Here is a 144,179-nt window from a genome sequence, read left to right as displayed (position 1 = left end):
TGAACACTTTAAAAACAGGGTGTTAAAAGCCGACACCAGTTGGTGTTCATAGAGGAACACACCCTGAGATGTTAAAGTTACACCAAAGAGATTGATACAACACTTAAGGGTGTAAAAGTAACAACCAAAGGTGTTGAAATAACAATAACATCCATAGGTGTTGAAATAACAACAAATTAAAATGACTGGCGTGTCCCTATACATGTATGTATGAGGCGCCGAATGTACCAATATTATATAGAACAATTATTTGTTATATATATCATTATTTATTAAATAATAACTATTATTTATATATAATTTACATTTTATTTGTAAATAACTACTATTATATAAAATATCATTTCTAATTATTTATATATAATTCCAAGTAATACTTCATTATTTGTAAATAATAATAGTTCGACATTCCATTATTTATAAATAATGATTATTTGTTTTTCATTATTTATAAATAATGATTATTTGTTTTTCATTATTTACAAATAATGATTATTTGTTTTTCATTATTTATAAATAATTTGTTGAGTTTTCCATTATTTATAAATAATGATTATTTGTTAAATAATGAAAACGTCTACTTCATTATTTATAAATAATTTTTTCGAGTGCACCATTATTCTCATTATTTATAAATAATCATTATTTAATGTTCGAGTTTTCCATTATTTATAAATAATGATTATTTGTTAAATAATGAAAACGTCTACTTCATTATTTATAAATAATTTTTTCGAGTGCACCATTATTCTCATTATTTATAAATAATCATTATTTAATGTTCGAGTTTTCCATTATTTATAAATAAAGATTATTTGTTAAATAATGAAATATCTACTTCATTATTTATAAATAATAATTTTGTTTCAATATCCCATTATTTATAAATAATCATTATTTATAAACAATTTTTACAGTTTGCCATTATATACAAATAATCATTATTTATATACAAATAACCATTATTTATTAAATAATGCCATTATTTATTAAATAATGCCATTATTTATTAAATAATGCCATTATTTATTAAATAATGCCATTATTTATTAAATAATGGAAAACTCGCTATAACATGCAAATGTGGGACCGCCCATGATATGAATATTCATGATGCGATTTCCTTTTTCGTGATTTTTCTTCACAAATTTTTGTCCATTTCCTCTTCATAATGACATTTCTTGAAGCAATTTTCTAGAGATATGGTCTGATTGTAATATTCTTCATTTTCTATATAACTTCGTCTTCGTAGAAATATCAAAAAGTGTAATTTTATTCGATTTTTCCTACAGTTCACAATCCCCATAGGCGCGCGTGTACGGTAGGGACAACCGGTGAATCGACGGAGTGCTCTTCATCGAAATACTACGTTGGTTGGTCCCCGGAAGTGGCGGGCGGAATTTAGCCCGAATCCTCGATGGAAGTCAATCAAGTGCATATGAGCTGAGAGAGTGAAATATCAGTGTACTTGTACAGGCCCTTCTACTTTTTATAAATATTTCTTGTTGCTTTTGTTGTTAAGTTAATTTTTCCTGGTATAGAGATAAGTTTCAGTTCTAATAATGCACTTCAAATACATTTTGGAGTGTCTGTTTGAGGCGTTTGGGGCGATTTCACCCTGGCCCCAAAATGCTCGCAACGACAATACGGGGGCATGATGACCCCTAAATTTTTAAAAACTTATTTTTCTATTGAAAATTATCACAAAATTCACCAAAAGTGTGCACGAAAGCCTTCGTATTTCACTTTTAAAACTCCAAAAAGTGCCCAAATGACAAGCTTGGTCGCTTCGCTGTGTCGCTTTCAACTTGAGAACGTTTACGCGTCTGCTTCCCCCCCCCCCCTCCTCCGAAAGAAATTCTGTATACGGCCATTCTCTGAAGAGCCTGGCACATTGATTTATGTATACTTTCATTTTCATTATTTTTATCTCATTATCAACATGGCCTTAAGCAGAATTTTTTCCAGGGGGGCCGGGGCCGGAGCATGACGCGCGTAAACTTTCTCAAAAAAATCTTGAAAGCGAGACAGCCACGGGACCAAGCCCGAATGACAAGCTTGGTCGCTTCGCTTTTTCAAGATTTTTATGAGAAAGTTCACGCGCGTCCTGCTCCCCCCACCCCCCCCCCCCCCCCCCCCGGAAAAAATTCTGCGTAAGGCCATGATGATAATGAGATAAAAATAATGAAAATGAAGTATACATAAATCAATATGTGCCAGGCTCTTTACTAGAGCATGGCCGTTCACAGAATTTCTTTCGGGGGGTGGGGGCAGACGCGTGTAAACGTTCTCAAGTTGAAAGCGAGACAGCGAAGCGACCAAGCTTGTCATTTGGGCTTGGTCCCGTGGCTGTCTCGCTTTCAAGATTTTTTTGAGAAAGTTTACGCGCGTCATGCTCCGGCCCCGGCCCCCCTGGAAAAAATTCTGCGTAAGGCCATGTTGATAATGAGATAAAAATAATGAAAATGAAAGTATACATAAATCAATGTGCCAGGCTCTTCAGAGCATGGCCGTATACAGAATTTCTTTCGGAGGAGGGGGGGGGGGGAAGCAGACGCGTAAACGTTCTCAAGTTGAAAGCGACACAGCGAAGCGACCAAGCTTGTCATTTGGGCACTTTTTGGAGTTTTAAAAGTGAAATACGAAGGCTTTCGTGCACACTTTTGGTGAATTTTGTGATAATTTTTAATAGAAAAATAAGTTTTTAAAAATTTAGGGGTCATCATGCCCCCGTATTGTCGTTGCGAGCATTTTGGGGCCAGGGTGAAATCGCCCCAAACGCCTCAAACAGACACTCCAAAATGTATTTGAAGTGCATTATTAGAACTGAAACTTATCTCTATACCAGGAAAAATTAACTTAACAAAAAAAGCAACAAGAAATATTTATAAAAAGTAGAAGGGCCTGTACAAGTACACTGATATTTCACTCTCTCAGCTCATATGCACTTGATTGACTTCCATCGAGGATTCGGGCTAAATTCCGCCTGCCACTTCCGGGGACCAACCAACGTAGTATTTCGATGAAGAGCACTCCGTCGATTCACCGGTTGTCCCTACCGTACACGCGCGCCTATGGGGATTGTGAACTGTAGGAAAAATCGAATAAAATTACACTTTTTGATATTTCTACGAAGACGAAGTTATATAGAAAATGAAGAATATTACAATCAGACCATATCTCTAGAAAATTGCTTCAAGAAATGTCATTATGAAGAGGAAATGGACAAAAATTTGTGAAGAAAAATCACGAAAAAGGAAATCGCATCATGAATATTCATATCATGGGCGGTCCCACATTTGCATGTTATAGCGAGTTTTCCATTATTTAATAAATAATGGCATTATTTAATAAATAATGGCATTATTTAATAAATAATGGCATTATTTAATAAATAATGGCATTATTTAATAAATAATGGTTATTTGTATATAAATAATGATTATTTGTATATAATGGCAAACTGTAAAAATTGTTTATAAATAATGATTATTTATAAATAATGGGATATTGAAACAAAATTATTATTTATAAATAATGAAGTAGATATTTCATTATTTAACAAATAATCTTTATTTATAAATAATGGAAAACTCGAACATTAAATAATGATTATTTATAAATAATGAGAATAATGGTGCACTCGAAAAAATTATTTATAAATAATGAAGTAGACGTTTTCATTATTTAACAAATAATCATTATTTATAAATAATGGAAAACTCGAACATTAAATAATGATTATTTATAAATAATGAGAATAATGGTGCACTCGAAAAAATTATTTATAAATAATGAAGTAGACGTTTTCATTATTTAACAAATAATCATTATTTATAAATAATGGAAAACTCAACAAATTATTTATAAATAATGAAAAACAAATAATCATTATTTGTAAATAATGAAAAACAAATAATCATTATTTATAAATAATGAAAAACAAATAATCATTATTTATAAATAATGGAATGTCGAACTATTATTATTTACAAATAATGAAGTATTACTTGGAATTATATATAAATAATTAGAAATGATATTTTATATAATAGTAGTTATTTACAAATAAAATGTAAATTATATATAAATAATAGTTATTATTTAATAAATAATGATTATATAACAAATAATTGTTCTATATAATATTGGTACATTCGGCGCCTCATATGTATGTACACCAATAAACACCATAATAGTTTTCACTGTGTAGATTTGGATATATGTCATTATCCAAGTTTTTCCAATGATCAATGCGGGGAGGGGGGTTCATGCTACATCTCTCCCCGACTATAGACCAGTTCGTAGTTAATCATGGACAATTTTAGTCAAATGACCTTTCATTTCTTTCATTATGATAGGCAGATTTCAAAGCAAGATATTACGTAAGCTTGCCTTACATAGCAGGATGAAGAAATTGAATAGACCAGGTGACTAGAATAGCACACCAATGAACACTTTATGAAGGTATTTGTTGCATTCCTACTTTGAATGCATATCATAGCATGTTGCACAATGTACTTGGCAAACTGTGAAATACCAGTCGTTCATGGACGCCTTGTTGTTTTTTGTGGATGTAAATGAAAACCACTATTCAAAAGAATATATGAATAATCAAGACATCAAAGTTGGTGCTTATCTCATGAGATTTTAAACCACCATGTCACGTTAGTACAAATGACCTTCCTCTGATCATGCGTAGAATCTTTTGATCATGCGCAGAAAGGAACTACATGCTTTCACAGTGGTCCCCAGGGTGTTATACAGGTATAACTAGGGTGTTTTAACACCATGGCCAGTGAATGGTTTCCTGTCATGGCCTTCAAGGTGCAGGTACACCAGACACGCCAAATAACCAGGTGGGTGTTTCATAAAGCTGTTCGTAAGATAAGAGCGACTTAAGAACGACTGGTGATTCTTTCTTGTGGTAAACGGTATGTTTATTGGCGATGGTTTAGCGCGTAAGAAATGTTCACCAGTCGTTCTAAAAGTCACTCTTAACTTACGAACAGCTTTATGAAACGGCCCCCTGGCCCCAAACCTCATCAACATTAAACCACTCATAGAATGAGTGCATAATCGCCAACATTGGAGGTCCATAAACAGGGACAAAGGATTACAAAAAGATGAAAACTGGGGTGGTATTCTGAGATCCATTTTATTTCAGATAAAATAAAATATTTTATCTCCGTTAAAATCAATGAGATAAAATACCCTTAAAATCTCTCCGAATTGGTATTCTGAGAACAATTTTATCTTCACTTTATCTCTGTAAGTCACACCTATTTTTTAATCAATATCCAATTGGAAACATGCTTTAATAGCTCTCTCATATCACTCAACCAATGGAAATCCATTTATCTATTTGAAGTCAATTTATTGACTTCAATACGCTTGCACTATATGCTTCACGTCTTTACAGAGATTTCTTTTTAACAAGAATGACGATACTCTCATCTTTTTTTCGAAGTCTATATGCATCTTTTCAATCATCATTTCAAATACAATATTTAGTCAAGAAAAGTCTTATGAAATACTTCCTGAATGTACAGGAATAACGTTGAGGTGTTGTTCTCAATAAACATATGAATTTTCTTCCTTTTCATGTCAACATTTGGAGTTAATTCATCTAGAAATATTGACGAAATCAACGTCGCAGAGATAAAATAGCCCCTACCCTCTTTTAAATTTATTTTATTTTTTCTTCAAAGTTACTTGGGCGCAAGCACATCACCCGCGTTGCAATGGCCAGATACGCGATGTGTATGTCTACGCAGCCATTGCTTTTGTAGAGTTCCAGTTAAACAATATTTAGGAGGCTTGAGAGACACGTGTGTATAGTTCGAATACTTTATTGGATCTAAACTCATTTGTACAATTAACTCTCATTTTAGCATGGATAGAGAGAGTACTTCATCTCATTGGAATGTGTGGTTACCTGAGCCATCATCTTGTGATGTCTCACACAAAGAAGTATCACAGAAATTATCTAAAGTCCTTTCACTTTAGTATAACTATGATTTCCCAATCATAACAGCTCTGTTGCGCATCATCATAGATACTCAAGATGAAATTGTAAATTGTACAGTCAGACCGCAGGTCCCCATGCTAATGAGCAAAAAGGCCAGATTCATCCAAATCATCTCGGGGCTGAATCCTCCTCCTTGCAAAATCTCGTGATTCGTGAGATTTTCTTTCTCTAATAATTTACCTGTTTTAACCTCTAGATAAATGAAATATCATTGCACCATCAGATAGAGTAAATGTTATTCTTTCACATTGGTCATTTATTTTGTATACAATAGTTTGAGAAATAAGTGAATTTCTGGCCTGAAAATGTGCCTCAAAACTGAATTTTCTTCCTCTGTTTTCTTTTGCAAATTGTGCAAAACTTTTTATTTTGAGCCTCAATGATATATATATCACCATAAAGCTGAACTTCTGTACTTTCTCACAATGCCACTCTTGATATGCGACACCTTTTAATCGGGTCAAGATCACACTTTTCCCACCAAGGTACAAGACGAGATTTCTGAAATTGTGTACTTGCATGAAATCCAGAGTTCTGATTGGCTGGATAAGGTTCACAGAACAACAGGCGCGGGTAGTTTGAGGAGATTACCACATGGGAAGTGTGACCTTCCCATGAGCCCAGGCAGTGGAACCGTTGGAATTTGCCAGTGTGTGGTCCCTTTGACCAATCAGAGTGCAGTATTCTTGTTTTCAAGCTGCTTTATGTACTTGGACAATGAAAAGTGTGATCTTGACCTGATTAAACCAGTTCTTATTTTGAAACCTATACCATTTTAAAGCATACATATTCAGCTTTATCATGATATAAAAATCATTTGGGCTCAAACAAAAATAAAGTGTGAAAATAGCAGCTTTTGTCAGGTGAAAATAATTGTTTTGTAGCATATTTTAGATCACAATTTTAACATATATTACAAAATCTTTGAATAAATTCAAACACATGACCTGAAAGAATGATTCTTCTTCTTTACAATGATACCAGAATCATGAAATTCGATGCACAATTAGAGCAGCAATGACAGAATGAAAAGAGGAGTTTTGGTCCGCATCAAGCTCATTAAATATGCAAAACTTCTCAAGTCATGAATATCACTTGGATGAAACAAGCCACTTTTTTGGGACCTGCCTACTGACTGTGTATCTGAGAGATAAAATGTCATCTCAGAATACCAATTTCATTTTAAAAGATAAAATAAAATATTTCAAAGATAAAATGACCTCAGAATACCACCCCAGGGACATAACTACCTTCTCTACACAAATCTATGGGCAAAATTAGAAAAAAGCATGCAGAGGCTGAAAAGTGTTTCAACATGGGTGGTAAAGAAACCAGCGTACAGCAGATTTGGCTTTATTCAGGCTAGACCACAACAGATTTTATGCACCATGTCTTATCATACAAACATGTCACATATAATTATATACAGGTAAGTTTTTAAATCCTGCAGGACTAACCAAATAAAGATAGTTCCTGCAATCGAAATGATGATGAGATGAATTCTTACTACATGTATTTGCTCATCAAACAGCCAGCCACCAAACCGGGTTTCACAGTGACTGAACCCATTTCAAGCACCCAAGTTTGCACTGCAAATAAAAGCATGACGGCTTGAATATAGAACTATCCATCCATTAACAGGAATGCAAACATAACACTTTACCTCCATGTATCTGGCCAGCAGCATCACACTATTGCTCCATACACCACGATCCATTAGGAAGTTTGCTCTGTAAAAGATGGAATAAAAGAGAAATATGAATCCATACAAGGAATAAAAAACTATGGTGAAATCAATGCTTTTATACACTTAATAAGAGTGTCGCTAAACTAAAGCGAGCTTTAAAATACACCCGTCTGTAATGTGGAAAATGGATTTATTGTTCAAGCAAGAAAAGTGGAAGGTGGTGACTTCACCTTTGACCTTCTGAACTCAAAATCAATAGAATTCCTGGGATCTCTGCTAGCATCATACACACCAACTTATATGAGCCTTGGTTAAGTTAAACTGAAGTTATCACATTTACAAGGACTGCAGAAGGGTAAGATATAACATGTCATTGTGACCTTGACCTTTGATCTTTTGACCCCAAAATCAATACTAATAGGCTTCCTGGGATCCAAGCAAGTACCAAACACGCCAAATTATATGAGCCTAAATTAAGTTAAAACTTAAGTTATCGTGTTTACAAGGACTGCAGAAGGGTATGATGAAAACTTGGCACTGTGACCTTGACCTTTGGACCTCAAAATCAATAGGCTTCCTGGGATCCATGCAAGTATCATATACACCAAATTATATGATCTTAGGTTAAGTTAAACTGAAGTTATCGCATTTACTTGTACAAAGACTTTAGAAGGGTAAGATGAAAACATGTCAGTATGACCTTGACCTCGAAATCACTAGGCTTCCTGGGATCCATGCTAATATCATACACACCAAATTATATGAGCCTCGGCTAAGTTAAACTGAAGTTATCGCAATTACTTGTACAAAGACTTTAGAAGGGTAAGATGAAAACATGTCAGTATGACCTTGACCTCAAAATCAAAAGGCTTCCTGGGATCCATGCTAGTATTATTATATGAGCCTCGGCTAAGTTGAACTGAAGTTATCGCGTTTACAAGGACTGCAGAAGGGTAAGATGAAAACGTCACTGTGACCTTGACCTTTTATCTAAAAATCAATAGGCTTCCTGGGATCCATGCTAGTATCATACACACCAAGTTAGCTGAGCCTAGGTTAAGTTAAACCATGGCTAAACTGAAAATATCACGTTTATTTGTACAAAGACTTTAGAAGGGGAAGATGAAAACATGTCAGTATGACCTTGACCTCAAAATCACTAGGCTTCCTGGGATCCATGCTAGTATCATACACACCAAATTATATGAGCCTCGGCTAAGTTAAACTGAAGTTATCGCATTTACTTGTACAAAGACTTTAGAAGGGTAAGATGAAAACATGTCAGTATGACCTTGACCTCAAAATCAAAAGGCTTCCTGGGATCCATGCTAGTATTATACACACCAAATTATATGAGCCTCGGCTAAGTTGAACTGAAGTTATCGCGTTTACAAGGACTGCAGAAGGGTAAGATGAAAACGTCACTGTGACCTTGACCTTTTATCTAAAAATCAATAGGCTTCCTGGGATCCATGCTAGTATCATACACACCAAGTTAGCTGAGCCTAGGTTAAGTTAAACCATGGCTAAACTGAAAATATCACGTTTATTTGTACAAAGACTTTAGAAGGGGAAGATGAAAACATGTCAGTATGACCTTGACCTCAAAATCAAAAGGCTTCTTGGGATCCATGCTAGTATCATAATCATACACATCAAATTATATGAGCCGAGGTTAAGTTAAACTGAAGGTATCGCGTTTACAAAAACTGCAGAAGGGTAAGATGAAAACGTCACTGTGACCTTGACCTTCCACCTTTTGACCTCAAAATCTATAGGCTTCCTGGGATCCATGCAAGTATCATACACACCAAATTAGCTGAGCCTAGGTTAACCCTAAATCTCCCGGGGTATTTTGATTCTTGTCATTCCCAGGGGGGGGGGGCCATTATGGCCCCCCCTTAAGATCTCGGCCGCCGATCGCGCGAGCGACCCAAAAATTTGCACGCTGGTAGTGTGCGATGTAATCTACAAGGCTGTATGGTAAAATTTTCCAAAATAATGAGATTTTATTTTATATGAATTATGCTAATTTATGCATAAATCATATGTTTTGCTCTAATTCACTAAATAAAGCCCCTAAAATGCTTATTTTTGGTAAAAATATTCTTTGTAGCATTCTTAAAAACGGAAATTAAAAACTTCGGTTTGGAAATCAATTTCTTATGTATTTTATTGTTTTATGAATTTCTTATGTATTTCTTTGTTTTTTTACATTATAGCCCCCCCCCCCCCCCCCCCCGGGAGAATTAGGGTTAAGTTAAACCATGGCTAAACTGAAAATATCACGTTTACTTACAGTACAAAGACTTTAGAAGGGTAAGATGAAAACATGTCAATATGACCTTGACCTCCAAATCAAAAGGTTTCCTGGGATCCATGCTAGTATTATACACACCAAATTATATGAGCCTCGACTAAGTTAAACTGAAGTTATCGCTTTTACAAGGACTGCAGAAGGGTAAGATGAAAACATGTCACTGTGACCTTGACCATTGGACCTCAAAATCACTAGGCTTCCTGGGATACATGCTAGTATCATACACACCAAATTATATGAGCCTAGGTCAAATTAAACTGAAATTATCGAGTTTACAAGGACTGCAGAAGGGTAAGATAAAAACATGTCACTGTGACTTTGACCTTTTGACCCCAAAATCAATAGGCTTCCTGGGATCCATGCTAGTATCATACACACCAAATTATGAGCTTTGGTTAAATTAAACTGAAGTTTTCTTGTCCTTCTTCTCCTTATTCTTCTCTTTCATATTCTTGTACTTCTCCTCCTCCATCCTCCTTATTTTCGTTGTTCTCCTCCTTCCTCTGTCAAATCTCACTGAATTACTGTATATAAGTATACAAGTACATGTATATAAAATACATGGACTCATTCTCATTGATATTGGTCAAGTTTAGGTAAAACTGAAGGATAAATATATGAATTATGCATGCTTTGCATGTTCTAGCACCCACTTCACAATGAGTTACAACTATTGTAAATTTGTAACTACTGCAACTACCATGGTAACATGGTTCATCAGCCAATCAAATGTCAAGATTTTTATGAAACATACAATAAATTCAAGTATACACATACATGTAGATATGATGTCTTGAAGAGTTAGATGTGCAATCCAAAGTATGATAGTCCTGTATTAAATCCAAGTTGGTTGGCTAAGATTCCTTAAATTATAGTTCACAATGATGGCGACGATGAAATTTATGTTGAAGCACGATGAATAGCAAGAGTCACTGTAACGAGTTGAAATGTCCGTGAAGATGATTTGGATGAGGATTAACAGTCAATTTCAGTAATCCAAGTTTTGAAAAGCGTTCATTAAAACGGGTTGATGATCTTGATGAGAACTGAGAATTCCTCTCTCAAAATAACGGCAAACGGTTGATTGATGGCGTGCAAATAATTCCACAGAAGATAAATGTTGTATTCCAGTTGGAAATAAACTATGCTCTGACATAAAGTCTGGTGTAAAACTCTGAGTTCTGATCTGATATGATGAAGTGCTTGAAGAAGCAGCCAGCTTATATATATAAATTTTCACTATTCTGGAAGCTTCTAGTATTGTTACAAAAAAAGAACATTATCCTTCTTTCTAGAATAGTCCACTTCTAGAAGACTCTTATGTCCATGTTTCATGAATCAGATCCATAAACTTTCAAAGTTATTAAGGTAATTCAACAGATACCCCCAACTTGGCCAAAGTTCTTTGACCATAAATGACCTATTATCCTTGGTCTTGAACCTCAGGCAGGATATTCAGTAATGAACGACGAGCCGATGCAGAATCTGCTTTTTGTTGCGTGTAGACATGATTAACTTGCATCGGCTCTCGGTGCAGAATCAGCGATTTTGTACCACCAAAGTAGTGGGTACAGGGTGCAAGCCAATGCAGAATCAGCTTTTTTTTACGTGTAAACAGAAAGCCGATTCAGCATCGGCAATTGGCACGCATTTCATTTTTTCTACCATTATGATGTACCTGTAAGCGCACAGATCCAGCGTTGGTGCGCGGATCATTTCAGGTTTTTGTCCCGGGAGACGATTCTGCTCTGCAAGCTGTGACAGCATTTAAAAACAGAGCAAGATAAACCAAACGCTGATTCTGCATTGGATTTTGGTTCTGAATAAAGCGCCGATGCACGTGTAAACACGATATTGGTGTGGATGAATTCCTGCATGCTGACATTCGGGTTGCCTCTGTACTTGTACCATCTGCCGAACAATGACTCGTCAACCTCGAAATCTCCATCATGGGGGCGTCAACCACGGGCTGTAAACCTCTGCCACATAATGTCGGAAGTGATCTCTGATAAAGTTGACCCAGTCTACCGCCCTCATCGGAGGGAGTTCTTTCAGAAGAAAAGCGTGGATGTATTCTTTATCTTGAAAGTTGAAATGGCTCCGCCTGGAGAAGGAAATCTTTGTGACAGAGAATTCCCAATCTTTTTTGAGTCGTTACTGCACATATATCACACACCTACTCGTTAAATATTTGAGGGAACTTAAAGGAAATTTACCAATTATACATAATAGTAGGCATTTATATTAGGCATTTATAATAATAGCAGGGCCCGCTGGAGAACAGTTTTCAGAACTGAAGTGGCTTCCCTGGGTAAATATACCTATATTATTATTATTATTATATTGCGCAATCTATCTAGAAATGAGGCGCATTGTTATTATTATCATCCTTGCTTTAGTTTGAGCTGCCTTTCAGCGCTCAGTGGATTCAAGGAATTAATCCTGCCAGGTACCCATTCACCTCACCTGGGTTGAGTGTCGCCCAATGTGGATAAATTTCTTGCTGAAGAATATTACCGGTACGCCATGGCTGGGATAATAATGCAATAGCAATAAGGAGAATGACACAAAGAATAATGATAATACAATAATAAATAGTTCTGTATATCGAATATCATATTCTTGTGCACTTTCAAATACTTGGATACCATTAATCCCAGATTTAGCCTGCATCTTTTACAGCTTATTTCAAGGACTGCATCATGCCAGGCATTCATTCACCTGACCAGGGTTGACAGTAACAGTGTGTGGATATATACCTTGCAATCGTCACATTGCTCCTGACTCCCGCCTTAGGCGCCTTTCAATCAGAGGGTTGCTCGGAGCTGTTGTTTTGTCTATTGAAGAAGTGTTGAGCAAGTAGGAGCCTCATTTTCTGTTCAAGTGAAATGTCCTAGAGCACATGGACTAAGATGTTGGTGGCTCTTCATCCGAATCAAACTCCACATCCTGACCTTTGACCCAGTTACCTCCATTGTCTTGGACCCAACCAGAACTGTCAAAACAAAGGCGATACAAAATAAAACAAGAACAACATGAGTGAAAGCAAGAAAGGGATTTACTAGGAGGATGAAATCCAGAATTCCATTTCAGTTTACAATCAATGGAAGCGCAAAGACAGTGAGTCAATCAGCTAAAAAAAGTTGTCAAATGATTAATTCCTCTTTTGTGCCCAAGACAACCGGGGATGCCGGCTTGGCGGCTTCCTCTAACACTCATAGCAAAAAGCCAGTTCGTAGTTCCACTCTGCGCATGATCTGAGGAAGGTCATTGGTACTAAAGTGACATAGTGGTTTAAATTTTAAGTACCATATTTGATGTCTTGATTATTCATATATTCTTTTGGATTGTGTTTTTTCATTTACATCCACGAACGACTGGTAATTCACTCTTTGCCAAGTTCATTGTACAACATGCCCTATTATGCATTCAAAGTAGGACTGCAACAAATACCTTCATAAAGTGTTCATTGGTATGCTATTCTAGTCACCTGGTCTATTCAATTTCTTCATCCTGCTATGTAAGGCATGCTTACATAATATCTTCCTTTGAAATCTGCCTATCATAATGAAAGAAATAAAAGGTAATTTGACCAAAATTGTCCATGAAGTGATTACGAACTGGTCTATCGCCCTTTCCTCCTTCCTTTGCTCTACATGATTCAAGCGCATCCTCCAACCCTAGTCCAACCTAGTCTACAACTGTAGACCCACATCTGCAGTGTGTGTATCACAGCTGATTCAAGGAGTCTGCATAGCAGACTAGGTCTACTAGAGCCTGCAGATCTGGGTCTACAACTTGTTTGACCAATGTACACGAAACGTGTACACAAGGCGGAGCTTGCTGAAACCCTCCGTTGCCAGTAGATACCATGATTGACAGCAGATTTGTGGAAGTAGGGGCAAGAGAGGGATTAGGATCCAGCTGTTCTGACCATTTCTTATCTTGTGGAATTTAAACAAATAGGGTATACTCCTCTTTCATTTTGCTACATACACATAGGATCCATATACATGCATAGATACATATATGAATGTACTTGAGTAGTCAGGAGATGGAATGGTTTGGATGATAGGTCCATGATGATACCAAAGTCTGTAATAGCTCATGGTTATAATAGCATAGGGCATATTTTGAAACATTTTTTGTTACAGCAAGGAACGTGTATGGAACTAATACAGTATATGAATGTGTAGAAGATGCCCTGATCACCCCCCGGGTCTTTTATAAGTGACATGGAATAAACCTTGTCTTTTTCTTTCTTTCTCTTCCTTTCTTTCCTCTTTTTCTTTTTTCCTCTTTTCATTCTTCTTGATTTTTTTTTCTTTTCCTCTTTTCTTCTCTTTTGTTTTCTTTCTTTTTTCTCTCTTCTTTTTCTCTTTATATCTTCCTTTCTTTCCTTTCCTTTCTTCCTTTTTCTTTCTTTCATTCATTCATTCATTTTTTCCTTCCTTTTTTTTTCATTTTTATCTCTTTCTCTCTCTCTCTCTTTCTTTCTTTCATTCTTTCCCTTCCTCCTCCTTTCTTATTTTTTCTAATTTTATTTTCATTTTTATTTCATTTGCTCTCTCATTCTTCTTCCTTTCCTCCAATGTCCTGTTTTTTTAAATGTTATTTATCATCCTACGTGTATCTTTATCATTTCTACAATATAATGGAACTGATTGATTAAAGGACAAGTCCACCCCAACAAAACTTGATTTGAATAAAAAGAGAAAAATTCAACAAGCATAACACTGAAAATTTCATCAAAATCGGATGTAAAATAAGAAAGTTATGACATTTAAAAGTTTCGCTTCATTTCACAAAACAGTTTGATATGCACATCTCAGTCGGTATGCAAATGAGGGAACTGATGACATCACTCACTCACTATTTCTTTTGTATTTTATTATATGAAATGTGAAATATTTTTATTTTCTTGTCATTGTCATGGTGAAATGAAGTTTCATTCCTCCCTGAACATGTTTAACATTTTATGCTTCAGGCAAAGAGGTCCTAATCATTAAATTCGTAAAAATTGAAATATTGTGTAATTCAAACAATAAAAAACAAAAGAAATATTGAGTGAGTGACATCATCGACTCTCTCATTTGGATGTAACTGGCTCGTTCATATAACTATTTTGTTAAAAATAAGCGAAACTTGGAAATGTCATAACTTTCTTATTTTACATCCGATTTTGATGAAATTTTCAGCATTGTGCTTGTCTGATCTTTCTCTATTGATTCAAATCAACATTTTTCTGAGGTAGACTTGACCTTTAATGAACCAAACCGTTTTCTAAAGTACAAAATAAGAAATTATATGAAATTTTAGCATGCAACATTAACCTTATGTACTACTCACATAAGATATGACTTGTTCTCCTTTCTTATACCCTCTTTATTTCATCCCCTTCCTTTCCTTCTTGTTATCTTTTCTTTCTCTTTCTCTTTGTCTCTTTTCTTCTTTTCCGTTCCTTCTTCTTACATCTTAATAAATTAAGTTTTGTTTGCCCTGCCATTAGCATTTAGTTTCACATTTTCTTTATAATTCTATTCTTTCGACTTCAATGTTTCCTTCTTCATTAAGCCTATTGTGAATGTTTTGATGTTTTGTTTTATGGCTAATATCAAATAAAGATAAATTATATATATTTCATTTACAGATGAGATTCAGACATCCCCATTGCACATGAAATACAGGAGCCGCGGAAGCGGGGGGGGGGGGGGGGGGTGACCCCACTTTCAAAGCCGTGTACATAATCATAAAAATGACCATATGATTGTGATTTTTTGCGTCATCAGCCCCCCCCCCCCTACTTTGAAAACCATTTCCACGGCCCCTGAAATATACACTGTTCATCATCACACCGGACACCTCGGGCCCACCCTGGATCCGCCTATGAAATGCATTTTTTTTTAGAAGAAGTAGCATACAGCAGTGGCGTACCTAGGATTTTCCACAGGAGGGGAAAATTTGCCCGCCAAAAAATTTGACAAGCAAAAAAAAAAGAAAGAAAAGGTCCTCAATCGAAAATAAAGGTTTTCGTACCAGAAAAAATATTGACATGCAAAAAAAAAGAAAAAGGCCTTCAAGTTTGTCAGGGGGGGGGGGCAATAAAGGTCTTTCAAGCTCGTCAGGGGGGGCAGGGATATGTCTTTTGTATGGGTTGTGGCTCGTCAGGGGGGGGGGCAGATTGCCCCCCCCCCCCCCATAGGTACGCTAGTGCACTACAGCCAATATAACTGGTAAGCACATATTTAACAGACAACAACAAAAAATTACCTACTTTCCACAATTCAAATCCAACAAATTAATATTTTGAAACAAAATAATTATCCTTCAAAGCAATGGGGCATAGTACATGTAAGCAGTTTGCACTAATGAGTAAAGCATCAAGGCATATAGCTCCCGGGCATACCAATATGCAACTTTCACATCTTTGGCATCGACATTGCATGTGTTGACAAAGCTAATTGTTTTCATATTCAGTTCATTCAGCAGGATTGGCTGATTTAAATCACTGTGATCATTTTTTTCAAATCATTGATTTAAAGGTCATATCCACCCCAGAAAAAAAGAGTTTAATTGAATAAACATAGAGAAAAATCAAACAAGAATAACGCTGGAAACTACATCAAAATCGGATGTAAAATAGTTTATGATAACATTTTAAAGTTTCGCTTATTTTTCACAAAACAGGTGGGTGTTTTATAAAGCTGTTCGTAAGTTAAGAGCGACTTTAAGAACGATTCGAGATCCTTTCTTGTGGTAAATTGTATATACATTGGCGATGATTTATCGCTTAAGAAGTGTTCACCAGTCGTTCTTTAAGTCGCTCTTAACTTGTGAACAGCTTTATGAAACGGCCCCCAGTTATAATGACAATTCAGTGATATGAAAATTAGAGAGTCGATGATGTCACTCACTCACTATTGCTTTTGCATTTTTACTGTTTGAATTATACAACATTTCAATTTTTACGAATTTAACAAATAGGACCCTCTTGTTTGAACTACAAAATGTTAAAACAATGTAATCCCACATGGTCAGGGAGGAATGATTTTTTTTCATAAAAATATTTCATATTTCACATAATAAAATACAAAAAAAAATGAGTGATGTCATCGCCCTAATTTGCATACCGACAAGGATTTGCATATAACCACGGTTTTGTGAAATTAAGCAAAAATTTTAAACGTCATTACTTTCTTCTTTTATATCGGATTTTGATGAAATTTTCAGCGTTATGCTTGTCTGATTTTCTCTTACTATTCAAAGCAGCTTTTTGTTGGGGTGCATGACTTTTCCTTTAAATCACTTCCATTGAAACATGTACAAATTATTTGGGATTTTTTATTGTTTGTGGCAGTTTTACTTTTTAAATTAAAAAGAGAAAGATTTTACCAACTTTATATCATGAGAACAGGAATAAATCCTTCATATCTACTCAGAACAATTGAAATCAAATCAATGAAATCAAGTCAATCTTGCAAAACCAAAGATGAACATGTAGCCTACATTATACGCGACCCCTACTCAACTTGTATGTATGAGTAGACTTTGTTAATAGTAAAACAAATTTCTTGTTTCTTTATGTCAAAATTCAAAAGTGTTTTAGAGGGCAGTTTTCAAGAAAGTAAAGGAACTCTGAACTTATTAGGCTGAATCTCAACATGATAGATTTTTTCCAGGATGGGTTATGGATCCTATACTAGAAAAAGCCTGTTCAGACATTCTGAGTAGGATTGTGCTTCATTCAGCCAGTTCACTGAAAAAGGTTCAGTAATTAAGTACATGTACATTTATTTTAAAATATGTATGAATGTTCTTGGCAAAGGGCACTAACATGACTAAATCATAACAACTATACATTTTAGTGCCCTTTGCCAAAATGATTTATGTTTGTACATTTTTAAGTGAATATTTTGAATTGAGTACAATAAAAGTAAAAATCGGCAACGTCCCTGCTTACCCAATACACCGATATTTTAACATTTCTATTCCTTTACATGTTCCTGTATTCAAATAAATAGGCCGACACAGTAGTATAAGGGAACCCGTTTTCTTATTTTAGCAAAACTGCTGCTAAAATACTAGTTTTCCAGTTTATTGTAAACGAAATCATTTAATTAACTTGCAAGTTTGTCAAAACTTTGCAAGCCAATGCTTTGAAACAGTCAAATAGTTCCAACTATGGCTCAAAGAAGAACTTAAAGGAATTGTCCAGGCTGGAGAAATTATGATACATGTATCAATAAATAAAGTAAAATTCACAGAGTAAAATACTGAAATTTGATCAAAATCGGATAACAAATAACAAAGTTATTGAATTTTAAAGATTTCTTTTCGATTATTCCGGTAAAACATTTCTAGGCATGTCTTCATGAATATCCGTTAGTTGGGCTTATGATGGCATATCTCCACTTGTTCTTTTGATTATGATTATGTGAAATTAGGTTTATTAAAAAGGAATTTACCAATAACTAAAAACAATTGAATTGGCAACTAATTAAGTACATTAGTTATTTATTGCCGCAACTTATTTCATCATAATGGAGACACATTATTTACACATGTATAAAAAAAATGAAACAATTATGATTTCATGTTATAAGAAAAAGGAAAGAGGGGATGTGACATCATCAACCCACCAAATGAAAATTCATGACGATGTAAATATAACTGTTTTCACAAAATACTGATAAACTTTAAAATACAATAACTTTGTTATTTGTCATCCAATTTTGGTGAAATTTTCATCATTTTACTCTATTTATTTAGATCTGAATATTTTCAGCCCGGTCCATTCCTTTAAGGTTGATACAAACAAAAATAAATGCAGTCGGTCAAAGCTTTGAAAGCCAATGCTTTGAAACAGTCGTTCCAACTGTGGCTCAAAGAACAACTTGGGGTTGAAACAAACAAAAGATAAATGCAGTTTTCTTTAACATGTATGATCTTCAATCCTTGACCTGAAAATAAAATTTAAACAATATATCTCTTTGGAGAACTTGAATCTCTGAGTCATGGAATTCTTCCAAATAAACTGATCCTCATTAAATACCAAGAGCTTTGAAAATGAGCACCAACTTTGCATGTTTGCAGCATTAGCTGTACCAAGACAGTTCCTTTGAACCAATAAGTAGAAGCTCTCTACATGTACTTTAGACACAGCAGAAAATGTCAGCTTCTTTATGGCTTTAATATTTTCTATAAATTATATTTTGACTGGATTTGATTATGAAATAGTTAAGAATAATTTTGGTGGTGAAATGCATAATTTTAAAATTGATGTCAGTGTGAAGGGTTATATTTTGGGTGTTTGCACTTTGTTAAAAAAAATTTGTTAGAAAAAATCAGATTGAAATTTAAAAAAATCTTATTTAAATCAAATAGATCCGATTTAGGTTTATATAAAAAAATTGCCAACATTTTCATTCAGCATACTTTTGAGTTTGAAAGTACCTGATTATCACATACATTATGGCTGGCATAAAAACACTTTTAATACAAAGGTGAACGAATGTTGCTGGGCATGACAACTTACACAAGGCTAATTAAGGCTAATTAATATCAAACTGAGCTAACATAACAGTAAAACAGGTTGAATACAGTAGCATGGAGAAGTGACTACAAATACAAGGTCCAATCAAGAAACTATGGTTAGAAGTTAATTCCAAACAGGAACAAAATAAAACATAGCTATCCTGTTTGATTAAAAGTATGATAGTTTACAAACTTACAATCGTGAAATTTAAGATTTTCATTTTGTAAACTATCATATTTAATATTTAAGTTCTGAATTTTATGAGAATGGTGTTTTTGAGTTTGATATTTTGGGTTTTAAGTACCATATGATAAATGTTTTAAGGAATACTGGTTTAATTTACAAACTTAAGCTTAGTTTGCTTCATAAAAATCTGATAACTTTATACCATTCCATGATTTTCTCTTATTTAAAATATTGCAATACCAATGTAACCTCATATGAATTGGACTCAATATTCAAAAGAAATGTTTAAGAATAATTACCTATTCTAATAACCTAACACCATCCGCACCTTTATTTAATAAGCGAGAACTCACAATATTTATCTATAAGTTCAAGAAGAGGTAGTTGTTACCCATGTAGTTTTCAGATCTTTTTCAATGCAATAATCAAGTTCATAACCATAATACCCGTTCTTCCAATAAATTTCATTTATGGTCTATTAGGTCTATAGTCACGAAGCTGAGTTATGTAGGTCCTTAACAATGGAATGAGATTCCCCAAATAATAACTAATTCACAATTTATATATTCTTTTAGAAAACAGTATTCAAATTTTCTAGTAAATTATTATTAATTCTCACACATGATATCAATGCATACTTGTAACGTATCTACCCCCCTCAACTCGTGTTTTTTTCTCCGTTTTATATACACTATTAACTATAATGATATGATATTCTGTTTTGTATTAATGTTGTTTTGTTTTTACTATGTTTTGGCGAGCCTCACATGTTTCTTATTACCTTCATGGGAAGCCACGCAATTTATTTTTATTATCTAATCACATTATTTGATGTTTCCTTGTATTTTTATCCTATTTGCGAAATAAAGATTGAATTGAATTGAATATATATAGAGAGCTATGATAAAACCATCCACTATTTTGGGCCATGGAGCAAGGTTTTGGCCATACATGCAGCTGCTCAGTGGAATGTCATATGTAAACACTGTCTGATGGCCTGAGCGAGGGTATTACATAATAACCCTGCTCATGGCTCTGTGGTTGAAGTAGGGGATTATCTATACTCCTCAGTGGTCATAAAATTTGGTTTACAGACAGATGAAGTTATCCAATGAAAGCTCTCTGAAATTTTGGGTGGGTGGGACTTATTTTGACCGTGGGAACAAGATTTCCAAAGAAGAAGCAGACTCTGAAATGGCTCGCTTCGCTCGCCCTTTCAGGCTGGTTTGCTTCGCAAACCAGCTGCAGATCCCACTTCACGAGCCATTCAGAGTCTGCATAGCAGACTAAGTCCAACCCTCCATCTCCACTTATAAAGATATTCATCAACTAGAAAAGTGTTATTATAGACTCCCACAGTGTGATATCATAATTTTCTTTTTGTGCAATACAGCATATTCATGACCAAATGTCCAGACAGCATGATGACTAAAATCCACACACCAAATTTAACAAAAATTGTTCGCGGTGGCCCAAGGTATGGCAAAATGAGTGAGGCATAGGCCCTTCTGAAATCAATGTATCTAGCTTGTTTCATTATGTTTGGAAGATTTACACTCATTAATTTCAATGAGGCAAAGCGAGAGGACATACAGTCACACTTTGGGCCCTCATAGACCGATTCCCGACAAATTTCAATGCCTGATGTATTTAATGCTTCGTCAAAATGTGGTATTAAAACCAGTGAAATGTGAAAAAGGTATTTTGTGACATCATTGCTTCGGTACTTCATACATACCTGGTAAGCTCTAAGTATCTCTGGATTTCTTTCTTCTTTTCATCTGTCATCTTTGATTTGCTCTTCTGCTTTGTCTTTACTGGTCTTTGTTTAGTCCTTTCTTCCTCTACTCTGGCCCCTCTTCTGCAGTCCTGGAGATCCTTCAAACCCTGAGGCTCCAGGGAAGTCCCTTGGCCACACCTCTGGATACCCCTTACACCCTGAGGGCGTTTGTGTGTCCCTTGACTACACCCCTGGAAACCCCTCACAAACTCAGGCTTCGGTGCAGGTCCTTGTCCATGCTGCCGTGAACCCTTCTCTCCACCATCTACATCTAACCTGAAATCCTGTTGCATGTTGCCACATGGCGATTCCCTCTGGAAGAAGCTGCCTGGAGTTGCTTTCATGGTCCTCTCATCTTTGACCTGTCTAAGCTTGGTAGAGCTAGCATAGCCACCAACATCTGAGTTCTGTGTACTTTGGAATTCCCTTATGAATTCAACCGAGTTCTCAACCTCACCTCCAGACAATTGATCTTGAATGGAAAGGGATGATTCATTGTAGGAACCCGGGGATGAGGTTGTCTCTGGCTTTCCTGAATTAGGTTTAGGATCTGGTTGTTTTGAAGGGTTTGCTTCATCACTCATTGCATTCCTCTTTGCTTTTGAAACGTATGGTCTGATTTGAAAGCTGGAAACTCCTGGAGCTTGAGTCTGAAGGTTAGACTTTAAACCAGGCTTGAGACCTGCCTTTCGAGGAGCAGTAGTAGGGCCGGCAATAGCAACATGAGGGTGATCATTCGAAAAGCCTGGTTGAGTAGCGACAGTTGTAGCATGTTTATGGGAAAAATGTGAAAGATCTTGGTCCCGATTGGCTAGATTTGAATTCCCTGCCGTCTGATTGGTTGAACTGATCTGCCGAATGGATTGGAAGAATAGCTTGTTCTTTGACTTCTTTTGAGGTCTGTAAAGATGAATAAAATAAAAAAATAGAAGTGACTCTGCCTAAATCGTTTCTAGCAGGACGACAGAAATCTGTTTGAACTCAGAAAAATATCATGTAGGCCTAAAAGAAATATGTTTTGCATAATCATATCTAAAAATGGCGAATACTCGACTTATGGAAGGTCAACTTATGCAAGTTTACCTGAAACATGTGATTCAAACTATCTCGGTGCTGTTTCATAAACTTTCATTTATGAATGATTTTATGCACAACTGGTGACATGTTCTTAGCTTCTAAATCAAGTTCTCAATCACTTGGACTCATCAGCTAGTTATATTTGTAAATCTGACCTCCGTAGATTTACATTGTCGATATTGACAAGCATTTACGATCAGTCTTGCATTTTATAAAAAGGCTCACTAATTTGAGAGTATGGGCATTTGGTGAAAAACCAGTGTAGCACATCATAAATGCAACAGTTTGTATTATCCTGGAAATGACCCTTTTTTTTTCATACTAACCCCCTGATCAAATTACCTGTGAAAGAAATATAATAGCCCTTCTGTAGCAAGATAATAATCTCCCTTTAGAAAGTAGACTCACCCTTCATTTTTGTGTGTATGACAAGGATTGTATGGAGCTTCCTTCAGCAGTGTGTGTCTTTTGGCCGCTTCCACTTTCAGCAATAGGGGGGATGGCTCAGTTTCCTTTATTAGAAAAACGAGCAAACAAAAGATTATGATTTCACAATGTCTTTATTCTGTTTTATTACTCTAAATAAGATGTCATAATGCTATTCATCTCACCTTCATTCACAATTTCGACTAAATTCTCTCTGTACATTGAATATACAAGTAACTTTGCCTAAACTTATTCTATTGAGATCATTGAAAATTGTTTGACTTAATTGAAATTCAAAATGACAAAGCTATACAACAGAGGCTTTGCAAAATCTGGTAAAAACATTGCTTCAATTGGGTGAATGAGTTCAGCTTATGGAAGTTTACCTGCATGATTGTCAGATACTGTATATTCAAGTTTGTACAAGATCATTAGGGGGATCCATTTTGTGAAAAATTTGGTTTTTGTCAACAAAAAAATTCAAATGTGGAAGGCTCAACATTACCTCCTCAAAAATTTTCTAAACACAAAGGCATTTGAATTCCCAAAGCAGTCGACAATTACCTTTTTTGGTATTTACTTTTTGGAAAGGGGGGGGGGGACCCTAACCCCGAGGTAACACCCAACGTACCCCTAGATCATTTGACCACGTGGGTGTTTCATAAAGCTGTTTGTAAAGTTACAAAAGACTTTACACATGACTGGAACATGTTCTTAGGTCATAGATCAATTACATAGGGATATATCACATAGCAAAAGAAAGGATCACCAGTCGTGCATAAAGTCATTTGTATCTTACGAACAGCTTTATGAAACATCCAACTGGACTGGTCATTTATAATTACCTGATTCTTTCCTTTCTGACTCTCTCTCTTGATTTCTTCTTCTTGTCTTCTCTTCCTGACCAGCAAAGCGAGCTCTCTCTTCTTTGCAAAATGATTTTCAGTAGCTACAGAAAAAAAATAAAATTAAATGATGTATTGGAATTATTAAACACCTTTTATACTTGGAGCAATTCCCTCATTTGTTTTTTTTTTTATAAAGATTACCTATTTAGCTTTAACAGTAGGCCTAATTGTTTTTATGTATTCCACCATCATACACTATTTGAAAAGTGTTTTTTTGTTGCTTCAAAACAAAAAGGCAAATTAGATGTGCTTAAATTACCAATGATCTTTTATGCTTATTTTGCAATATATATAAATTATACCTTTATATATAAATATGTATAATCAATATATTTTTATATATCTAGACACCAAGTTATATTTAGCACAGTGTATTACAGGGGTCCTTGAACGCATTTAATAAGGGATGACACAGTACATACCATGTTGATGTTTCTTTCCAGCTCGGTGAACTGTCAGCATATCAACCGTGTCGAAGACTGGTTTATAATGGCAAACCGTACACGCATACCTGGGTGTTCAAATGATAAAAAGCAGTAATTAAGCAATAACTATGTTCTGATAGGGTTCTTAATCATCTCGGACAGGACCTTAAGCCATAGGTCCTCTGGTTGCTTGCTAATAGGAATTAATGCTTTCTTAGCAAAAATCCTCACCATTTACCATGTTTTTCTCTTACAACCAGCTTTATCAAGAATTGACTGGCAGGACGCCATACTAAGGAAGTTAGCCATAATAATGTAAATCTGTATAAATAAATTTAAGCTAGAATAAAAAAAAAAAAAAAACACTTTGACAATGGTTTGGCGAAAATAAATCTAAGAATGGGACATTTCAGTTTTTTTGTTTTATGACATAAAAAGTAAGCAGCTTCCCCACATGTCATTTGACATATTAAAATGCTATATATATATTTTAAGGAATTTGAAAATAATTCAATAAAAATCTCAAGCATTCAATATACCATCAGACAATGACAAACATATACTTGCGATCATCATAGAGTCATTTCTCCAGGAGAAAGTGTCTTCCCTTGACTCTCTTCATACTACTGGGCCCGATTGAGGTCAAGGCCGACCAAAAGTGGTCTTGAGGCCAGCCTCGACTCCATTATTTGAGTTTGCCTGACATACCAACCTTCCATTGCTCATAAGCATTGCTTCATCATCTGGGATATCCTTAGCCAACAGTTCAGCTACTCTCCGTTTCTACAAATTAAAACACAAATAAAAATAACATCAAACTTTTTAACACAGACACACTGGTTAAGATAAAAATTTCATTTTCACTACGAAGCCTGGGTGGGGGATCATACACTCATTAGAAGGTGGACACTATATTTATTTCATTTATTATTATTTTATTTATTGGTATAATATAGTACACATTTGCTAACAGAGCTGAAAAGTCCAATTTACAATCTCATTACAATAATAATACAAAGTAAAATCAGGTAGATCAGTACAGTGTACAGAATTGTAGGGTTTAAATATAGAATTTTCATCAATTATGTAAATCAACTTACGATATATACAATATGGACTTTCAAAATAGAGTTTAGTAATCATCCTATTTCAGAGTACCCTACACAAAGATGTTAACACCAAGTAATGCTTAAAATATTCTACTTTTTGTGATAAGTTGATATATAATTGAAAAGTATACCCTTTTCCCTTCAATATTGATGATATACCTATTTTAATGTATGCCTGTCTGTGAAAAACAATAATTTGTGTACAAGCATGGTTTTCACCTTGTAATGACCAGGGGCGGAAATCTCTCCCAAAAGGTAGGGGACAAGGGCTGGAAAATTTGACAAGCAAACAAAAAAATGTTATCACCCCAAATTTAAGGTCATTTCGACGAAAATAAATTTGACAAGCAAAAAATAAAAGGTTATCATCCCATTTCGCCCTAAAATACATGTTTTATTTCGATTTTGAATGATGCATTTCTTTTTATCATAAAAGACCACAAATAGTAAGGGGACATTTAATAGTGTGTCCCCCCCTACTATTTTGAGTAGGGGGGGGGGGGGACATGTGCCCCTGGGATTTCTGCTCATCATAATGACAATGCTCCTTGTTGAGATCATCAGCCAAAATTTGCTACACCATTATGATTACATTGGACATAAATGGGAATTTCAAGCAATCTAGGGCCTTTTTGCTTTGTTTTTTAGGCGCTTTATACTTTTGTTCAGAGGGAATCATCCCCGAGTCCCTGGGCATTTTTTCCCTTGTATTTAAAATGAGATTGAAGATTATTTTATTGGTCAATGTATTTGTATGCATACAAAGAAATTTGGTTTCCAAATGGCTTTATAAATAAGAATACACAAAGACGAAAAAATACAATAGGATCTATATCATAATATAAAATTGTACATCTAGGCTTAAACAAAACAAAGTGATAACTTAATTTTTAATTATAATTTATTATACTTCATTTAATAACCTGTAATACAAACCTTAAGAAGGTTCAACTGTGAACCATCATCTCCTTCTCTCTTGAATGACATCTTGATATTATGGTATCTGCAAATGAGGGACAGAGAAAAAAAAAGAAAAAAAAATGGGTAGGATTAATTAAGCTAAACTTTTTTTTTCTGATAATCAAATCAGACCGGAGCAATGTCATAAATATGCAAGACTTTTCTAAGAATTATGGCGCCTGCATGTAATTTCAGTGAAAGTCTTCAATTTGGGAGACAACTGTCTTCAATTTTGTTTTCATTAAGTACTTGCAATTGCAAAAAGGAATTAATTTTTGGATTTGGTGGCAAATGAAAAAATGTGATATTGATGAGCAGATAGTATATTAATTAAGCTAAACCCAATGGCTTCAGTATAATGATGAAATTGAATCTGATCTCTCTAAACACAGGTCTCTCCTCACTGAACGCAGGAACAAGAAAATAGGCAACCTCACAAAGAAGCGACAACGGTCAAACAGATTTAGACGACATACCAACAACAATGATGTATCCCCCATTTGGTTGTTAATCTCTCATCCTCCCCTCTCTCCCAAGCAGAAACCTCTCTTCTCTCTAAAGGTCTCAAGTTTTGCCCCACGCCACCAGAAGTTGAACAGATAGCTCTCAGCCAAGACCTCTCTACATTCTATCGCAGGATACGTCTCAAAGAGTTCTTTTTAGATGCACCCCCTTCTGATCCCGAGCCCTTCTACAAGAAAAGCACATGGATTCCACCTAAGAATAGAGTTCCTTCCCTTGAAACTTACATCCAAGCTGTCTCATCCCAAGTTCGCTCCACAGATACCCTCGACACCAGAGCACATGACAACCTTCCTCGAGAAGAACGCCAGGCTCTCTCATCACTCAAAAACAGGTCCGACATCATCATCAAGCCTGCAGACAAAGGATCAGCCGTCGTTGTTATGGACCGCCAGCAGTACATCGATGAAGCCATGAAACATCTCAATAATCGATCTCACTATGCACTCCTTGATTCTGACCCTACAGATCCAATCGACACTGAATGACATGAAAGAACGCGAGTATCTCTCTGAGAAGGCCCACAAATTTCTCTCCCCTACTAATGCTAAACCTGCCCGCTTCTATCTCCTCCCGAAGATCCACAAACCTGGCAACCCCGGTCGACCCATCCTCTCAGGAAATGGTTCCTCAACAGAGAACATCTCCCTTTTTGTTGATTACCACATTAAGCCCCTTGTCTCACGTGCACCCTCTTACATCCACGACACTCCAGACTTTCTCAGGAAACTAAATGACATCAAGGACCAGATACCCGAGACTGCGATCATCGGCACTTTCGATGTTTCTTCACTGTACACCAGCATTCCCCACGACGAAGGTATCCAAGCATCATGTGAAGCCTTGGCCGCCAGTGGCCATTCCAGTCCCCCCATATCCGATATCAAATCTCTGATGTCTCATGTACTAACAAAAAACAACTTCACATTCATGGGCAAGCACTACCTACAGATATTCGGTACAGCAATGGGCACCCGGATGGCTCCTTCATTCGCCTGTCTCTTCATGACGAAGCTGGAACAGCAGATGTTAGATTCAGCCCCCTGTCGCCCATGGATTTTGTGGCGTTACATAGACGACATTTTCTTCATCTGGACCAGGGATGAAGACAGCCTCCATACATTCATTGACCACATCAATTCCTTCCACAGGACCATCCAATTCACTTCTGATTTCTCCCAACAGGAAACCCACTTCCTTGATGTTACAGTCCAGAAAAAGTCTAATGGTATCACCACTACCCTATACTCTAAACCCACAGATACCCACCAGTACCTCCACTCATCCAGCTGCCACCCCCGTCACTGCAAAACCGGCATCGCTTACAGTCAAGCCCTCAGACTTCGCCGTATCTGCTCCGAGGACCCTGATTTTTCCTTCCATGCCAGGAATCTGCAGAAACATCTCTGTGCTAGGGGCCACGGGGCCAGGGCAGTCCAACTGGCAATTAACAAAGTTCGTTCTCTCCCCAGATCTGAAGTTCTCAAACCAAAAAGTGACAAGGAGACCACCGACAGAATACCGCTTGTGACCACCTTCCATCCCAATCTACCCCCTCTCCGCAAAATCCTGTTTGATAACCACCACATTTTACACACTTCTGATCGTCTCCAACAGGCCGTTCCCGATACTCCCCTTCTAGCATACCGACGCCCACCGAATCTCAGGGACCTCATTGTTCGTGCTGAAGTGCCCTCCCTCACTAACCATTCTTCTCCCATACAGCATGGCACCTTCAAATGCACCAGCAACAGGTGCATCATATGTGAAATACACCTTCACGAGGGCGATACTTTCACCAGCAACTCTACCAGCCTGTCTCACCAAATCAAGGGCAACATCACATGCACTACCACTAATGTTGTATATCTCATCACTTGCAGAGTTTGTAGGGTACAATACATAGGGGAAACCAAGACCACACTCAAGAAACGATTCTACGGGCACAGATCCACCGTCAACACAGCAAAGCTGGACACTCCAGTTGGCCGCCATTTTAACCTCCCCAACCACTCCATCACTGACATGATGCTACAGGGCATCGAATCTTTAGGTACCCGTCCTGACTCAGTCCGTACTAGCAGGGAGAAGCTCTGGATGAGACGACTTCGCACCACCCAACCTCATGGCCTGAACATCCAAGAGGGGAACGACTGATTTTTCTTTCCTATCCACTTTCAATTTATATATACATATAATTTTTCCCCTCAGCTCTTTTGAATAGTTACATTATAGTTTCTTACTCTACTTTCCTCCCATATCTCATACAAGCTCAGCTCCAATTTTTCCTTCCTTATTCAGGCGATATAATAATTATTATATATATATATATATATATTTGTTTTTTCTCCACTCACCTCTTTTAGATTTACCACATTTGCTTATTTACATGTATACTATGGTTTCTTCATAATACACCCCCTCTCTTCTATATTTGCTTTTACCTTTTTAGGCAATTTGCTTCCTCTTTTTCACATATACAGATTTTTTTTTTTTTTTCTTTCCTACTATATAGTCTTATGTTTTTTCCCGTCACACCTAGCGGATTACCATATCAGTTACACCATATGTGTATATATTTATATATTTTTTCATATACATTTCTTTTTTGGATATATTTATATACATATCACTTATAGATACATATTTACACTTACCTTCTTCTCTTAGTTTGTTTAATGCTTTATCATATATACTTATATGTCTTTTGCACATTATCAGTTGTTCCCCATTCTTTTTCTTCTTTTTTCCCCCCACTCTTATGCACCAGTTTATTAAGCCTTTCTTTGTAACCTGTTTGACCCACCTCTCACTAATTCTCTAGTTATTCATCCCTCTATCACTGTTTTGTTCCAGATCCTGTTTGATGTTGCCTGCCTCATTATCTTAATCCCTCTTGGCCTTACTTACACTAACTTCCCTTTGTGTCTGCCTACTCCTTTTCTTTCATCCCCTTCACTAACCTGATTGGTCTTCTCTACTCACTAATGCCCCTTTTGTCTCCTTGTTTCTAGTGTTGCTGTAGCTTGTTTGTGGTCTATATTATGCTTGTTCCACTTTATATGTTTGTCATTTTGCCTCCGACGAAGATTCTGCTAGGATCGAAAGCTTAGGCCCCTTTTTGACTTTATAATTTACTCCATTGGCTCTCTTTTATTAGATAAGCAGTTTTCAGCAGCTTCTTTTTGCCATTGAGCAGATAGTATAGTGAGTGATTGTATTGCCGACCGGCCTTGTATTACCGAACGCGCACATCGTGGCGTCAGAAAATAATTTCATACTTTGCAACATTCTTCCAAAGGGAACTTGAATAAAAAGAAAATGGTCCAAAACACATTTTCAAAGTATCAATATTCTAAAAATAATAAAATATGGCAAAATAGCTCATCAGTAATTTTGTTGTTTTCTCAACTTTTCCCATAGAAAACACACGTTCTGTAATACGATACTTTTTTCAAGTGACCAAAATATTTTACATGCGAAGAGGGGTCCGATTGGAAGCTAATATCGTAAAAAGGAAAAACTATTTTGGCAAAATTTTTAGGTATTTATATTTTAGGTAATTGAAAGTTTGGTGAATTTTATGAGAATAATGTGTTTGACATGACTGAATTCATGAAAAATGTTCGGTAATACGATCCACTACCATACATGGAAAATATTGCCCCCCCCTTTCCAATAATGAGTATCAGTCTAAAGAAATCAGTGACTAGTACTTAGGCCTTTTAATTAGTTTTTTTTTCTATCATATAGGTCTAGAGGTCTACACGATACAAATGAGCTTCCAAGATAACATTTATTTGGGAAGTTGGGAAAAATAAATGAAAAAACAAAAGTCAAAATCATCTAATGTTAGACTCTACTCCAAAAGGAAATGAAAATTAGAAAAGTAAGTTAGAAAGCACAATACAATATAATGATGAGTTCAATAAAAGTGAGTGTCTGAAGATAATGGCTAACGCTGAAGTAGGAGTTAAAAAGTTCCGATTGTGGAGAGAGTTGATAATTGGCACACCTCATCTCAGCCTGAGTCAGAGGCATGCAGAGCTCTCAACCTCAGCGGCTCATTCTACACACTCAGACACAGCTGCACTTCAAACACACTCAAGGGTTCATTCAAATAATAATTATTCATAATCACGTATTAAATTTTAGTATTTGTTAAATAATAATTTGTATCTCTAAATTGTTCTTCAAAACGGCATTTTGTAACATCGCTAATCGAATGTACGTCATAACGGAGCGGTTCAAAGGTCAGACCTATGGTATAATTTGCTTTGTTGACAAACGGATCGAGGGATCTACACGAGATCGGCCTGGTAAGAAAACTTAAAATGTTCACTTTTTTATTTAATATTATTTTTAACCCATTTTTTGGAACCTTCATACGCACTAGGTGTTTGAAGGTTCAAATCACTCAAGCCAAGAAAATTTGTGGACACCAGGGGCCTGTTGCATAAAACTTTTTACCTGAGAAAACTCTGGTAAAAACTATTAAAAACTAAGGTTAGTCTGATTTCTGCCATTGACTTTAACACAGGGCAAAAACTCCGGTAAAAGTTATCTCAGGTAAAAAGTTTTACGCAACGGGCCCAAGAAGTGGGATCCCAGCACGTGCGATCCACTACATGTAGTTAGAAATCCACTGCCAAACGCGGTTCATGGTGCGAGGTTTGTATACTAATACTACCTCACAATACGTGTGAGCGGGTTCAAATATCAATAAAATTCACCCGTACAAACCAATTTCACTAGGGAAATCCATCCAGGTATTAGACCAAAAGTTTCGGTCTCTGTTATGTTGGTTGTTCCGCTGAACTCCGTTGGCTTCACTCACCAAATACAGAGACCAAGTTCTAGCGTGATCTGTACAGGGGAACATATGTTTATGTATTAAGTTCGGATAAAACAGAGAAGTGAAGTTGCGCGACAGCCAAAGTAAGTCACTGTTTTTTCCCCTTTTAAGTTTATTTTTCCCCGTTTTGGTGCATTTCAGGCCAAAACGGAATAATAAGCTTTATTTTGGTACAGTTCTTTTTATATATTTTATGAAATAAAGACAAAAATCAATGAGCCCCTTGGGGGATTTTGCATTGTAACTCACCTAGTGGCGGCAGCACGCTAGCGAGCCGTCTGTGTACGAGGAGAAATTAAAAAAAAAAAAATTAATGTTTAAAAACTCCTCGAACAACATTTTTGTAGGACAAGTTGTCAGATATGACATCTTTCCTTGATTCGGATTGGCTGAGGGCCACTGTTACTATGGTAACTGTCGGATAAAACGGGACTTGTCGGATAAAACGTCTGACAAGTCCTTTCATGAAACACTCCCCAGGTGTCTACTAGGTCTCGATTCGATTCTGCGTCTATCAGTGTCAGCAAGGCTCCATGACGAAGAAGTCATGGAGCCTTGCTGACACTGATAGACGCAGAATCAAATTTTTACTACGACCGCCCGGGGCGATTGTTTACACAAGCTCCTTCGGCCATTGATCGTCACCGATCGATCACTGGCCCTCTTTCGACCAAAGACGGTCATGTTTTAGCCCCGATTGCCAATAGGGAAAGTCCCTACATTACCTAGAATGCAATGCGCAATTCATATCCGGTTTGTCAGTACATTATTTTAGGCTGTCTATAATATGCGATTGTCGTCTGACCATCAAAAAAATCCTGTTAAATTTCATCAATCCTGTGGAATTTTATGCCCAAATGAAAATCAACTTCTGACCGAAGGTAAGCGCTACTATCGACATCAATACTGTCCGAAAAAGATGCATTTAAACGTTTTTCCGCACATTTCTCCGTCAAATTTCAACTGCTTTTTTGCCGTAGATATACGGATCTGCAAGGTGATGTCAATGCATTTCATGTGCGGTTGTTTGCGATGTACGTAAAAAATATGTTTATGCACGCCTGTTTTCTTGTTTCTGCTATCATTTTCATAGCGCTAAAGTTCGCTGCTGTGCGTTGCTTTTGATAAAGTGAACGAACAACATCGCAATGCCAATGGGTAGGAGCAGCGTACAACAATTGATTTCCGCTGTCCATCAGTGAGAGCGTGTTTTACGACCGGCTTGAGCCTTGATGGACGTCAGCTGCCAGCGCTCTGTTAATATTAGACAGGAATAACCGTCGTTTCTGGGGATTTATTCAACAATTTCTGACATTTTACTGTAATCCCCATTTACCGACGGTAGGGTGTACGTGTGGGCTCGCATGTGTTCTCATTCCCTCCCTTTTGTCAATTCACAGTCCAAAGTTTGATGTAATTTTACACATCGAATTTACAATCTAAGGATGTATAAACAACAAACTTTTAAAACTTGATATTTCAATGTTTAAATACTTTAAACGATATAGATGAAAAAGGCATGAAAAATATACTTTACCGATGTTTAATTGGGTTGAACACGATAAAAATGGTCAAAATGGCAGCCAAACTATAAAATATTTACAAACGAACGTCAACAATCACGAATGTGATATCGATATTGCTTTCGATATTATACGATCTGCTCCATATGCGAACGAAACCGAAGATAAACGATACTAGTTATACTAGTACTAGTACTAGTTATAATCGCGATATATCGATTCGAGACATTAAGTTAATAACGATAATGACGTCATTCAAGATGGCAACTTGCAAGAACAAGTGGAATGCCTCTGGCCGTCTCACCTGCATCACGCGATTCAATATAGCAGCAGTGCTGATTTTGAAAACTACTATAACTCGCACAAGATGTTCAGTGATACTTGGTTACTCTTATTTCCACGTTTTATGAACTAGACCAATACACTTATAGAGATATGATGGCACTTCAACAAATACCCCCAACGTGGCCAAAGTTCTTTGACCTTACATGACCTTTGACCTTGATCATGTGACCTGAAACTCGCACAGGATTTTCAGTGATACTTGATTACTATTATGTCCAAGTTTTATGAACTAGACCAACACACTTTCAAATTTATGGCTGTAATTCAACAAATACCCCAATTTGGCCAAAGTTCATTGACCCTAAATGACCTTTGACCTTGATCATGTGACCTGAAACTTGCACAGGATGTTCAGTAATACTTGATTACTATTATGTCCAAGTTTCATGAATCAGATCCATATATTTTCTAAGTTATGATGACATTTCAAAAACTTAACCTTAGGTTAAGATTTTGATGTTGATTCCCCCAACATGGTCTAAGTTCATTGACCCTAAATGACCTTTGACCTTGGTCATGTGACATGAAACTCAGGCAGGATGTTCAGTAATACTTGATTAACCTTATGGCCAAGTTTCATGAACTAGGTCCATATACTTTTTAAGTTATGCTGTCATTTCAAAAACTTAACCTCAGGTTAAGATTTGGTGTTGACGCCGCCGCCGCCGTCGCCGTCGGAAAAGCGGCGCCTATAGTCTCACTCTGCTATGCAGGTGAGACAAAAACGGTATTTTATAGATGGCAAATATAGCGATCTTCAACGCTTATATATAAGCGTCGAAATTTGTAGCCATCTCCTTGTATTAGTCTATAATATACGACGTGTCAAATTGTAGCGAACTAGTTCGCTATTTCCAGATCTCCTCTATATATATATATACGAGGGGGAATTGTAGCGAACTAGTTCGCTATTTTCCAGATCTCCTCTATATATATATATACGAGGGGGAATTGTAGCGAACTAGTTCGCTATTTTCTAGATCTCCTCTATATACAAACGACGGGAAATTGTAGCGAACTAGTTCGCTATTTTTCGGATCTCCTCGATATATACACGAGGGGGAATTGTAGCGAACTAGTTCGCTATTTTCCAGATCTCCTCTAGATACATACTACGGGATTTGTAGCGAACTAGTTCGCTATTTTTCGGATTTCCTCTATATATATATACGACGGGAAATTGTAGCGAACTAGTTCGCTATTTTTCGGATCTCTTCTTTTGTAGCGAACTAGTTCGCTATTTTTCGGATCTCCTCTATATACGACAGAAAATTGTAGCGAACTAGTTCGCTATTTTTCGGATCTCCTCGATATATATACACGAGGGGGAATTGTAGCGAACTAGTTCGCTATTTTCCAGATCTCCTCTAGATACATACTAGTACGGGATTTGTTCGCTATTTTTCGGATTTCCTCTATATATATATACGACGGGAAATCATAGCGAACTAGTTCGCTATTTTCCAGATCTCCTCTTTATATATATACGACGGGAAATTATAGCGAACTAGTTCGCTATTTTTCGGATCTCTTCTTTTGTAGCGAACTAGTTTGCTATTTTTTGGATCTCCTCTTTATATATACGACGGAAAATTGTAGCGAACTAGTTTGCTATTTTTCGGATCTCCTCGATATATATACACGAGGGGGAATTGTAGCGAACTAGTTCGCTATTTTCCAGATCTCCTCTAGATACATACTAGTACGGGATTTGTTCGCTATTTTTCGGATTTCCTCTATATATATATACGACGGGAAATCATAGCGAACTAGTTCGCTATTTTCCAGATCTCCTCTTTATATATATACGACGGGAAATTATAGCGAACTAGTTCGCTATTTTTCGGATCTCTTCTTTTGTAGCGAACTAGTTCGCTATTTTTTGGATCTCCTCTTTATATATACGACGGAAAATTGTAGCGAACTAGTTTGCTATTTTTCGGATCTCCTCTATAAAATGTTATACACGAGGAGGAATTAGTGAACTAGTTCGCTATTTTTCTAATCTTTATATATACAAGAGACGGAATTGTAGCGAACTAGTTCGCTACAATTCCCCCTCGTGTATATAATTTTATAGAGGAGATCCGAAAAGTAGCGAACTAGTTAGCTACAAATCCCGTCGTATGGATATAGAGGAGATCTGGAAAATAGCGAACTGGTTCGCTACAATTCCCCCTCGTATATATATATAGAGGAGATCTGGAAAATAGCGAACTAGTCTGCTACAATTTGACAATATGGCATCAATATATACAGCCAAAACCTGCAGATTTTCACTTTGAAGCCTTCACAATAATGTAAGCTTTGGAAAAAATGACAACTAGTTCGCTACAATTTCCCCCTCGTGTATATGAAGAGATCAGAAAAATTGCCAACTAGTTCGCTACAGTTTGCCATGTTTATATTTTAGAGAGGAGATGAGAAATGGCGAACTAGTTTGCAACAATTTCCTGTCGTATACATGTAGAGGAGATCCGAAAAATAGCGAACTAGTTTGCTACAATTCCTCCCTGGTGTATATATAGAGGAGATCCAAAAAAATAGCGAACTAGTTCGCTACAATGCCCCCTCGTATATAGTTCGCTACAAATCCCGTCGTATGTATATAGAGGAGATCTGGAAAAATAAAAAATAGCGAACTAGTTCGCTACAATTCCCCCTCGTGTACATATCGAGGAGATCCGAAAAATAGCGAACTAGTTCGCTACAAATCCCGTAGTATGTATATAGAGGAGATCTGGAAAATAGCGAACTATAGTTCGCTACAATTCCCCTCGTGTATATATCGAGGAGATCCGAAAAATAGCGAACTAGTTCGCTACAATTTCCCGTCGTTTGTTTATAGAGGAGATCTGGAAAATAGCGAACTAGTTCGCTACAATTCCCCTCGTGTATATATCGAGGAGATCCGAAAAATAGCGAACTAGTTCGCTACAATTTCCCGTCGTTTGTATATAGAGGAGATCTGGAAAATAGCGAACTAGTTCGCTACAATTTCCCCTCGTATATATATATATAGAGGAGATCTGGAAATGGCGAACTAGTTCGCTACAATTTGACACGTCGTATATTATAGACTAATACAAGGAGATGGCTACAAATTTCGACGCTTATATATAAGCGTTGAAGATCGCTATATTTGCCATCTTATTATTTCCCGACAAAAACCGTCAGGTCAGGTGAAAATGTCTTAGATGACAGATTTCTCAATCATCCAGAGGATTTTTTTCAATAACTCCGGCCCAAGGTATGCAATTACTTAAGTTATTTATATTTCCTTGATAATGGAAACCATGAAACTTTCAATTTTGCTTAAAAAACAGTTTTAAATCGCGATCTATAAAACGCTAGTTCACTATACGTTGGCTGTAGGTACAGGGCCCCATCCCCTTCAGTCTATGTATGGTGAGTGGAGCCAACGTAGTTCAGCGGAACAACCAAAATACAGAGACTGAAGCTTTTGGTCTATGTTAATATAAAATGATTAGCGGTGACGGTCTTAGGCCCAAAGGAGGGGATTTGTTGAATTCGTAATTCGTAATATTCGTAATGCTATGAGTGTGAGTGTTCAATCAGATCAGTTTCGAGATCCGCGCCCGCCCCCCGACAGCGCAATGAAGAATGCCTCCCGGGAAGTTTCGGGAAGAATCATCCGCGATACTCGTGGTGCTGGTGTGGTGGGTTCCGGTGCTCAAAAGGGTCACACTTCGTTTATCATATCTCTGACGTACCTGCACTTATCCCTCTAATAATAAATCATACAATGACATCGCTCTTAAAATATATATACATGCAACATAGTTTCACAGTCACACTTACCAGTTTTCGTCAAAATTTAAATTAAAGTAGAAAATACAAGAGATGCTCACATTTTTTTTGCGGTACGAATCTGGAAAGCAGACTGCATAATTTGTCGCAGATGGCGCCAGACCAATTAGGAGGCACAGAGATACAATCTTACGTATAAGCTCCCGAAGGGAGCTAGAGAGGTAACTCTTTCCGCGCGTTTTTATTTCCCATAGGTTTTGTACATAACAAACATGGCTGCCGGCGGACAATTTGAAGGTTGATTTTGGAGGGTCAATGTTTTATTCATGAGAATGACGTCAAAATACGCATAATGCACTTGTATGATTGGATAAAACGCTAATGTTTTATTCATGTACTCATGCATTAAACATTTTTTCCGTCCCACAATTCCCTACGATATCTGTGCGGAGTGTCGTTCTTTTGGACTCTGCGAATTTCAAGTTTCTGAAACGAAATAGCTAGACTAATTATCTGTTTATAGAATTGATGTTCGAAATCATGGTATCTGAGTGAACTTCATTGGAGCAGAAAATCTTGGAGGGAACATCAATACTATTCTAATGACATTCCATAGGAATAAAAGTAAGTTACGCTCATTTTCATGTTATGATCTCACTTGCAAATTGTAATATGTTTGCCGGGGTTCGGGGCTCATCCTGTATTACCGTACGTAATATGTAAACCTCAATTTCAATATTTCTTTTGCCTGACTTCCAAATAAGTGTGATCATTGAGTTTCTCAAAAATACTATATCTAGGGGTCTATAGTTTGTCGTAGATCTAGACATTCATCGGAATGTTTCATGTAGGTCCAAAATAAAAAAGGTGTATTTCAGTTTCATTGTGATTAGACAATTATCAGGGGTAGATGTGGACTTGTTTCCGACCTCCTGTTTTTAGTAACGACAAACTGTCGATTTTAGGCCTATTCACATTTAGGTCAATGTAGGGATATGGTCAGAGCGGGATCCGGCCTTTGATATCGCCGGTGCTAGCCGGCTAGCGAGATTGTCGATGTAGTCATGGGGTATGAAAATAGCGGGGACGGACTAGGCCCAAACTTCAAGCTTGAAAGTTGAAGTTTAGGCCTAGTCCGTCCCCGCTATTTCATCTTCATATGAATAAGTATTCTCAGAATTTTCTTTTATTCAGGAACGTTTTACTTCAGAATAATCAGTGTTGAAATACGATTGACTTGGCATTAGTCAGTGTCTGTTAGTGTTACTTAGTCTTAGTTAGATTTGAATGAAATGGCGTAGCCTACCCTTGTCCTTGACCTAAATCAAGTCTATTTGAACAGGATACCCTGGGCCTGGCCTGGGGTGGTAATTTGAAAACGTTCTAAGTTTTTACTTCATTCAAATGTGATGTGATTCTTAAGTTATACAGGCCCAGCATAGACCAGATTCAGCTATATACAGCTGTAGAAATATGTGGTTGGAATCATTGTACTTTTATAATCAGAGTGAGGTAGGCCTATGCCTCTATGTGATAGAGAATGAAGTTTCGGGTCCAGATAACTTTTTTGTTCTAGTTTGGAATATTCATACATAGACCTGGGATATGGGCAGCTAGAAATTTCAAAAATATTGTTTAAGAAGAGTAATTTATTTATCTCTAAAACTCTCAAATTTAAATTGTCAATTGCAGATCCAATGGGACCAAGTTCTTAGCAGTTCACACCTAGTCAGAAGTACAAAATTGAGAACCATGCCGATCAGCAAGTGTTAGTTACAATCTAATGAGGAACAGGATATCTGAATGGAAAAATTGCAAGGTATGCTTACTGTTTTGATAATATACAGGCTGTATCTAAGCTCATCACCCCCCCCCCAAAAAAAAAAAAAAAAAAAAAAAAAATTCCCCCTTTTTTGGGAGGGGGTGGGCTATGGCCAATTGTGCTGAAACATGATGCGATATCATGTAATGTTAAAGTTCCATTGTGAGTTAATATTTGTTTGAATTCAGGTTTACCAGTATTTCCATTTTTAACACTGCATACTAATTATCCATATCTCTAGTTTATACATGTACATGCATTTGCATAAAAAACCAAGATATTAACAGTTATCACAAAATTCTGATAAATATTTGAATTAATTTGCACTCTTTATTTTCAAAACATACTGTAGATAGTTATATTGCTATATGAATTTATCTGGATTGTTTTATCACTGAAGAGTATAAAATAGAGTTTACATCTTTTTTTATAATAAACTGGACTAGATGAGTAAGAATAATTTACAGCTTATTTTGTTCTTTTCTCTCTTTTACCATGCAGGTTTCCCACTTCCCAAGCTGTTCAAGTACTGGTATCACAACATAAGTGCCAAGAAGAGATATGAAGGCCAAGTTACTAAAAAGTAGTTACTTTATTGCAATAACACATTAAAAATGAATTAATTTGAAATAAATATATTAATAAAGCATTGAATGTTAATTGAACTACACATCTGTAGAAAAGAGTGCGGTACAAGTTCAGGTTCATCACAGGGGCCTTGGAACGGTTTTCAAAGTGGGGGCTGACCATGCAAAAAATCACAATCGTACATAATTTTTACGTTTTTGTACATGGTTTTGGAAAAAAGTCGGGGCTGAAGCCCGCCTTCCACCACCCCCCCCCCCCCCCCCCCACTTCCGCGGCCCCTGCGTCACCGGGCAATGACATTGAAGTATACAAGTTTTGGTACAAAATTTCACACAAAATACAAGAAAGAAATATTTTTCCAACGGGCAAATGTATCACCTTTTATTGATATTTTGTACTTCTACTAGTTCTTAGTAGTTTTTATGAAAATACATATTATTTTCCAGTTTAAAGGCCTATTCAATATTAGGATAGGTCTTCTTTTAGTGACATACTTAGGGTTGTAAGACAAAAAATATTGTATTTTGAAATAAAAATCATGCATAGCTAAATGATAATAAAGGTGATCAGAAGATTAAGAAATAATGTTAGTATCACTCCTGGACCTTATTTCATAAACAAGTTATTACTATTGCAGTCTTGTCATTATGACAATTATGGTAAACGGGCTGAGCAAGAAATTAAGGTTTTTATGTTACCTAAAACAGGCTGGGGGCAAAGTTACCATGATTACAAGTCTTCAGTGGAGTAACTATGGGGGGCACGAGCCCCCCCCCCCCCCCGATCAGCTGACCAAAAAAAACCGAGGAAAAGGAGAGGTAGAGAAACGTAGTGGGAAAGAAGAAATTATTGTTCATTATAATGTTATATTATATTATAATTATGTTATGTTATATTACATAAGAAACATTTTTTCATAACTTTATGAAACATAATTTGCTCATGGCCTATGTCTTCATTGTTCCTGGTGCGCGCACTGTCTGTTTAACAAGATATATAATCCTGTTGTACTAAAACCTCCCGTTTTCAAGTCAATATGTACCAAATATATTTCATCGCACTTCGAGTTATTGTTTTATGTAAAATAGTATGCTTCTTTTTCATGTCTACTTAAAGTGATTGCCCCATTTTAAGGTCTTAATATAAGATATTTCCTGTCCGTACTTACGTTCGCATTAGTGGATTGGTGAGATATGTCTTGGACAGTTCTTAAAATGTCCCCTTTTCTGATCTGAATATCAAACATTTTCAGATCGCGCTTCACGCTCGCATCATTTGGTTAGTGAAATACGTATGATCTTCGTGAATTTCTACAAACAAGCCTTAAAATGCCTCTCTTCAGGTCTGAATTTCCTAAATTTTCAGCTCGCACTTTGCGCACGCAATATCTAATTAGTGAGATGCGTATGTTAATAATCATGATTAAAATGACTGCAAGTGCTTCATGTGTTTAGATGTAATTCTAACAAAATCAGCAAGCGCTTAATTGGCACTCGCATTAGATGACTATATATGGTGAAATATGTATACTCTTAATGGATTCCTAAAATATAGTCCTTAAAATCTCCCTGTTTGGGCTCAATATATACAAAAATTTCAGATCGCGCTTCGCGCTCGCATTGTTTAGCGAGACAGATACGTATCATGATTAAAAAATTGATTAGAATGTCCCTTTTTAGGTCTGAATATCATTATTTGACCAGTGAGATACATATCTGTTTAATGGCACTGTCTTTAAAAATGTCTCTATTAGGTCAATATACCTGGCAACTGAGCACGCTTCGCGTGCTCACTAAGGGACTCAAAATTTTTGCTGGTGCCCCCCAATTCCGTGACCCACGGTACGCCACTGCAAGTCTTCATAAATTATGTAGGGTTATTAAGTTGCATTTATTGTTATCTTCATTAAAAAAAAATGTGAAATGGGTTACCACTGCAAGAATATATAAATAGACTATATTTCAAAAATAGATTGAATTCTAACCACAGTGACAGTAGACAAATCAAATTTTGTTAATGATTCGCAAATGTATTGATTGGGGAAGGCACTCTTTAGGTAGAGTCTGGCATTGTGTCCCCCCCCCCCTTATGAGGAGTGCTCTCACATCAGTAGATTATTTCTTGTCAGCAAATTTGAAAGGAATTTACCAATTTTTTTGAGTGACAAACTTTTGTGGAAAAAAATAAACGAATATCAAAGATTTTTATGCTCTTTTATGGAATATTAACTATAGGCTCATCGAGATCCTTTGAATGAAATTTTAACAAACATTGTACAATGTAGAAAAATGTACTTAATCCTATTTTTGTACATTTATATACCCACCCCATACTACCCCTACCCAGTAACAGCCATTTTTAGCTATGCATTGCCTTCATTTTTTAAAATACAATTTAATTCTTGGTAGACGCTAATTATTATTTTTATGTTAATGTCAATGTTTTAGAAAATGGATTCCTTAATAAACATGTTAACTTTGATTGAATTTTTTGATCTTGGTAATTTTCATTTATCAATTAAGTGTGATGATATATTGCTTCTGAGCTGTTATACACAAATGGCACAAGATGTTGCACTGTACTGAAATGTGATGATGCCACTGTTACATGAGATCAAACAGCAGTCAATTAAGATATTATTCAAGAAAAATAAGGATAAGAGTGGGAAAGAAAGTAAAATGACAGGAGAATTATTTGCTTGTATGCATATCGTTATGTCAGTTTCTGAGAGAGAGAGAGACAGACAGAAAGAGAGAGAGATGGGGGGGGGGGTGAAAGTTCAGTTTGTTTTGAAAGAAGCAATTATAAGACCTTACTGTTCATAACGGGGGGGGGGGGGCTAATTATTTCTCCAAATTTTTGAAACCTACATATTAAATGTATTTTTTCTTTCCATATGAAAATTACACCAGATTCATTTTCAGTTGAAAATAAAAAAAGAAATAGCCTATGATCGGTTTGCTCTCTTGCCTATTTAATTTTGAGAACCCACTCCCCCCTAAAATATGGTATATACCTAGGTCATGATTATTGATGTTTGACATAGAAGTCGCCATTTAAAATTAAGTGCTCCGAGGACTACTATTCATAATAGGACTTATATTGGAGACTACAATTATGGAAAAGAATTTTGATTTGTTATTATCTTTGTTTATATTATGAAAAAAGGTTCATTTCGTTTTCTGCAATAAAAAGAAAAAAGGGCTCCAGAAACCTAAAGAGATGTCATCTTATATGGCAACATTTTCTTTGGGAACTCCTCTGTAATATTTTTAAGCAAAGATCCTGGCCATTTGCAGCTAAAACAAAAGCAAAGATGCAGTAATAATCGTAACAAGCAATAACATATAGATCATTAAAATAGATGAATAATAAAACTCTGAGGAGGAAAAAAACGAATGATCTGACATGATGTAATCACTGACAGACACCAACGATATTAATCGTAACAAGCAATAACAAATAGATCATTAAAATAGATGAATAATAGGTCGCGCATTATGCTAATTAGTGACAAAATACTAATTTACATATTTTTACGCTATGCGCGAAGGACGTTCCGTGACCACGCCTTCATTTCGCTGGTGTACCAAAACAGTGGCGGTGTCCATAGGCTTGTATACGAAAAATGGGAGCAGTGTGCACTTTTGACCCTCCAAAATTTTCTTCAATTCTGACCGGATGCAGAAGCGGAGTTTCACCCCCCTGTTAGGAGGAAAGCATGAAATCAAGAAATAAAACTTGAGTGAATGAATGAAAGTACATTTATTTCCAACGATTGAAGCATCAATACATTTTAAGAACTTGAACAAAAAAATGGAGGTAGCAACTTAGAAAGACTCGCTTGTGATGAGTGCACCGTGACATAAACAATACATGAAAAAAACCTATCTAAACAGAATACAATACAAAACAAGGGGTAAACAAATGGGGGAGGCAACTTTATATAAAATATTGGTATATCATTTTAATAAATCGTCAACCCAATCATCCCACAACTAAAACTGCAAAGCAAATTACAAAATTTAGGGAACAGGCGTAAGTTTTTTTTTTTTTTTAAGTATTCAAAGTTGGTGCATTTCTCATGTCTGTAGGTAAATTGTTCCACGAATATTATGTTAATAAGAACAGGTCATATGTCTTGGCAAATTAATTAATGAAGAGGAGCGTGTATATAAATTCAGACTTGTTAAACAAATGAGAAAAATTAACAAGCATAAGCCGATTGATACACTGATAAATATAAATACATTTCTGGTAGGTTGTAATATCTTCTAAAGTAAGCAGTTTAAACTCTGAGTATATTTTTGCTAACTTTAGATATTGGGCTTGCTCCAGCTATGATTCTAAATATTTCATTTTGTTTTGCAACAAATTTCTTTAGGTTAGATTGAAAAGTACTATACTCCAAATTAATTAAGTTACAATTAAGACAAAATGGCAATATAAGTGTGGAATACAACATTCGCAATATTAGCTGGTAAAAAGTAACAATCTGGATATATATTCTTTTATATTTTCATCTCTATATTTTGTATGAAAATTTTCTAAGTCATTTTGAATCAATGTTTACACCAATAAATTTTGTTTTTTCAACCTTAGGAATTAATGCTACACTTCATTTTAATATCACAAAAACCTGTGTCCCCTTTATTAAGTCTACAAGATTCCATGTTGCTTTATAATGTTACTTTTAAATGCAGCATTTCTTTTGTCAAAATATTGTTTCTTTACATTCGTTATTGTAGTATTTAAAGCATTTTCTAATTCTTTTATATTTAGATTCATTAGAACTGCTTGGTTTATGCATTGGAAATTAAAATCAAGTCAGTAGTTATAATTCGCCAATACACTTCATTTTAATGTCACAAAAACCTTTGTCCCCTTTATTTAGTTTAAGTTTACAAGATTCCATGTTGCGTTAATGTTGCTTTTAAATGCAGCAAATTTCTTCTCAAAATATTGTTTCCTTACATTCCTTATTGTAGTATTTAAAGCATTTCTGATTCTTTTATATTTAGATTCATTAGAACTGCTAATTGGTTTATGCCAAAAAAATTCTTGTATTAAATTAAACTAAAGATGCTGTCACTCATCCAAGTTCCTCTCACCTTACTGTTTTTGGTGGTGATTTTTTTTTACCTGATTGCTAAGAAAGCATGAATGCTTGTAAGCAAGCAACCATAGGACCGACGGCTTAAGGTCCTCTCCGAAGGACCTGGTACTGAGGATTAATGCCTTACCAAAGGGCACTAGCGCACCAAGTGGGAATCGAACCCGGGTCACCGGAATATCGTGAGTCCCCCGCTCTACCGACTGAGCTATCGCGCCTCCTATTTGCCTTTATAGGGGAAAATGTTTATTATAAAAACCCGACATAACATATTCAAACTAGTTGTAAGCTTCAGCATAATCAGTTGTCCCAGCAGAACAAAATAAGAAAGAAGATGAAAATAAAAGGAGGGAAGAAAGAAAAAAACAAAGAAAGAACGAAAGAAAGAAAAGAAGACAGAAAAAAGAGAGGGATAGAGAGAGGGAAGGGAGGAAGGAAGGAAGGAAGGAAGAAAGAAAGAAAGAAAGAAAGAAAGAAAGAAAGAAAGAAAGAAAGAAAGAAAGAAAGAAAGAAAGAAAGAAAGAAAGAAAGAAAGAAAGAAAGAGAGAAGGGAAGGGAAGAGAGAGAGAAGGGAAGGAAGGAGGGAGGGAGGGAGTGAAGAAAGAAAGAAACTAAGAAAAAAAGAAAGAAAGAAAGAAAGAAAGAAAGAAAAGAAAAGAAAAAAAAAGAGAAATAGGCCTGATACTAAAAGAGTGCACTCGGTTGTAAAAAAAATTCCAATATTTTTTTTTCGAACAACTACTAAAACTTCTTTTTTTTCCTTCTTCCTGTTACTGCAGGCATACTCCTCAATCGGGATATAATTGATGCAGGCGTCTGTAATATGATGTGCCCCCCCCCCCCCTCCTGGATGAAAGTAGACATTTGAATTTTGTTTAGCCTTGTCTTAAAACCATCAATCGATTTAACTTTACGTGTGTCTGCTGCTTGTATATTCAATTCTGCCATAGTCCTTGGCATTGGCGGAAACAGGGAGGGGGGGGGGGGTTCCGTGAAAACACCAGTGTGCCCCCCCCCCCCCCCCCTTTGAAGTGAAGACCTTTTATTTTGCTTGTCAAACTTTTCGTTGACGAAATGGGATAGAAAAAACCCTTTTTTTTTTTTTTTTTGGGGGGGGGGAGGGGTTATCATATATTTCCTCTAGAAAATTTGCCCCCCCCCCCTTTGGAAAATCCTGGATCCGCCCTTTGTTCTTGGAATGAAAGAGTACTTGAAGCAGTCTATTTTTGTTGTTGTTGATCGGGAGAAAGATAATTTCCGTGTCCTGACAGAATTTTGAGGGGGAGTTGTAAAATATCGACCAGGGGCGATTCCACTCTAGAACTTCAAAAATATCATAAATTTCAACATGCTTTCAATAAGTCATAAGTAGTATAGTATTTTACTATGATACCTAGATTTTATGAAAATTATGAGTTTGAACAAAAAGTGAAGTCAGATATATTTTTTTAGGGGGAAACAATGGAATTTTCGATTTTCAATAATTTTGCTGATTAAATAGTCAAGTACAAACACTGCCTGAAACCATTATTGGCAAAGCACAAGAAGATTGAAAATATTGCAGGTCAATGGAATAATGTATCATTGATGGTTCCATATAATATCTACAACATTTTCATGATCCATAATAGAGGCAGCCCTGATTTTTCCGAACCTATTTTAGGCGATGTCCCGTACGACACATGAAAATGCAAAAGTTTTTCCTCCACTTTTATTTTTGATGATGCAATCTTACAATATGAGTTTTTCTATATTTGACCCATGGGTGATCGATTTATCCTATAAGGATTTAATTACTGCCCTTCATTTTTCAATAATTGTCCTATTAAAAGTTGTCCCGTACGACAGAGTGTGTGATACAGGACATGTGCCGTACGTACGACACATTACTATTCATAGGCGGATCCAGGGGGGCCCGAGGGGCCCGCCCCCCCCCCCCCCCCATTGGCGGAGCAAAAAAAGAAAAAAAGGAAAGAAAGAAAAAAAGGAGGGAAAAGAGAGGAGAAAAAAGGAAAGGAGGAAGACGAGTGAATAAAATAAGATGAGGGGAAGACTTGGAAAATGAAAAGAATCTTTCATGTCACTATAAAAAAAATTCGCTCGCGCTTCGCGCTCGCATTGCCTGTTAGGTGATTTTGTTCAATATAAGTTATCTTCGCTGATGTGGTTTACGGTACACCATGTGAAGTGTTGTAGAAACAGTGGATGGGAGAAGAGAAGAAATGGATAGGCGAGAAAGTGGAGATTAGAGAGTAGAGTATTCTTTCTTGAAAGTAGTCCTGAAAAGGACTGTAAACCAGGAAAGATTGATGAGTTGAGAACAGCTTGAGTAGTAGAGCTAGTGAGGAGATGCTGGCTTGAGTCGGCGAGTAGAGATGATGAGTAGTAGAGAGACTCGACGTTTCGGGCAGGTTGACTGTCCGTCTTTCAGGACTACTTTCAAGAAAGAATACTCTACTCTCTAATCTCCACTTTCTCGCCTATCCATTTCTTCTCTTCTCCTACCCACTGTTTATACAACACTTCACATGGTGTACCGTATCAGCGATTGTACATACCACCATGCAAACCTTCAAACAATAAGTTATCTTGTTAAATATGGAGTTTAAATATCAAGTTTGGAAGTCAATATACAAAACATATTTCATCTCTAAAAATCGAACTTTCATTATTTTGTGAGATTTACTAAATTATTTTTAAAACTGCTTTGTAAAAATGTCATTTTTATGGTCTGAATATTAACATTTTCTGCTCGCGCTGCGCACTGGCAAATTTTGATTTATCAGGTACCTATTATTTTCGTGTATTCCATAAAGTTGTCAAAATATCCCTTTTCAGGTTTGATTGTCACAACGTATCAGCTAGCGCTGCACGCTCGCATTTTGATGGTCGAGTTATGTATGTCTCAATATTGATAACATAACAAACTACTTAAAATCCCCTTTTCATGACAGTGTATAAAAAACTTAGGCCCGCAATTTGCACTCGCATTAATGGTTAAAAACATGGGCGGAAATCCCAGGGGAGACAGGGGGGACGTGTCCCCCCTACTCAAAATAGTAGGGGACACAATATCAAATGTCCCCCCTACTATTTGTGGTCTTTTATGATGGTAAGAAATACATTATTCAAAATCGAAATAAAACATATATTTTAGGGATGATAACCTTTTTTTTCTTTTTTTTTGCTTGTCAAATTTTCCGTTTTCCAGCCCCTTGTCCCCCTACCTTTTGGGAGAGATTTCCGCCCCTGGTTAAAAATATATTAACTGATGCATCCTATTTATAATTACAAAAGTGCTTGAAATATCAATTTTTCAGGCCATAATATCATCAGATTTCGCGCCCTCATTAGGCATTAATAAATAAGGTATCAATTTAATAATTGAAATGTCCCTTTTGTTTCATCTCACGCTTAGCAAGATGAATAGGAAGACAGTCATCATTTTCATAATTATGATGACATGTCCTAAGGATGTCCTAAGGATGTCCTATCCGGTGTCCTATGTCCTATATCAAAACTCAAAGTAATTATAATGAAAAATATCAGCTCTTTATCAAGTGCGATCCATATCCACCTCACAATTTTTCTACAAAGTGCTTGAAATAGAGAGCTTAAATTGACTCTTTTTTTCAGATCGGAATATCAAAGAGTTTAAGCTCGCGCTTCGCGCTCGCTTTTAATTTCATGATAAAATATGTATTTAGAATGCCTAGATTCTAGGTCAAAATATGAAACACGCGCGCACATGTTTATTCAGATACTCAACTTGCTCTCTATCTAAATCATTATCCAGTTTCAGATCACAATATCAAAAATTTTCTGCTCGCGCTTTGTGTCGCATTATTAATGTAGGGAGATCCCCTATGACTCATTCTTTTCATGATTTACAAAACATGAATAGAGTGTCCCGTTTTGGGGTCTAAATCTTGATTTTTTTCCGCTCGCGCTTCGCATCAATGTTTAGTTATATAGCTATCCTGTTCACAATTACACAAATTGATTAAAATTTTCCATTCTAATGCAGAAAAGTCAAAAATTTTCAGCTCGCGCTTTGCGCTCGCATTATTTTATTGTTGAAATATGTAACGTCTTCATGGCTAAGTGCAAGCAGTCCTTATTAGGTACTTTTTCGATCAGTTCAAAACGTGTATAAAAATTTTCTGCTTGCGCTTTGCGCGAGCTTTATTAATGTAAGGAAGATCCCCAATTACTCATCCTTTTTTAATGAGTTACAAAACATGTGTCTCGTTCAGTAGGTCTAAATCTCGAAAATTTTCCGCTCGCGCTTCGCGCTCGCATCAATGGTTTAATCATATACCTGTTCTGTTTAAGTTACAAACAGTGCTTAGAATTTCCATTCTTTAGGTAAAAATTTCAAAAAAATTCAGCTCGCGCTTCGCGCTCGCATTATTTGATTTCTAAAATATGTAACGTCTTCATGGCTAACTGCATACAGTCTTCAACAAGTACCTTTTCCATCAGTTCATTTCTGCTCGCGCTTCGCGTTTGTAGTAATTATTTAGTTGCATACACATCTTTTTCAGGATACCAAACATTGCCCAGAATGTTCATATTTTAGGAAAAAATGCATACGATTTCCAAAAAAATTAGCTTGCGCTTCGCGCTCGCATTATATAAATAAGGATTATGATATTATATACTTATGTTGATTTATAAGAATAAAACTAAAAAGTGACTACTAGGATTACCCCTTCAAAGAAACCATAAAACATCTTCGAGCGGCCGATCGGGGAAAATATGGCTGAAAAAAATTCCGGCCCCCCCCCCCCCTATTGGCGAAGGCTGGATCCGCCCCTGCTATTTTAAATCTGTATTATACAGGATGCGAATTCAAGTTATGTTAAGTTTTGGTTTTCCAAACACTCTGGTAGTACTTGATGTTCACCTTTAGTTACTGGAATTTTTTTTGTTCTCCTTGTCGAAAAACTGTCAAATGTTCTTTAAATGTCCCATACGACACGTATGGAATCACCCCCTACGTTCATTAAAGCAATATGATTTACAGATTTATATTAAAGTGTAAGTCTTGAGATAGTTCTTCTCTCTTAAAAAACATCTAACATTATTTAAAAAACAAACTTTTTTTTCACTATACCGTTTTCTGACATAAATATCTTTTCTATTTCTGTGCATAAAGACAATTTAAAAACTTCTCTAACTTGTTGGGGGTTTTTTTTGGCAAAAAAAGATAAAGAAACACTTTATTTCTTGTTCGTATTTGCTTTGACAAGAGTGAAAACTGAACACCTGTTGTAGTTTCCTTTATCTGTGTTACATTTAGACAAACATATATTTGAAAACTTCCATCTACATTAGTGTAATTAGCAATATTCGTTGCTGTACAGAGACAAGGAAAGTATTAACATGGCTTGACGGAATTAAGCATAAATGCGTGATAACACGGCTGAAAAATTAAGCATCAGATTTTGATTCGGAGAAATGAAAAAAAGGTAATCTTATAAATGTTTACTGATACTAGAATTGAAGAATGGACAAGAAATTTACTAAACTAACTTACAATGATTAAACTATTATTGGTTTTGCGTTGGGCCTACCAATGGGGGAGGGGGCTCAAGTTGGCGGCCTCGGACCCCGAAATCTTCAAGATCAAGAAAAAAGGGGAAGAAACATAATTGAAATCATTTTTTAAATGTAATGTCAAAATCTATAAGATTTTGTGGTCAAAAGGTGAAAATTTTGCTCGCTCGTTTCGTTTTTCTCGCTCGCTCTCTTCACTTTCTCACTGCTTTTAAGAATTTCCGCCTGTGACTTTATATCTTGCCCCTCTCACTATCAGTAATTAGAATATTATTGTCTGAATTCATGATCATATGTTTGAGTCGTGGTCTAGTGGTCAAGTTCTCAGACTGAGAATCACAGGGTTATATGGGTTCGATTCTAGTCGCGAGACTAATTTATTTTGGCAAGAATCTTACCCCCGTTGCTATTCACCCTCAGGTGCTAATTGGATACCGGGGGGTACCCACAACTGCGTAGCCAGGATTTGATTTTTGAGGGGGCGGTAAGTGCACGCGAAGCGTGCGGTGCCATCACTTACAGACATTTTTTGTTGATAACCCCCCCTTTTTTTTTTGCTTGTCAAATTTTTTTTGGTGGTCCCCCAAAAAATTTAGGCTGATAACCCCTTTTTTTCTTTCTTTTTAGAATTTTTTGTGTTCCCCCTAAATTGTTGGGCTTCCGCCGCAAATGCTTACCGAGCGCGCGAAGCTCGCTTCCTAGGGGGTGGGGGGGGGGGGGGAAGGGTGCAGGGAGTTTTTGATATCTCATCAAAGTTAAATCAAAAGAAGGTCTTCTCTTGCTTCTCTAGTACCCTTATCAACTCGAATATTGACTTACTGTGATTAAAATATAAATGTTTTTAAAAGAAATATTATGATTGCCCCTAAATTGGGAAAAGACTAAAGAATTTGAAATAATTCCTCTTACCGTGCGAAGGGAGCGGAAGCTTAAAACGTTTGATAAAACTAGAGAACAGAAATGATAAAATTATGCCTACAATGGTCACATCAGATTTGATTGTAAAAAGTTTATCCACATTAAATTTCGTTAACTCGAGTCGCCAAACAGTAGAAGACGGTGGAGGGAAATAAACCCTATTCCTTCTCACGAATGGCGTTGAAGCTCTGATAGAATTTTAGAAATTTCTCCGAAACTTTAACCTGTTTTAATTTTGATATTTCCGAGAGTATATATATAACTCGATTAAGAAGTGAGGGGAGCTCAAAATGTGAAAAGGGATGAATGATGCAAGCTAGAAGAAGGACTTTTCCTTTCCCATGCTCGCGAAGCACCGAAACCTCTGCGATTTATTTTGAAGAAAAAAATTATGTAATTTCGCTCATATTAAGCGCTTCCTTTTTTTGATTAAGAAACTTCAAACTTTAACATCGTACATACTTTTGCATATAGCACGGCACGAATTTAATGCCTCCCCCTTTGAGCAGATGCATGCTTTGCCAAAAAAATAATTGCTGAAAAGCGGAATAGTATTTAGGGAGTGACGGTTATGTTTAACCGCTCCGACAGAAGAGCCAAAATTTTGTGTCAATGCGATAAAAAATACTCTTCACACTCTTTACACCCGTGTATACTTTATATAATTTCTGGCAAGAATATACGATTCCCACAGCATGGAATGGGAAAAACGGAGTAGAAAAAGGTATGGGGAATAAAAGGGAATATCAATTTTGATATGTTTCCCGCGCGGAAGCAAAACTTCTGTTTAGGTTTTCATTCTTTTGACCCAAAAAAAGGAGGAAAAAAAAACAACTAAGCTATACCTTTCTTCCCTTTTCTCCTTTCGCTTTTTCTTTTTCTCCTTTTCCCTTTCTTTTTTCCTTATTGGGAGCGTTTTTTTTTTTTTTTTTTTTTTTTTTTTTTTTTTGGGGGGGGGGGGGGGCGTCCGCCCCCCTGGCTACTCACCTGGGTGCTCACGAAATAAGGCATATGGGGATGTGCCGCTGGAATGGGTCGCTTTTTGGTAAGAAATCTCTAAACATGGGGTATAGTTTTATGCTGGAAAATTCCTAAACATGGCCCCTATTTTTAGATACTGGCCTTAAACATGGGTCCATACTCTCCTTCAATTTTTGGTGATAACCTTTTAATTTTTATTTATTTATTTTTGGCTTGTCAATTTTTAATAAATCCTTAATAATGGGTACCTTTTTAGCCAATTGACCCGTAAATATGGGTATGGGTTTTGAACCATCAGCCACACACCCCCGTCCAAACCAATTACCCCCCCCCCGGGTAGGAAACAACCGTCATCGTGGTTGGTTCAGTATCGTGATCATGAACAATGAAATTAATCTTGACAATGAAGGTGCATGCAGTTTGTTAGATTTTTTTCCAAATACATGTATAATAAATATGATTTTGCTGGCGGCTCTAAGTCTGTGTTCATGGTGATATAGAAAGATAACCAATTCTGGTTTATTTTCAATTGCTTTTATGCCGATTCGTCCAATTATCAACTAATCTGCTCCCATTTGGTCTACCATCAGTTCATCCACTATCCATATGGTCGAATTGCAATTTCGTCCACTCACCATTTCGTTTAATAACCAGTTGGTCCAATAACCATTTAGTCCATATATCATTAAATTTTAATTGGGCAAATTAATGTAAAGAAATTGGGTATTAGGTCAATTGGTTATGATACGAACGAACTGGTGATTAGACGAAGTGATGGTTGGACCAAATAGTTTACAGACGACATGTTGATGGACGGAATGGCATTATAATAAATTATCATGGTAGACGGTGTGATGAGCGAACGAGTTGGCAGTAGATGAACTGGTAAATTACAGTTCTGATGGCTGCCTGTAATAGCGAGTCAAAAGCCCAACCCATTCTTGTCCTTAAATTTGATATCTCTGAGAATCTGGAACAATAATATAAACATGTATGCATGGGAGTGGCAAAAGTTGCAAGACAATGCTGTTCTTTGAACCCATCTATTATCTGAAATAATCAATACTTACGTCGTTTGAACAAATGTGAATAAACATATTGATGGATCTGTCAAGATTATAAAAGCCCATAAATATTCAACCATATTTTATCATGGCAATAAAATGCAGTATACTGTGTTATAAAACATGGATCGTGCTTGCTTGCAAAAATTTCAACTAAAACAAACAAATAGGGACCCGTGTAAAGAAAGCTGTTGAAACCAAGGACTATCTTGAAGCAGCGTGGTCTGTCGATGGGAAGATTACCGTCCTTGTGAAAAAGCCAGAGGCGTCGATCCTGGGGGGGGGGGGGGGGGGCAGGGGGGGCGATCGCCCCGCCAATGAAAATATTGGGGGGGCAAACATATCATTTTGCCCCCCCCCCCAATAATTCCGGATATGCATAAAAAAAAAACAAGATTGTAATGTTCAGCAAGCGAGATTGAGATACACAACTCGTTCTTTATTTAAAATCGTGCTCAAAATGTCAGCTTTTCAGATTGGAATATAAAAATTTTCAGCTCGCGCTTCGCGCTCGCATCATTTCTGTAGCAAAAACCCATACTTTTCATGATTAAATTGGTGAATGTAAATGTCCCATTTTCAGTTCTAAGCCTCAAAAGAACTGCTTCAATTTGCAATCATCTTTTCTTGGATATATAGCTTGTTCTTTATCAAAAACGTCCAGTAAACTGTCATTTTTTCAGATCGAAATATCAAAATTTTCAGCTCGCGCTTCGCGTTCGCATCTATTCTCTTTTAGATAAAAATCTTAATCATTGGTACCAAAAATGCTAAGAATATCAAGTTTTCAGCTCAGAATATAAAGAAATTTGAGCTCACTCTCGGCACTCGTACTATCTGTGTAGTGAGATACGTGTCTGTGTCTCATGAGTCATACATATATATATATATATATATATATATATATATATATGTGTGTGTGTGTGTGTGTATAATATATATATATATATATATATATGTGTATGTGTGTGTTTGTGTGTGTGTGTGTGTGTGTGTGGGTGGGTGTTTTGTACGATCGAGCGCCTTTGGAACGTTAATGACTTCGCCCCCCCCCCAATCTGAAAAATGGATCGACGCCCCTGGAAAAAGCCTGGATGTAGACCAAAAAAGAAACGTGTAAAATCTGAAAGGGATATTACGAAACTGTTATTACAGTGAACAGGACATTACATGCACTTGACTACTTGAGAGAGTCTGCTCTTCTGTCTTTGCCTTGCAGTGGAACTACTGAAATTAATGAACATAATGATAATAATAGACTACTTGCGGACTTTACATGCATGTGCACATTTTCAACAATTATTTCTTGTTTACATGTGTGTTGATTAATATCCCTGTTTTTATTGTGTATCTGTTGGTGGTGTGTGTCACTGTTGATGATGCATGACTTCAATTTTCCTTTTTCATCTCTCTCTAACTTAGAGTTGAATAATATGTTTAAACCTGATCAAATTTTCCATTGTTTGCCAAACCAATTACCTCAAGATGATTCCATATATTATGACCATGATGATGTTATTAATGATATTGATCCTGATAGGAACTCTAATCTATTTGATGTCTGTAATAAATATTGGTTGCCAAATGAATTTAATGCAAGCCCAGAGTTTCAAGTCAGTAACATGTGCAATAACTCCATTTCAACTCACGTAGTCTATATATTAAAAAAAAATTGATTCTATCCATGATTTTATCTGTCAATTAGACAAAAAAAATGTGTGTATATGGATTTAGTGAAATATGGATTCACAACAATGCCCCTGTTTCATTATTAAATTTTGATGGTTATTCTTTTTTCATTATGATAGGACGAAATGTAGAGGTGGTGGTGTTGCAATGCTTGTGATACATATTTTAATGTGTCTGTAAGAAAAGACGGGACGGGGCAAGTTACAATAATATATACACAACAAAAAAAGTAAGTCCCCCCTAAATCAAATTGCTGTAACTTTCGAACAGAATTATTTTGAGATATGATATTTCGTAGGTGGTTTTTTACATTCATTAAGCAACTCATGGAGGAAAATGAGATTGATCGGGTGAGTCATGCATGAGTAATTAAAGATTGAATTAAAAATGACAATTTTTGAAAGTCGTTTTTCAGATTGTGCAAATACAAAGTTGGGCAAACATTGTTTTTAGGTGAATTTTTTGGTGTTATGCTGTTTTACTATCCATCATTTAGCCACTCCACATACAATTTTGATATCGTATGTTCATGGTTGAGTGAGCACAATGTATTGCAAGGGCCGCGGAAGCGGGGGGGGGGGGAGGCTTCAGCCCCCCACTTTTTTCCAAAAGCATTTACAAAAATGTAAAAATGACCATACGTTTATGATCTTTTTGCATGGTCAGACCCCCACACACTTTTGGCTCAGCCCCCCCCCCTCTTTGAAAACCGTTCCGCGGCGCCTGTGTTGTGACGTATCATCATAGGGGTTTATGGAAGTATCCTCTACAACTTGTTAGATCATGTTAAAATTTGAAAATGTTGGTGGCTCCCCCCATTATAGGCCCCTCCCCCATATTAAAATTCTGGATCCACCACTGATTTGTCCATAAATTAGACTGATCATGAGAAATTGTAAGGAAAAGAATACATTTATGCAGTATAAAGAGTATTCATTTCTAAGCTTTCGAATGTGCTCGCTCAACCATGAAAATGTTTAAAGTTCGGAAAGTGTGTAGTGATAGAAATGATGGATGATAAAACAACAGCAATTAAAGTCACATTTGAAACCGATTTTGCCCCCAATTACCCTTTAAAATGAGTCTGTGACATTGACAATACCAATTTTCCCACTTTGATGCGTGCTCACTCATCCATAAATAAACAAATCGATTTCATTTTTGCTCAGAATTCTGCCCATAGGTTGATAAACATTACTGCCAAATGACATTGCTAAAGACAGCCTTGAAAAAAAGTTCCACCATATTGAATAAGAGGTTACTTATTCTTAAACAAATGCACCCATAATGTACACAAGTCTATGAATGAGGAAGTCAAAATTTTAATAAATATGAAATGAGGGTTTGTTTCATGGACGGTTTTTGTTGCTTCTGCCAACAGTTATTTCATGAAACTTCGCACATGGCTTCAGAGTAACATTATCCAAAAGGCGCGCACACCAAAATAACCATTCGATACGGCACAATGTGGGGCCAAGGCCTAGAACTTTCCTCTAATTTGCATAATTTTAGAATATTGTGTGCTCACTGATGCATTAAACATCGGGATTTTCATAAAAATCAAATAAAATGAACTATGCAAGGAGGTTTGTGACAGATATCCATAGTTACGAATTGCACTTTTTTAAATAACGTAAAAAAGAGCTAATCACTTTCCACATGTTCACTCAAGCGTGAATGTTTACATAAACGCCTTTGAATCATTGAAGCATGTTAATTGGTCATGAACATAACGAAAAAGCTGAGAAAATATCATTTTCAGTTACCAAAATGAAACAATACTTGCCTATGATATTTGAAAATCGTATTTTTTGTTTTCAATAAATGTTCATTGAACCGTGAAACGATGAATATTTTTGAAGAAACTCTTCCCAAAAATAACTGTCATCATTTTCTTTCATTTTTATGGATAGAAATGTGTAAAAATCAAATTATAGCAAATTTTGACTTGTGTTTATTCAACCGTGAAATTTAGCCAAAAAAGTTGTATCGTCTATTAGAAAGTACCTTTTACAAGCCTTCTGACAATTTTTCATGATAAGAATGTGGAATTAGTTCCAATAAAATGGAATCAAAGTTGTGATATTTGGCTTGTGACTTTTGAAAAGTGACATTTTTGCCTTCTGACGGTGCTCACTGAAGCATGACGAAAAATACGTCCGTAACATTTACTCAGAGGGTAGCTTAGAAAATTACCTACACGCTCATGTAAAAATATATTAAAAACTCGCATTGGTTTGTTTAAAGGGGGACTTACTTTTTTTTGTTGTGTATATATTACAAGAATATCTATTGTAGATGGTAACCTTGCGTCAATCAACGATCTTCATTCTCATTTCCTTGAATTTACTTCGAATAAAAACCCTTTTTTTATTGCTCACGTAGTTAGTAAGTGAACAATTTTCATACATTATGATTAGTCGTTCGCAGTGAATTTAAATTTATGTTTCATTCCCGTTTTACACAAAGTCCTTACTTCGGGAGGGGGTCTATGATGAAGGCGAATCAATGGGGGGGGGGGGGGGGGGGACCGCTCCACGCCTCCATCCGCTACCGCAGGGTCCTGGGAACGATTTAACTTTTACAGGGGGCGCTGATGTAAACCTGACAAGCTAAAAGAAAGGCTTCACTCCCGAGAAATTTGACAAGCAAAAAAAAAAGGAGGGGGGGGGGTCATTAATTAAAAAATGTAGACCCCTTTCGGCAATATTTATCAATTTTGCCACACCCACCATAATTCTAGGGGGTGCTGCTTACATGGAAAATAACACACGCAGCACCCCCCCCCCCCGAAAATCTCGCATACATACGTAATTCCGAAGCTTCGTAATTCCGAAGGTTCGGTTATTCCGAAGGTTCGTATTTCCGAAGGTTCGTAATTCCGAAGGTTCGTAATTCCGAAGGTTCGTTAATCCGAAAACGAAATAAGGTTCGTAATTCCGAAGGTTCGTCAATCCGAAAACGAAATAAGGTTCGTAATTCCGAAGGTTCGTCAATCCGAAAACGAAATAAGGTTCGTAATTCCGAAGGTTCGTTAATCCGAAAACGAAATAAGGTTCGTAATTCCGAAGGTTCGTTAATCCGAAAATTAAATAAGGTTCGTATTTCCGAAAATGAAAATTATTCATTTTGGTCACAAACACGGTGTTGTCATTACAAGATAACACGATATTATGCAATGATAGTAATAACGATCGATGATACATGCGTGTGTTGTGGCCAAAAGCATGTATTTCATTAAGAATAGGCGCCCGGATCAAGCATAGGCTAATTTCGATTTTATCTGAGCAATTGCTGCCTTTAGCAAATGGTTTAAGGATGCAGCCATGCAGGGGATTAAGTTTGTTGGTCGCGTGCGAGTAACCTCCAGATAATAGGATTTGTATTGGAGGGGATGTCATTTTTAATAATGATATGTGATATCTAATGTGATATTCCAACCTGAAAACTGGACATTCTAAGCATTCTTGTAAAAAAAATAATTGATACAAGTGCTAATAAGCGCGAGCCAAAAAGGGTATTCCATTTTGAAAAATGTCACTTTTTTTCCGACGGGATTTTTTGGGGCAAGTATCCACCCCCCCCCCCCTGTCCCCGGTTCCGCCATCCCTGAGTGAAGCGAGCAAGATTTTGGAGCATGGGCGATTTAGCTCTAGCAACTTAAACTCCTTTTGTAATCATGAATAGGGTGAGCATCTAAACAAAACAATTAATGCGAATGCAAGGCGTTCTAAATATTTGAATATATACAGTATATATATATATATATATATATATATATATATATATATATATATATATATATATATATATATATATATATATATATATAGGCAGAGTGGCCGAGTGGCAAGAAAAGTGGATATTTCAAAGATTATTACTTGGAGTTCAGGAATGGGATATAAATCTCTCTAATCAAATAATAGCAGCTCGTAGCGCAAGCTAAACATTTTTTCCATATTCAGTACTTTTGTAATCATGAAAAGAATGCGTAATCGCGTATCTCGTTGAAAGCTACAAAAATCGAATCGTGAGCACAATAATCTGTTAAAATTGACTAGAAATTGGCCATCATGAAATTAAAAAAAAGAAAAAAAAATAAGCTCGCTCCTCATCAGTTTTTTATTTGGTATAAGGTATTCGTCCAGTTCTTGGTAACAAAACATGCATAGAATGTCCACTTTTAATGTTGGAACATCACACATTTTTGGTTCTCGTTTTGCGCTCGCACTTAGTATTGCTCATTAAGGTAGTCATTCTGATCCTGGTGAAATAAAATTCCTAGAATGTCCAGTTTCATGGATAGAATATCACAAATTTTCAGCTCGAGCTTCGCGCTTGCATTAATCGATTGGTGAGATATGTAGGCCTAGCACATATCCCATTCATGAGTCACCAAATGCAAAAGGTTCCTCTCCTGGTCAGTATATGAAAAATTTCAGCTCGCGCTTCGCGCTCGCGTTTGATATTTTAGTTAAATTCACATCCTTTTTTCATGTTTACAAAATAAAATCGGAACGTTTACTTTTTATGTGGGGCGTTTTGGCCCAGTGGATAAGTTTTCTGACTTTAAGGCAGAGGGTCGTAGGTTCGAATCCAAGTCATGGCATTATTTCCTTCAGCAAGAAATTATTCACACTGTGCTGCACTTAACCCAGGTGAGGTGAATGGGTACCCGGTAGAAATTCGTTAATTCCTTCCTTTGGGCGCCTAGGCAGCCCAGCTAAAGCCGGGATAATAATAATAGCTGGGAGAACAGTTTTCAGAACTGAAGTGGCTTTCCTGGATATCCATATCATTATTATCATTATTATCATTATTATCATTTTCGGCCTACATGAAATTTCCAAAAGTTTGAGCACGTGATCCGCTCGCAACATCTCACAAGGATGCCCTTTTAACAGTAATTGACCAAAAAGGTGAATTTTACATCTTCAGATTTGATTTTTTCCCCAAACCGCTTGCTCGCTACGCTCGCAGAAATGAAACGTAAATATATAACTTATCAATCAGAGATCACTTAAAAAATTTTGCTCAACTTAATTACTACAAAACACACAACCTCTTTACACAGATGATAATCTTATGGCGAAAATATCAGTTTGCACCAAAATGCCTCTATTGGCCCCTTTTTTGGCTATGCCCCCCCCCCCCCAAAAAAGGAAAATACGTTCCGCCGCCACTGGTTTAAAAACACGCATCGTCTTCATGGCTAACTGCAAAGTTCTTAAAATGTCCCCTTTAGATCAGGTCAGAGCTTATATTTTAAATTTCTGTTCGCGCTTCTTGCTAGCAGTTATCTAGTTACATAGGCATCTCGTTTTGAAGATCACAAACATATTGCCCATCATATTAAAAAAAAAATATAGCTCGCGCTCGCATTATTTAAAGAGGGTTTATCATGTTATTACATATTTACTTTATTTTATAAGTATAAAGCTAATTATTGACTGTTAGGACTACCCTTTCAAAGAAACAAACAAAAATCAACTTTAAGCTGCCGATCGAGGAAAATATGGCTGAAAAAAAAATTTGCCCCCCCCTATTTGACAAAAGTTGGATCCGCTGGGAGGGAGGCAGGGGGCACTTGCACCCCAAAAATGAAATAAAAAACAGGGAAATGCATATTTTTCCAAAATGGGAAAGTTCCTTTTTCAAAAATAAATATGCTGTTTTTCATGTTTTTCGAAATAAAATACTCTTTTTAGAGTATACAAGTTAAATTTTCAGGCTGGAATATTGCAAATTTTCAGCTTGCGCTTCGCACTCTCAATTATTCGGTTGGAGAAATATGTATCCTAAAGAGGTCACTAAATGCTTTCTTTAACAGGTTCCTTTTCTGGTCAGTATGTTTAAGCTCGCGTTTTGCGCTCGTGTTAATTCTTTAGTTAGATGCACATCTTTTTAATGACAGCAGAAATCTGCTCGGATTTTTAAAAACTTATTTTCATTTTTTATTGAAATACCCTTAAGTTTTAGCTTGTGATTTACGCTCGCAACACCTTGTAATAATGGCATTTTAAGAATAATTGACCCCTAAACGAGTTTTACAACTTCACCTTTAAATTATTTTTTACCAAGCCGCTCGCTCATTATACTCTCTCCCGAAAAATAAAGCCTAAATATACATTTTGCCATAATAAGAAGTCACTTCAAAAAAGTTTTTCTCTACTTAATCACGATCAAACACACAATGACTTCAAGCAGATGATAATCTTAAGGTGATTATATCACCAAAGTGCCCATTTTGACCTATGAGTTTCATTTTTTGGCTTTACCCCCCGAACGAAAATTCGTTTGGCCGCCCTTGCCTTCCCATCCTCATAACAATTGAACAGCAACAGTGTCCCCCGCCCCCCTTGCCTCTGCCTATGCTTTCCCGGTTTTCATTTTTCGGATTAACGAACCTTATTTTGTTTTCGGATTAACGAACCTTATTTCGTTTTCGGATTAACGAACCTTATTTCGTTTTCGGATTAACGAACCTTCGGAATTACGAACCTTATTTTGTTTTCGGATTAACGAACCCTATTTCGTTTTCGGATTAACGAACCTTCAGAAAAACGAACCTTATTTCGTTTTCGGATTAACGAACCTTCGGAATAACGAACCGTCGGAATAACGCCACAAATGTTAGGATTAACGAACCCTTTTTTGTTTTCGGATTAACGAACATCGAGGTATAGGCAATTTACGTGTTTCGGAATTACGAACCATCGGAATAAAGAACCTTCGGAATTACGAAGCTTCGGAATTACGAAGTGGGTGTTTCAGCAATTCCCCCAGATTAAATTTTAGGTCTCTTGATTTTTCCATTATAGTATAAAAATGATTTATGCAATGTATCAAATTCTTTGAAACGGTATTATTTGCCGATGACACTACAGTGTTGCACCCGAGTACAATCTCCTAAATCTAATTATTGATATCACCAACCGAGAACTTAAACAAAATTGATGACTGGTTTAAAGCAAAATGAACTCCTTGTAAATTCTGAAAAGACAAACTGTAGGTATTTTACCTAAAAACAAAAAAAATTACATCATTTAGATGCTATATAATATAAATGACACTCGTCTTACTTTATCTAAACATGCTAATTTCCTTGGCATTACCCTTGGAAGGAAGGAGTACTTCAAGCAGTCTTTTTCGTTGATCGGGAGAAAGATGAGTTGTTGGCTATCGACCTACGTTGATTGAAAATAATGTGATTTACATATTTATAGAAAAGTGTAAGTCTTGAGATAGCTCTTCTCTCATCAAGAGATTTCCATTCAAGTGACTTCTGGTTTTCCTGTGATCTTTACATCCTTCATACAGCCTTGTTTTTCTTTTAAACAAATGTTTTATTGTGCTAGTGATTTCAAACAGAAATTTCTCGTTTATCATTTTGGATAAGGAAAGAATTATGTAAAATCAAACATTATTTGAAAAACAAAACTTCATTCAACATACCGTTTTCTGAAATAAATATCTTTTCTATTTTTGTGCATAAAGACAATTTAAAACTTCATTCTCTAACTTGTTGGGGTTTTTGGCAAAAAAAAAAAGAGGAAGAAATATCTTATTTCTTTTTCGTTTTTGCTTTGACAAGAGTGAAATTGAACATCTTCTGTAGTTTTCTTCATTTGTTTTACATTATACAAACACTTTATTTAATGACTTTCATCTACATTAGTGTAATTAGTACTATTCGTTGCTTTACAGAGACAAGGAAAGTACTAACATGGCTTGACGAAATTATGCATAAATGCGTGATAACACGGGTGAAAAATTAAGCATCAGATTTTCATATTGAGAAATAATCATAAAAAAAGTAATCTCATAAATTTTTACTGATACTAGAATTGAAGAATTGACCAGAGACTTATGCCTCTATAATGCCTCTATAATGGTATTTTTTGTTCCCAACTCCTCATAGATGTACTATAAAAAAAAAAATTAACATCACATTTATTTTTTAAATTTATTCTATTGTTTTCTAATTTTGTTTGCGTAAAAATGGCTGCCATGGCCCAAAAATTCACAATTTATCTATTACCTATTTTAGTGTCTTTTATTTGGGTTTTATTCATTGGTGATTTCAAGGGTCAAGTAGTACACTGGGACAAGTTACAACGACATTAAACGGTCACTATGTCCAAAAATCCAAGATGGCTTTCAAAATTGGAGTAAAAAATAGCTTTTGTTATCTAAAAAAACAAACACCTAAAACCCGACATAGTTTGCTTACTATCCGCCTTGGGAATATGATGCTGGTGTCTAACCCATGGTTTAATGGGTCAAGAAATAGGTTGGGACAAGTAACAAAGACAATCAGTGGTCCTCCATGTAAAATAAATCCAAAATGGTTTGCAAACATGGAGTCTAAAATGGCCGTTCTTACCAAAAACCTGATATAGTTTGTTTAATATCAGCCTGGGTTATGTGATTTTGATGTTTAATCCATGGTTTAAAGGGTCAAGTAATAAATTAGGACAAGTTACAAGGACATTCAGAGGTCCAGCATGTCCAAGAATCCAAAAAGGCTTCAAAAATTAGAGTCTAAAATGGTTATTGTTACCTAAAAACTGACATAGTTTGTTTAATATTCGCCTGTGTTATATTGTGTTGTCTAACCCTGGGTTTAAAGGGTCAAGGAATACATTAGGATAAGTTACAAGGGCAATCAATGGTCTTGTATGTCTAAAAATCCAAGATGGCATCCAATAAAGGAGTCTAAAATGGCTGTTGATACTTTAAAATGGGCATAATCCATTTAGAATCCACCTGGGAAATAAGATTTTGATGTCTACACGATGGTTTCAAGGGTTAAATGATATTTTTGGATTAGTTACAATATTATGAAGCTGTCCATTTTGCCTAATATTCACAGATGGCTTTCAAAACGATTCTAAAAAGATTTCCATTATTCAAACATAGTCATAATTAGGTGAACAAAATCTACACTGTTGTGGTTTGAAGGCTAAAATAATAAATCGGGACAAATAACAAGGATGGTCAGTTTTCCTTTTCGTCGTAAAAAGTCCAAAGCGACTTCTAAAATTGCGTAAAAATGACTGCGGTCCCCTAATCATGAAACCATAGGATAGTCCTAAGCACTAAAATATTGTGTCTTGAAATACTTATCAGTGAATTATTGTACTTTTTAGGTGAAATTGTACCTCATTTTTTAAAGTTTGTTTTTCCTGTTTACTTATTGTTGCACCATCATCTAATTATGTCACTAACTCTTATAAAACATATAATTATGAGCCTTAAAACAAAGCAGACACACCAAAATAGTGGCGCTAGGTGGGATATGAAGTATTGCCATTTTTGTATCAATGTTTGAGCGTTCTTCATTTTTTTTTGACATAATGGACAACAGCGTATTCCTGTAATTCGTCTTCACCTATATTATTTGACCCTTGAAATCATGAGAAAGACACAAATATGTGTTTAGGCAGATACATGTAGTATATTCACTTTGTGGCCAAATTTTTTAATAATAGCAATCATTCTTAAGCCATCAAGATTTTCTTTCGTAAAACTGCACCACTGATAAACCTTGAAAAATTTCCAATGCAATTTTTCCCCTTGGAACTATGATTTGTTATATGTTTTATTTTTTTCTCTGTAGACCCTAAAGTTATTTCTACCAGGTGGATATTATATGAATTTGGACCATTTCAAAGTTACAACGTCCATTATAGACGCCATTTTGGAAGGTCTCTGACACACTCACTGACTATCTTGTAAACATTTCCAAATTCGTTATTTGCCTTGAAACTTTTGGATGATTTACTTTAATATTTTGAGTTGATGGTACGACGACTGCCGTTATGGACGCTAGGTTGGATTTCCAGGTACCCTGGACGATCGACCTTTTGTAACTATAACCTGTCTCAGAAGACTTTGTTTGACCCCAAGTTTCATGAAATAGCTACATGTATACCCTAAAAGTTATGACATTTCAAAAAACGTAACCTCAGTTAAGATTTGATGTTGATTTCGCCGGCGCCATGGTCATCACCGCCGTCGGAAAAGCGACGTCCATATGTTTTGCTTCTGCTATGCAGGCGAGGAAAAATGACAGACACGTTAAAGATATCACAATGTGATTGTGCCAGCATTGCCCCCAGATTATCAAACATTTGGCCATATCATTTATCAATCAGCAGCTGTGAATCATGGCAGCCATCTTGGAAAAAGATGGCTGTCGAATCAATCGGATGCATTATGTTTGCAACCCAGGGTATCAAAAATAAGGCATAGACCCCAATTTCTGAAAAAAAAACACCCATACGAATAGTTTTATATGGGAAACTGCATTCAAAATGCCGCCATTTTGTTTTTTGCCGATTTGAGGATGAAAACGTCGGAATCAAGTTTGGCAAACAGCATTTTTGGATTCAGCACCCCTGAATTACCTTAAAACAATCGATAAATCAGCATTAACACAAAATGCCTAAAGCACTTTTTCTGAGCACATTTTTAAAAATCTGGACCTGACTATTACGAAATGTTGAGTAATTTTAGAAGTGCATACTCGGGGGTCGCAATTTTGGTCTCAAAAGTTTCCCGGGACTTGAAAGTAATAAGTCAGCGAGTGACGAGGTCAAAAAATTCGGCGCGACAGACTTATCGGGAAAAATGTCGAGGGGGGGGGGGCCTGAATCAGCCTCCAGTCTTATTACAGTTGAAAACATGTTTGCGATAGTCACCAAACAGTTGCGGGCCTTCACTTAACACTTACATTTTTGATGGGGCTTCTGGAGACTTGAGATATTTTCGACGTTGGTTTATTCAATACAGTACTACGGAAATGGCCTAGCGCGGGCAGCATACGTGGGAGACTATAGGATCTGACCAAGTAGCTAGCCCCTCCCCCCTCCCCCACACCCATGGCCTCAAAATGTTTCTAAATACTATTAGCAATACCTGACTTACCTGTAACGTCTTCCGTAGGCCTATGATTATGTTTCATGTTTTGATGTAAATTGTAAAATAAATATATAAAAAGATGATTTTGAAAAACGGCACATTGGATCAATGTTTGAAAACGGTTTGTTAGACATCTTAGAGAGTTGTTGAAAAAGCGAGCTGGTTACGAGTAGGTGGGATATTGAAAATATGGTCATGATTGCGATGATCACACAACGTTGGACAAAAGTTAAAATCCAATATTTTCATTTCAAGGTGAGATTTTCACAGTGATTTGTTGCTCATAAACTTGTACCAAGATCTGAGGCTATTAAATCGCTATATGCCTTGGGATCTAGTATAGATCCGGGTCTCGGACTGTTTTCTAACAAGATATTTAAAGTTTTATTGAATTGATGTGGATACGTGTGCTCTAGAAGAATTCCACATTCTACAAGCTTTGCTTTTCAGTGGACCCCTCCATTCTTCTCATGATATATAATTATATTGATTTAATTATATTGATTATATTGATTTCAATGTGGCATGCATGATAATTTATATTTGAATCACTTATTGAATATGCATATTATTTATTCGGTTACACTTCGTAATTCAGAAGGTTCGTAATTCCGAAACACGTAAATTGCCTATACCTCGATGATCGTTAATCCGAAAACGTAAAAGAGATCGTTAATCAGAACATTTGTGGCGTTATTCCGAAGGTTCGATAATCCGAAAACGAAATAAGGTTCGTTTTTCCGAAGGTTCTTTAATCCGAAAACGAAATAAGGTGTTCGTTAGTCCGAAAACGAAATAAGGTTCGTTAATCATTTAGTTTTCGGACTAACGAACCTTCGGAATTACGAACCTCATTTCGTCATCGGACTAACGAATCTTCGGAATAACGAACCTTCGGAATATCCGAACCTTCGGAATAACGAAGCTTCGGAATTACGAATGTATGCGATTTATTCAATGTTGAATTTTGTTCATGCTTTTATTGAATCAATTTATCTTGTACTTATTTGTAGAAAATAGTAGAAAAATAAATTGAATTGAATTGAATTGAAGATGTATTATCATATATTTTTTAAAACAATAACCCCAAAGGTTTATTATTATCTCTCTGGCTCATTTAAAATTTGCTCTTTTTTGGTATCGACCAACAAGGGCGTCCCCCCTCTCTCTCTCTCTATATACACGTTTCTAGGACATCTACCCCCTGGACTTCCACCCCATCCCCGGACATCCACCACCTGGGCATCCACCCCCGGACATCTATCCCCGGACATCCACCCCTTAGGACATTTTACCCCCGGGACATCCACTCCAAGACATCTACTCCTGGACATCTACCCCCCGGACATCTATCCTCCGGACATCTACCCCCGGACATCTACCCCACGGACATCTACCCCATCGGACATCTACCCCCCCCCCGGACATCTATCCCCGGAAATGTACCCCCGGACATCCCCCCGAACATCTACCCCAACGGAGATCTACCCCCGGACATCTACCCCCGGACATCTACCCCCTGGACATCTAACCCCTGAACATCTACCCCCTGGACATCTACCCGCGGACATCTACCGCCCGGACATCTACCCCGCGGACATTTACTCCCTGGACATCTACTCCTCGGGCCCGATTTGGCGCGAGCAAAGAAAAATTGAGATTTAGACCAAAAAGGGGATACTCTAGTCATGCTTTGGAAATCATGAAAACTGGGCAGTTGGGTATCTTCCTAGATAAATAATACGAGCGCGAAGCGCGAGAAGAATTTTTGATATTCTTATCTGAAACTGGATAATTTAAGCACGTTTTAAATAAAGCATAACCCGTGTATCTCAATAAACATGCGTGAGCGTGTTCGAAATTTAGACCTAGAATCTGGGCATTCTACATTTTTTATCATAAAGATCAATAATGCGAGCGAGAGCTGAAAATATTTGATATTCCGATCTAAAAAAGGCTCAATCTAAGTACCTTTTTCTGTAAAGGGTAAAGCAAAGAAAAAATAAATGACAGTTTACATTTGAAGAGTTTGGTTGCAAATGGGGTTAGGTCCACTTTGGACCATTCCGAGAAAAATCATGTTTTTTATTCTCACTTATTGCAATATTCTTATGAGAAACTAAATTGTCATAATGTACTACCCTATCATGTGAACATAAAATTGGGCATAAGAGAAATTTACCTGTCTTCATTTTTTTCTCAACATTTTTTCCAAAATTATCATTGTGGACCTAACCCCTTTTGCAAGCAAACTGAAATGAATCCAATCTCTTTTTCTTTGCCATTTTTATCCACGATTAAATGTAAATTTCAAATTTTCTTCGGTATCATCAGAGCGACTAAAAATTATATAGATATAGGTTTTGAGACAGAAAACAATAAAATTCATGAAAAATGGACTTAACCCCTTTTGACAAATGAGCTCTTCAGAAGAGTTTGGTTGCAAAAGGGGTTAGGTCCACTCCAAGAAAATCATTATTTTTTATTTCTCTCATATTGCAATGTTCTTTTGCGAAAATAAATTTTCATGATACCCTACCTGAGAACATAAAATTGGGTATAAGAGAAATGTACCTGTCTTCATGTTTTTTTTTTCAAATTTTTTTTCCAAAAAAAAAAAAAAATGTGGGCCTAACCCCTTTTTCAGCCAAACTGAAATGGACCTAACCCCTTTTGAAAAAAAAACGGTGACTTTTCTTTGCCATTTTTGTTCACTTTTTAATGTGAATATCAAGTTTTCTTTCTTATAGAGCTACTAAAAATTGAGACTAAAAGGAAAAAAAATATCAAATTTGATGAAAATTGACCTGACCCCTTTTGCGACTGAGCTCTTCATTTGTTTTTACTTTTTAAAGAAAATCTTCACAGAATTTACCGAGATTGAACATGAAGTCATTCAATTTCACTTTAGAAAATGAAGCCAAAAATAGCACCAATGACAAGCTAGGTCGGTCAGTTCGCCCCCTCGCCTTTAAGTTTCTTCTAATCTTGACGCATCTTGCCACCCCACTGGGTTTTTTTTCTTGTATAGTCTCATATTCTCTATAATGAGTATTGGAGTTACAGCGTTTTCAAATAAATACATCTCTAGATAAGAAATAATATCTGTAATACATATTTGTATGCAGAGTGCTAAAGTCCCATCTAAAGAAATTATCTCTATTTTGTTATCGATAACGATTCGACAAACATTTTGCTGCGCACAAGGTACGATTGTATAAATTTAATGAGAGAAAATATATTTTCAAATAGGTACACAGGAAGGAAGACTATTGACATCTCTCTGTGGTGATAGGAACTTTCTGATATTTAAAAAAAAATGATGAACTACATTGGGAAAATGATCAAGAGGAGAGCTAGAGTTAAATGATGCTGTATGGTGAGGAGATTGTCAAGCGGTTATACAGATTTCACAAGTTTACTCAAATTGAATCAAAATGGGAAACAACCATGCATTATTAATTGCGGTAATGAACAATGATCTTGAAGACGTCAAATATCAGATAAGTAAGGGAGCCGAGGTAAATGGAGGAAGTAGCTTTTTTGAAGGTTGGACTGCATTACATATTGCTGCTAAAAATGGTAAAATTGAAGTCATGAAGTATATGATTAGTCAAGGAGCTGAGGTAAATAGAGAAGATAATAACGCTCGGACTGCATTACACAGCGCTGTACAGAATGATCAACTCGAAGTAACGAAGTATCTGATCAGTGAAGGAGCTGAGGTTAATAAAGGGGATAAAGATGGTTGGACTGCATTACACAGTGCTGCTAGCAGTGGTCATGTTGATGTTACCAAGTATCTGATCAGTGAAGGAGCTGAGGTTAATAAAGGGGATAAAGATGGTTCGACTGCATTACATAGTGCTGCTGTCAATGGTCATATTGATGTTACCAAGTATCTGATCAGTGAAGGAGCTGAGGTTAATAAAGGGGATAACGATGGTTGGACTGCATTACACTGTGCTGCTAGCACTGGTCATGTTGATGTTACTAAATATCTGATCAGTCAAGGAGCTGAGGTTAATAAGGGAAGAGATGATGGCTCGACTGCATTACACATTGCTGCTAGCAGTGGTCGTAATGACGTCACCAAATATCTGATCAGTGAAGGAGCTGATGTTAATAAAGGGGGTAGATATGCTTGGACTGCATTACACTGTGCTGCTAGCACTGGTCATGTTGATGTTACCAAGTATCTGATCAGTGAAGGAGCTGAGGTTAATAAAAGGGCTGACGATGGTTGGACTGCATTACACTTCGCTGCTTTCAAAGGTTATATTGACGTCACTAAGTTTCTGATAAGTCAAGAAGCTGAGGTCAACAAAATAAATGATACAGGTCTCACTGCATTATGCACTGCTGCTCTGAAAGATCATATTGACGTCATAAAATATCTGATCAGTCAAGGAGCTGAGGTTAATAAGGGAGATAATGATGGTTGGACTGCATTACACAATGCTGCTTACAGTGGTCATGTTGACGTCATCAAGTATCTGATCAGTCAAGGAGCTGAGGTTAATAAGGGAAGAGATGTTGGTCGGACTGCATTACACAGTGCTGCTTACAATGGTCATGTTGACGTCATCAAATATCTGATCAGTCAAGGTGCTAAGGTTAATAAGGGAGCTAATGATGGTAAGACTGCATTGTACAATGCTGCTTACAATGGTCATGTTGACGTCATCAAGTATCTGATCAGTCAAGGAGCTGAGGTTAATAAGGGAGATAATAATGGTTGGACTGCATTACACAATGCTGCTTACAATGGTCATGTTGACGTCATCAAATATCTGATCAGTCAAGGAGCTGAGGTAAATAAGGGAGATAATAATGGTCGGACTGCATTACACTGTGCTACTTACAATGGTCATGTTGACGTCATCAAATATCTGATCAGTCAAGGAGCTCAGGTTAATAAGGGATATAATAATGGTTGGACTGCATTACACAGTGCTGCTGACTATGGTCATGTTGACGTCATCAAATATCTGATCAGTCAAGGTGCTGAGGTTAATAAGGGAACTAATGATGGTCAGACTGCATTGTACAATGCTGCTTACAATTGTCATGTTGATGTCATCAAGTATCTGATAAGTCAAGGAGCTGAGGTTAATAAGGGAGATAATAATGGTCGGACTGCATTACGCAGTGCTGCTGGCAATGGTCATGTTGACGTCATCAAATATCTGATCAGTCAAGGTGCTGAGGTTAATAAGGGAGATAATAATGGTCGGACTGCATTACGCAGTGCTGCTGGCAATGGTCATGTTGACGTCATCAAATATCTGATCAGTCAAGGTGCTGAGGTTAATAAGGGAGATAATGATGGTTGGACTGCATTACACTGTGCTGCTAACAATGGTCATGTTGACGTCATCAAATATCTGATCAGTCAAGGAGCTGAGGTAAATAAGGGTAGAGATGATGGTCGGACTGCATTACACTGTGCTGCTTACAATGGTCATGTTGACGTCATCAAATATCTGATCAGTCAAGGAGCTCAGGTTAATAAGGAGGATAATAATGGTCGGACTGCATTACGCAGTGCTGCTGGCAATGGTCATGTTGACGTCATCAAATATCTGATCAGTCAAGGAGCTCAGGTTAATAAGGAGGATAATAATGGTCGGACTGCATTACGCAGTGCTGCTGGCAATGGTCATGTTGACGTCATCAAGTATCTGATCAGTCAAGGAGCAGAGGTTAATAAGGGAGATAGTAATGGTTGGACTGCATTACACAGTGCTGCTGACAATGGTCATGTTGACGTCATCAAGTATCTGATCAGTCAAGGAGCTGAGGTTAATAAGGGAGCTAATGATGGTCAGACTGCATTGTACAATGCTGCTTACAATGGTCATGTTGACGTCATCAAGTATCTGATCAGTCAAGGAGCTGAGGTTAATAAGGAGGATAATGAGGGAATTACAGCATTACACAGAGCTGTTGACAAAGGTCTTATTAACGTCATCAAATATCTGATCAGTCACGGAGCTGAGGTTAATAAAGGTGATAATGATGGTCGGACTGTATCACACACCGCTGTACAGAATGGTCATCTTGATATCACTAAATACCTGATTAGCAAAGGAGCTGAGGTGAATAAAGGAGATGGTACTGGTTCGACTGCATTACACATTGCGGTTATGCATGGTCATCTTGATATCACCGACTATCTGCTCAGCGATGGAGCTGAGGTGAATAAGGCAACACGAGACAAGTTGAATACCAAGGTACTTAATTTTCTTGGAAATAAACTGTACTTTAATTTTCCTTTATTGTTCTATTACTATATTTATATTAGGACTAATTTCTGTAATGTACATTCGATAAAGGATTGTATTATTTATTTTGTAGCATATAACTTACCCACCATCATTTAAGACAAAGATGCTAAATTTCAAAAGGAGCCGGGACAAATTAAACATGGGCTAGACACGATTATCTTAGTATTTACCTTCAAAATGATCAGAAATGCCATGGAAACTAAAAATGGAGCACTGGAAATACCCATTCATTACTATGTTAACGCTTATTAATGTTAAAGCTGTAGGCAGGGCAGTGACATTGGAAAATTAGCCCGCAAAAATGTTTTTGCTTTAGTTATACGGAGATTATTTGTCTTTCCATCCAGGACGATACAGCACCCATCCATCTTGCTATAATACATGGCCATACAGCTATCATCGAAAAGTTGATATCCAATGGATGTGATCTCAATTTACAGTCGTCTGACGGCCAGACCTGTCTTCATAAAGCTATCAGATTATGCTACAAGAACAACGTGATAGTTCAAAACACTGATACACTCAGAGAGGTGATTTATTCAAAGGAACGGGGCTCCATAACATTGTTTGCAATATTGATAGGACTTATACAAGTGTTCTAGGAGACATCATAAATGATCAAAATATAGGTTGTAAAACTGGCTAAAGCTTTTCTTAATCCAGATATCAAAGGTTACAACTTACCATTTAGCTTTGAATTAAATTCTCTTAATGATAGAAGATCATTCTGCTGAAAAGTATGCCTTCATTAACGTTAACAAAATTTATTTCCAAGGAACAAACTAATTGCTTTGAAACATTTTATCATTTCATTACAGCGACGGGCGTCTATATACTTACGACCCAGAATATTAACATTATTATAATATGTATATGTAGCTAACCAATTGAGTGATTGTAGGGGACACTACAAATGTATTCGCATTGGCTAGCGTAATCATTTATTAAAACAAAATATTCCCATGTAAAAGCAGGTTGTACTTTCCATGTAAATAATGAAAGCTGTTCTCTGTTTCAGATATCCAACGAGTACTACAATGGCGGGTTATCTCCTAATGAGTCCTTGGTGTTTTATCTCATTGAGAATGGCGCCAAGCTAGATGTAAAGGACGACACAGGCAACCTACCGATCCACTATGCCAAGGATGAACTAGTCAGGCAGATGATATTGTCAAGGTGACTGTTTCATATGTTGTTATATCACACGTCGTTACGTGGAAAAGTTGGGAATACGTTTTATGGACAAAATTCACCATGTTCTTCACAAACTAAAAAAAGGTAGGGGTGAAATTACCAACCCTCGGGATTGCTGCTGATTTCTGAATTATTAATGTGAAGTTAGTCTGAGTAGATTTGTATTCTTTTGGTGTAAGAGCACTTTCACTATTTAGGGTGCAAATGAATATTTCGTTGTGTAAATATGAAGAACAAAAAAAATCACTTTTCATTTTATTTCAAGTTCACATTCGAAACACAGGAGATGTACACATTTGTTCATTTCATTTTGCAGTGACATCCTTTACGTGTGATTACATTCATCCTTCTAACTTCCAAAAAGAATTACAAATGAGGAAAGCTGGCATATACTACTAATTAAACAAAATATATACAAAGTGGTTTTGGTTTGTGATTACTTGCAGGTTATCTTCATTGGATGAGGTAAAATCTACAAGAGGTAAGAACATTTCTTAAACATCACATCAATCGTTAACCCAACATAATAACACGTTATTGAGACAGATATATTATCGGAATGAAACTTACAATTAGGGTAATTAAGGAAACAATATCCTTCCAAAAAGGCTTGGTATTTGTATCTGCCACCCAGTGGCGTACCGTGGGTCACGGCATGGGGGGGGGGGGCACCAGCAAAACATTCGAGTCACTAGTCTTAGTGACCAGGTAAACTGACCTAATAGAAACATTTTACGGACATGCAGTGCCATTAAACGGATATGTATCTCACTGGTTAAATAATGCGAGCGCAAAGCGCGAGCTGAAAATTTTTGATATTCAGACCGAAAAAGGGACATTATAAGCAAATTTTTTGTAGTCATGATATACGTACCTGTCTCGTTAAACAAAAATGCGAGCGCGAAGCGCGAGCTGAAAATTTTGTATATATTGACCCCAAACAGGGACATTTTAAGGACTATATATTAGGAATCCATTAAGAGTATAAATATCTCACCATAGTCATGTAATGCTAGTGTCATGTTTTGCTGATTTGGTCAGAATTACATCTAAATACATGAAGTCATTGTAATCATGATTAACATACGCATCTCACTAATCAATTATTGCGAGCGCTAGTTGAAAATTTAGGAAAGTCAGACCAGCATTTTGAGGTTTGTTTGTTGGAATTAATGAATACCATACGTATTTCGCTAACCAAATGATGCGAGCGCGTAGCGCGAGCTGAAATTTGTGTATATATTGACCCTAACATGGATATTTTAAGGACTATTTTTAGGAATCCATTAAGAGTATACATATCTAACTACAGTGATCTAATGCGAGTGCCAAGTGATTGCTGATTTTGTTAGAATTACATCTAAACACATGAAGCACTTTTTGAAGTCATTATAATCATGATTATACGCATCTCACTCATCAAATACTGCGAGCGCGAAGTGCGAGCTTAAAAATTAGGAAAATCAGACCTGAAGAGAGGCATTCTCAGGCTTGTTTGTAAGAATTCACTAAGACCGCATGTATTTCACTAAGCAAATGATGCGAGCGCGAAGTCCGAGCTGAAAATTTTGGTATTCAGATCAGAAAAAATGCACATTTTAAGGACTGATTTTAGGAACTCATGAAGAGCAGACATCTCACCAATCCACTAATGCAAACGTAAGCACGGACAGGAAATGTTTTATACTAAGACCTTAAAATGGGGCAATCACTTTAAGTAGTTAGAAGCATACAGCTGTATGTCAGTACAAACAACAATAAATCGAATTGCGAGGAAATATATTTGGTGTATATCGACTTGAAAACGGGAGGTTTTAGTACAACAAAATTATATATCTCGTTAAACAGTCTATGCGAGCACCAGAAAAAATGAAGACATAGGCCTGAGCAAAATAAGGTTTCATATAGTTATGAAAAAAAATGTTTCTTGTGTAATATAACATAACATTATGTAATATAACATAACATAATATAATATAGCATTATAATGGACAATAATTTCTTCTTTCCCACTACGTTTCTCTTCCTTTCTCCCTCGTTTTCTCCTTTTCCCCGGTTTTTTTTTTCTTCCAGCCGATTGGGGGGGGGGGGGGGGGCACGTGCCCCCCATGCCCCCCCCCGTAGTTACGCCACTGCTGCCACCAGTGACCATTGGTCCTACTATTACATAGGTGTACTCTCTACTATTACATAGGTGTACTCTCTACTATTACATAGGTGTACTCTCTACTATTACATAGGTGTACTCTTATCAACTTTTTATTGTAATCATTTGACATTATATATTCGACTGAAATACCTAAGTTAATCTTTTGTAATATCTACTTTGATGATACCATAATGTATCTTTTCCGAAATTATCGATTCAAATGAAACATGAATCATATCAGATGATCAACTCTTGCATGTTATCATTTTTATCAATGCAGTTCAAGCTTATTTGACTTGTCAACCCTTCGAAATTTTTTATTTATATTCTCTTTGAACATTTTTGATAATTTCGCATTAACTATAACACTTACATATATGAGAGGAAATATCAGCAATACTAAAACCAGTTGTGAATGAACCATGAGACTTCAAACAAAATTAATTCATACGGATATACAGAGGATCAGTTATCAGTTTTACATTCTTACACTATTATGCTAACAAAAAAGATTCTTGGTAAAATTATCAATTCATACAACCTGTAATATCTAAAATAAGTGAAATTCTAATTGTACCATAATTTTGTTGTGTTCTATCATACACGCACTTTCACAAAAGAATACAAAAAGCAGTGTGACTTCCCAGAGCCATCCAAATATCAGAAGTAAATTTAAAGCAAAAGGAATATTAAACAGGCATGAAACATCAAAGAAACTGAAACATAAATATTCCTCTGTCTGAACACAGTCTTAAAGTATTCCTTCTGTTCAATCCTGGCATCAACATGGTTAAGTTCATGGAAGTCATAATAGTTGGTTGCAGTTTCTCTGTCAACTCCATGTTCATATCAGTCTATTTATCGTCATCGTCGTTACCTTTGTCGGAGTACAATGTGTCATTTGGAGAGCATTTCATCAATATTTCTGTCCGACAAGTTGTCAGATCTGAAAACTTTTCTTCATTTTGATTGGCTTAGAAGCACTGCTACTATGCTAACTGTCGGATATAACAGGACTTGTAGGATAAATTGCCCGATAAGTCCTTTTATGAAACACTCCCCAGGTGTTGTCTCTGTTGTTTGTCGTTTCGCGATCGTTGTTAATTCGTCCATCTGTTTCTTCCGTCTGGACGGCACATCTTCTGTATGTCTTCTTGGTCTATTTCCATATCTCCTTTCATTGTCACTGTCGTAATCATCATCTTTGAGGGAGGCCTACCATGCCTACAGCTAGGTATATGCTGTTACTTTCGTTGTGTCAGTCCATCGCAATGGCAGTTCAGGAGACAAGTTCGATGTCGAGGAGGTAGTTAATAAGTACAGTTAGTTAGTTAGTTAAATCGATTGCTTACAGAGAGGACCTCTCCTTCTCTTGTCATGTGGCATGATTGTCCTTGTGCCGTTCAACAGTTAGTAGATATCTCGCTGGTTGAAAAACGGGTTCTCCACCCTTTTAGCATTGGATCTAGTTGCTCTTTTCTTTCAACCAGCATTATTTTAAATGAAGACGAGGTAATAAAGGATATATAGTTTATATATACATTTATTAAAGATGATAAAAACTTGAGGACTTGATAATGACAAATACATGAGTAAGTCTAATGGTGAATGTACTCTTAAGATGAAGATTAACTCTGCAGACGAATTTAATGTAAAATGTAATTCTTCTGGAGCTCTAATTCATTCAAAACACATTAATGCATGTATTTCGTTTGGAATGTATGCACCATTGGTCTAATTGCTCACTTCCTGTATCTTCAGAACTCACTAATAGGCCATTCACCTCTCCCGAGGTTTCTGCAGAAGTAAAAACTAATACCAGTCAGGAAATCAAACTACAAGACCATGGGATATCGATATACATTCCTCCTGGAGCAGTTCCACATGATGACTCTTGTCAGATCACACTGGCCGTCATGAGAGACAATCCCGGTGTTGACATCCCAGTAAGTGAATCAATGGCCTGCTGTGGGATCAGGTGTGACCCTCCAACCGTGATCTTCAACCAACCTGTTAAAATAACTATACCACACTCTATCTTTGTCATCAATCCACAGCAGGTGAAACCAGACATCGTGTACCGCGTATGGGATTCTGTGAGGGGTAAGTTAATAAATGTAGGATACTGGGGTGTCTTCATGGGACCGATTCATTAATCTTGTAACCACTGATAAGTTCTGACTCTCTAAAATTACCATACTGTCTGCCACTGCACAGGCCTCTGTTTGTTAGTGAATCATAATAAAAAAAATGACAGCCGATGATGAAGACAGCCTGTCAGATGATAATATTGGTGACACGTTGCCCTGAGCATGCTTGGTCTCTATCAGGTTATATCGACTGGTTTTTAGCTCGTCCGGCCCGAAGGGCCAGATGGGCTTACGCCGTGCCATGGCGTCCGTCGTCTGTCCACCATTTCAAAATGCTTCTTCTTCGTCATTTCAAGTCCGATTTAAATTCCGTTTGCTTTGATAGCACTGGGTGGGGGATTCAAAACTTCTACACAGAATTTTGAAACTCATTTAATATGCTATCTTATGCGCATTTTTCAAAATTCACCAACACCCCCCCCCCCAAAAAAAAAATGCTTCTTTATTTGTTAATCGGTTTTTTTTCCTTCCATCTGGTATAGCTTCGTGAGGTTCACCAAACTTATACAAAGAATTTTGACATTTTAACTAGAAAAAATGTTATACTAATGTATGCGAAATTAATTCAATTCAATTCAATTTTATTTCCACATCTGATTAAAAACACAAGTACAAATTCATATGCAAATAGATATATACAATAAAAAAAAAACATTAAAAAGAAACATATTCAGTTCAGAATCATAATGTGGTGGGAAGGCCTATCAGGGTTATTCCCAAAGATAATAAAAATTTACATAAAATGTTTCTTCAATATATACAAAGTATAACACAAAACAATAGAAAAAGAAATAGACACACATGGAATTCAAAAATATAAGTGTAAATGAAATAACAAAAGACAACCAGACATCCTGGACCCCCCCCCGGCAAGATTTTGTTAACTTTATTCTAGGATTCATTTTCAACTAGGTATTTTATAGTTTTCTTTTAAACATATTCAAAGTTGGGCATATTTTGATTTCTTGTGGTAATTTGTTCCAAAACTTAGGACCTGCATAAGAAATGGTAGTTCTTGAGAAATTATAATTTAGCGCTGGTAGATAGAAAAGATTTGATTGACGAGTCGCATATTTACATACATTTTTATTATATACAAAACAATTTTCTAAAAACTTCGGAAGTATATTTTTGGAGTACGAAAACATAAATATGCCAATCTGTTGTTTATGTATATCAAAAACTGTTAATATACTGAATTTTTTAAAGACAGGAGCATTGTGTGAGTAAGGATGTAAATTAAACATAATTCGTATTGCTCGTTTTTGAAGAATGAAAATTCTATTAAGATAGGTCTTTGCACAGCCACCCCATACTATATTACAGTAGTTAAGATATGGCAAGATCATGCTATTATACAATTTAAGAAGGATATAAAAAGGAACAATTTTCTTTATTCTATTCATTGCACCAATAGCTTTAGATATTTGACATGATACATAAGATACATGCTCTTTCCATGTCAATTTATTGTCAATTTTAACTCCTAAAAAAATTTGTAGAATTTACAATCGATATAATTTGTTGGTTGATATATATTTTTATACAAGAAGTATCGATATTTTGATTTTTTGGCTGAAATAACATACAGGAAGTTTTTTCTGCATTAAATTTTTATTTATTTGCTTTAAACCAAGTATCAAATTTTTTAAGTTCTGTATTAAAAGTAAAACACAATGTATCAATATTTTCACCAGATAGAAATAAACTTGTATCATCCGCAAAAATTATTGATTGTAATATACTACTTACATATTGAATGTCGTTTATGAACAGCAAAAATAATAAGGGACCCAATACTGATCCCTGAGGGACACCATAGGTATTATGTGTGATTTCAGAAGATACATTATTTACACAAACATACTGAGTTCTTTTGTTCAAGTAACTAGAAAACCATTGAAGTACTGTACCCCTAATCCCATAAAATTGCAATTTTTGTAAAAGTATTTCATGACTTATGCAATCGAATGCCCTGGTAAAATCTAAAAATATACCTAAAACAACTCTTTTATTTTCAAATAATTTAGCAACAATATTAGTAAAATCTGAAAGAGCCATGTAAGTACTGTAGTTCTGTCTAAACCCGTATTGTTTATGGTACAGTATATCTCTTTTTGACAAGAAGGAAAATAAACTACTATACACAAGTTTTTCTAAGATTTTTGAAAAAGTTGATAAAATTCATGCATATTTTTAAATATTCACATAAAACGCTTCTCCTACTTTATCTGTTGACCGATTTTGATTTTTTTTCCTTCCATCTGGTAGATCTAGAGCTTCATGAGTTTCACAAAACTTTTACAAATAATTTTAAAACTTTTGAGTAGCTTTTTTACACAGAATTTTGAAACTCGTGAAATATGCTTATTTATGCATATTTTTCAAAACTAACATAAAATGCTTCTTATTTTTTGTTGAATGATTTTGATCTTTGTTGTTCGATCTGAGAGCTCAACAAGGTTCTACACATAATTTATAAATTTTGACTAAAAAATTATTTATGCTAATTTATACGATATTTATTCTTAAATCACAGAAAATGCTTCTTCTATGTCATTTCTTCATCGTTTTCAATTCTGTTTCCTCAATTTATGTCACCAATATACTTCACTACAGTTTCAACTGGGCTGAAATAAAATAAATTTGATAAATTTTGTTGCAAGATGCCGGATGAGCTCCACACCATTAATGTGCTAGTCAGGGCATCCAGAAACGACTTCATTGCTAGCCTGTAAGAAAAAGTTCATTTTGCTCATCATATTATGCAGTTGTGGTTTTGTTGATGATATCAGTGTTGGCAGTGTGGGGTAAATTATAATGTTGTTCACACATTGGCGGCGGAGCAGAGGATTATCTTTTGTGGTGGGGGGGGGGGGGGGGACGCAACAATAGATATCTATTGTTGCGTCCCCCAAACACAAAAGAGAATCCTCTGCTCCGCCGCCAATGTGTTCACAACACGAATGGTGTTGAAGGAAAGAGTAGCAACACCAGTCACAATGTCGTCAGTCTTTGCGTACTGCCATGATACTCCCAAATCTATATTTAATTAATATTTTTTTTTTAAATAAGACCTACCCAAAACTGTCAGAATGAGGTCATCCAGTTCACCAGACCAACCACCGTACTCTAAAGTTTATAAGAGTCATCTTGAGCTGTACATTGGTCACTGTGCTGAGTGGTGGGTTCTGATTCCTCTTAAACAACATGTGATCCGACATCGACTTCTATGCACTCCATACATCCCAGACAGTATACACAGGGGGCAAGACTTTGAGGTTAGCCTTCATGTGCATGCCGACATTCCTGGCATTGAAATGGTCAGTAAGCTCTCTATTACGGATATCAATATCTATTGTATACTAATATTTACATCACCAAACATGAATAAAAAGCAATAATAATATACAGTTCTTAGAGATACATGATACCATGTAGTCTATAATTCCCCCCTAGTTTTTAATATTCCCCCCCCCTAATTTATGTAGTCACTCCCTTTTCCCCTCCGAACTCGGTCGTCGATCGCGCGATCGGGACTAAAATCGGTTCGCGCATTACCCATGGCATAAACTACAAAACTATCGGATCAAATTCTGCGAAAAATTTCATTGCTAATCAATTATGCTAATTTATGCGTCAAATCAAACGTTTGCTAACTAACTAACTAATGCCCCTAAATTGCTAATTTTTAGTTCGCATACTCTTTATAGGAATCTGATTAAATGCATTAAAAAAACATCAATTTGTTTTCTTATGTATTTTATTGTTCTCTAAAATTCTTATGTATTTCTTTATTTTTAGACTTTTTGTTTATTATTTTTTTTTTTTCAATGTAAATTTTCGGGGACTTTATTTTGACCAAAGACAGGATTAAATTAATTGATTTTAATCAGTAAAAGGAAAAATAATGATACAATTATGAATTTTGGCTAAAAACACTATTTGCAGTGGATTTGTTCACGAGTTCACGTTTTCGAGCAATTTTGGGTCTGCATGCACTACGAAATGTTGCATAATTTCGAAACCCCCTGCCCGGGGGTCGGAAATTTGTTCTCAAAAGTTGCACGAGACTTTGAAAAAAAAAGCTGCTAGCGACGCAGTCAGAAAGTTTTGCACGGCGGATTTATCGTAAAAAAATGTCGAGGGGGGGGGGCTGAATGAACCCTCTAGTTAAACATGTACATTATTAGGGTTAAAAAAGGTACGTTTTTAAAACATAAAAACAGATTTGAATCTGTTATTGATCTTACATTACGAGGTCGGTTATTCCATAATTTTGATGCTATTTTACCAAAAGCTCTATCACCAAAATTAGTGGACTTTACTAGTATTTCAGATAGAAGATACTTTGATTGTGAACGAGGATTTCGACTGGGTTGATATTCGTGAATTAAAAAAAATTAGTTGCTGTATTCTGTTTTTTCATATAATTTTTATTTTCTATTTTTGATATTATTTTCTTTATCTGATGTACAAGTGACCCTAAATTCCTATTACAGGTAGTCATTTACATTATCATAAAGATAAAACAATGGTATTATAATCTCCTTTCAACAGGACATACAAAAGGAGAATATGCAGCAGTCATTCCGTAAAGGGCATCGCTCTGTTCCATTCAGCGTTGAAGCGAATTCTAATGACGTCATATTGACTTGCTATCATGAGGAGGAACAAATTGGAAGAGAGGTATTATTAACAGATCAAGAATTATTCATCACCGCTATTATGTTCTGTAAATATGTTACAACAAAAAATAAACATAACCCATGTTTACGTTACAGGACGTAAGTAAAAAAAAAAGGGAGTGAAAGGGGCAGAAAATGAAGGTAATCCAGCTCATCTGACAGTATTACACAATTACCTCAAAGACACATCCATCATATACATATAAATTGTAGCCGTACCGACTGTTGCAGTTTTCAAAATTAATCTCTGTTACTCCTTATCTCCATTTTCTCAATCATTCCAGTATTGAGTATCTACGTAATCTCAGTATTTCGGTATCTCAGTAATTTCGGTACTTTCAGTTTCCTCACTCATCTCAGTATTTTCAGTATCTCGATAAATTCAGTATTTTCCGTATTTCAGTAAAGTCAGTATTCTCGCTCCTTTTCTAGTCAGTACTTCTGCTTTTCCGACCATGTATACTTGTAGCTCCTTGTAACAAAATAACAGACAGGAAGCAAGGCATTCAATTCTTATAACTGTACTAAAAAATCATGTTCATCCTGTCGCTGCAGGTTCCAATGAAACTTGAACGGAGTTTCGTTCAGCAGTCTCTTCCAAGCATATTGCATGGCTCATAATTGAGCACGGAGCTTGATTGTACTCTTTGATTGAGGAGGCCGCTTGTCAATCAGTAAGCTTAGAACTTTAAAAAAAAAAAGTTAATTTTGTAAAGTAAATTCTTTTTGCAACTGCAATGGCAATTGACACTTCTATTATATAATACCCAAACAGTAAAAAAATAATTAGAGATACATATTTAATATAGTCATAGTTGTAAATATCGTTATTTCTCAGCAAATAGTGCTTAAACGCATTTTTAAGAAAATACCTACATAATCGATTACAAACGATTACTGAATTTTCCTATGCAACTATATACGTGGATCAAAAATTATTCTACGCTCTTCACTGTTACGAAACCATGCTGAACATTAAATAACCCTTTCATTTCGTTAGAATGTATATATATATACAGTGCGTCCCACAAAACACGAAACCAAGATTTAGCGATGATTAATCATAACTTAATCATAAATAAAATAGACAAATGACCTACCAATGCAAAGCTGAGAATCTACTCTTTCATCTGAAATTACTTGGATTATTCCTGATTCACGCATGAGTGAGCAAAAACAATTTCAGGAAAGGATACCAACAACTCATTTGGTGGGGGGGGGGGGTATCTGAATTTCAAAAAGAAAACCACATGGCTAAAAAAAATCAATATTTGCTCTTTTATTTGATACCGTAATCACAGAAAATGGTCAATAATTAAAAATAGTTCTGTTCCCTCGAAACAATGCTTGTATTTCCATAATTTCATTAAATAAACGTGTTTTCACCGGTTTCCCGCAGAAGCTATCGCACGGTTAACACAAAACTTCAAGGGGAATCCAACCCAAATAAAAACTTGTTTTTATAAGAAAAAGAAAAATCAGACAAGTTGATAAGGGAAAGTTTGAACAATATTGGACAAACATCAATAAAGTTATGAATTTTTAAAAGTTGTAAATATTGGTAATCACTATACTCATGGAGACTTCAAATTGGCTGCATATGGGATGTCATAGTGATGTAAGGCAAGGACTACTCTTCCATGCACTCCAATTCATATATGGCTAAAATGTCATTTTCCCAAAAGTTTTACTTCAAATTATAATTTCACTACCTGGGTTATTATTAGATTACTGCCTCAGGGGAATGGGTACTTAAGAGAAAACCACAAATCCCTGATAATAAAGTACATGGCCTATGGGAAAGTTGTCCTTGCCCCTTGTCATAATTTACTTACCCAGTTGCCAATTTGAAATGTATATACTATTAGTGATCTCAATTTCAAAGCAGCTATAACTTTCTTATTGCTTGTCCGATTTCTTTCAAACTTTCACCAATCTGTTTAATTTATTTTTCTCCTTCCCAGCAAAACATTTTATGGCCAAGGCTGGATTCCCCTTTAATAATTGTCTGATCGTCAAAAAAGAAAAGCCGCATGGCTAAAAAGTTCAATATCTGCTCTTTTATTTGATACCTTAATCACAGAAAATAGTCAAGAAGTAAAAAAGTTCTGTTCCCTCGAAACAGTGCTTGTATTCCCATAATTTCATTAAATAAACGTGTTTTCACCGGTTTTCCGCAGAAGCTATCGCACGGTTAACAAAAGACTTAAAGGGATGGTCCGGGCTAAAATTATTTATAGCTTAATAAATAGAGTAGAAATCACTAAGCAAAATACCGAAAATTTCATCAAAATCGGATAACAACTAAAAAAGTTATTGAATTTTAAAGTTTAGCAATATTTTGTGAAAACAGTCGTCATGAATATTCATTAGGTTGGCTGATGATGTCACATCCCCACTTGTTCGTTTGTATTTCATTATATGAAATTAGGTTTATTCAAATTTTTTCCTCCAAGAACTAGAAAAATTGGATTGACAACTGATTTAGTGCATTAGATATTTATTGTTGTAACTTATTTCATTATTAGGGAGACATAGTATTCACACAGGAAGAAATACTAAAAAAATTATGATTTTATGTAATAACATAAGGAAACGGAAAGTGAGGATGTGACATCATCAGCCCACCTAATGAATATTCACGACGACTGTTTTCTCAAAATATTGCTAAAATTTAAACTTCAATAACTTTATTTTTTGTTATCCGATTTTAATGAAATTTAAGGCATTTTGCTCAGTGAATTCTACTCTATGTATTAAGATATGAATATTTTCAGCCCGGACCATCCCTTTAATGCTTGGCTGATCGTCGAGTGACGCTGAACGCTAGCCTGTAAAATCTCTTCATATTATGAGATTATTGAAATTTAAGCCTTATTTCAAATAACCAGAACTTTGTCATTACTTGACCATTTTCTGTAATTGAGGTATCATATTAAAGAGCAGATTTTGAATTTTTTTAAAATGTGGTTTTTCTTTTTGAAACCCAAATACAGCCCACCAAGTGACTTTTTGATATCCCCTCTTAAAATGGTTTTTGCTCACTCATGCGTGAATGAGAAATATTCTAAATAATTTCAGATGAAAGAGGAGATTCTAAGTTTTACAATGGTAGGTTATTTATCTATATTATTTATGATTAAGTTATGATAAATCATCGCTTAATCTTGGTTTCGTTTTTTGTGGGACGCACTGTATATCACATTTTTAGAAAAAAAATGAACTCTTATCTGCAGTTCAGTTTTGGTTTAGGAGTAAACACTCCGCCTTAACTTATTTAGTTAGAATTACAGATCAGTGGATGCACGCTGCTGATCAGGAAAAATATACTGGGGCAGTCCCTCAAGGTTCTATTCTGGGACCTTTGCTATTTATTATTTCTTATTAATGATCAGGGGGAAATATACAGGGACAGTACCTCAAGTTTCTATTCTGGGACCTTTGCTATTTATTATTTTTTTATTAATGATATAACTCTATCTGTACATTTCTTCTGCTCAAATCTATGCGGACGATACTGTTATTTATTTTTCTGATTTTAATGTTAAAAGTGTCGAAAATAAGCTAAATTATGATTTGTCGTTTATTTATAAATGGATGTGCAATAACACTGTAAAAAAAGAAGTGCTAATTTAGCACTTACAGTGCTTGTATAGTGACTGCACTACGAGTGCTGATTTTCTAGTTTAAATTTGAACTAGAAAATCAGCACTCGTGGTGCAGTCACTATACAAGCACTGTAAGTGCTAAATTACTTCATTTTTTACAGTAAATAAGTTGACGATAAAAGATTTTAAAAAAACCCGTATCTTTACTCACAGGCTCGAGACATATGTTAAGTAAAAGTAATCTTTTGAAATTTAATACAACAGTCTTCTGATGTTAAATATCTCGGATTTATAATTGACAATTAACTGAAGTGGGATGTCCATATTGAAAACTTATGTAGAAAGGTTGGTAAGTTAGTCAAATATTTGGGTAGACTCCGCTATTTTATTAATGAGATAAATTTAAATTTGATTTACAAAGCCATTATCCTGCCCCTTTTTTGACTATGTGGATATCTTAATTGATTCCTCTAATTAAAAAAAACCTCCCGGGTAGGCGTGAGATATCAGTTACAGTAGGGGTGATTCCTGAGGCAAAGTCTAAACCTACACTTGTTGAGATATAGATCTATAGAAAGTCTGCATTTTGGCCAAGGATTATATTTGAAGATTCCAAGGTGACAATACAGTACGTACAGTGTTGGAACAAACGTAGGTATTTTTCCTGTTGCCTCAATGTTGGCATGCAACGTTGCATCATCTATAGAAGTGCATCCGTGTACATCGTCAGACCAACGTTGAAGCATTGATGGAAATGCACGCACATATATCGTCAGTCTAACAAAGTTTACAATGTTGAACCAACACTGTCTGTTAACGCTATTCCAATCAGTGGCGTAACTACAGGGGGGGGGCATGGGGGGCACGCCCCCCCCCCCAATCGGCTGGCCCCCCCAAAAAAAAACGGGGAAAAAGGAGAAAAAGAAGAAGAAAGGGAAACGTAGTGGGGAAGAAGAAATTATTGTATTTTACATCATATTACATAAGAAATATTTTTTTCATAAATTTATGAAACATTGGCTTAGGGCGTATATAGAGGGCTAGTGTGTTCATCATTTCTGGCGTTTGATTTGTCTGAGTAATGAGATATATAAATATATATGTATAATCCTGTTGTACTAAAACATCCCGTTTTCAAGTCAATATACACCAAATACATTTCCTGGCACTTCGAGTATTTATTGTTTTATGTAGTGACATATGCTTTTTTTAATGACTATTTCATGATTGCCCCCTTTTAAGGTCTAGATATCAAACATTTCCTGTCCGTGTTTGTGTTCGCATTAGTGGACTGGCGAGATGTCTGCTCTTCATATAAAAACAAATCAGCTCGCGGTTCACGCTCGCATCATTTGGTTATTGAAATACGTATGGTCTTAGTGAATTCCTACAAACAAGCCTTAGAATGCCCTTCTTCAGATCTGAATTTCAAAAATTTTCAGCTCGCACTTCGCGCTCGCAATAGTTGAGTAGTCAGATATGTAACATGTTCATGTTTCATGGGTTAGGTGTAATTTTAACCAAATCAGCAAGCGCTTGCATGGCGCTCGCAGTAGATGATTATGGTCAGATATGTATGCTCTTTATGAATTCCCTAAAACAGTCCTTAAAATGACCCTTTTTCGGGTCAATATATACAAAAATGTCAGCTCGCGCTTCGTATTGATTTTTTGGTGAGAGAGTTACGTATCATGATTACAAAAATTTGCTTATTATCCTTTTTTAGGCCTGAATATCAAAAATTTTCGCATTATTTGATAATTGAGACACATATCCGTTTAATGGCACCGTCCTTAAAATGTCCCTATTAGGTCAGTATACCTGGCAAATGAGCGCGCTTCGCGCGCCCACTAAGTGACTCAACATTTTTGCTGGTGCCCCCCAATGCCATGACCCACGGTACGCCACTGATTCCAACGTTGGCTGAATTACAGCGTTTGATAAACGTTGAAACAACGTTAAGAAATTGTTCTTCCAACGTACGTTTTATCGTTGATAGACGTCCATGCACATACATCGTCAGACCAACAATGTTTTCAACGGCGGTCAAAAAAAAAATCAATAGCATACCATTGGAATAACATTCGGGAGCACCATTGAAACACCATTCACAATGGTCCATCGATATACCATAGACATGATAGACCATGTACGATTGGGAACCAATCATTCACCATTGAAACACTAATCAGAATACCATTGTAATACCACAGACCATCTACCATTGGGTACCATTCATTCCAATTTGCATTTTACAGAGAAATGGTAGACCTCATTTGCATACCATTGGCAAATTAATGGTACATCAATGGTAAAAGAATGGCGCGTCATGGTACATGAATCGTAGTCTAATGGTTTAAAATTGGCTACCATTGAGGACCAAATTTGTATAAAAGATGAAGAGTACTATTAGGCTTAATGGTAAATTATAGATAGAAAGATAAATGGTATTCATTATGATGAAATTAAATTAGCATCCAAAGGCTGAATTACATGAATTTATACAGAGTAAAATTTCAGTATACAAACAGATAAAGAAACAGTAAAACAACAACAACAACAACAGCCACAACAACGTATATCAATGTATAATATAGGGAAGGTGATACAAAGAGAAATGTAGAAATGTATACAAAGGAAGAAGTAATGTTAGAAATAAGAATGAGACAAGATACTAAAGTTATAAAGAGCAATTTAACATAATGAGCATTATAGGCAAATTTTGAGCTACCATGCGCTCTTTGACATTGCATGCACATACATTTCTTGGTTACAATGTAACTGCATTAAAGGTAACACGTGTGATTCGCGAGTAGATTAGCTTTCTATTGTGTTCTAGTCATTTTCTATAGCATTCATTCTTAAACAATGGCCTTTTTGAAAACCTGTTCTTATAATAGGAGTGGGCTATACATGGATCAAAAATATTCTTTTTGTCATTTTGATATGGCAACAGTGAGTTTTTTTCTATTCCTCAACATGAACTGACAATAATTTTTGTCCTGGGTCCGAGAAAAAAGTGTACCGGGCCAAAATCCAAAATGGCCACCAAAACACCCCAAAATCACATTTTTGGCCACAATTTCTTTATTTGGTGTCTATTCATATGTTTTATTTTTTTGGGGGGCAAGCAATTTGTTTTTCCTCAATTATTACCTTTAAACCATTATTTGTAGAGTTAAAAGGTGATTTTACCTAAATTTACCAATTTTTATAACCCTTTTTCAGCCCAAAATTAGGTTTCATCGTCTTGTGGGTCTTGGATATTAGACAATGCGAGTTCAACAATAGCAAGCAGTTTCATATACATGTAGATATTGCTTTTACTCCTCTACTATTGGTTCTACGGATATTTGCGAAACATATCTTATTGAATAAAGAAATGTCATTTGTCCATAGGGGCTATAGTATACAATGTACTGTACAAACTGCACTGCAATACATGTATGCCCATGCATTGACCACCATGACATATAACAAGGTCTGTATATGAACTATAGTGTCGTAGAAATGAGCTCTTACGTTTAGAATTAGATGCCTAAGAAAGTGAAGATATGCTTTGTCTCAGAAATTGAGGACATATTTTGTCAATTATGCTAATTCAGGGGGCGGAGAGAGATAAATACCATTAACAATGGATTATAGTCAACCCCACATTATGGCATTTTAGCTCCACTGTACTTGTAGCTATTCTGGGCCCCATTGCATAAAAGTTACCATTATGGTAACTTTGCCGACCAATAGTAACTCGCATGGAATCCTTGATTCTGATTGGCTGTTGATCAGCGTTACCATGGTAGTTACCTGACCCCATGTTTATACACCACAACCAGATAAAAACCCAGTTTAAGAATATATGGCTAAAAATGTGATGTACGTATATATGATATGTGATGTTTATGCCTGGAGGGGCCTCTTCCATTGACGAGTGGATACCATGCGCGACTATGGGGTCTCGAAAAGCACCCTAAACACGTATTTTCCATATTCTGCAAATGCACCCCTTAACAAGTATTGGCGTGTGAAACCCCACCCTTAACAAGTATTGGGAACAAAATGATACTATTGGCAAGTATTCCATGTCATGGTGGTCAATGCATGGATATATGCAGTGTAGTATGTACAGTACCTTGTATACCGTATAGCCCCTATGGATAAATGACATTTTCTTTTATTTGAAATATTTCGCAAATATCCGTAAACCCCAATTTATAGGAATAAAATCAGTATAGCTATACAAAGCTGCTTGCTACTCTTCAACTGGTATCGTCTAATATCCAAGAACCACAGGACGATGATACCTACGTTTTGTCTCAAAAAGGCTTTAAAAATGTGTAAATTTAAGTAAAATCATCCTTAAACTCTACATATAATGGTTTAAAAATAGTAATTTTAGGAAAAACAAATTGCCTGCCCCCAAAACATGTGAATAGACACCTAAACCGAAAAAAAGACCACCAAATAGAGAAATTGCGGCAAAAAATGTGTGTGTTTTTTTTTTTTTTTTTTTTGGGGGGGGGGGTTGGCGGCCATTTTGGATTTTGGCCCGGCACACTTTTTTCTCGGACCCGAGACAAAAAAATATTGTCCTTTTATGTTGAGATAAGGTAAAAGGAACACAAAAAAACTGTTGGCTACAGTAAAACCAAAAATCACCCATTTATAGCCCACTCCTACTTATAATCAACATTGTTCAGGCATTTGTGGCATGAAAATTTGTATAATCATCGCATAGTGTCAACTTGTCGTTGGGGCTGTGTACTTGCGTGGGTGTGTGAGGGTGTGTGAGTGGGGGGGGGGGGGTGTCGGGTGGTGGTTCTCTCAGTCCTTCAGTTGAATTATGTTGCATGTTCATTATGTTTAGACCAATATCAATGATGTATTTTTTTGTATATGAAAAATGAAATGTTTTGTTGATTGTACTATAATATATGTTTTTATTTTTATCTTGGAGAGAGATAAAACATAATAATAAAAAAAAAATGTCCGTTCGCCCCTCGGGTAAGTCTTCCGAAAGCTGTTTTTAAACATGTTAAATACCGGAATCGTGTCATTTTAAACTGATGCGGACAGTTCTACCAGCACCTCGCAAGTCACTCGAATCGGATATCTATTGCTTCAACTGAATAAATACATTTTTTTTACAACAGGTCCTTCCTTCCAAGGACATTCGAACCAAGATGAGTCAGAATGTAATGTTTGCCATTTCTCCTCAAGGGGATGATGAAGACTTTACAAGAATTGCCATCACGATTACACAGGCGGGAAAGCTCGAAGTGTCACAATCCATTGTTTTCGTCATCAGATACACAGGTATTTTTATCATCGTTTATTGTTAGATAATTAATTTCGTCAAAAAAATCATGAAGATAGTAGGAAAAGCCAACTTTCCAACTTTTATAGATTGAAAATGATATGAAAAGGCACATGGAATAGGTATAGGTTTTCGATCAAGTAATTTTGCAGTGGGTTATCAAAAAGGAAAATCTGACATTTTTTTTTGAATGAAAATAATCGATAATGCTGAATGCCTTTATTGCCATTAAATGATAAGGCGAAATGTCCATCAAACACAAGAATATCAAGATCATATAAATTCAAACGGGACGTTTGATGTGTTTTTTTATACCCAGATATGCCAGAAGGACCGACACGCCAATTACTTTCCGAGGCCACATCGTTCGTCAGGTAAGTGGTATGAATCAATATACTTTTAGCCAAGGGATCGACATAATTTGACATGGGGGATCTTGCAGTGAAACGGGAAAAGAGAGGTCATCAGCTATTCGTGGGTGTCTTGCTTTACACGCATGCACATCACAGCCTGCAATCAACTATTAACAAATATCTGTGATTCGTAAGTCGAACCCACGTCCCTGAGTTGAAAGCCGAGGGACATAACCGCTAGACCATGACGTCCCATACTGCTTGTGATTAATCAAAAGATAGTGTTGATCCGTGCTTGCAACGCAAGAATTCTCTATTAAATTCGCCTTAGATCACACGTATGGTGGTGCACTAAAAGCTATGACCAAGCCATGTTCCTGTTATTATATTAATGAATGAAGCCTTTGATGGATATGAATGATTTAACAAGCATTATATGGGGGTGGTAAGGGGAGGGGCAACGGCGTGCAGAATAATGCTGAATTTGGTTTAGGCACTTGGCCTTCGCTCGGTCTGTTACATTCACTTAACATTTTACAGGGCAGTGGAAGAAGCCAAGCACAGTGACTTACAGTCAGACGCCGATGTCCTTACAATAGCCCAAACAATGACCGTCAACCAATTCTATGATTTGGGCGTAGCTCTTGGTTTCACCATTACTGAGTTAGATCGCATTGAGTACAGAAGAATTAAAGACAGACAGCAGGCCATGTACGACATGCTTGTAATATGGAGAAAGAGGCAACCGACTGTTCCTGAAGCAAAGAACAAGCTCATCGTACTCATGAAATCATTAGATTCAACAACTGGACAAGAATCTTTTTCAGGTACTGAATGACGATAACATTTTAATACAGTGAAAGTCATGAAAATCAAGGCAACTATATATAACCTTTTAATAAAATCGAGCATTAGTGTTAACTCTACCGAGCAAACTGCCTGCAGTAATGGTATTACAAGTGTTTGATAACTGTAATACCTCAGTCACGTTTGCATTTATTCATTTTTATTCAAACCACCTATAATTATGTAGCTCGTACAGACAATGTTAAAACGGATGTTTTCGCCTCGCCGTACGGCCACTAGTCTGCAGGCACGACCCTGATTGAAACTTTTATCAGCAAGTGTGTCTCTACGCAAAGACTAGCATATACACGGCCTTCAGTTCACAAGGCATGATTAGGCTGCACTATTCAGAACCTTAACTCGAGTGATAGGTTTGCACAGCAGACTATACGGCCACCGTCATTAGAGCAAACGTGACTGTGGCTTCATGCTAATACTATTTTCAGTTCGTTCTGTACATGTCACTAATTAAAGAACGTAGAATGTGAACATGGGATTCACACTGAACTTCGGACGATCATAATGACAAAAGAATATTATCATCAAGATTTCTCATAAAAAGAAATGCACGTAACATTTAATCATTCACTGCCACCCCGCCTATCATAAACATGCAATCACTCAATTCTTATAAATATATCTTCATTTGAGTCTTCAACAATGTTGATTGATAACAATAATGTTATTAATGTATCAAGAACTTTTAATCTCTTATTGATATTGTATGAAACGGTGATCTTGTGGAGAAGCCTAATTTGGTTTCACGTGACAGGTTTCACACAATACTCATGTCTAAGTTGGGGTAATTAGGTGGTCTGTCATGAATATGACAGATCACCTATTATATTCGTCAGAATTTACTTTATTTATTTTTATTGCCAAATCTTTGTCCACCTCTATCTCAAAATCGTGCATGTCAATTTCCTTGATTTTCATGTCATGTATGGGCATCATTATGGACATGGGAATGGAAACTTTTCAAGGTTATCAAATCATGATGACGTCATCTAGGCGCCATTTTGTAAAATTAAATGATTGATCATATCATCGCAACTAATCATCAAAAATCATCCATATTTGCATCATATCAAGTTCAGGTGACAGGTCATCAGGACATATCATCAGAGGTCATGCAAAGGTCACGACGCGCACGTACGCGCGCGTCAAAATTTTAAATTTCCCCAAATCGACCGTGGTCAAGTTTGGGTACGTTTCTGGTCATTTTGAGCATGTCAAGAATTTGCGCGCGCACAGGTATGCGTGCGCGTTCTTGCACCTACCATCGTTATGCATCTTCGAGTCATCATTTCTTTCATGTCTTTCCATTGTTCATTATCTTCTGATTAATTTGATACCTCATTCAGCCTCTTACGACCAATAATACGGGAATGCGCGTCCATTCAAATTTGCATTACGCGCGCGTAAATGGGCTAAAATATGCCTATATAAAATTCACTGTAGCTCTTCAGGGAGTCCGTTGACCCCAATTTTTCTTTTCATATTCGAATAGAGTATGAATAGGAGATATGATTTCATGCCACATTTGACTCTTAATTACATCGTGACGTCATCAAAATGGCGTCGGAACTAAGAACAAGTGTTTTCTGTTTCATGATGTCACCACAGTCATTTAAATTGATTTTAATTCCGTAAATCTTGGTCTGTTCTCGCCAAATTTTCAATATGTTTTAGCTTAGAATGTATCCTTTAGACAATATCTCCACTGTTTCATTTTAAAGCTTGTACTATTCTCAAAACTAGAATTTGTAGAGTTTTGTCATCATGCCAATTTGGAATTGCAAGAATGTACATTCAATGTCAAGTTGACAATATGTTTCCTATTTTGCTCTCTGTGCTTGTCGAACACACTGTGGCCGACTGGATAACACACCTGACTGGTATACCAGGGTTCGGTGGTTCAAACCTCGCTGGACCCCCTTTTTTTTTTTTTTTTTTTTTTGGTCCTTTTTAGGTGGTCTGTCATGAATATGACAGATCACCTATTATATTCGTCAGAATTTACTTTATTTATTTTTATTGCCAAATCTTTGTCCACCTCTATCTCAAAATCGTGCATGTCAATTTCCTTGATTTTCATGTCATGTATGGGCATCATTATGGACATGGGAATGGAAACTTTTCAAGGTTATCAAATCATGATGACGTCATCTAGGCGCCATTTTGTAAAATTAAATGATTGATCATATCATCGCAACTAATCATCAAAAATCATCCATATTTGCATCATATCAAGTTCAGGTGACAGGTCATCAGGACATATCATCAGAGGTCATGCAAAGGTCACGACGCGCACGTACGCGCGCGTCAAAATTTTAAATTTCCCCAAATCGACCGTGGTCAAGTTTGGGTACGTTTCTGGTCATTTTGAGCATGTCAAGAATTTGCGCGCGCACAGGTATGCGTGCGCGTTCTTGCACCTACCATCGTTATGCATCTTCGAGTCATCATTTCTTTCATGTCTTTCCATTGTTCATTATCTTCTGATTAATTTGATACCTCATTCAGCCTCTTACGACCAATAATACGGGAATGCGCGTCCATTCAAATTTGCATTACGCGCGCGTAAATGGGCTAAAATATGCCTATATAAAATTCACTGTAGCTCTTCAGGGAGTCCGTTGACCCCAATTTTTCTTTTCATATTCGAATAGAGTATGAATAGGAGATATGATTTCATGCCACATTTGACTCTTAATTACATCGTGACGTCATCAAAATGGCGTCGGAACTAAGAACAAGTGTTTTCTGTTTCATGATGTCACCACAGTCATTTAAATTGATTTTAATTCCGTAAATCTTGGTCTGTTCTCGCCAAATTTTCAATATGTTTTAGCTTAGAATGTATCCTTTAGACAATATCTCCACTGTTTCATTTTAAAGCTTGTACTATTCTCAAAACTAGAATTTGTAGAGTTTTGTCATCATGCCAATTTGGAATTGCAAGAATGTACATTCAATGTCAAGTTGACAATATGTTTCCTATTTTGCTCTCTGTGCTTGTCGAACACACTGTGGCCGACTGGATAACACACCTGACTGGTATACCAGGGTTCGGTGGTTCAAACCTCGCTGGACCCCCTTTTTTTTTTTTTTTTTTTTTTGGTCCTTTTTAGGTGGTCTGTCATGAATATGACAGATCACCTATTATATTCGTCAGAATTTACTTTATTTATTTTTATTGCCAAATCTTTGTCCACCTCTATCTCAAAATCGTGCATGTCAATTTCCTTGATTTTCATGTCATGTATGGGCATCATTATGGACATGGGAATGGAAACTTTTCAAGGTTATCAAATCATGATGACGTCATCTAGGCGCCATTTTGTAAAATTAAATGATTGATCATATCATCGCAACTAATCATCAAAAATCATCCATATTTGCATCATATCAAGTTCAGGTGACAGGTCATCAGGACATATCATCAGAGGTCATGCAAAGGTCACGACGCGCACGTACGCGCGCGTCAAAATTTTAAATTTCCCCAAATCGACCGTGGTCAAGTTTGGGTACGTTTCTGGTCATTTTGAGCATGTCAAGAATTTGCGCGCGCACAGGTATGCGTGCGCGTTCTTGCACCTACCATCGTTATGCATCTTCGAGTCATCATTTCTTTCATGTCTTTCCATTGTTCATTATCTTCTGATTAATTTGATACCTCATTCAGCCTCTTACGACCAATAATACGGGAATGCGCGTCCATTCAAATTTGCATTACGCGCGCGTAAATGGGCTAAAATATGCCTATATAAAATTCACTGTAGCTCTTCAGGGAGTCCGTTGACCCCAATTTTTCTTTTCATATTCGAATAGAGTATGAATAGGAGATATGATTTCATGCCACATTTGACTCTTAATTACATCGTGACGTCATCAAAATGGCGTCGGAACTAAGAACAAGTGTTTTCTGTTTCATGATGTCACCACAGTCATTTAAATTGATTTTAATTCCGTAAATCTTGGTCTGTTCTCGCCAAATTTTCAATATGTTTTAGCTTAGAATGTATCCTTTAGACAATATCTCCACTGTTTCATTTTAAAGCTTGTACTATTCTCAAAACTAGAATTTGTAGAGTTTTGTCATCATGCCAATTTGGAATTGCAAGAATGTACATTCAATGTCAAGTTGACAATATGTTTCCTATTTTGCTCTCTGTGCTTGTCGAACACACTGTGGCCGACTGGATAACACACCTGACTGGTATACCAGGGTTCGGTGGTTCAAACCTCGCTGGACCCCCTTTTTTTTTTTTTTTTTTTTTTGGTCCTTTTTAGGTGGTCTGTCATGAATATGACAGATCACCTATTATATTCGTCAGAATTTACTTTATTTATTTTTATTGCCAAATCTTTGTCCACCTCTATCTCAAAATCGTGCATGTCAATTTCCTTGATTTTCATGTCATGTATGGGCATCATTATGGACATGGGAATGGAAACTTTTCAAGGTTATCAAATCATGATGACGTCATCTAGGCGCCATTTTGTAAAATTAAATGATTGATCATATCATCGCAACTAATCATCAAAAATCATCCATATTTGCATCATATCAAGTTCAGGTGACAGGTCATCAGGACATATCATCAGAGGTCATGCAAAGGTCACGACGCGCACGTACGCGCGCGTCAAAATTTTAAATTTCCCCAAATCGACCGTGGTCAAGTTTGGGTACGTTTCTGGTCATTTTGAGCATGTCAAGAATTTGCGCGCGCACAGGTATGCGTGCGCGTTCTTGCACCTACCATCGTTATGCATCTTCGAGTCATCATTTCTTTCATGTCTTTCCATTGTTCATTATCTTCTGATTAATTTGATACCTCATTCAGCCTCTTACGACCAATAATACGGGAATGCGCGTCCATTCAAATTTGCATTACGCGCGCGTAAATGGGCTAAAATATGCCTATATAAAATTCACTGTAGCTCTTCAGGGAGTCCGTTGACCCCAATTTTTCTTTTCATATTCGAATAGAGTATGAATAGGAGATATGATTTCATGCCACATTTGACTCTTAATTACATCGTGACGTCATCAAAATGGCGTCGGAACTAAGAACAAGTGTTTTCTGTTTCATGATGTCACCACAGTCATTTAAATTGATTTTAATTCCGTAAATCTTGGTCTGTTCTCGCCAAATTTTCAATATGTTTTAGCTTAGAATGTATCCTTTAGACAATATCTCCACTGTTTCATTTTAAAGCTTGTACTATTCTCAAAACTAGAATTTGTAGAGTTTTGTCATCATGCCAATTTGGAATTGCAAGAATGTACATTCAATGTCAAGTTGACAATATGTTTCCTATTTTGCTCTCTGTGCTTGTCGAACACACTGTGGCCGACTGGATAACACACCTGACTGGTATACCAGGGTTCGGTGGTTCAAACCTCGCTGGACCCCCTTTTTTTTTTTTTTTTTTTTTTGGTCCTTTTTAGGTGGTCTGTCATGAATATGACAGATCACCTATTATATTCGTCAGAATTTACTTTATTTATTTTTATTGCCAAATCTTTGTCCACCTCTATCTCAAAATCGTGCATGTCAATTTCCTTGATTTTCATGTCATGTATGGGCATCATTATGGACATGGGAATGGAAACTTTTCAAGGTTATCAAATCATGATGACGTCATCTAGGCGCCATTTTGTAAAATTAAATGATTGATCATATCATCGCAACTAATCATCAAAAATCATCCATATTTGCATCATATCAAGTTCAGGTGACAGGTCATCAGGACATATCATCAGAGGTCATGCAAAGGTCACGACGCGCACGTACGCGCGCGTCAAAATTTTAAATTTCCCCAAATCGACCGTGGTCAAGTTTGGGTACGTTTCTGGTCATTTTGAGCATGTCAAGAATTTGCGCGCGCACAGGTATGCGTGCGCGTTCTTGCACCTACCATCGTTATGCATCTTCGAGTCATCATTTCTTTCATGTCTTTCCATTGTTCATTATCTTCTGATTAATTTGATACCTCATTCAGCCTCTTACGACCAATAATACGGGAATGCGCGTCCATTCAAATTTGCATTACGCGCGCGTAAATGGGCTAAAATATGCCTATATAAAATTCACTGTAGCTCTTCAGGGAGTCCGTTGACCCCAATTTTTCTTTTCATATTCGAATAGAGTATGAATAGGAGATATGATTTCATGCCACATTTGACTCTTAATTACATCGTGACGTCATCAAAATGGCGTCGGAACTAAGAACAAGTGTTTTCTGTTTCATGATGTCACCACAGTCATTTAAATTGATTTTAATTCCGTAAATCTTGGTCTGTTCTCGCCAAATTTTCAATATGTTTTAGCTTAGAATGTATCCTTTAGACAATATCTCCACTGTTTCATTTTAAAGCTTGTACTATTCTCAAAACTAGAATTTGTAGAGTTTTGTCATCATGCCAATTTGGAATTGCAAGAATGTACATTCAATGTCAAGTTGACAATATGTTTCCTATTTTGCTCTCTGTGCTTGTCGAACACACTGTGGCCGACTGGATAACACACCTGACTGGTATACCAGGGTTCGGTGGTTCAAACCTCGCTGGACCCCCTTTTTTTTTTTTTTTTTTTTTTGGTCCTTTTTAGGTGGTCTGTCATGAATATGACAGATCACCTATTATATTCGTCAGAATTTACTTTATTTATTTTTATTGCCAAATCTTTGTCCACCTCTATCTCAAAATCGTGCATGTCAATTTCCTTGATTTTCATGTCATGTATGGGCATCATTATGGACATGGGAATGGAAACTTTTCAAGGTTATCAAATCATGATGACGTCATCTAGGCGCCATTTTGTAAAATTAAATGATTGATCATATCATCGCAACTAATCATCAAAAATCATCCATATTTGCATCATATCAAGTTCAGGTGACAGGTCATCAGGACATATCATCAGAGGTCATGCAAAGGTCACGACGCGCACGTACGCGCGCGTCAAAATTTTAAATTTCCCCAAATCGACCGTGGTCAAGTTTGGGTACGTTTCTGGTCATTTTGAGCATGTCAAGAATTTGCGCGCGCACAGGTATGCGTGCGCGTTCTTGCACCTACCATCGTTATGCATCTTCGAGTCATCATTTCTTTCATGTCTTTCCATTGTTCATTATCTTCTGATTAATTTGATACCTCATTCAGCCTCTTACGACCAATAATACGGGAATGCGCGTCCATTCAAATTTGCATTACGCGCGCGTAAATGGGCTAAAATATGCCTATATAAAATTCACTGTAGCTCTTCAGGGAGTCCGTTGACCCCAATTTTTCTTTTCATATTCGAATAGAGTATGAATAGGAGATATGATTTCATGCCACATTTGACTCTTAATTACATCGTGACGTCATCAAAATGGCGTCGGAACTAAGAACAAGTGTTTTCTGTTTCATGATGTCACCACAGTCATTTAAATTGATTTTAATTCCGTAAATCTTGGTCTGTTCTCGCCAAATTTTCAATATGTTTTAGCTTAGAATGTATCCTTTAGACAATATCTCCACTGTTTCATTTTAAAGCTTGTACTATTCTCAAAACTAGAATTTGTAGAGTTTTGTCATCATGCCAATTTGGAATTGCAAGAATGTACATTCAATGTCAAGTTGACAATATGTTTCCTATTTTGCTCTCTGTGCTTGTCGAACACACTGTGGCCGACTGGATAACACACCTGACTGGTATACCAGGGTTCGGTGGTTCAAACCTCGCTGGACCCCCTTTTTTTTTTTTTTTTTTTTTTGGTCCTTTTTAGGTGGTCTGTCATGAATATGACAGATCACCTATTATATTCGTCAGAATTTACTTTATTTATTTTTATTGCCAAATCTTTGTCCACCTCTATCTCAAAATCGTGCATGTCAATTTCCTTGATTTTCATGTCATGTATGGGCATCATTATGGACATGGGAATGGAAACTTTTCAAGGTTATCAAATCATGATGACGTCATCTAGGCGCCATTTTGTAAAATTAAATGATTGATCATATCATCGCAACTAATCATCAAAAATCATCCATATTTGCATCATATCAAGTTCAGGTGACAGGTCATCAGGACATATCATCAGAGGTCATGCAAAGGTCACGACGCGCACGTACGCGCGCGTCAAAATTTTAAATTTCCCCAAATCGACCGTGGTCAAGTTTGGGTACGTTTCTGGTCATTTTGAGCATGTCAAGAATTTGCGCGCGCACAGGTATGCGTGCGCGTTCTTGCACCTACCATCGTTATGCATCTTCGAGTCATCATTTCTTTCATGTCTTTCCATTGTTCATTATCTTCTGATTAATTTGATACCTCATTCAGCCTCTTACGACCAATAATACGGGAATGCGCGTCCATTCAAATTTGCATTACGCGCGCGTAAATGGGCTAAAATATGCCTATATAAAATTCACTGTAGCTCTTCAGGGAGTCCGTTGACCCCAATTTTTCTTTTCATATTCGAATAGAGTATGAATAGGAGATATGATTTCATGCCACATTTGACTCTTAATTACATCGTGACGTCATCAAAATGGCGTCGGAACTAAGAACAAGTGTTTTCTGTTTCATGATGTCACCACAGTCATTTAAATTGATTTTAATTCCGTAAATCTTGGTCTGTTCTCGCCAAATTTTCAATATGTTTTAGCTTAGAATGTATCCTTTAGACAATATCTCCACTGTTTCATTTTAAAGCTTGTACTATTCTCAAAACTAGAATTTGTAGAGTTTTGTCATCATGCCAATTTGGAATTGCAAGAATGTACATTCAATGTCAAGTTGACAATATGTTTCCTATTTTGCTCTCTGTGCTTGTCGAACACACTGTGGCCGACTGGATAACACACCTGACTGGTATACCAGGGTTCGGTGGTTCAAACCTCGCTGGACCCCCTTTTTTTTTTTTTTTTTTTTTTGGTCCTTTTTAGGTGGTCTGTCATGAATATGACAGATCACCTATTATATTCGTCAGAATTTACTTTATTTATTTTTATTGCCAAATCTTTGTCCACCTCTATCTCAAAATCGTGCATGTCAATTTCCTTGATTTTCATGTCATGTATGGGCATCATTATGGACATGGGAATGGAAACTTTTCAAGGTTATCAAATCATGATGACGTCATCTAGGCGCCATTTTGTAAAATTAAATGATTGATCATATCATCGCAACTAATCATCAAAAATCATCCATATTTGCATCATATCAAGTTCAGGTGACAGGTCATCAGGACATATCATCAGAGGTCATGCAAAGGTCACGACGCGCACGTACGCGCGCGTCAAAATTTTAAATTTCCCCAAATCGACCGTGGTCAAGTTTGGGTACGTTTCTGGTCATTTTGAGCATGTCAAGAATTTGCGCGCGCACAGGTATGCGTGCGCGTTCTTGCACCTACCATCGTTATGCATCTTCGAGTCATCATTTCTTTCATGTCTTTCCATTGTTCATTATCTTCTGATTAATTTGATACCTCATTCAGCCTCTTACGACCAATAATACGGGAATGCGCGTCCATTCAAATTTGCATTACGCGCGCGTAAATGGGCTAAAATATGCCTATATAAAATTCACTGTAGCTCTTCAGGGAGTCCGTTGACCCCAAATTTTTTCTCACTCTTTTATATATTCAATATTTCATTTGGAGATTTTGTAATTACGTCAATTTTAAGTTATTAGTGAAAATTACATATTTCCGCAACAAACGTCAATGACTTGACCGTATCTTCGTTTTTACTGGTCAGTTTTCTTCCAAATTTTGATATCGTATAGTGAAGACAATTCTCTACAAATAACGTGTGAATAATTTTGACTTTTGACCACAGCATCAATGTGTTATGATGTGTTTAAATTTTTGCAAATTTTTTCTGGACGTAATTTTTGAGAAATTCTTTAGAGAAATGTTTTATTAACCAATTGTACAGTCTTCCTGAAAATTTCAAGCCCACTTGCCTTGCATTTTTTTATGTAGGACAATTTTTGTAATTTTGCCGGAACTTTTTAAGGGGCAATTTTAACATTGTAAAACATCATTTATGTATTTTTTAGTAAACGCTGCAATATTTAAACGCTATTGGGTTGAAAATTTTCATTCCGGACATTTTGCGGAAATTCCTGGATTTTTTTCTGTTTGTTCATTTTTACTTAATATAACATATAACAAATTTTCAGGTACCTTCTGTGAAATGAAAAAATTGTGCAATTTAGTTAATTACACATGTTCCCGAAATTTTGCGGGAAAATTGCCAGTATTTGAATCTTTTACCTGACTTTTTTTCAGTAAAAATCATCAAGAAAGAATTTTCAAGTAAATGTCAAAGTCATACACAATTAATAAATGGATATTGAAAATTTTTGACGGAAAATATTATTTGAAATGTTTAAAAATTTTCAGAAATTTGGCAAACATTTACAAAAAAATCTGGTTCTTTTATCAAATACATCACTCATGAGTTTTGAGGTGAATGCTGTGAAATTATAGCATTATGAAACTTTTCATTAAAATCTATTGAAATGTAGCAGAAAATTTGAACAAAAATATTTAAGATATTTTAGCTTTTAAAAAGTATCACCTATGAATTTTCAAGTATTCTGTGAAATTAATACCCACTGACATTGTGAAATGTCAGTGGGTGAAATTTAAAAAAAAATGCTCAAAGTACAAAGAATTTTTAACAAGAATTTGCATAAAAAACATCAAACTGTCGATTAAAAATTAGCTGCTGTGAAAATTAAGGCGCCTTTCATTGCGCAATTTTGGAAAGCCAATTTCGGTAAAATCGTCTGAGATTTTTGGAGAGTTTTTAAGCCGGCATTTTACGTGGTCCTAACTTTATTTCGTATTTAACATATTGCATTATCACCACCATCATTATAATCATCACGATTGTCATCACTACATTTATAATCACATTTAGCAATGGTCAAAATTTATTCCTTTGATGTCTATGATCAAGATTATCAATCATATCTGAATGATTCATTCCCGGGATTCATTTTATACAACATTAGCCGACAATGAATGAAAAATCATGACAGACCACCTAATTCGTCCGCATGACGAATTAAAATCTAGTTTTTATTAAATATCTTAATAATTTTTTAATAAAGAAAAAATACTTTATTTCCGTTCCAATTTTTGCTGCGTCACTTGTCTGGCTACCGGCATCAAGACATCGAAGCTACTCAGTAAGTTTGTATCTTTAGTTTGTTATTTTATTATATTAAAAAGACTAATCCAAAATAGAAAAAGTTTTCAACGGTCAATAGGGAAACTCCATTAGTAACACCCCATTATCACTTATCAGTTATCACTTATTAGTATATATATATTTTTTTACCTACATATATCATGCTATGTTATAGTTTGTAAACAATTTTCCGGTATACCTGAAATTTATATCTTTTTATGCATAGGATCTTTATTTCCCATTCATTTTGTATTGTATATATACGCTTGTATTATGTTTTATTTTATGTTTGTATTATAGTAGAACTATCATTATTGCCATTGTTATATTATTATTTTTATTATAATTACATTGTCAAATATTTGGGAATACTTTCTCCTTTTTTTCGTTTATTTTTGTTCGTTTATTTTTTTTAGAGAGAGAGGAGAACCGTTAACGCAAAACTTTTTCATGAAATCCATTCAATCATATTTTCCTTTATGGTCCAATATACATACAACGTTCCTGCGATATTCCTCTCAATTTACAGGGAGATTCCGGACACCACACTACTAGCATTTGCCCGTCACATCAGCGCGGATAAGTTTTTCGACATTGGTGAAAAACTCGGATTTGCAAAATCAGAGCTACAGCATATCGAGCACCGGACATTGTATAACAGAAAAGACGCTAACATCCAAATGCTCTCGAGCTGGAAAGCATCCCAAACATCAGTACCCAAGGCAAAGGAGACGTTAAAGAGGGTTTGGAAGTCTGTGAATCAAGCCTCTGAAGAAAATGTCGTAAAAGGTTGGGGTGTATGAAATCACATTTTTTTCTGCAACTTGATCAATACTTGGCAAAAAGCGTTTGAATGTAACCGAAATAGGTTTCTTGTTTCTTAACGGTTTGTAGTATAATCCCAAAAGATATTTGAAAATCATTTGAAGTCTATTGTGAGCAAGAATTATTCCAAAGAATGTGGGAAATGCTACCTAAATAATAAAATGAAAAGATCATGTCCTTTCACATTAAATTATTGTTGAAATATTCTTCAATTTTCCTGGTTTAATTTGTATATTTTTTTCATTTCCTAAAACAGGCGTAAAATAGTCAATGTCCAATATTCAACAAAACAATGTGTCAGATGCATAAACAAGTACCAATTGCTCTTGCTAGGCTTTTGCTTGATTCCGTGTGCATATAAATGAGCAAGCAAAAGCTAGTAAGCTCAAGCAATTGCTAACTGCCTACTAGCGTTTGCTTCACGATTAAACTAGTGCTAAAAAGGGTAGGCTATGCATTAAAACGAACATTTAGCTTGTGCGTTTAAGCATTTACTTAGATTTTCTCAAGCTTCTTCAGAGCAGCTTGAGCGTTTGCTTGATCAGCCCGTTCGCGTCTTATAATAGAGACCTTTCGTTTTTCTGCGACGAGCCATGTGGACGTACGAGATTATAGAATTTTGGGAGCTCTGCGCATGCGCGAAGTAATCTGTGACGAGCCCTCTCGTTCACTACCCAAAACTGTGACTCGTATTTGAAGGTTTTGACGTTCGGTGTCATAGTGCTCGAACGAGCGCTAGTTCGTACATGATGACGTCATCCACGCTGAGGAAAAATGAATGAAGCCGCATCAACATCCGAGTTTCAGTGATTCAGCAGGGCTGGTAACGGCAAGTTATTGCATGTTATCAGCTTTTCCAATACATTCCGTGTGTCATGTTTTCAGCTACTTCATACACTGTTAAAAAACCCTGATTTTACAGAAAAAAAGAAAGAAGATTTTGCAGAAAGCATTAACAGAATCATTCTGTAAATTCATAAAACAGCAATTTTTATGCAATTAAACAGAACAGGTCTGTTTAAAAAGGGTGTTTTATTAAAGGAAATTTGTAAGGTTCCATACACCAAATACCAATTTCCTGTAATTTTGCATGATATAATGTAAGATTTAATACGCAATCTGGTAAGATTACAGGTGTTCTCGAGACTCTGCTGCAGGAACTTCTTTTATTTTAAGAATACATTTTCTAACAGTGTATACGGTCTGACGGTAGGTAATTGATGTTATATTTCCGAATAATTGTATTTTTCGGCTTTTGTGCCACGTTTGCACACCCAGCTTCCAGAGTTAAGCTTGAGACAGCGCTCAGCGGGCATTGCAGCCTGACCCTACCAGGGTTGCGGCAATTAACTTAGTCGAATTCCGCTTTTTAGGCGTCTCCTAAAAATACATATTTTTCAGTGTATTATCATAAAACTGTTGAAGTTGAACGATCCATTCTCTTGATAACACTTTAAATTGTTGTCTGCACTGTGGGATTCATATTGTTATATGTTCTCACATAGGTAAAAACATTTTTCAGCATTCGAAGTGCAATAGTGCAAATGCTGCACCCTTAAGTCGCCCCACCGCACAGTGGGCAAGGGCGAAACAAAAGTGCGCCAAAAGTCATTTTGGGCAATATCAGATTTTTTATTTTTGTGATGCCCAGCTGAAAGACAACACGTTGAAGAATACTTCAGCAAAATATTTTAATTTCCTACCTCAAATCATAAAATGTGACATTTTGCGAAATGCCGCGTATATGACAACCTATTTAAAAAACAGGCCATTTCACAAGATGTTTTTCATGTAGGGATCTGAAATGGCTCCCACATAATCCTGATATATCCTTATTTTCGTGTAAAAGGGTGCAAATAAGTAGATAAAAGACACCTTTCAGGTGGTGTATAGGATAATTGTTCCTCGAAATAGGCTGATAATCCATGGTTTTTGCATTTACATTAGAAACGTTAGATTTCCTTGGATTTCCGTCTAAATCATATTAACATCATTTTCTCTGATATCTAAGCTGTAAAAGGGGAGTGAGCTGTGCTTGGTCTCTCATTGAATGTGTGTTATAAATAAATAGTCTTAAAATATACGTTTTCAGATATCTACTTATACTATAGAGAATGAATTGACCTATAATTGTATTTGTATAGATAAGCTAAAATGTTTTGAGGGGAAAAGTAATTGTTTTGCTACTTGGTAACATAATTATTGCGGTATAAATGTGTTGAGTAGTTAAATAACATGTTATCATTCAAGTGGGACTATACTACTAGACTACAAAAGCATTATGGGTCAGGAAACTGACCAAGTATGAGTAGTTGAGGACTCGAGATGGCGCTATTGGTTCGTATCTGCTTCAAGTTGATACCAAATTTAATTGCCCGTTTTTATGTTAGAGCCGATTTTACTTGACAAATCACCCCCAAAATGATATTTTTTGTACCGCGCAGTCATCGCACCGCACCGTAAGTGGTGTACATTGCAGTTCATTTTTGCACGGCGAGGTCGATTCCCCTTCAATTCCATGAAAATGACATGAATTCCGGGCATGATTTAAAACATAATGAAGGTTGATAACGCATATAAGGGCTATACCCACCCCTCTTCCATAGATAAAGTTGCTTGTAGAATCATTTCAGCCCCAAACCCTCCTCATAGTGATTCATTCGTTGTGTTATAATACTCCGCGTTTCGACCCAGGTCTACACAGCTTGATAAAACACGGTTAATATTTTCAGATTTTAAAGTATTTTTTTATTTTATGATCATTTTGATGCCATAACATTATTTTCAGGATCTCATACACACTTTTTAGTCATGTGAGAAGCATAAACCAACATTCACTCAGGTAAATCTTCAAGTAACACATAACACAAAGTTTATATACTACACATTGCTTAGCGTAATTTGTCTTTTCACAGATAGGTTTTAAGTAGCCAATCAAAATTTAGTATCAAGAAGACGTCATATCGGCTTTAAATTATGTTCAGTCGATTCTACGCCCAAAATTACCTTTCATCAAAATGTTAAAGTAAAACTATAACACGGAATGCAATTTTGGCGCACTTTCAACTCATTCTGGCCCGATGTGCACTGGTTCGTGGCGTGATACTACGCCTGATCCTCAAAGTACGAACGTGATACTGAACGAGCGGTGTCACCACTTCCGGTCAATTACGTGCTACGTTGCAGTCGCAGAGAATCGAATGCTCGGTATAGTCATGTTTATGAAACTGAGAGAGAACACCAAGGTTTGAAGTAGCCTTTTTACTTGTACATGTTTTTTCCTAGTAAGTGCAAACTGAATGCCAACTATATAAATTTATGAAATACTAACAAAGGAGTTTTAAGAATAGTTTTACACCACGTCTGGGGAAAAGATGTTATACTGGCAGACAGAAGAAAAGCAGTATTTTGCACTGCCGTATACTTTTGCATTCGATTCTCGCTTTTGTTCTGTGAGTCATGTTTGCACCAACGTGACGTCGCTATTGTTCAAACTGCTAGCAATTGCCTTCTGAAGGCAAGAAAAGGGTTTTGGCATAAACAAAGGTTTATGCATATGAAATAAAGCAACTAAGGTATGGTGTTTTGCTTGGCTAGCAGTTGCTTGTGCTTGAAATAATTGATTTCCAGCAATTACTACTTTTTATGCATCTGACACAATATCTTTGTTTCGAAGCAAACAAAATATCTATAGAGTGGACCTTTTTGTGGTGCTGATGTATGCTAAAATTATTGTTATCTGAAAATTCCTTCAATTTTTTTTGTGTCGAAGTGTTTTGATCATAATGGAAGCAACAATAAAGTATTGTGACAGAATATAATGCTCCTGCAGGTGGAAAACAAGAAGATAATACTGAGGAGGAGCAGGAGCACGACGAACACCACCACGAAGAAGAAGAGATGGAGCAGGACAAGGAAATTGATGAGGAGGAAGAAGATGATGAAGGAGAAGAAGAAGAAGAGGAAGATACAGATGAAGACGAGATCCTTCATAAACTCGAAGTGAATCTAATTCCCTCACCTGAACAAAGGACAGATGGGAGTGAGTACGAAGAGCCTGAAGACTTGGAGGTCATCAAATCAAGTATGCATGGTATGTCATTTCTCCAACATAATCCCGTAATCCTACTACTTTGAGAGACATGGGGGTTACATTCGGATTCAAGTACGCGATAGTTGGCCCTCAAGTGGATAGGTTGTGCCTCTCAACAGCTCAAATTTTTAGTTATTTTTTGTTCATTTTTTTTCAGTTCAGTTTGGATTTTTTTTCAAAATTTTGAGTTTATCTGTTGCTAGAAACATTACTTAGAAGGAAAATTGAAAGAAAGAAGGAATTTGCTGCTGGATTTATGAAGATTGCATGGATTTAGAATTGGCTTTCTGGTTAGTGGATTGGACTCTCATGCAAGCCATACATTATGCTATGGAGATTTGTACACACAGCTACTACACAGTGCATCTACATGAGTGATTCAGATGGCACCTTACATCATTCTAGTTTTCTACTGCAAAACAAGTAAACTACAAGTATAAACTCTATATAGACCTCTCTAGTCTATGCCAGTCAGTCAAGATATAGAATTTTCCTTCATATTGAAGAACTTATACTTATAAAGCCAATGAATTCTAGCACACAGTTTCAAGTTACCAAGGAGCTGATTTCAACTGTTATTGGTTATTTTGTGCAAATGTAAAGCAAGTAAGCAACATTTCACCCTTCATCAAGTTTGATTTTTGGTGGACCTATTCCTATAACCCGAGAGGATTTGAAGTTTGATTTTGTTTGTGAAAAAAATGAAGAAAAATCAAGAAGAAAATAAAGTGACTTGTACATAGGCCTGTTATAAAGAAATGGAAACAAGTATTTAGTAGTATTTCTCAACACAGTCTTTGGACATGTCATGAAAGAATCTGAATGACTACTTAAAAAGCCTACTAACGTTACTTGTAGATCTACAAACTTCAAAGGAAGTAGTTCAACAGTCAGGCAGTGAAGTGAACTGTATTGAACTGAGAACTTATTTTATTTTTGTGTGTCAAGAAGGAGAGAAATTATCTCAGCAAGACTGAAAGTCAGTGTAGACAGTTTTTGTTATATTCATACAACTTAACCGAGCACCCTACTTCAATTTAAATATAAACAACCTTCTTCAATCTGAGCTGAACTTGTAAAAGGGATATCCATGAGGTAAAAGTTTCATGCTGCACGGTACAAGATTTTTGATACTTAATGTGAAGTTTCAGTCGCAATTCAAGCATCCTTAAATTAGTTTTTGCCCAAAGAGGAATGATGGAAGGTCGTAAAGGGACAATCACAAACTCGAGCAAAGTCTTAACGAGAAAGGGAAGTGTAAGCACATAGTCTCGTGGAGCTAAATCAAAGAGGGAAAATTACAGCTGTAGTAGTTGTAACTTGATTGTTATGGATGATGACTCAGCAGTCGAATGTGAAGTCTGCAATTATTGGTTTCACTGCACTTGTCAGAATGTATCTACTAAACTGTACGAAATTATTCATGAAGAGGGATAAACTATACATTGGTACTGCAGGACATGTAACGCCACAGCTGGAAATATGATCAAGATGATGGCCAAATTGCAATCTCAACAAGAAAGTTTGCAGAAAGAAGTCGTTGGTCTGAAACAAGACTTTCTAGATCATGAACGTGAATGTAAAGGTAAATATCAGCAGATGAACAAAACGATGGATGAGGTGAAAAAGGACCTTGCAGAATCAAAGGGTGCTGAACAGTCTGTTCCCACTCAAAAAGTAATGGAGAGAATAAAAAATGTTGAAAAATCAGTTTCATATAAGCTGGATGATATGGAAGAGAGGCAGAGAAGGAAAAACAATTTAATCATCTTTGGTTTACCAGAACCAGAAAATGTTAACCCAGAGGCTAGAAAGGAAGATGATACACAGAATGTGGAATCCACTATCGCCCAGGTTCTTGGAGGCAAGCATTTTGAAGTATGGAGCTTATACAGACTTGGCAAAAAATCTGATCAATCTTGCCGTCCAATAAAAGTAGTAATGAGCTCCACTGATTCATGTGAGGAAATTCTTAGACGATCCAGACGTACAGACTGCCCTATTGCTAAGACAATACAGATGACAAGAGATCGTACCCAAAAGGAAAGAGAGGAATATAGACAACTGAGGAAGGAATTGAGAGAAAGAGAGGATAAGGGGGAGAAACACCTGGCTATCAGAAAAGGAAAAATAGTCCGGCACAGATTTCGTGACAACGAAGAACAAGTACCGGAAAGAGAGTAACAGTAGATTGGATAGCACTTGCACTTCACCTGCACCACATGTTACATTAAGGAAAGGACCCAATGAAGCACCTAGTGATGCACCCAGTGATACACCCTGTGATGCACCCGGTGATGCACCCAGTGATGCACCCAGTGTCACACCTAGTGACACACCTAGTGAAACACTAAGTGATATACCCAGTGTAGCAGGCATTGAGGCACTCGAGGACTTAAACAGTACTACAGCTAGTAGTGATGCACCAAGTGATGCTTCCACTGTCGAGACCAATCAACCAATTGAAATTGTGCCAAATACATGCAGTTCTTCCTTAACTGTATACTATACAAATTGTGACTAAGTCATCAATAAAAGGGATGAACTCAAAACCCAGCTTGAGTTGTTAAAGCCAAGTGTCATTGCCCTTACAGAAGTTTACCCTAAGAACAGACAGTTAGATATACAACGCAATGAGTTGGAATTGCAAGGTTATCAACTATTTTTATCAAATGAAGGTCTAGTTTCCAGGAGAGGAGTTGCAATTTATACTAAGGACACTCTATCTACTACATTGGTTGAAATAGATGAAGATAAATTTGAAGAATCTGTATGGGTTACCATCGAAGTAAATAAAAAAATGCTACTTCTCGGAAATATCTATAGATCCCCTTCTAGTTCTGATGAGAATAATGATCAACTATGTCAGCTTATTGAGAAAGCTTGTCAACAAACATTTATGTTCGATCATTTATTAATAGTTGGTGACTTTAACTATAGATATATCAACTGGGAGATGAATAATGTTGCTAATGGAAATGAAGAAAGTCTCAGGTTCCTGAATTGTATAGATGATCTCTTTTTACATCAGCATGTCATATCTCCAACGAGATACAGAGATGGACAATCGCCTAGTACTCTTGATTTGGTGTTCACTGATGAGGAAGAGTTAATACTTGACTTGAGCTATGGATATCCGCTTGGAAAAAGCGACCATGTGTCATTACTGCTTCAATTGTCACTTGAATCAAGTGAAAATGCTGAGGAATTACCCGCAAGAAATTACTATCAAGGAACCTATGACAAAATGAGAAAAAAAGTTGGAGAGATCAATTGGGAACACAAGTTTTCTTCCCTTTCTGGAATTGAAGCATGGAAGCTCTTGGAAATCATGATGTTGAAATGTGTCCAGGAATGCAAACCACTCCGAAAAAGGCGAGCTCGTGCATACAGACCACAATGGATGAATACCAGATCAGTAGAGGCTGTAAAACTTAAACACAAATATTGGAATAGATATCAGAAAGATCGATCGGAGGAAAACTGGAGGCTAATTGTTATACATCGAAATAGGGCAACAGCAGAAGTCCGAAGTGCTAAGGCCGAGTTCGAGAACCAGATTGCAGAAGAAGTAAAGGACAATGCCAAAAGTTTTTGGCAGTATGTAAAGAGCAAAACCAAATCTAGAGCTGGTTTTCCTGATCTTATAACAGAAAATGGTTTCACAGCCAAGACTAACGAAGAGAAAGCAAGCACTTTTAATGCTTTCTTTGGAAGTGTATTCACAGTAGAGGATCTATCTTCAATGCCTTTCATCCAAAAGAAAACTGAAGTAGAGATAAGAGAAGTAGAATTCAAAGTCCAAGATATTGAAGATTTACTCTCTAAGCTGAATGTTGAAAAATCACCTGGACCTGACGGGATAAACTCCAGAGTTCTTAAGGAGGTACACAAGGAAATAAGTTTACCGCTACAAATCATCTTCACCAAGTTGATGCAAGAAGGCAGCGTTCCTGATTCCTGGAGACAGGCCAATGTAGTACCACTTTTCAAGAAGGGAAAGAGAAATAATCCTTCTAACTATAGACCTGTCAGTTTGACATCTGTGGTATACAAGATTATGGAAAAAATAGTGCGTAAAATCCTACTACAACACCTGGAAGAGGAGTATCTACTGAATAAGAATCAACATGGATTTCGCAATGGCAGATCATGTACTACACATTTGTTAGAGGTATTAGAGGATTGGACTAAAGATATTGATGATGGACACAACATTGACTGCATCTACTTAGACTATCAGAAGGCATTTGACAGTGTCCCTCATAAACGTCTGCTCCGTAAAGTTGAAGCATATGGAATAAGCGGCGATCTACTAAACTGGATTGAGGCTTACTTGACTGATCGATCTCAGAGAGTAATGATCAAAGGTCATTTATCCACACCACTACCAGTCAGTAGCGGAATTCCGCAAGGTAGCGTCCTTGGCCCCACCCTTTTCATCTGTTTCATCAATGACCTACCAGATGTTGTAAGATGTAGTATGAAGCTATTTTCAGATGATACTAAGATGTACCGTGTTGTAGACTCACAGAGGGATGCAGATATCCTACAGGATGATGTGAATGCAGTAAAGGAATGGGCAAACTTGTGGCAAATGAAATTCAACGAGTCAAAGTGTAAAGTTATTCACTATGGTCGAAATAATCAAAGCTTCTCATACCATATGACAACTGAAGACGGTCACCAAGAAGTAAAATCTGATGAAAAAGAGAAAGATCTAGGAGTCCTTTTTGAGAAGTCTCTATCCTTCAGCACCCATACTGCTGATGTTGCAAAAAGGGCTAATGCAAAACTTGGAATGATTAAGAGGTCTTTCACAGCATTAAATGAGAAAGGATGGCTCAAGCTTTATAAAGCCATTGTAAGACCTACTCTGGAATATTGCAACTCTGCATGGGCTCCTGTATATAAACGAGATGAAGATCTACATGAAAAGGTGCAACAGAGAGCAACCAGACTATTGCCTCATCTCCGTCATCTAGACTATCCTGAAAGGCTGAAGGCGTTAAATCTACCTACTCTATCATATAGAAGACAAAGAGCTGAACTGATCCAAATATACAAAATTTCAAAAGGACTTGATCAAATTGACCTAAACAACTTCTTTGAGATGGATGTTTATGGTAGAACCAGAGGTCACAGTATGAAATTAAGAAAAAAAAGATGCAAATTGCAAATAAGGCAAAATGCATTTTCAATTAGGAGTATAAATAACTGGAATGCTTTACCAGAGGAAGTGGTTTCTGCATCAAGTGTCAATATGTTCAAATCAGCTATTGAGAGGCACTGGAAAAACTATCCACTAAAGTTTTTACCCTACCAGAGACTATCCAACGTGACGAGGGGCAAATAAGCTACAAGCTTTACGTCTCTACATCCAAGTAAATCCAAGTAAGAGAGATAGAGAAATTGGGAAATCACAGTGTAAATAAACGATCGAAGTGGAAAATATTTTAAGAAAAATACATATCAACAAAATATTTTAGTCAGGAAAAGATGTTCATATTTTACTTGATATTGTTTCGTTGAAAAAAAAAATGTAGATGGAATGGAGATCGGTGACGATAATGACCAGTGTGGGGGTTCACCGACTACTGGGGAACTTTGCAGCGTCGCTTCACCGATAAAGAGTCCCTCTTTGGCGATGGAACTGGGTAAAGCTCTACGCGTTGATATTGACGACATCGTTCGTATTGTAGCTCTTAACCCTGCAGCAATGAAGAAACTAGCAATGCATCTCCTCCACAGGTGGGAAAAACGTTTAGGAAGCAATGAAAGGGAAGACAGAATAACAAAAATTCTTCATGATTACAACATCCAGGACGGCAGTACAGGTAATTAGATATAATATGTGAAAGCGTGTCCTGATAGGGTAGGGAGAAATAACGTGGAAAAGCGGAAATTAGAAAAGGAATTCGTTTCACAGGTTGGAATTGTATTTATTTTTAATAAGGAGAGCCAATGTGAGATTTGTGGCGGTATCCAGCGTTTGTCATACGCCGTACGTGATATGAAATTCATAACTTTATAGTGGAGAGATAATAGGTGGGTTCACGGCGTAAAAGTATGTAGTTGTCCAGAAAAGGACTGTTGGTAATCGTCCGTGATTAATTTGTAGCTCTGAGAAAATCTTTCGACGTTTCTACCGGTTTTCTTTCGCCTCATCGCTATTTAGTAGTCGAGTAATCATCAATAAGGACTTAATATCGTGTTTTTACTAATAAGGTCTTGATGAAATCACAAGAAGGATAAGCACACCTCAAGACCTCATCTACCTCTCCCAATGCACCAATCTAAAGGCTTCTGAAATCATTCAAGTTATGGCTTTATCAATGACATTTGAACCTAACGTAATACGACACAGAGCCGTTCTACGCATGCTACAAAAATGGGTCAAGGGAGGAGGAAGAAGGCAGAGGCTTCTTGAAATTGTCCAGGCTTTCCATTTCAACGATGCTGCAAGAAATGTAGCAAAAGGTAGGACTAGTCTTAAAATTTACATTAAAACAAGTTAAAAGTCTCCTGTTATTTTGGGAACGACGTTTCTGGGAAATCAAGTTAAACCGCCACCCCTCTTAGACATGTCAGATAGCCTTATAGCATGTACAGTAGTGCGACAACCCTAGGTGGCACTTTTGGTTCATTTACATAGGGGAGCGGGATGAGAGTCCCCTCTCTCATAAAGGCCCAAATTTGAAATCAAGGGTGACACATCGTATACCTCTCCCCAAAGGTTCTCTTCCAATTGTCAAATTTCAAATACATGTAGAAGTGTTTCTGTTTCACATTGTGTTAATTCCTTGTAGCAATGGAACATCATCCAGGCTTTCTGGATTCTCTTTCGCATGGGTTGGTTGATCATGATGGCGGAGAACTCAAGCTAGATGGACCTAACATCAGAATATCCTTCCCTCCGGGAGCGATCCCCAAAGGAATGGGTTCAGTTGTTACTCTCACCGTTTCGAGACGAAGTTTATCGAAAATCCCTTTGGGAAATGGAGAGGTTCTCATAACACCCGTCATCCAATGTTCCTTCTTTCAAGAACTCCTCAGACCTGCTTCTATTTCCCTTCCTTACTGCATCACTTCAGACGGATGCAAAATAGATAAAGATGGGGCGCGTATTAAACTTTATGCCAAATTAGAACCAGGTAAATATATGATTATATTGTCTCTGTCTTTTTCTTTCTACATGTCATTTCCTATTTAGACGCATTACAAATACAGCAATTGCATTACATTTACATTTTCTGAAAATATAGCCAGCGGAGATGGCAATATGGGTCTAAGACTTTTGTTATTACTTTATTGCATCCTCAGGAAAATTTGGTCGCAGAGTATTATCTTCTCAAACATCGATTGGTTTCCAGATCTCTCAAGACAAGATCACCTTCTCAACACGTCATCTTCAATTATTTACATTGTCATCAACATATATTTATGGTGTTCGATTCACCTGTGAGATGTCTCTAACTTACTCGTCCAACAAACCAACACTCCATGTTATCGTAGCTCACCCCTACAACGGATACCTCACAGTATGTATTATTATTCTGCATTTTTCCTACACTCCAAATAAAAGGTCTGATCTCCTTTCGAAGTGAGAGGGGCTCGGGACCTCTCCTTTTGGAGTGAGATTTCGAGGGTGGATTTAATCTCTTTTTAGTGCGATTCTCTAAAAAGTTGCAAAGTTCACTCCAAGAAGAGCTATACAGTTCACTCCAAATAGACTGGTCCCTAGTATCATTGTGATTAAAGTGAAAAGATTAACACTTTTACATTTACAGTATTTACAGAATAGGTTTGAAAAAAAAATCGAAAACTAAAAACAGTTATTCTTAACCATGATATTATTCATGATAAAGATAATTGTGTCGTTTTTAGGCCTATATTAATAAAGGTTACATTGTAAAGCCAGAAGAGTATACTACGATTTTGTCACATTAGACGAGTGAATAAATTTTTGTTTTCATTCTTCAGCAAGGAGTTTCTCACGGTCTGTATGATGGGTTGTCCAAACTTCGCGGACACTTAAAAATTATCATTCGGCTAAAATTCGTTCAAACAAATTATTCACATTTACTAAAAACCAATCGAAATAATAACTATCAAATTAAGGGCAAGATTGTAAACTATAAAATTATTGACGCGAATGTGAAGTAGGTCAAGGGGTTTTGCCGGTATCGAGATCTCAAAACTCTATTCCGGTCGACGAATGCGCGCTGTGCTGGAAATCCGTTCTGAAAAAGTGTGGCCTAACTTCGCGGACCAAAGTTTTGTGAAGATTTAAACAAATACCCAAGCACAAAAGATAAGATATTTTATATATCAGAATGACGGCAAAATGCCATAGAATCGGTCAGAACGGCTTATCATATTCACTCGCGTTCGTAATCACTCGCGTCGCGTTGGTAATCACACGCGTTTTTGATTTTTGGCGATTTTTTTTCATTTCGGTGCGATTTTTTTTTCTAACGGTGTCTTCAATGGGACAAATACGCTGGGAAAATAAAATGAAATTGAAATTCGAGTTTCGTTTTAAGCCGGCAAGTGCCTTAAATAAGATGTACTCGACTACTGTTTTAACATAACTAACAAGCAAATCAGCCATGTGGCTCAACTAACTTAGAATAGATCCGGACTTCTACTGTGTCTTATACGAGGACTCCGAGTCGGAACATGCCATATCTGCCACATCGATATTACATCGTATCATTCCCATATGCGGACATGCCTGCATGCAATGGCCCCAAGGCGGCCGGACCCGGCCGCGGTCGGACACGACGTGCATCGGTAGCATGGAGCAAGCTAACGTGAGTCGAGCTGAGTTAGATCCCACGTTACGTATGAGGCGCGGATTGTACCAATATTATATAGAACAATTATTTGTTACATAATCATTATTCATTAAATAATAACTATTATTTATATATAATTTACATTCTATTTGTAAATAATTACATTATTTATAAATGATGGTTATTTGTATATAAATAACGATTATTTGTATATAATGGCAAACTGTAAAAATCGTTTATAAATAATGATTATTTATAAATAATGAGATATTCAAACAAAAATGTTATTTGCGAGAATAAATACAGATCGAACATGAAATTGCCGTTTCTCAACTTTATTGCCTCTGGGGGATTTTACCAGAATCATTAAAACGACATTTACAATATTTTAACAAGTACACAGTTTCTAAACAATATTCATCAAGCCACAATCAACCAGATTTTAAGGGGGAAACCGGGTCACGTGACCTCCCAGAAGGAAGAGATCCAACGGGATCCCAGGACAGGTATTTCCTGGGGTGCGGATTCCCCTCTTTACATTTATCATCTATTCAATACAAGATTATCTCATGTGTGAAATAAAATTGGGGGAGAGGCTTCAAGACCAGAACGTGAATTCTTGGAAGGGGAACCTGCCGGAAGACATCCAGCCGGACTTCCAAACCAGGAGACTTTGGAAAGTTGGGTTCCCCTGTCCCGATTTTCTTGACATAATTAGTATACAGTGCCTCCCCCTGGTGTTGAAATTTGACCGATATAAGAAAAAATACTCAGTAATCAGGCCAAACACCAAAACAAGCCCATCCTACCAGCCAAAACAAGCCCATCCAACCAACCATATCAAGCCCGACCAACCAACCATAACAAGCCCGACCAACCAACCATAACAAGCCTATCCAACCATCCAACCATGTAAAGCCAATCTAACTAGCCAAACGAGTTTAAGTTCACCTTGTACATCATTACCACATACAAACATAAATCAATTATAAATGATGATGCATAAACAATGACAATACATATCAATTGTAATTACAAGTCAACTACGGACACAAATTCAACATTTGTACAATAGTATTATCAGCTTGGTTGAAACTGAGGGGATCTTTCTAAAGGATCTGCTGATAGAGCGTGGATCGATATGATCATAACCAATCAACTAATCATAACAAGCCCAAACATCCAACCAATGTTAGCCCATCCAACCAAACAAAACAAGTTCCTTTTGAACTTCCGTCATGTACATCACAAAAAATTACGGTACCAATCAATATGCATCAAATGCATTAACACAAATACACATCAATTATAATTCCAAATCAACTGCAAATTATGAAAATTTGTGCAATTGTAGTCAACCAGAACAAGCCCAGCCAACCAACCATATAAAGCCACCAAACAAATTTCAGTTCATCTTGTACATCATTACCAAATACAAACACGAATTAAATATGCATCATAGTGCGCATAAACAATTTGCAAATACATATAAATTGTAATTGCCGGTCCACTACAGACAAAATTTTAAAATTTGTACAAAAGTATTAATAGCTTGGTTGGAAATGAGGGGATCCACTAAAATACCTACTTGGAGAGCGTGAATCCCTATGATCATTATAACCAACCAACCAATCATAGCAAGCCCATCCACCCAACCAGCGCAAGCACATCCAACCGAATAAAAACGAGTTCATTTTGAACTTCCGTCATGTACATCATAAAAAATCACGGTACAAATCAAATATGCACTAAATGCATAAACACAAATACACAACAATTGTAATTACAAATCAACTATAGACAAATTATGAAAATTTGGGCAATTGTATTAACAAGAACTTGTTTGGAAATGAGGGGATCCACTAAAAGCCTTGCTTGTAGAGCGTGGATCCTGGCTTATGATAATAAACAACCAAACATATCGCCCAACCAACCAATGCAAGTCTATCCGACCAACAAGCCAATCAAGCCCATTCAGTCAACTAATACAAGCCTATGCAACCAATGCAATTCTATCCAAACACATGCCCAGCCAACCAACCAAAATAAATCCATGTTATCTATCAACAGTATAACCAACCAAAATATAAGGTTATTTCAATCAACTGTAACCGGCACAACTTACACTTAAACAGGCTCATTGAGCAATCTCGAGCCCCGTCTTTAAAATTCGCTATTACCACATTTAGATTAATTAGCACAATCGCTTTTGACAGATTTGAGTATAAACAAAAATCAGGACAGAATTATTAACAACCATGTATTATATCATCCAATCTTTTTTCATAACATGTGTACCACATTTTTGGAGGCAGAAACAATACCCTCCGACCCTGACAATATTATAACCAACCACTCACAACCATTATTAAATGGGCGGGAGGGAGGGCAAATTAACGTCTTGCATCCCCCAGAGCTTAGTTGAGAATGAACATGTGCTTCCAAATCTGTCGCGTATTGCGCACGTCCCTGAATTCTTTCAATGCATTTCATTGGTTCTTTTTAGCGTAGAGGCTGTGCCCCCGTTGCCGTTGCCTGGCTGTCACCAAGGGCGCTGTGTAACGGCGCTATCCATGACATGCCCAGCCAATCACAGACATGTTGCTGGGGGCGTGTCCTTGGAGAATTCCCGCGGAATCGCAGGGGCGCGCTTTGTTTTCGCGGGCCGTGTATGGCTTGCCAATAATTGGTTTTTTGAGAAGACCTGTCTTCTCTCGCAAACTATCTTCTTCGCTTATTCGAATAATCTTATTATAAATAATGAAACACGATGAATTTTCATTATTTATAAATAATGGGAAACTCAACAAATTATTTATGAATAAAGAAATGTGCACTGGCATTGTTAATATATAATTATCATTTACAAATAATAGAAAACTCGACAAACTTATTTATAAATAATACAAAAAACGAATTGCAATTATTCATAAATAATGAAGTATGAAGTGTCATTATTTATAAATAATGAAATACAAAAATTATTATTTATAGATAATGAAAAACAAATAATCATTATTTATAAATAATGGAATGTCGAACTATTATTATTTACAAGTAATGAAGTATTACTTGGAATTATATATAATTAGAAATGTTATTTTATATAATAGTAATTATTTTCAAACAAAATGTAAATTATATGTAAATAATAGTTATTATTTAATGAATAATGATTATGTAACAAATAATTGTTCTATATAATATTGGTACAATCGGCGCCTCATATATAACGTGGGATCTAACTCAGCTCGACTCACGTTAGCTTGCTCCATGCTACCGATGCACGTCGTGTCCGACCGCGGCCGGGTCCGGCCGCCTTGGGGCCATTGCATGCAGGCATGTCCGCATATGGGAATGATACGATGTAATATCGATGTGGCAGATATGGCATGTTCCGACTCGGAGTCCTCGTATAAGACACAGTAGAAGTCCGGATCTATTCTAAGTTAGTTGAGCCACATGGCTGATTTGCTTGTTAGTTATGTTAAAACAGTAGTCGAGTACATTTTATTTTAAGGCACTTAATTGCCGGCTTAAAACGAAACTCGAAACTCGAATTTCAATTTTATTTTATTTTCCCTGCATGTCTGTCCCATTGAAGACACCGTTAAAAAAAAATCGCACCGAAATAAAAAAAAAATCGCAAAAAATTCAAAACGCGAGTGATTACGAACCCGCACGCGACGCGAGTGATTATAAACTGCCGTCAGAACCACATTTAACTCACGCTTTGTATGATATATATCTGCTTGCAAAATTAGAATATCGTGATGCTTGTTAAGAAATTCAGATGCTTACGAACGGGCGCCAACGATGGCAAATTTGGCTATATTCTGTCAATATTTTCATGAATACTGATCTCCTCCTAAAATAAAACTTACGTCAAGGAGTAATTTTAGGTCGCTTTTCACGTTGATGATATTGGATGTTTTTTTTTTAGATAATGACCGTCAGCGAAGTTTGGACTCTATGCCATACGTGTTTCGAGTGTAAGAACTTCTTAAGAATCAAAATTGAGCAATACTTTTACTTGATACATAACAATAAGAAATATGAAAATTATAATTTAGTGATGAGACAGAATAGAAATCTTACTCATTTAGAATATTTTTTCACCATCCCGAAAAATCATTTCTGAACAATCTGAAAAAAACTCTGAACGCGTTGTCATCATTGTGTAACTTTTTTTTTACTTGTATTGCTTAAGTTGTTTCTTCTTTTATTTTATTCCGTCTTTTTTTCCTTTTTTTCTTTTTTCCTCTCATCTTATTTTTTGGCTCTTTCTTTCCTTTTTTCTTTCGTTTACTTTTTCTTATTTCACTTGATTTTTTACTTTTTCTCTTCTTCTTCTGGTCTTCAAAAACATGTATTACCTAGACTTTACAGGGCGAATCAGAGTAAATATGTCCCTTCAGTTTGTACATGTCTTGTCTAAGGTGTTATAATTACCTGGTAAAATTATTCTCCCCGCATCTTTTGGTATAATTTTCATACGGATTACGGACTTTTTAAATAGAAAATGGTAAAATCTCATTTAGCGTCAAGTTGCTTGGTGAAAAAAGATAAGATGTGAAAAGGTAATTGTGTGCACGCAGAAAGACACCAACCCGCCATTCGACACTCACACCCACACACAGCATATCACCTTTCCCTCACACACACATAAACCATCATCCACACACTAACCCACACACTTGTAAAGGGCTCAATTTCAGTAAATCAGGCAAGCCATTTTGAAATTAGGTATAGCAAATTGGCAGTTGTTCATAGTTGATCAACGAAAGACATATCCAATAACATGTAGATAATGTGTAATGGGGAAATGGTAAACACTGCTATATGACGTATTTATGAAATGTTTAGGAAGTGTGTGTTAGGGTGCGGGTGACTGTATGAGTGCGTGTGCGAGAGAGGTGATGTCTTATGTGTGGGTTTACATGTGCAATGCAGGTGTTGCATGGCGAGTATGTGTCTTTATGCGTGCAAGCATGGACCTATTACGTAATAGGTCCATGGTGCAAGCAACCCAGTAACTTAGCACAACTGAGCAACTGAGATTTTACCACTTTCTGAAGATTGTCTCGCAGTCACTCATGCATGAAAAGATCCATATGAACATGGTACCAAAATAAAAGGGGAGAATAACTCTATCAGGACCATAGAGATAAATGAAGAGTTTGGTTGCAAAAGGGGTTAAAGCCCCCTCACACCTAACCGAATGTAGGCGGACGAAGGGTGACGGATGGGAAAAATGAACGAAATGCACGCGAATTCAACGAATTCAAATAAAATTTCAGTCAAATCATGCGATCAGTAACTATTGTTAAATTTTATCAACGACCGGTAAGCGAAGGATAAATATGACATGCGAAGGATATCGATTTTTCGGTTCACCTCTTTTCGAAAATTGCGGCCGAAGGCGAGCGAAGGGTTCATATAACCCAATAAGACGAACGGAAAGTGAGCAATGGTTTGATATGGCGTGCGATTAGAAACGAAGACGAGGGAATAGATCGGGCAATCTTGTTCGTTGTGTCATCGTGTTCCTTCGTTACAGGTTCTTTCGAGATCGGTCCACTTTGGCAAAAGCGCAAAGAGGGACTATGCGCGACAAAAACACACGAACGATAAACGAACGATTACCGCAGACTAAATAAGAGATGCAAATTAAAGCAGATGACCAACGATTTTTCAATTCCTCGGGAAATTTAAACTTGTTCAAAATTTCCGCGCGAATTTGAAAAATCGCAGCTGTTAGTTCAGAAGATGTACGAACCCAAACACGAAGGGTAAAAATTATTTACTATCAGATACCATTGAAAACGAAAAAAAAAAGCCTTTTGCCAGCCATCGCAAGGCATATTTCAGGCGATTCGGTTAGGTGTGAGGGGGCCTTTAGGTTCACTTTGGACCATTCCGAGAAAATCCATGCTTTTTATTTTCACTTATTGCAGTATTCTTCTGAGAAACTAAATTGTCATGATGTACTACCCTATCATGTGAACATAAAATTGGGTATAAAAGAAATCTACCTGTCTTCAATTTTTTCTATATAATCTAAAAAAATATATCATTGTGGACCTAACCCCTTTTGCAAGCAAAATGAAATGAATCCAATCTCTCTTGATTAAAAAAGTGAATTTTCTTTGCCACTTTTATTGACGTTTTCATTTGAATTTCACATTTTGGTATCATTACAACAACTGAAATTTAGAGGTTTTGAGACAAAACAATAAAATCTATGAAAAATTGACCTAACCCCTTTTGACAAATGAGCTCTTCAAAAGAGTTTGGTTGCAAAAGGGGTTAGGTCCACTCAAAGAAAATATTTTTTTTTATTCTCCCATATTGCAATATTCTGATGCGAAACTAAATTTTCATGATACCCTACCAAGATTACATAAAATTTGGTATAAAAGAAATCTACCTGTCTTCATATTTTTTTTTTATATTCTTTTCCAAAAAAATATCTGTGGACCTAACCCCTTTTGCAACCAAACTGAATCGGACCTTGCACCTTTTGAAAAAAAAATCTTTGCCATTTTGTTCAATTTTTAATGGGAATTTCAACTTTTCTTTGGTATCAACTTATAGAGCTATTAAAAATCTATACATTGAGACAAAAAAAAAAATCAAATTTCATGAAAAATGGATCTAACCCCTTTTACAAGTGAACTCTTCATAAATTAATTATGATCAGGACATATCAATAAATCAATGCTTAAATGTTTATACTTTAGACAAAACAATTTCAAACTGATGGGATTTTTTTTCTGACGCACTCTCTTTAGTTGTTTCTGTGAAGACGTAAGATGTCCAAAATTTGTGTATTTGCCTAAAACTTGGTTTGCAAAAAAAAAGCATTATTTTTCGGAATAAATTTGTTAAATATCATATATATTTACTGTGATTTGCCATTTAGGAAAGCTTCAAATGTAAGTAATTAAGTCGAAATAATTTTTCTTCGTATGTACATGATACTTGCAATTGCAGTTAAGCCATATTTTAAAACCATATTTCTCTTCAGGCCGTCAGCAAACGTCACGAGACCGTTTCAAAACTATCCTACCAAGCCACGGCTGTTATAAAATTCAATATTGAATCATCAGAAGATGACATTAAGCTTTCGTTTCTGTCTGACTCTGATAACGCCTTATATATAAGGGTAAGCAGCCTAAAGTTATTTTGAACAACATTTATTACTTAGATCAATTTCAAAATGATTGACTCTGTGATGAATTTTATTTTATAATAAAACCAGATGTATTTATAGTTTTTATTTAAAAAAAAAAAGGGGGGGGCATCAGAGGGACAACGTTACTGAGAAAATGAAAGTAAAATGTGTTTCGGTGTACAATTGCTTCCTCCCAATTTATGAACAAAAAATATAAATAGATATATGTTTATTTAAAGAACAACAATCAATAAAATAGAAAATAAAGACAAATAAATAAAACCCAAAGTTATATGTGCAAATGCGTTATGGTCGAGTATGGGATTCATCACTACATAATCATCGCATAATTATGTCAAAACATTTCTTGATCAAGGTTCCTATTCACTGCCTACTCGGTGGAGGATGTCATTCAAGCACATTTGATCTATCGCCCTCTACTGCAAATGAGAAAAAGTTTAAAGCACGTGTGCATATTGACCAGGGTGCATCAACGCTCACACATCATCAATTTACAATTTTAAAAGAAGGTATGAAAAATCTCAAGGATTTACAGATGTCCATGAAGCCGTTATCGAGCAAGGGTTTCAGCAAAATAAAATACTAATGACATTTCAAACATTAACATAGTCACCGTTGAATGTCTTTTAAAGTCAATGAACTTAGTAATTGATCACAGTATTACATGAATTGTGGTTTCGTGAATAGTTATTCATTTTAGTTATTTTCAAAGTCAGCATGCTGATGCTATATTGACTCGCGTAATGATTGCGATACTGCAAGAGGCGTTCCACTTGTAGCCCTACAGATGTATAGCAAACAAAAATGAAATTTAAAAAAAATTGCTCATAAAATCATCGGTGACTTCCCCCTTATTGTTTTTCAAGTATTGGAAGATAAGAATGCAGGGAAACCCAAAACAAATGAGGGAAAGAGAGAAAAAAGGGAAATCTATAATTCCCCGCTAATTCAATTGAGAAAGAAATATGACGTCACGCTTTCATAGTCTTTGCACGCCGCCCCTAATACAGATCAGAAAGCTTGCAAATTAGGTTGTAATGCATTCCTACGTAAGTTAAAGGTTAAGTCATCTATTCTTTACTTTCGTTCGTTTTATTCTTGTATTCTCATTTTCTCTTCTCATACCAGCTGAACCAGACTATGCAATCTCCCCCACGTACGTATACAATACATCATTCTTATATTTCTAATCATAACAGGGCTTCAATAAAAATTGAGATCAACGGTGGTTAATGATTTAGATTCAAATCTTCTCAAACTCTTTTCAAACTAATCTCAGTGTTCGGGTAGTGACAATAACCACAGCCAATCTTGACTCATTTTAAAACCATGAATTGAGAATGTTGGAACTATTTCTAATTATCAGCTGGCCAAATTGGAAGTATAATTAAACTGGATTAACCCTCATGCAGTTAGGCAATCTTTATTTTTCCTTAACTTTTAAAATGTTTCGTCATCACTTCCTATCTTGCAGGCGAGACAGACAGAGATTTGCATCAGACTACATGCTAGAGGTGTTGTCCGATTTGGTATGTGAGATTAAGGATGCTCGGGAACTGGGCTACAAACTTGGTTTCTCTTACTCATCAGTGAAGAAATACCTGGTCAGAACTGACTCCTCGTCCCGCAGTGTCTCAAGATCGGCTCTTATAGAAATGCTAATGGACTGGAGACGGTGTGTCCGACCCAGTGAGCAGGTTGAGAAACTCAAACTTGCCCTAGATGCCGCTGGGTTAAGACATGAAGCTGAAATTATCTTTGACCAAAAAACAGTCTAATTAGTTCATTTCTGACGCCTTGTCCTCCAAATAATGGGCAATGAGATCTTCACGAAGCAAGTCATCTTCCTTTACAGGTTTATATCTCAAAAAATGTAGAAGCACTGTCGCACTGTAAATTTTGTAGGCCTAACTTTTTCATTCTCTACCTTTGTATAGAAAAAGAAACATTTACGTTTGTATTGATATTGAGTTATTCGAGTAGGACTGACAGAGTTGTGTTAAAATCGTGACCCTTACACAAATATACTACCAAGCATGTATTGATTATAAATTATATATATAGACCCTGTATATTAATTTGTTTTTTCGTTATTCTTACCGATGAATACACAGTGTTCTGTATAATTATGCTCTTAGATTACAAATTCAAAATCAATCCCAGCCATGGCGTGTTTTCCTTCAGCGAGAAATGTATCCATACTTTGCTGCACTCGACCCAGGTGAGGTGAATGGGTACACTACCCGGCAGGATTAATTCCTTGCATACACTGAGCGCCGGTGATGGTAGCTAGAGCTAAAGCCAGGGTAATGATAGCAAGCGCTTTGTATCCACAGGCTAAAAGTGCTTTATAAGCATGATAAATACAGCTATTAATATTAGTATGATTACTATTACTGATCCGTAAAAGTTTGCTTCCTTCTATGCAGTAAATACACATAAATTCCTGTGAATGGATATTTTACACAAAGGGTAATACCCTTATTTGCTTCTTTTATGAATGACACACGATAGCACAGTCAGTGTACTTCTTGCTTGTGTTTTTTTTATATAGAGTAAAAACATGTTTGAATGGAGAAAAAAGAAAACAGCGTATAGGTTACATTTGCCTTCACATGTATGATTGACAACATGAATAAGGAGCTCCCATATTATGTGGACAGTACTGTGAATATTTATACAGGATAACATATTCAGATTAAACGTTATTTCAAGCATTGTCATGTTATAATAATAATAATATATACATGTAAAATTTAAGATGCAGTAATTTAGATGCTATAAAATACAAAAAATTAAATCCATTAAAGCACGAAACCAGTAATAAGGCAGTATTATTTATAGCTAAGGAAAATAATAAAATTACTATTAATTATATTCAGAGTTCGTTTTACTTATGTCTACATTTTGCACATTAAGCGTTTTTGTTTTTCCATGTTGTTTGAATTTATTTCAGTAAGATATGAATTCTTTATACATTTATAAATCTTATAAATATTTGTATAAAAAAGCCTTGATACAGAAACGGAAATTAGAATTATAATGAACATAATAATTATAGGATTTGTATTTGTGTGTGCGGGTGGGGATGCGTGTGTACGTGCATTATTTCCTTCATAGAATACCAATGACGTGTATACTGAAATTAACGCACAATATGACAAAGCTGTTATTGAAGTTATATTAGAAAAAAAATCATGAATATCAAAGCAAAATTATGTTGATATAACAAGTGCGTGTGAGTAGGTTATTAGTAAAACAGCCATACGTAAATCAATAGTCATACAAACTATACTTTATATTTCCGTTGTTGATAATGGCTCTGCATATTTTCGCAAAGTTAAATTTTTTGAAAAAGTCACTTGTAATACTTTCATTAAAATATCAACGTTGAACGTGATGTAGCTGCTATGCCTGAAATGCATATTCATTTTAATATGTAAAAATGTAGATATTTAATGAGTATAGGCCTACAGTACTTATTTTGTATCATATCATTACACTGGCCTAAATGTTTCACCTTACGGATACATGGGCTCTCATAATAGGCCTATGTAATTTTCATACTCTGTGTTTAATATTCTTCTCAAATATAATTGCACGCTACCCAAGTATTAACAAGGCTTGAAGACATGATGCTTCTAGAGCAAAACTGTTCCGAATGTCATCATTTACATTTTGTATTGTACAGTGCTCAACGTTTTGACAAAACATATATTTTGTTCTATACTTCCATGCATTTAAAATGTTGCATTTAACTTTATTGTCACATTGTTACTACTATAAGGCTATAAACTAAAACTTCATTGAAAGAAACTGTTCATCTCGTTGAAATGAATGTGTAAAAAAGGCCTATAAAATGTTTCAACAGTCTCACGGTATTTGATGGTTATTAAAGCTGTTTACATGTTGCTTTTTTTTTGGAGGGGGGAGGGATTGTGAGACATACAATAAATGAAATAAAAGCTACTTTGATGTAGCGCAATATTTTAACATTTTGAAACTATGAGATACATTTTGTACAGTAAGTATAGTTGCTATGTAGGTTTTTGGAGTAAAATGCAGCTATTTGTGCAAAGAGAATTTCTTCAATGTTTGATGTGGATATATTCCACCTAAGTTGTATTGTATCATGGACTTATAGCGCTTAACACATCGGAACGACGTTACCCGGTCATCGGATTCCATCAGTCATTCCCGCACACAATGTGTGCACATCCTCCACTCCCTGGGAAGTATTCCAGTCAGTCGCCGGTGAGGCGCACACAAGCTACAATGACTTTCACATCATACCGGGTACCGCACCTGGGTCGAGAGTGGCAAAGTGTGGATTAACGCCTTGCCAAAGGACGCCAGACCGTGGTGGGATTCGAACACACGACCCTCCAAATTCAAATCGTAATGGTTTTCTGGCCGGATATCATTATGATTTATTAAATGATCATGACCAAAAATGTGAATTCTTCTTTGTGTACAATAGTATTGTTTTTTCCACAACAGTGCGTATCAAAAAAAGTTTACACTTAGAAAAAATCCTGTAAAATTATACATTTGTAATATCCTGAAGATTTTTTCCACATTTTAACATTGGTACAGATCCATTTAAGCAAATGACGATATAACTGTAAAAAAATATTTCCGCTTGAGTGAGAACCACTTACTTTTGAAAAGTTAGTGAAAAATGATTTGCGAAGAACTTTGAAATAGTTATGCGAATAAAAGTAGACCTTAATCATGAATAACACGTTGAATTTAGCTAGGAAAATTGATTTGAAGATATCTTTTACCTTTTCTCAATTGTTTCCTTTCCCAAAACACTTCGAAGAGTGCATTGCGCCCCACCCCACTCCCCCAAACACCGAGGCCATCGTGACGATATTTGCTTTACACTGAGCTGTGATTTACATAAAATGGCTTATGCTTGATTTTCATTTTGTAAATCATTGTCAAGCTTGAAAAAAGTGTGGAGAAACAAGTATTAAATGAAAAACTACATGTAAACCAACTTTAAATAATAAAAACTTAGTGAAAAAATGCTGGAGATGTCTGATATACACTTTTGTTCAGATTCAGTTATGTCCTCAGATCCAGCTGGCACAAAAAGGGTAAAGGTTGTGCTTACTAAGTGTTGAAATTTCAATTTGGGTGGCAAAATTGTTACAAAATGCTTGAATGTATCCGTTTTATTTCAATTGAATAAAAGTGCAAGGGAAATGTATAAGAAATGTTTCGCAGGGTAAGTTTGATTTCGCCCTTTCCCCTTGACACAGCGTGAAAACGAGCATTTCTGCGCAAACAGATTTCTGCGAGCTTTGAAAAAATGGACAGTGCTCACTTAAGTTTAACATTCTGTCAAAACTTTTACTTTCATTGGATAGATGAGACCCAAACCCAAGATTATATGTGAAAAAATTACCCACATGTTGTATATTTTTTAATTCCCAGGGCTTTTTCAAAGTGTAAACTTATTTTGATACGCACTGTATATTTTGAATAAAATCTATCACGATGGTGAAAGTAAAGAAAGTAAGCTATTATTTTTAACCGAAACTTGAATATCAGTTGGTTTATGGAGGAAGGTATGTGTTCATCACAATGCTATACAAAAACAATAAAAGTTTGTATATGTCATATGCATATACATTTTTTACTCTATATGGGATATAATTCCGCTTGTAAGTTTAAAGGAAAGTAGGTTCAAATAACTATAGTTTGGTAAAACAAAAACAAAATAAAAAATATCCCACTTATGAGCAGCTGATCTTGTATAACTTCTAATATAATACCAAAAAAAAATGAAATTGAATATTGTATGTTACCATGTTTTTCCAGCGCTAATTCAAATGAGGATAAATTTGTGTTCAATTGATTATGTATATCCTTAGCAAAGAACCTCTAATGCCGTATACTAAAAACTGAAATTGAATATTACGTGTAACTAAAACGAATCCAGTTTAATTAAAAAGTTGAGTAAAGGAATGTTGCGATTTAGTATGTTTTTTAACCTACAGCAGAAAGCCAAACACTTAAATTTATTTAATGCAGCCAGCCCTTGTACGTTTTAATCTTAATTGTGATATAAAGATTGGATTGAAGTGAATTGAATATTAAATGTAAATGATGAACGAAAACAAAAATAGTTCTGCGTATACTTTAATAGTAGGCCTAGTCTAATGGGGCGTTGCAAGAAATTTAAGATCAATACATGTATTGCATGTCTATTTCGGTCCCTAAATCGGTTTATTTCAAGTTCGTCTGATGCCAATTCGTCCAATCGCCAGCTCGTCTACTATCAATAATTGGTCTATCAACAGTTCGTCTACTCACCACATGGTCTACTTTCATTTAGTCTAATGCCATTCCGTCTAATAACAAGTTGGTCCAATAGCTATTTAGTACATATACCATTTGGTCTAATTGGACTAAACATTAAATTGTGCAGAATGAAATGGATATTAGACCAACTGGTTATGAGACGAAATGGTCATACACGAAGTGATGATTGGACCAAATGGTTGTTAGACGAAATGTTAATGGACGGAATGGCATTAGACTAAATGAGATTAGACCATGTGGTGGGTGGACGAGTTTGCAGTAGACGGATTGGCAATTTACCCGTAAATCAGCCAAAAATCAAAAAATTAATTGCAAATTTATGATTGATGGTTAATTTGCTTCTTAAGACAAGGAATATGATCTGATCTGCTACACTTAAAATTGATCTATCTGTTCTAAATCGCAACAGAATATTTGCTGTTGATTGCAAATACTTTCTTCCGACGCCCCCTAAGTCTGTAGATTATTATACTGATCGGATGAACACTGATGGCTGGTGGGCTCACGTATCCATGACGTAACGAATAAAAAACTTAAACTGAGTAAAGTATAGGATACAGGAGGGGATTCTAAATTCTCGCTACAATTCTGCCGGAAAACGTTTTGCTGTAGCAGCTGCGAAGACTTGGAATGCTATCCCTCTTCCAATAAGAAATGCTTCCAGTATTATTGGCTTCAAATCTTTCCGTAAGACATACCCTTTTCCTCAATATTTAATTTCTCTTTTTATCTCGAATGACTGATTGTGGTTATTATTGCAAATGTCACATTATTATTCATATATTGTACGCCTTACTTTTTGTTTTGGCGTCTCTAAATATCCATAAATAATGATAATAATAATAATAATAATGATGATGATGATGATAATGATGATGATGATTATGATGATGATGATGATAATAATATTAATAATTATAATAGTCAGTGAATGAAATCCTGTTGATTTGAATATTATTAAAAAACAAATTTCGTGTAACCATTTTTTTCTTTTTTCATTTCATTCAATTTTATTATTTTTCCCCTCGGCTGAGGGGGCAACATCACCCCCCCTCCCCAAGAAGAACAAGGGAGAAGAGAGAAAGGGGATGAGAAGGGAAAAAAGTTAAGAAGGAAGAAGAGGAGGAGGAAGAAGAAGATGGTGAAAGAGAGAGAGAGAGAGAGAGAGAGAGTAAATGGTTGAGGAATCGGATGATAATTGCCGATGTGGCTCCACTTATTTTGTTACAGATCAAGTCTACCCCAGACAAAATGATGATTTGCATCAACAGAGAACAATTATACAAGCAAAACGTTGATAATTTCATTAATATCGGATGTAAAAAAAAGTTTTGCTTATTTTTCACTGGACACTTATGTGCTCAACTCAGTGATAGGTCTACAAATGAAACAATTGATGAAGTATCCAATTCACTATTGTTTTTTGTTTTGTTTCAGTTTCAGATTAGACAATAACGACCTCCTCGGCCAATCCACAAAATGTTCAAATAATGATCTTTACTGGGGATTTGATTCATATGACAAGGAAATTTTTTTTTGAATATTTCATATTTCACTTTTTTTCTATTTGGTCTATATCACCGTATTTGAATATGATGTGTTCTCATAAAACTTCGATATGTAGCCTACTCAGGATGGCATCTGTAGTTTGGCCTTTGGGACGCAAATCGATTTGTGTTTAATAAACCATCATCTAAGTCTGTTCTAAAAAAAGAAACAGTGAATCGGTGATGCGATCAGTTCCCTCATTCGCATAACGACCAGGATCGATATTAGCAGATGACTATTTTTTGTATAATTGAGCAAAAGTTTAAACTGTCATAACTTTCTTATTTTACATCTGATTTTGATGAAAGTTTCAGTGTTTTGCTTGTTTGATTTTTTTTTAAATCACGTTTTTGTTTGTGGACTTGTCATCTAATATTTGATTTAATCAATCATAACTTGCATTAGAACTCAGAGCAAAGGCCTTTTGATCACCACAGGGAAACAGAAAGGGTCGGGAGGGGGGGGGCAAAGATGGCTTTAATTTTAATCAAATCTCAATTGAATGGTTGGCCTATCTCTGAGTTTTTCTTTTTTCTCTCAGCTTTTCAATATTTTCCTTTTTTTATTTTTAATATCCGATCCACAGAAAACATAGCGTGTCATCCTTCATTCCCACAAGTTGTTAATTCTAACAACTTTCCTTGATTTGTTTGGAGGTTGAGAATAACTGTTATTATATCCCTTACTTAAGATTGTCGCATTGAGAGTGTACACAATAATAAAAAGCATAGTTTTACTACGAAACACGTTTGCCATGAAATAGTTCATTTTCCTTGCTGACGTCACGCATAGTCCATTTTTTTCCTAGGGAAAAAAAGAACCACCGGTATACATTTTTCGACCCCCCCCCCGGCCCCCCTCGATTCGCGAGCTGTGCGACGCGACGCGCTAGTTCGCTAGTGCTCGATCTTGTACTCGATCGACCGTGTACGCGCTTCATGCATGCCTTGCGCCACGGGAAAGTTTCGGCGAGCTGCGCTGGGATGGTATGCACTAATCAAGAGCGCTTGCACTTGCAGAAACTGCCATCTTTTGATCGGAGAGTTTTTGATCGCTATATTCTGCAACTTCATACAGGATCATTAAATTGTGAAAAGCATAACAAAGTGAGTCAATTAAGATCCGATGTAACTAACGTTAGCCGACCAGCGCGTTGCAATTTGACTTGAGTGAAAGAGCAGCAGGAGCGCAGCTCAGCGGACCTCTCATTAACCGGAGTCGGGTAGAAGCCGCGCGCAGCCTTCCCAGGAGCTGGATAGCATTAGCTCAGGCGCTAGGTCTAGACCGTCTTGGTTTTCTTTTTTTAGCAAGGTTGATCTAACGTTTTGGTCCAGATTGATTACACAACAGTTCTCACTTACATAAGGGATACAAAACAAATATATTAGGCGTTTCCTTCGAAAGCATAGTGAGAATTATACTTTGGGTATGAATCTTGATTTTTTTATCATTATTATTTTGTTATATACTTACTTTGCTGTTTTTGTGTTTGTTCAACCCGTAGGCCTACATAACCGTGACAAATGTTCAACAATTCATTTCAGACTCTCAAAATTCAATAAATCAGACTCTCAAAATTCAATAAATTGACCTACCATCTTTGTCTCTAATTTGATAAATGACTAATTCCTGATTTGACCCAATCTGCATTTTTGCTTAAAGTATTAATTCGATAACCTTGTTTTTTGTTTCTCTCTTCATATTATACGATGAAGGTAATTTATATAGAAGTAGGAGTGGGCTATACACGAGTTAAAAATTACTTTGTTTGTAATTTCAATATGGCAACAGTTTTTTTATTCCTTGTAATGTATCTCAGCATGAAATGACAATATTTTTTTTGTCTCGGGTCAGAGAAAAAGTGTGCCGGGCTAACCTTAGTAGTTTTTTGCTGCAAGAAAATATATTTTCCCCCTATTTTCTCTCTATTTTTTCCTCACCAACTATTTTTTTTGCTATTTTTACAGGTGAAATAGAAAAAAATGGGCTATTTTATTTATATTGTTAACGTGCATGCTTTTTTTTTTGCTATTTTTACAGGTGAAATAGAAAGAAAATAGGCTAATTTATTTCCATTTTAAAGGCGCATGCTATTTTTTTGCTATTTTTACAGGTGAAATAGAAAAAAATAAACTATTTTATTTCTATTTTTAAGGCGCATGCTATTTTTACAGGTGAAATAGAAAACAAATATGCTATTTTATTTCTATTTTTTAAGGGCATGCTATTTTTTGGGTATTTTAACAAGTGAAATAGAAAAAAAATAGGATGAAATAGTTCTATTTTTAACGCGCAGACTATTTTTTTGCTATTTTTCAACCTTGCCACATTGGCAAGGCTATTTTCTATCTATTTTAGTCTAATCAAACAAGTTTGTATCTATTTTTAAACTTTTTTTCTTACTTGCCATATGATGCCAGGCTATTTTGTATCTATTTTTTTCAAATGGTAAGAACTATATTTTTGTAATTATTTTTTTTAATGATGTCATGATGTCAGGTAATTTTTTTTTACTATATAATTTTTTGAAAGAACTTTGTTTCCAACTTCAATATTAATTTTTTCTAACTTTAATGCAAGGCTATTTCTTTTTTCGAAAATTTGTAAGAAGTTTGTATCTATTTCCAATCTATTTTCCTTGCTTAAATTAAGTGTCACAATCACTGGCGTACGTAGGATTTTCCACAGGGGGGGGGGGCAAAACCGTCCGCCAAAAAATTTGACAAGCAAAAAAAAAAAAAGGTCTTCAAGCTCGTCAGGGGGGGGGGGGGGGGCAGGGATACGTCCTTTACATGGGTGGTGGCTCGTCAGGGGGGCCAGACTGCCCCCCCCCCGTAGGTACGCTAGTGGTTACAATGTCAGGGTATTTTTTATTACCTACATTTTTCAAAGATTGTAGGTTCTATATCCATTTTCAAACTATTTTCCTTACTTGACGATGTCGGTCAGGTTTTTTTTTTTACCAGTAATATATTTCAATGTTTGTAATATTATCTCTTTCAGACTATTTTTTTTCTGACTGGTGTAGACAAATAATAAAGTGAATAAGTATTGGTCTTTTCTTTAAAAAAGGAAATCACTGTTTGCTTGTCTGAATTTCTCACCCACTGACTATCAAAATTCCCCACCCCCTCGGCGCTACCTTCATCTAAGTTTTTAATATTTTCTTTTACTCTAATTATTCATGTGAAAATTATAAAGGGTGAAGGGACTTAACAAAAAAAAGGGGGATCGCCGCGGCCGCGGGGAACTTTTAAGCACATTCATGATTGCTGCATGCGCCAGACCAGTAAATAAAAAACTAAATAAATAATATATAAATATATAAATAAATAAAAATGGGCAAGCACGCACGCGCATGCGCATGACATGAAGCAGCTAGATACGCATGCGCACCTCGACCGCCATAAAATATTTGAAAAAGATCGCCGTTTCTACGTCTACGAGAAGCTGAAGATGGCCGTCAAGAATTCCCTAACAACTAACAGAATACGGGTCACATTTGGACAACAAATTTGCAGACATACGCAGTAGGCTAAACAGTAAGTCAGATAAACATTTTATATGATTTTCTTCTCGTAGTTTGTTAAATCGATCGATGGCATTCAGATTTCTTCGTACTGCCTCTGGCTCTGCCGCCCGGGCCAGACTCCCCATCCCCTTGTTCCTAACCCGCTCACCGGCCGTGCGCCGCGCCAGCGGCCCGTGGACTGCAGGCTATGCCTGGCGTCGGGGCTGAGGCGAGCACTGTAATGCTAACCGACGTGCTTGTGCAGCACCTCGCACATAACGAGTGATAATTTTAGCCATGCATACTAGTATTAATGTTTTACGAAGATCTCTGATTTAATTTTTTAATGCTGCTGGTAATATTTCATATATTTGTACTTGTAGGCCTAGATTCTAGGCCCTTTTTTTTATAATATTCTGATGATAAAAAAAAATTGCTGAAAACAAACCTGCCATGCCCAGCATACGATAATTTATGCATTGTGACTTGTATAGAAAAAATGACATGGAATTCGAAGTATAATTCAGATGAAACATGCACATTTATCTTATCTGAACTAAGTTAAATGAAATTACATTTCCTGCATTTTTCCTGAAAATCGTAAGGACTTGAGATGGTTTTTTTATCTTTAAAATTAGACCTCTATATGGTTCTCTGAGTCTGACAATTTTTTAAAAATCTCGATCTGGTTTAAACGTTAGATCGTTCACGGCCTGGTACAGTTGCCTATTCTCTGTAGCGATTATTCTCCTTTCCATTGTTTTTTCTTTTAAATCTTCAGATACATTGCATCTACCAGCAAAGGACAAGTGCCGTGCTAGAAGTACAGAGAATGAAGGTACCGTCACAGGCCAACTCTTTAGACGCATTGAACGAGGGCCCCAGGATCTCAATTGCGTGAAAACATACACTAGAATTATTAGTTAAAAACCTATACTCTATCACTGCTTCAAAAACTGAATATGTCTAGAGCTACATATTTTATTTATTGAATACAAAATAATAGATAGGGTATGCTATCAGTTTTCACATATGTACAAACAAAAGGGGCCCAGGTGCGAAACAAAAATGAATTGTACTAAGATTTAGATTAATATGGATTAACTGAAGAACCCTCCAGGTTATCGACAGTATTTTACAAGTATGTCAAAAATTGAGCCAAATATAATAATGATCTTGGAAAACCCAGGGTTAGGGTAGTCTAAGTCAGTTTGATTAAAGAAAAAAAAAGGTGCCTCCATCATATCTGCTGTGCAGCCTTATACTTTACACAGGGCGGGGGGGGGGGGATTTTCTTTTTTTTCTGTTCTGTCTGAATCTTTCTTTATAGATCTCTTTGGACCATTTTACATTGTAAAATAAATGTTTATATAACCGGTTGTCTCACTCATTTGGTTGATGGGCGTGGTATTGATCCTAAGGGTACTCTAAGTCTGAAAGTTATGTGATTTGAAGATACATGTATTGAGTACATCAGATCCCCCCCCAAAAAAAAAAAAATAATAATAAAAATAAAAATAAACATTTCATCATTATAACAGGAATGGACACTCATTGTATAGATACTTAATTCAAGTAACAGCCAAGGGGGAGGGGAGTGTTACCAATTTTCTTATGTGTGTGTATGTGCAAGGAAAACAAAAGAAGTGATACGAAAAGTGTGAAAGATCAGGAAAATATCCATATGATTTGACACAACAAAAATTGAGGAAACATAGTTCTTCCTTGAAAATAGGGAAAATATACAGTATATATTTTAGGTTATATTTTTAAAATTATTAGAAAATAGCGAAAACATAGCTGTGCAACTAAGAATTATATTTTTTGTATATTTTGCAAAATATAAAAAAAAATATTTTGCAGACGGTCTCTACTTTTTATCTATTTTTGTTCCAAATTGAATTGCCTAAAAATATATTTTCCCTATTTTTTTTTCTATTTTAGTCCTATTTTCAACATATTTTTCTGCTAATTTCAGGAGGAAAAATAGCTGTAAAATATTTTTTTTTTTCTATTTTTATTGTATTTTTTTGATAATTTTTACATATTTTTACACTATTTTATTTGGGGAAAAAATTGCATAAAATTATATTTTTGTTATATTTTTAGGCTATTTTTTTTTCTATTTTTTGACTATTTTATTTCGACTAGGGAAATTACAAAATGGCCGCCAAACCCCCCCCCCCCCCAAATCACAGTTTTGGCCACAACCTCTTTATTTGGCGGTCTTTTTCATTCGTTCTGGTGTCTGTTCATATGTTTTTTGGAGCAGGCAATTTGTTTTTCCTGTAATTAGTACTTGTAAACCATTATCTGTAGAGTTAAAAGGTAATTATACCTAAAGCTTCCAATTTGATAGCCTTTGTTCAGTCAAAATTTAGGTTTTATCGTCCTGGGGTTCTTGGATATTAGATGGTACGAGGTCAACGATGGCAAGCAGCTTCATATAGCTATGTTGCTTTTATTCCTCTACTTTGGATTTTACGGTTATTTGTGAAATATATCTTATTAAATAAAAAAAATTTCAATTATCCATTGGGGCTATACAGTATACAATTTACCGTACATACTGCACTGCATAAATGCATTGGCCACCATGACAGATAACATAAAAAGGCCTGTATAAACTTTAATATAGCGTTATAGAAATGAGCTCTCAGGTTTTGAATTAGATGCCTCAGAAACTAAAGATATGTTTTGTCTCAGAAATTGAGGACATGTTTTGTCAAATATGCTAATTCAGGGGGCGGAGAGAGGTAATTAACCCCACATCATGGCATTTACACTGTAGCTATTCTGGGCCCTGTTGCATGAACATTTACCATTATGTTAGCTTAACTTAATGGTAACTTGCATGGAATCCTTAATTCTGCTTGGCTATTGATCAGCGTTACCATGATAGTTACCTGACCCCATAAACATAGGCCAGTTAGACACCACAACCAGCTTAAAAAGAGCCTCCAAATGAAGAAGATATGGCTTTAAATGTGATGTACGTATCTGATATATATGTGATATTTATGTGCAATTTACGTTGCTGGTTTCATCATGTACATTAGCTGACAAACAATCAAATTCACAAATCACAATCTAATTCTAAACCGTAGGAGCTCATTTCTATGACACTTATATGCAGGCCTTGTCATATGTCGTGGTGGTCAATGCATGGATATATGCAGTGCATTATGTACACTACATTGTATACCGTATAGCCCCTATGGATAAATGACGTTTTTTTGTATAAGATATATTTCGGAAATATCCATAAACCCCAATTTAGAGGAATAAAAGCAATATAGCTATATAAGCTGCATGTTACTGTTCAACTGGTATCGTATAATATCCAAGAACCACATGACGATGAAACCTACTTTATGGCTGAAAAAAGTTTTTAAAATCACCCCTTGATTCACGCATGATCAGCTCCTGCATCAGGTTGTCGCAGTGGCCGAGCGTGACACGTCGCAACATCTTCTCTGCTGTCGGGCCTGCCGCTGCTCCTCAACTATACGGGCTGCAATCCAGTCAGACCGCAGGTCCCTATGCTAATGAGCAAAAAGGCCAGATTCATCCAAATCATCTCGTGGCTGAATCCTCCTCCTTGCAAAATCTCGTGATTCGTGAGATTTTCTTTCTCTAAGAATTTACCTGTTTTAACCTCAAGTTAAATGAAATATTATTACACGATCAGATAGAGTAAAAGTTACTCTTTCATATTGGTCATTTACTTTGTATACAATATTTTGTTAAATAAGTAAATTTCTGGCCTGAAAATGTGCCTAAAAACTGAATTTTCTTCCTCTGTTTTCTTTTGCAAATTGTGCAAAACTTTTTATTTTGAGCCTCAATTATATCTATATCACCATAAAGCTGAACATCTGTACTTTCTCACAATGCCACTCTTGATATGCGGCACCTTTTAATCGGGTCAAGATCACACTTTTCCCACCAAGGTACAAGACGAGATTTCTGAAATTTATACTTGCATGAAATCCAGAGTTCTGATTGGCTGGATAAGGTTCAAAGAACAACAGGCGCGGGGTATTTGAGGAGATTACCACAAGGGAAGTGTTTACTTCCCACGAACCCAGGCACTGGAACCGTTGGAATTTGCCATTGTGTGGTCTTTTTGACCAATCAGAGTGCAGTATTCTTGTTTTCAAGCTGCTTTATGTACTTGGCAAATGAAAAGTGTGATCTTGACCCGATTAAACCAATTCTTATTTTGAAACATATATCATTTCAAAGCATACATATTTAGCATTATCATGATATAAAAATAATTTGGGCTCAAGCAAAAATAAATTTCGAGGTCAATATACCCACCTCTTTTCCAAATATCGCGATCGGGAACGGCTGTATTTCAGCTTTGATCTCGATGTCGTTGTTCGAATCCTCAGACATCACTTCGCGGATCGCTTGGATTCGCCGTGCGCCGTAATGTTGATATGGACTGAAGTTAGCAACCAAATCATGCGAACATGTGGCGAACAAACTGCCAGCATGCTGCAGGCGAATCTTTTGGTCGCATAACTTCAGTCCATATCAATATTACGGCGCACGGCGAATCCAAGCGATCCGCGAAGTGATATATGTCCGAGGATTCGAACAACGACATCGAGTTCAAAGCTGAAATACAGCCGTCTTTTTGACCAATCAGAGCGAAACTGCATTAGCGCCCACCTCTGTATACAATCTAGATTACTGAGTAAGAGAAAATCCTACAAACCCACTCCACTGAAGGTGCAATAATTTTGAGGGCTGCAAAATATAGTTGTAATATAGACACCAGGGCAGCTGCACGGCCACCGTACGCTCGACGTACGGTGACCGTGCACCGTTCTACGCCATTGCTACGGCTAGTCTAATTTCTACGGCGGGCGTAGAAATGAAAAAAATTGTATAACTCCGCGCTATTTTTCTACGGCCACCCCTACGGCCTGTAAATAATAGGAATCCGCCGTACGTCGACCCTGCGGCTGCCGCAGAAACATCTCGAATTCAGGTATCTACGGCCGCCGTAGAGCAAATGTGACCATGGTATTCATGGGGCTTTTGATATCCCATTCTCAATTCAATGTGCACAATTTTTTCTGCTGATGAGTCGAGTTTTCATATTTTTTTCTTTTAGCGAGATACGGAGGTTCAAGACTTAAAAAAAAATGAATATAAAAAAAATCAGTTCGCGTTTATATTTTTTATTGGCGAGATTCGCATCTTCTCATTGAATCACTGGATACTGTCTTTAACAGTTCCTTGTCATGCCAGCATAAACTTCTGCTTGCGTTTAAAGCTTGCATTATTGTTTAATATAGTTATAATATACCCATATCGTTCATGATTACATAAAGAAACGCTCACAAAGTCAAATTTTCAGGTGCGAATAAATGAAATGTCCAAAAATTTGAGCTCGGCTTTGCGCGTTCGCATTATTCATTGAGGCATTATGAGATGCCTTAAGCTAAGATATCCTAACATTGGTGGATCGGGGGGGGGGGGGGGGCACAGCCGGCCAGTGCCCCCCTTGAAAGGCACAATTAAAATGTGTAATGTAAAACGGACGTTTAAACACAAGTGTGTCTCCCTTTTGAAAGTGAAGGCCTCCCTTTTTTTTGCTTTTCAAATTTTCCTCAAGAAAATGTGCCCCCTTTTGGAAAATCCTGGATCCGCACCTGATCCTTAATACATCAGTTTTTAGTTAGCACTGCACCGGCATCAAGCCCCCCCCCCCTACGATTTTAATTAAACAATCTTTCAGTGGTCTATTGGGGAAAATGTGGATGAAAATATTGAATATCCTCCTCCTGTTGGTGAAAGAACGCTACTAATTGTTTAATTAAGATTGTGGGGGGGATTCGTAGCTTCCACACATTCGTGCATCAGTTCATCCATTGTGACGTCAGCGCGCAGGAGTGTAAAATATGCGCAGATCATGATGCGCACAAACATAACTGTGGAACGTCCTTAAGCTAAGATATCTTAACATTGGTGGATCCGGGGGGGGGGGGCACAGCTTTGCGCCCTCGCCCAAGACCTCCTTCAAGAATTTGCCCCCTCAAACCTGGAACTGCTCCGACACTGCTGAATCGTTAAATTATTAATAGTGGTATTAATATTTCCGCTTTCAATTTTTTTTTACTTTGAACAATATGCTGCTTGAGATCAAATGGCTTGATCATGCACTTAAAAACGTGTCATCTTGGACTGTACTCTCATAAAAAAAACACACCAAACATGCCAAATAGAAATGTCAAGACTTGAAGCATTTTTTAAGAACTTTAAATAATCTCAACTACGGGTCCACCTGAATTCAAGATTGACTGTCTTTATGTAACAATAGTCTCTGAAGATTAACATAAACTCATATATTGTATACTTTTATTTGAGGTTTGGCAATCCAAAAGAGTGACTTTTCTTTTTGGTTTCTACCTATTGAGTTTAACCAACATTAAAAAATATTGTAACAATGTATATATCCCGATGTGTATCACGTTAAAGTTTATATTCTTTGCCTTTGTGAAATTTATGTGAAATGTAATAAAGCTGTATACGGACTAATATCATAAAAGTAACTGTGACGAGGATTATATCTATGAAGTTTATATTCATGTTTGCAGATTTTTTATGGTTTCTTCGATCGTTAAAGTCAGTTAACAATGCTGTCAGTTTTAGGTTGAGTAGCAATTAACGAAAGTTTTATATGATATTCTAAGCTTTATATTCTCATTTATATTGATTCTATCAACACTATATAGCTCAATAAAACTATAAAATGGAACAATAGATAATAAAAAATATCTCGTGATCAAGGCATAGTCTCGTTTAGTTCCTTTTAATGTTTCGTATACCCAAAATCAAAACCCCGACCATTATTTTTTGTTTCAAGGATTGTTTTTATATTTTATTATCTACCGGTTAGAAAGCCACGCAAAGTCGAATCAATATTGCAAACACAAAGCTCATTGGACGTTGAAGACAACGCTTGTTTCAATGATAGATCAACGTTGGAAACATATATTATGTTCGACACGTAGGAGGGCTGTTTGAAAAGCCACGATAATACGACGTTGATTAGAAAAGCTGACCTTGTCATGATTGAGTGTACAACGTTGGATACTGGTTTAATTTGGACAACCGTTGCGGATATACGTTGTTGACAATGTTCAAAACTGTTAGGTTGGGAAGTTGATGGACACCTGACGATGATATAATGTAGGAATCTGGTATACCAGTTGCTTGGTTGATGCATGGACCCTACCATGGTTGATGTAAAAAAAAAAACACGTAATGTTGATACTGCAATGTTCGTAACGTTGAACCAACGTTGGGCAAACATTTGTATAACTGGATCTTGACACATGCAATGAACACATTCTGAGGAAATATTGATATAATAATTAACATATTTATGTTTACGCAATAATTCAACTACTCACTAAGAATTACTGCAAAAATACGTAGCTCGATTACCATGCCGTCTCCAACCATGTAATGTTAGATGGTATTTTCTACATCAGAATGCGAAGAAATATTAAAAACTATATCATATATTGGCATGCACTCCTAACTATACCTATGGTACAGGATTATAAATAAGTCAATGGCATATTTCAGTACATAGATCTAGATGTAAAAAAGTAGGATTCTTGGGAAATTTCAATACGGGGTAGGGTACATTCACCTTAAAACCAATTATCGTCTTTTCAAACGCCGATATGACGTTGAAGGAAAAATATCTAGCCAGACAACGTCGAAGAAACGCTGTAGCATCGTCGGAGCAATGCTGTAAAAACGTCGAACTACTAATGTTCACATCGCCGGAATGACGATGTATGCGCATCTTAGAGACGTTTCGGGGACGTTATACTTGACATTTCACATGTTACAGCCAACCTTGGACTTGCGTTGCCAGACTTTGATGCCCGCAAAGTTTTATTAGTACTTTC

The 144,179-nt window shown here is 36.3% G+C and overlaps 4 protein-coding genes and 1 long non-coding RNA gene across 5 annotated transcripts in view; 4 read left to right on the top strand and 1 right to left on the bottom strand.

Moving 5' to 3' along the window:
- Positions 1-5,706: 5,706 nt before the first annotated feature.
- Positions 5,707-26,482, bottom strand: LOC135154566 (sodium channel modifier 1-like). Its single transcript, XM_064101264.1, has 9 exons — positions 26,421-26,482; positions 25,088-25,158; positions 24,373-24,461; positions 23,888-23,991; positions 23,025-23,128; positions 21,498-22,439; positions 12,798-13,033; positions 6,931-7,761; positions 5,707-6,502 (listed from the first exon to the last, which is right to left on the bottom strand). Exons 1-7 carry the CDS (start codon positions 26,469-26,471, stop codon positions 12,946-12,948), a joined length of 1,449 nt encoding a protein of 482 aa, XP_063957334.1. The 5' UTR covers positions 26,472-26,482; the 3' UTR covers positions 5,707-6,502; positions 6,931-7,761; positions 12,798-12,945.
- An 11,050-nt stretch (positions 26,483-37,532) lies between these two features.
- On the top strand, positions 37,533-40,089 carry LOC135154436 (uncharacterized). Its single transcript, XR_010293828.1, has 3 exons — positions 37,533-38,084; positions 39,153-39,279; positions 39,784-40,089. It is a non-coding gene; the product is annotated as an uncharacterized LOC135154436 (long non-coding RNA).
- Positions 40,090-69,593: 29,504 nt separating this feature from the next.
- Positions 69,594-93,132, top strand: LOC135154358 (serine/threonine-protein phosphatase 6 regulatory ankyrin repeat subunit B-like). Its single transcript, XM_064100495.1, has 8 exons — positions 69,594-72,359; positions 73,432-73,589; positions 74,054-74,088; positions 77,518-77,859; positions 80,982-81,229; positions 82,467-82,595; positions 91,353-91,529; positions 93,067-93,132. Exons 1-8 carry the CDS (start codon positions 69,594-69,596, stop codon positions 93,130-93,132), a joined length of 3,921 nt encoding a protein of 1,306 aa, XP_063956565.1.
- An 11,268-nt stretch (positions 93,133-104,400) lies between these two features.
- LOC135154357 (uncharacterized) lies at positions 104,401-127,620 on the top strand. The gene is made up of 9 exons (XM_064100494.1): positions 104,401-104,710; positions 108,579-108,839; positions 114,386-114,676; positions 115,068-115,319; positions 116,163-116,380; positions 124,671-124,808; positions 125,194-125,347; positions 125,967-125,994; positions 126,313-127,620. Exons 1-9 carry the CDS (start codon positions 104,401-104,403, stop codon positions 126,614-126,616), a joined length of 1,956 nt encoding a protein of 651 aa, XP_063956564.1. The 3' UTR covers positions 126,617-127,620.
- Positions 127,621-134,431: 6,811 nt separating this feature from the next.
- The window catches only part of LOC129263985 (serine/threonine-protein phosphatase 6 regulatory ankyrin repeat subunit A-like), a 14,168-nt gene continuing 4,420 nt past the window's right edge, over positions 134,432-144,179 (top strand). Inside the window, exons 1-2 of the mRNA XM_064100493.1 lie at positions 134,432-134,437; positions 137,015-137,130. Of these exons, the coding sequence (XP_063956563.1) occupies positions 134,432-134,437; positions 137,015-137,130 (122 nt within the window). The remainder of the gene's footprint in view (positions 134,438-137,014; positions 137,131-144,179) is intronic.

Source organism: Lytechinus pictus, chromosome 6, assembly GCF_037042905.1.
Source record: "Lytechinus pictus isolate F3 Inbred chromosome 6, Lp3.0, whole genome shotgun sequence".
NCBI lineage: Eukaryota > Metazoa > Echinodermata > Echinoidea > Temnopleuroida > Toxopneustidae > Lytechinus > Lytechinus pictus.
Note: the sequence above shows the minus strand (reverse complement) of the source record. Positions and strands in the feature narration are given on the sequence as shown.

Coding starts and splice junctions, on each gene's coding strand:
- LOC135154358 (XM_064100495.1), top strand. CDS start 69,594: ATGAACAATGATCTTGAAGACGTCAAATATCAGATAAGTAAGGGAGCC. Junction 72,360..73,431: donor GAGACAAGTTGAATACCAAG/GTACTTAATTTT, acceptor TCTCTGTTTCAG/ATATCCAACGAGTACTACAA. Junction 82,596..91,352: donor AGGAACAAATTGGAAGAGAG/GTATTATTAACA, acceptor TTTTTACAACAG/GTCCTTCCTTCCAAGGACAT.
- LOC135154357 (XM_064100494.1), top strand. CDS start 104,401: ATGGTCCAATATACATACAACGTTCCTGCGATATTCCTCTCAATTTAC. Junction 115,320..116,162: donor TGCAAGAAATGTAGCAAAAG/GTAGGACTAGTC, acceptor TTGCATCCTCAG/GAAAATTTGGTCGCAGAGTA. Junction 125,995..126,312: donor GACTATGCAATCTCCCCCAC/GTACGTATACAA, acceptor CCTATCTTGCAG/GCGAGACAGACAGAGATTTG.
- LOC135154566 (XM_064101264.1), bottom strand. CDS start 26,471: ATGTCATTCAAGAGAGAAGGAGATGATGGTTCACAGTTGAACCTTCTT. Junction 23,992..24,372: donor TGGAAAGAAACATCAACATG/GTATGTACTGTG, acceptor TTTTTTCTGTAG/CTACTGAAAATCATTTTGCA. Junction 23,129..23,887: donor GTCAGAAAGGAAAGAATCAG/GTAATTATAAAT, acceptor TTTCTAATAAAG/GAAACTGAGCCATCCCCCCT.